The 111,662-nt window shown below is 45.4% G+C and overlaps 1 protein-coding gene across 2 annotated transcripts; it reads right to left on the bottom strand.

Moving 5' to 3' along the window:
- Positions 1 to 10,405: 10,405 nt before the first annotated feature.
- Iqsec2 (IQ motif and Sec7 domain ArfGEF 2) lies at positions 10,406 to 90,255 on the bottom strand. 2 transcript variants are annotated; one of them, XM_042054390.1, is made up of 15 exons: positions 89,420 to 90,255; positions 69,406 to 69,435; positions 33,979 to 34,240; positions 32,751 to 33,152; positions 27,072 to 27,967; positions 25,374 to 25,535; positions 24,784 to 24,906; positions 23,404 to 23,570; positions 19,919 to 20,058; positions 19,063 to 19,188; positions 16,553 to 16,652; positions 15,690 to 15,851; positions 13,737 to 13,910; positions 13,235 to 13,284; positions 10,406 to 12,661 (listed from the first exon to the last, which is right to left on the bottom strand). In XM_042054390.1, the coding sequence occupies exons 1-15, from the start codon at positions 90,124 to 90,126 to the stop codon at positions 11,696 to 11,698; spliced, it is 4,467 nt and encodes a 1,488-aa protein (XP_041910324.1). In that variant the 5' UTR covers positions 90,127 to 90,255; the 3' UTR covers positions 10,406 to 11,695. The 2 variants fall into 2 exon arrangements, with proteins under 2 accessions (XP_041910324.1, XP_038172889.1); XM_038316961.2 differs by lacking the exons at positions 13,235 to 13,284; positions 69,406 to 69,435; positions 89,420 to 90,255 and adding exons at positions 55,917 to 56,012; positions 57,884 to 57,999 and having other exon boundaries at positions 12,527 to 12,661.
- Positions 90,256 to 111,662: the final 21,407 nt, after the last annotated feature.

Below are 111,662 nucleotides of genomic sequence, written 5' to 3'. Positions count from 1 at the left end.
GGTATTCACTCACGGAAATCTGCCAAGTACCTCACGTTCCTGACTCTTGGATTTTCTTGTTCATAAAAAGAACTTCAATAACGATTTCATTACTTTGGAAGATTAGCGATAATGATGTCTGCCTTTCTTTAAGGGCCAGGTGCTATGAAATAGTATCTCTGTCTTGCAGATGAGGAGAAGGAGACTCAAGTGCAAGTCACATAACTAGAAAGTGACAGAGCCAGGATTCAAACCTACGACTGTCTTTGTCCCCTAAAATTCTACCTATGAAAGTCTCGGATGTTGTTCCTCACACAGAAAAGTGTTTAGGAAATAAGTTCTTTTTGAAAGATCTGGATAAATCCAGACCCTCCCTAACAGGAAAAAATAGAGCCAAAAATCTAAGCAGGGAGAAAAGAATCAGAAAGCTAGGATTAGCCTGTTCAGTGACTGTGTTTCAGGAACTAGCTGAAGATAAAGTTGGATTGTAATCTTGAGAATAATCTTGAGAAACAGGGAGTTTCCCCCTTGTGATTATCATTGGTATTTTGGAATACTGTGTTTCAGGAACTAGCTGATTATGACCTTGAGAGTTATCTTGAGAGGCAGGGAGTTGCCCCCTTGTGATCATCACTGGTGCATTTTCAGAATTTTCTGTGATAACCCTCCCTGCCCCTTTCGGATTACTGGGCTCTGGTTTCTTCCTATAAAAAACCCTTCTCCCGGTCACTTGGGATTGAACTCCTCCCCTGCGTGGGTTATGAGTCTCGGCTCCAGTGCACTGGTACCTGTGAATAAACCTCATGTGATTGCAGCAAGGACGGTCTCTCGTGAGTTACTGGGGGGGGGGTGTTATCCCAAGACTTGAGTGAGAGTCTCCCCACACTCAGGGTCTTTCACTTTCTAAGATTCAAGTCTTATTGGGGACCAATCAGAGACTAGGCACTGCAGGCTTCAGAATTTGGAAGCAACAAGGATCTGGCCTTGTGCTGAAGGCTGGCTTGGCCTCATCCAGCCACATGGGAGAGAGGGCTGGAATAGAATGTATGCAGAGCAATAACTCCAGGTCTTGACTGGGGACCCGGGGTCCTCAGTTTATCTTTTTTTCATTTTTCATTTATTCTCTTTCCTTTTCTCTGGTCGTAATCACCCCTCGGAGCGGCCCCCCCCAGCCTCCCTGGTTTCTGGGTCATCCGACCAGATCCAGCTAGGCCATAGCACCCCACCCGTGGACAGCGGACGCTCTTCCACGTGGTCTTGAGTTGTTCGTGCTGTTTGGCGGGTTTTCACGATTTTGGCTCTGGATAGCAACCGGCTCCCCGGCTCTGGCTCTTTTAAATTCCAGCTGGCCTTTTCAATTCCAGCCATAGCATGGTGCAGTTTTTTCAGTTCCAGCCTTTCGCTCCCCTCTGCGGCTTGTGTTATGGCATGGTGGCTCAGCAACAGAGCAGATCACGCCTTTAGGTCCCTCTTATTAAGCTTAAAATCCTTACAGCTCAAAAATTGTGACTTTTTTTCATATAACACGTGGGTGCTGCCATTTTGATTGGGGTCAGGTGACTTTGTCGCCATCTTGGGTGAGGGCCAGGTCAGGTTCCACCATCTTTACTGAGTTATTACCTGCCTGGTTCTCCAGTGTTAACTTTATTGCATGGGTGACCTTATCGCCATCTTGGCTGAGAGCCAGGTCAGGTGACCAAGCTCTCCCATTCTTTCTTAAGTATACCCTGCTTTTTCCCCCCGTTTTCACTAAAATCCTCTTGTTAACTCTGTTACATGTGTTTTGCGCAGTGGCAAGCCTTTGATAGGGCCCATGAAAAGCATCCACGTTGCCCAATTCCTGTTCACTCTTTCTATGTATAATAATTGTTCATTACATCTCATTTCAGACTACAAAATCCTAAGTCTCATATTTTAAACTGGTATGTACTTCTAAGTCTCTTAAAAATATATTAAGCTGTTCTCTACCACTGTTAGTTCTGTCATTAACCTTATACTACAAGCAGTTTTTTTCTTCTTTCTGTCTTTTTACGAGTGTAAATCTTACCTGTTAAGTTGAGAGCCAGTGCGGTCAAGCTCAGACCCAGCTCTCCAGGCAGATTCTATACTGTAGTTATACCTGATAAACAGCCCTCAACTGCTCAGAGATCTGGGGAATGTAATATTTAAATATTTAATTACTAAAAACTTTTCATAACAAAAAGAGACAGGTTGGCTCCTAGCAGCAGCACTATATTTCCTCCAAAGAAGACAGAAGACAAATGGGCACAGAGCAACGTCCTTCTGCAGTTCACTTCCACTGCCAAGCACTGACCATTGGGAAAAACTGCCTTTCATCTAAACTAAAGACCTCCAGACGTGGACAGAATTGCTGGAATTGACAACCTAGCTGCTCAGGTCAAGGTATGCCTGTCTTCCTACAGATTTCTTAGCCCACAGGGTCTTCTGAAGCCTGGCAGGTCCTGCGCTAAACAGCAAAGGTCAAGTGCTACCTTCAGCAACCATGGAGGACCCAAAAAGAGTAGCTCTGGGTGCCAACCAAATAAGTTCTCTGTCATTTTTTAATCAGTAACTCAAGTAAAATCTTATCCTTCTCAAAGATCTCTGACAGTTTGATAGCTGAGAGGTTTTCCCAGATTACCTCTTATACTGCCTTCCATAGTTTTAAGAAATACTTTTCATTATACAAAAATATGCCATAGTCATTATGTATCTAAAACTTCTGTTTTCACAAATTCAAGTTCTTGTGAGTTCCAAGGAGCCAAATTAAAGAATCTGCCTTAAACAGGTCAGATACATCCCCCTCAATTCCCTAGTCCTAAATTTTTTTCCTTGATTTAACTATGTTCTTTGTTCTGCCAATACCTTAAACAGGATAAGAGCCACCAGACATTTCCATGCCACAGACACCGGTCAAAAGCAAAGAGACCAGCTATGCCAGGATGTGGCCAGCACCCAGCCTTCTCTCAGGTCGCCCCCTCAAGACAATGCCCACAAATTAGCAGGAAGCAGTTTTGAGAATTCGCCGCCCCAATTCCTTCAAACTGTGGTGTCTAATCTCCTGCTTTTTATTATAAGGAAGACCTGGGAATGTTATGGTTTGGTCCCTGGTCCCTTTAAGAGACAAGCCACACCCACGCCATCCCTCATCCGCTGAGGCAGGCTGATCTTCAGCTTCCGGCCTGAGCTTGCTCTCTTTTCCATCTTCCTCTCAGAGAGGCAGCATCGCTTCTGCCTCACTCCCCACTTCTCCGCTTCCCCCGTCTTTCTCTCCTCTCTCCTCTTCTCTGTCTGTCTCTCTGTCTGTCTCTCTGTCTCTGTCTCTCTCTCTCTCTCCCCTTCTCCCTTCCCCCTTCATAACCCCCTGAATAAATATTCAACCTCACTCTGCATGTCGTGTCTATCCATGTCTCTGTCTCCTGCCTGCTCGCAATGTGTCTCCTTGCCTGGGACCAGCCACTGCTCAGGGACCGGCAGCCATCTCTGCCTGGGACTGGCTACTCCCAGGGCCCGCTGCCTGCCACCACATGGCCCGCCACCACCGCTTGGGCCACCGCTCTGGGACTGGCAGCCGTCTCTGCCTGGGACTGGCTGCTCCCAGGGCCCATTGTCTTCTGCCACATGGCCCGCTACCACCATTTGAGACCTATAGCATTTCTGCCTGCCTACAGCTGCCGCCTGGGACCCATTTTTTAAAAGAACAACACTCCCAATAACACCTCCATATATTCTGTAGATAAACTGCATGAGAATGCCACTGTGTTTTAGTGATAGGGATGAAACCCAGGGCCCTGAACATAGGATCTCATACACACCAAACAGGTGCTCGGCCCCAAACTCTACTACCAACTCCTAGGCCTCCTTTTAATTTTGGTCTGTAAAATTCCAAAATAGGTATGCAGTATCTTTTTGTCATTGTTTATTTGATCTTTGATTGGGGCTGTTTGCTCATTTATTTGTTTAACATGGGGTCTCACTTGCTATATAGCCAAGGATGACCTTGATAATCTCCTGATCTTCCTGCATCTAACTCCCAAGTACTTTGTTTACAGACAGGAGCCACCATGCCCAACTCCCAAATACCTCTAGACTCCATTTCCTTCTCACCTCTATCCCCCTCTTCTCCATCATTTGTGAACCATTTACTATCTCTCTACCATGGAATATTTTTAAAAATTTATTACTATCATTATTTTATTTTATGTATTCAGATGTTTTGCCTGAATATAGGTTTGTGTCTTTGGAGGGCACTGGATTCCCTGGAACTGGAGTTACATACAGTTGTGTGTTGTCATGTGGATGTGGGAATCGAATCTGAGTTCTTTCAAGAGCAGTCAGTGTGCTTAACTGAGGTGCCCTCTCTCCAGCTGCTGCTGCTTTTTTTTTGTTTGTTTTTCAAGACAGGGATCGCCTGCTTCCGTCTCCAGGGTGCTAGGATTAAAGGCGTGCACTACCATCGCCTGGCTCTTTTTTAGATGGAGTAGTACTATTAGTTGATCACGCTGATCGTGAGTTTGTGTTCTCAAGCAACTCAACTATCTCAGTCTTCTGAGTGGGACTATCTGTAGATGTGCACCACCATATTCAGATTGTACTCTGAACTACTATAAGGGCCTTAAGATATATGTGATCGAGAAAGAGAGCATCAGAGAGAGACATACGCAGAGACAAATATAGGTGTATAGTATGTGTATAATCAAAGAAATTAGGAAATTATAATAATATCTAAGAGTATCTTATGATGCCAGAAAAAAGGTGATGCTCAAAGAAAGATAGAGACAGATACTTAACAATATAATCAAAACAATGACAATTCAAAATACGTTAGGACAGTGGTGACTTTAAATTGATTAAAATGAAAATCCATAACCACACTGCTATAAATAGAGAAATTAGAGAAAAAGGAAAGTTTGTTCACTGATATCTTGGTCTTTTTTTTCCCTTCCTTCCTCCCTCCCTTCCTCCCTCCCTCCCTCCCTTCCTTCCTTCCTTGTTTTTCAAGACAGGGGTTCGGGCTGGAGAGATGGCTCAGAGGTTAAGAGCACTAGTCCTGAGTTCAATTCCAAGCAACCACATGGTGGCTCACAACCATCTGTAATGAGATCTGGCGCCCTCCTCTGGCGTGTGGGCATACACGGAGGCAGGATGTTGTATACATAATAAATAAATAAATGCTAAAAAAAAGAAAGACAGGGTTTCTCTGTGTAGCCCTGGCTGTCCTGAAACTCACTCTGTAGACCAGGCTGGCCTCAATCAAACTCACAGAGATCCACCTGCCTCAGCCTCCTGAGTGCTGGGATTAAAGGCTTGCGCCACCACCACCTGGCTGTTCTTTTGTTTTTTTGAGACAGGATTTCTTGTAACCCAGGCTGGCCTTGAATTCCTGCCTCCACCTCCCAAGGTCTGGAAGTATTATGTTCCACCATACTCATGTGAGAACATTTAGAATTCTAAACAAAAAATATGAATGGAATAATGGAGCCAGGAAATCATCAACAGATGCTGAAATTTCTTGATAAATATGATGACATTATTAACATATATAACTATAACCCTGATGCCTAAATCTTAATCTATTTTGGGGGGGGTAGGTGGATAGAATAAGATGGTCTTATTCTATGGTCTAGGCAGTCTTAGAATTCACAGCATTCCTGCTGCTTCATTCTACAAACTTCGTATTAAATTTGTGAGCTACCATGCCCTTTCTAGGTGCTGATTTCCAAACTCTGGACAAGAAAACAATCTTTTTTTTAAAAAAAAAAAAAAAAAAAGACAAAACAAAAACCTGATTTAGAGGCTGGGGCAGGGAAATTATAAGACTATAAGAATATCTTGTGGTACCAGTAAAAAAGGCGGTGCTCAAAGAAAGTTGGACACATGTCAAAGGACACAAAAGTTACCGTAGAGGCTAACTACAGGCCAAATCGGGGCCGTTTTGTGTTCATAGATTTGGTTTGTTTGTTTGTTTTTATAGTATTTGGGATTGATCCTAAAACTAGTGTATGCTAGGCAAGTGTTCCTACCACTAAGTTTTATTTATCTTTAAAATCTTTTGCCAGTTTGTTTGTTTCTTCGAAACAGGGTTTCTCTGGGTAGCTCTGGCTATCCTAGAACTCTGTAGACAAACTCAAGGGATCTACCTGCCTCTGCCTCCCAAGTGTTGGGATTAAAGGGATGTGCCACCACCACCCAGCTTTGATGTCTTGCTTTTTAAGCAAAAGGTGTCTCAGAGATGGACACCTTTTCTGTGAGTTCAAGGCCATTCTGGTCTACTTAAAAAGTTCCAGACCCTGCTGGGCTGGTGGTGGCACACGCCTTTAATCCCAGCACTAGGGAGGCAGAGGCAGGCAGATCTCTGTGAGTTCGAGGCCAGCCTGGTCTACAAGAGCTAGTTCCAGGACAGGCTCCAAAACTACAGAGAAACCCTGTCTCGAAAAACAAAAGAAAGAAAGAAAGAAATTGAGAGAAGTAAGGAGAGCAGAAGGGATGGAAGGGATGGGGAGAGAAAGAAGAGAGATGGGGTAAAGGTAGTGGTTTGAAGGAAAGAGGAAGAAAAGAGAAGGGAGAAAGATATTTGAGCCATTAAAAAGAAGCATTTTGCATTAGAATAATAGGAAAATGCCTTAAGATTATATCGGAAATTGTCAGGATCCCGTTAATCCCAGTCACAGGAATGTAAATTTTTGCTTTAACAAAGATGGGTGAGCTGGGTGGTTTGCCTTTAATCCTAGCATTTGGAAGGCGAGGCAGGAAGATCTCTGTGAGTTCAAGACCAGCCTGGTCTACAAAGTGAGTTCCAGGACAGCCAGGGCTACACAGAGAAAGCTTATCTTGAAAAACCAAGCACCAAAAATAAATAATAAAAAATAAAAAATTCAAAAAAGCTGGGTGATGAGATAGCACAGTGGATAAGGGCGCTTGCTACATGACAAGAGTTTGGTCCCTGGAACCCACACACAGGAAGGAAAAGGGAAGTCACACAAGTTGTTCTCTGACCTCCACCATATGTGCCACTGCCTCAAACACACATCATGCACACAAACACAAATAAGGACACAAATAAGTAAAAGGTTTTTAATTAATGTTTTAATTAAAAAGAGTCCTAGGGGGAAGTGCTGAGGTGATGGGCCATTTGGCACAGTGCTTGCCACAGATGCAAGAAGACCTGAGTTTGATCCACAGCATCCATGTAAAAAAGCCAAGTAATAGCAGCACTGAAGTAGAGAGAGGAGGATCCCTGAGGACTGATGGGTAGCTTTAGTGATAGACCCTATCCCCAAAATAAGATGGAGAGCGATTGGGGAAGATACAGAACATCAACCTCTGGCCTGCACACACACATGTGCACGCACACACACACACACACACCCTGGGGAACCAATGCTAACACTTGTTTTCCTACTCTCTGCCATCCTTGCACTACAAGACAGGGGCTGCCATGGTACAAGCCCCTCACCCCATAGTTGACAGCAGAAGTTGGCCGGCATCCTCATGATGCTGATTAATTTGTGTTTGGTTCCGTTTAGGGCTTTCTGAGACAGGGGCTGAAGTATATCTCAAACTTGCGAGGCAACTCTGGTTGTCCTTGAACTCCTAACCTTCCCACCACCACCTCCCACAAAAGCACTGCGTTTACACGCCTGTGCCATCACCTGGTTTCTATCCAAATTTCAAAAGATGCCAGGACCCCTAACAGGCAACCCTTGAGAGGGCAACAGGTGAAGCTGTGAGAGTAACGTTGAAAAGTCTGTGGTGATCCCAGGAAGCTAAAGACGCCTGGGTAATGGAAACATTTGTTAAGGAAAGCTTCAGCCAGCCAACAAGGCTAGCCCAAGAAAGGGGTCACAGGGGCAAGGACTTTCCAGGTTTTTTGGATGTTACATTATGATGCCACATGACCGATACACCAGACATGAAGCTACAGAATGTAATGTTCACCCTACTGGGTTTTCAGCCTTGCTTTGGTCCCTCCTTTCTATATCTTCATTCCTTCCTTGAGGAATGAGAATGTTTATTCTGTACTACTACTGCTTTGGAATCCTGTAACTTTTTTTTTAATTTTAAAAATTCCACTCATCAATTAATTGTGTGTATGTGTTTGTGCAGCACACGATGGGGGGGGGGACTTCTGAGATCTTGGCTAGGACATCCTGTAAAGAACTGCTAACTTTTGCACTTATTTCTGCAGGTGACTGAGAACAGCTGGCTGACTGTGTGTCAGGAGGTAGGCATTTCACGTGCATCAGCTGACAGTTGTACTGCAAGACTTTTAGCTCCATTCTAGAGGTCAAAAACAAGGCTCTGAGGGGTCAGGTGAATGGGTCAGTATCTAAGTGCTAAAGGCTAAACTTTGCCAAGATAGAGCCAATCTCTAGCTGAAATGGGAAAAAATGGGGCAAGACCAAGGATAGTCTAGCTTAACCAATTGAGGAAGAAACCAATACATGCTGTGTGGACTCCATATCTGGGCTCTTCAAACACTCGCGTCCAGTTCATAGGGAGGCACCAAATGCTTATATGACTCTAGCTGCTGTTTCTTTGGGTAACCTTTCAGCATGCTTTACCAGGAAGAAAACAAAGGCACTGATCCAAGAAGTACAGGCTCACCTAAACCATTCACCTTTGCACATTCTAGGAAAGCAGCAAAACTATCAGCTCAGTTGTCTGGGACCTTGCTGCTTCTAAGAGCCATTACGCTGCCCCATTCTTTCTGTGCTAGGTTGAGACCCAGGGTATAACTAACTACTGGTGCTAGAAATGGCTCCATTTTACAGCGAAGCAACTTGGGCCAGTGGAAATGGGTTTGGATTACAAGAAAACCTCACCTCGACTTGCTGTTGTGGCCTGTCTTCTCTGTAAAGGAAAGACAGCTATTTGTTAGTTAATATCCTAAGTATATACACAGAGCTCATAGAAAGTATCTGGACCTGGGTCTTCTTGGCTCAAGTCACCTCCCTGACATCAAGTACAAAAATATGGCCAGTCATTGTATGGAGGGTCAGTAGCAGGGGTTTCATGGCAAAACCAGGCCAGTCACAGCAACAGTGACAGAGGCCACACGCTTTTCACATAGTCAAACTCTAGAAAGAAGAGAACTAACTTGTTGAATACCTATACCATCTGAGGTGCTTGGCATTGATTACTTCACGCATTTATCACAATTCCATGTAACTGTAACTAGCCTGGCAGAAATGAAGATACTCTTTTTTCAAAAAAAAGAAAGAAAGAAGAAAGGAAGAGAGAGAGAGAGAGAGAGAGAGAGAGAGAGAGAGAGAAGTCTTTTTCTTTTGGTTTTTCAAGACAGGGTTTCTCTGTAGCTTTGGAAGCCTGTCCTAGAACTCTGGTTCTGTAAACCAGGCTGGCCTTGAACTCACATAGATCTGTCTGCCTCCTCTGCCTCCTGAGTGCTGGGATAAAAGGCATGTACCACCACCACCCGGTTTATTTTTATTTCCACTTATGCATATGTGTGTATCCATATATAAACAAGTGAGTGTGTCGGATCCTCCCCCCAAATTGTGGAGTAAGAGATAGTTGTGAGCCACCATTTGGGTGCTGGGGATCAAACTCCAGTCCTTTGCAAGAACAGGAAGTGCTTTTAATCTCCGAGCCATCTCTCCAGCCTGCATATTTTATTAAAGAGACACTTGTGTCTCTCAATCTGACTATCAGATTATTTAAACAATGTGCCCCAAAGAAAGGGAATTTTTCCAGGAATCTCAGGCCAGAAGAACTTGTCTCCAGGAAAGAGGTTTTCCCCAGTTCTAACTGCCTTACAGGAAGAGACTGAAGCCCAGACAAGGAAGGGTCAATGGTGGCTGGCACCACACCTTGACCTGGACTGTTTCCACGTGCCTATCAATGTTCCTATTTAAAACTTTGACCTCCCTTCAGGACCCTGAAGATAAACTTGGCGGGGTGGGCGGGGGGAATGTCTCTTTGTCCCTCTTTGTAATATGGTCACATTGAATAAATTTCTTTTTCATTCTGCTTTCCACTTTTAATTTGGCTGTTTTAGTTGGCTTAATGAAAACAAGTGGCTGAACCTGACTTGGGGCACAGGTTGTGACCGTCAAGTTCGATAGCATGGTCATCCCAAATTGTAAACTGAAGTGACAAAGACTTGGATCATTCTCTGAAACTCTTATGCCTAAGGGAAACCCTCAGGATGTGTACTAGATCAACTCCAAAGCCCACGCCCCTGCCACTGTCATGCAGACAGCTTATGAAACGAGACAGAAAACCCACCCTTATCTACCCTCCTACCCAGCCACAGCATCTTGCATGCTCAGTTGTCTGAACTATGATTAGCACATCACCTCCCCGAACTAGCACCTCTCTCCATGGGTTCCACAGTGGGGAAGGGGGCATAAGTAGGAAGCAGAGGCCAGAGGTGAGCACAAGGTCTTTTATGAGGCATCAAATATACATTCTTATATACAAGGAGGGAAAAAGACAATGCCTGAATCCCCGCTCCGCTCCTCTCCATACAGTCCCTCCCACCAATGCCCTCCCACAACCCGAAGCCCCAGGGACCCTTTGACGTAGAGGGTCCATCTGTCTGTCTGTACTGCAGCCCATACTGGACAAGGGAGAGGAAGGCAGGGACTGTGAAAGGAGCTGCTGGATATGTAGGGCAAGAAGAGGAGCTGGGACTTGTAAAAAATATATTTATAATAAATAAATAGGACTGCAGAGGGGCTGGCGAGGCAGTGGAGATTTTGATGAACAAGAGGGGCTTGGGCATTCTGGCTCGCAGCCCCAGCTCTGATGGCTTCAATCTCTGCCTCAGGAAGGACATCTTTTGCTCAGGGTGGTCCTCTGGGAGTCTTTCCCCAGGGCTGATGCTGGGTGCCCTGCCCCAGTGAGATATGTGTGGGTGATATCTGTAAAGTGCATTGTCTTCAGTTGTAGGTGGGAAAAGAAGAAGGAATGGGGGGGGCATGCAATATGGGTGAGGGAGGGCAGTACCCTTCTCATCCCAGACCTGAGCCCCCTCCCCCCACCTCCAAAAAACCTGTCTGGACTTTGATCAGGATAAGAACATTGCAGGGCAAGGCAAGTTCCTGAAGCCAAAGAGGTCTGGGCTGGGGCCTATTAGGAGGGCACACACAGACTGGCTCAAGAGAGGGAAGCAGTGCCCTCAGTGGGGGCCAGCACAAGCGGGGTTCCACCCACGGAGTACACAGACAGTCTGTGTCCTCCAGCAGGCAGAAAGACACATGGAGGTGTGTGGCTAGGCCCTGAGGTTCGGCCACAGCTCTACAGAGCTCTCTCCTAGCCCCACACAGCCAGAGGAGCTCTGGGGAAGCCTTCACCCCCACGGCTCCAGAAGCCTGCCTTCTCCATCAGCTTGTAAGGATGCTCCCATCTGCCCAGAGGTCTGAGGCCACCAACTAGGCCTCCAGGGACCAGAAAGAGAAGAGAGGAAGATAGGAAAGGGAGGACAAGGACTATGGAGAGGCCCTTACCACTTGCCAGCACTGCAGTGCCCTAAGTTCAGGCTGCAAGTGGCAAGGGCCCGCCAATCTGAAAGGAAACCCCATGACAAGTGCTAGGGGTTAGAAGAAGGGGCTGGAGAGATGGAGGAAGTGGAAAGAAGGACACTGCTGAGTGTATATATATTTTGAAAAAACTGAGGAAGAAGAGAGGGGCAAGGTCCCTCTCCTGTGGACTTCCCCAGACTATCTGTTCCCCAGTACACTCATTCCATTCCTCAGACCACAGTGCTGATCCGGCTTGGCTTGGCCTTGGGGTTTGCACTGGGTGGATTAGCCGTGCCAGGGGGCCCAGAGGCGTGCAGTGGGCCATGGGGGGAGGTGGGTGGGAGGGGTGAATGTGGGGTGTGAGGTGAGGGTGGGGGCAGGGGCGGGTAGGAGGGGTGAGGGGGGATGGGTGAATGTGGTGACAGTGGTGACTGGGGGTGGTGAGAGTGGGAGTAGGATCCCCCTGGTGGCCGGGACCCAGGGCCCCCAGCTGCACCTGCTGCTGGCATCATCTGTGGGTGGTGACTGAAGATGAAGTGCTTAGGGCCCTGTTTATGGGCAGGCGGGTGCTGTGGAGCAGGACTGTACAGGGGTAATGGGGATGTGGGCTGGTGCAAGGGGTGGCGGCCATGTGGAGCAAACTGAGGGTGTCCTCCAGCCCCTCGTCTTGGGGCTCTGCCTGGCCGGCCCAAGGTATAATGCTGGGGTCCTGGAACTGGGCCATGGGCATGGAAGTGTCGATGTGGCCCCACAGGTGGGGCTGAGGCAGGTGGTGGTGGAATGGAGCCCAGTTGGGGCAGGGGTGGAGGCTGCTGAGGGGGTGGAGGCAGAGGGGGTTGCTGGGGTGGGAGGTAGGGTGGTGGGGCAGGGCCCGGTCCTTGGCAATACTGGGCATGCAGGGCCTGAAGCTTGGACTGCCCATCAGGTAGCACCCCCATGCCACCATGGCTGTGACCATGGTGGTGGTGGTGATGGTGGTGGTGGGTGGAGGAAGCGGATGAAGACGAGGCAGAGGCCTGGCCTGTTGGCGGTGGTGGCATCTGGAAGGGCCCTTTGCCTCTCTTGCTTCCAAATAGGGAGCCCAGGAAAGATGAGGAGTTCGAGACTGGCCTCTGGCTCTTGTACTCCTCTGGCGGCGGGGGTGGGGGCGGAGGTGGCATCCTCTGGTGAGGGCGTGGACTGCTAATAACAGACCCCTGAAACGGGGGAGGGAGGGAAGTCAGGCCAGTCTACATATCTAAACCCCCAGCCCTAAACTCCACCCCTGTCCCTGAAGCTGGAGCAACAAGGACCCCCAAAGTAACAGCAAAAACCAAACAGCAGTCCTGTATTTGTGGCCAGCTCTGCGAACACATCCACTACCTCAGTTGAATCTCAGAGGGCAGAGGAAGAATCAGTAGGACCTCCTTCTCATGACCATTTCTCAGGCCAAGAAAATGTTAGGCCTAGAGAGGCAGAGTGACTCACTTGGGGTCAAAGAGCAGGATTAGGAGGTTAAAGTTTCTCGAGGCCCAAGTCCAAGGGCATCCCTATTTGGAGTTGGCCCTGGGGTTAAGAAGGGACATGGGAGAGTGGAAGACAGACTGAGAGACAGGCAGAGTGAGGACAGACAGAGTGAGGACAGATGGAGAAAGTGGTTGGCTGGGAGAGGCAGCCATATGGTTCCCAGCACGGAAGAGGGGTAGGCAACAGGTCCCCTCCTCCTCTGGGGCTCCACGGCCAGGGCAGGGCTCATGCAGAAAATGAGTGGGGCAGGAGCTGACACTTACTTCGATGGTGCTGTCCAGCGATCCCACGCTGTTACGCCGCCCCCGCTTCCCTGCACCCACAAGCAAGGAGCCCAGCGTCAGAGCAGCAACCCTCCCTCCCCACCCTGCTGGGCTCCAGAGCTGGGCACCAGGCCTAGGTCCCTCCCAGGGACAGACACCCCATTACCCCTTTCCCCCATTAAAGAGGGGGAGGTAGGGAGGAAGAGAGGTTGAGAAGGAGGAAAGAGAGGAGGAAAATATGGAGAGGCAGTAAAGGAGAGACAGAAGAGGGAAAAGAGGAGAGGGGCTGAGTCTGTGGCCCCACTTTATACTCCCTGGCAGAAACCCTGGGCCCCACCTGTTCTGACCTGGCTACCAGGCCCCCTGTGACATAGTGTCCAGGGCTCTGAATGAAGGCTGTGTGTGTGTGTGTGTGTGTGATGGAGGAAGGCCAGTGACAGGAGGCAAAGAGGACACCTGGTCCCACATCTCCCCAGCCAGGGCAGGGGCCCAGAACACTTACCTGCATCAGAGAGGTCTCGCAGGGAACTACTGAGTGCACCCCGCTTGAGCCCATCGCCTGCCCCATAAGTGTCCTCCAGACTACTGCGGGCCAGAGTCCCATTCACTGAGTCCTTGGCTCCTCCAGGCTGTGAGGCATTAGGTCGCATCATACCTTTCTGCTTCTCCAGCTCCGCTGGGTAGCAGTGGAGAAAATGGGAAAAGGTCAGGAATAACATTGAGAACCCACCTGATTGACTGGCAGCCTACCTCTGTTTTCTTCCCTCCTTCTGCTCCCCAAGCTTTCTACCCCACCCCCATCCCTGTAGTACTTTTTCCCTCTAAACTGCAACTCTATCTTCAAAGCTCCTTAGGTGCCCAGCCCATCCTATGCCACCGAGCCCTTCTTTTGCTTTCCTCTCTATAAGTGCCCCCTCTTCTTGCTTCCTCTCCTCTTCTTGTCCATCATTTCTTTACCCTGTTGTAGATAGGCCTCCCTAAACACTCCTGCCCTTCTAGCCTATGGTGAAAGACAGTCTTTTTCAACATTCACGCAGTTCTCAAATGCCTTGCTTCATAGCAGAGAAGCTCTCGGAAGAGCAAGGGCACGAAACTGCCAGGAATCAAAGCCTTTATTATGTACTAGGCAGAATGCTGGGGACAGCACATACCTGATCCCACTCATTCTACATTATGAGCATAGTCTACATTATGCAGGAGAACCTGAGAACTTAACAAGTTATAGAGTTTGCTCAGGGTTAGACAGTTGAAATCGGTGAAGCGAACATTCTAGAAGCAGGTCTATCTTGCTCTGCTGGCCCCCCTATACCTCCAATGAGGTCAGGAAAACTCCGGTCTAGTGGGCCTCTCCTTATCTTGATATGGCTAATCTCTTGCCTTACATCTCCCCAGCAGCTCCAGGTCTCTACTGAACTGATACTCTGCCTTGCTGCAGACCTATCAAGGTCTGTTTCTCTCTGCCTTCTTTTTCCTCAATGTCATGTTACTTAACTATGACTGCTTAGCTTAGAGAAGAGAAAACATGGAGAGCATCAAGAAGAATGAGATATAATTATTATTTTCTATAGCCCATGATCAAAATAACTTGGTGTAGGTCCCGGGTATTGAGCTGGACCTCAGTTTGGGAGCTGATATTGAGGAGAGGAGACAGGGAATGGTATTGTTGAACACCATGAACGCACTGGTCTCTCCTCTCTTCCTCTCCTTCATCTTCAACTTCTCCCTCTCCTCCCCTCTTCCACTTTCTCTCCCTCCCCTATCATTGTGACAGAGACTCAATACATAGCCACAGCTGGCCTGGGAACTTGAAATCTTCCTGTTTCAGCCTTCCCAGTACTGAGATTACAGATGTGCAACCACTGTGTCTGGCTCTTTGTCAAACTCACTGAAGAGTTCTTTTTCTTTTTCTTCTTTCTTTTTTGAGCTTATGTGGGAGTTTTGTTGAGATGAAGGGAGTGAGGGAAGGAAGAGAGAAGGAGAGATACAGAAAGAAAGAAGAAGAGGAAGCAAGGACCAGCCTGCCTCTTCAGAAGAGCAGTGGGAATGAACTGAAGATTTCTTTATTCCTGTTTCATCTGAACAAAAGGTTCAGAGGGCTGCAGAACTCACCCAAGTTTGCCCAGCTAACAAATAGCAGACATGAAGTATGAAGCTACAGTCCTAACTCTTATGTCCTGAGTCTTCCTTCAATAGAAGGAAAAGTTGGCTCATGATTAGGGTGGGTGTGGAGGCCACGGCATAGACTCACAATGGCTGGAATAATAATCTGAGGTAAGGAAGTAATGACCTTCTTGTCTCTGAAAGTATTCAGGCAGAAGGTGAGAGGTTCCTGGAACGAAGGTAGGAAGGTTGGGCAAGCTAGCCCTTAACTCTGCAGTTGTCAGAAGACAGGATTCTTGGTGTCTGTGGGGCACTGTATTGTGACGGGGAAAGGAGTCATGCTGTAGCTACTCACATTCCACACGGTACTTCTCCATCTCTTGCACCTCAGCAATGGACTCCCGCAGGTCAGAGGTAAAGCGCAACCTGTCTTGGAGGCTAGGAGCATTGAAGATGATGAGGACTTTTCGTTCCCCTCCAGGTACCGCGGACAGTAACTTGATCCCAAACTGATAATCTGTGGTAATGGGAGGGGACAGGAGAAGCTGGGTATTTCTGTCAGGTTTGAAGCAAAGTGGCTAAGACAAGAAACTGAGAAATGATCCAACCCACTCCCCACTACTGCCAACCATCTGAGACAGAGTCACGCTATTTACCTAGTCTCAAACTCCTGGGCTCAAGTAACTTTTCTGTTTCTGCCTCTCAAATACTGCCCTACACATCACCCTGTACACCATGGCAATTATTTCTGTAACACCCAACTCTAAAGTGCCTCAAGCATCTTCAGTGCTTTCCCTTTGTCCCCGAACTCCTGGTAGCCTTGGCAACCTTATACCAGACTCCAGGATGGAAAGGCAAACATAGTTCTAAACTGCTTTCTAGAAACCTTTCCTTTGTCCCTCTGCCTCTCACAATGACTTCGCTCTCTTGAATAACATTCAATCATGCTCTTGTTCTCAGTTCAGCACTTCAAGCACGAGGTGGCTGCCACATCTGCTCGCTAAGGAATACACAAAACATTGCTATTCCAGGTTCTCTAGGGGCCACACCCAAATCATACTCCATTCTAGTCTTCTTCCATCCTTGGACAAGTAGATACTTTGGAGACTTTAATGCAACTGTAGAGGACTTCAAAGGCTGGAAGCTCGTGTAGACGAAGGACGAGCATGGGCTCTGATAAGCCCTGGGATGCATGCTAGGGTTCAGAAGGGGACTCACATGAATTCTGGAAGAGCTGCATGTGCATCTCCACCAGGGGAAAGGACTGACGGAAGCTGTATGTCACCAAGATCTTCTTCTTCTGGAAAATTTTGGTGACCTTTGGCAAACAAGGGTGGGAAAAAGATAAGAGGCTGGGTTTAGGGTGGGGAATTTCCAAGTGATACCCATTTCTAGTAAGCACCTTCCGCACCTATTCCCCGTAACAGACATGCACACATGAGCACACATACCCACAAGGGAGAACTGAAACTTGAGGAAGAAAGAGGTGGGAGAAAACGCAAGTTTGTGACATCGTGAGCATATACAAACATCTGCAACTTTTAAAGGAACTAAATGAATGTTGGTCCTTCCAGGAAGCTCGTCCCAATACCTCACACAGACTTCTGTTTCCACCTTCTGAGCTTCCAGGGTGCAGGTTCTGGTCCTACACCTTTTCCCTTGTCAGTCTCTATGGTAGTTCTGAATATGTGATTGCTCCCTGGTGGCCTAGAGGGCAGGGGGTCTAGTTTTCAGGTTCTCTCACCTACCTCAACCTCCACCATCAAGAGCTAGTGTATAACAGCAACTCCTGCCTAGCCTATGAACAGACTTAAAAATCTCTCGCCAACCCAAAGTCTTTAGGCTTTCTGGATTTCACACTAACATAAGCTCAGACAATTTGCAAGTGACTATTTTATTTCATTTATTTTGTATGCTGGGGATGAAACTTGGAACCAGACAAGTAACTCTATCACAAAACTACAGCCCCATCCTCTACAAATGGCTCTTAAAACAAATGTTTGATTTTAGGTTGGTTACAGTGCACAGTGGTGTCAAACACTTTTTGGCAGGGATGTGGTGAGGTGTTTGAGATAAGGCCTCCATCACGTAACCCAGTCTGACCTTAGCTTCCTGTTCCTTTTGCCTCCATATCCCAAATGCTTTAGGTAACAGGGGTTTATCACCACACCATGTTGTGAGCCACCGTGTGGTTGCTAGGAATTGAACTCAGGACCTTTGGAAGAGCAGGCAATGCTCTTAACCACTGAGCCATCTCTCCAGCCTACCACACCATGTTGTAAAACACATTTTAGGTCCTTTGTGAGTCCCTGAGAACAAGGACTGAGTCTGATTTCTTTCCATGTGCTCAGTAGCCAGCATAGAGTTCCATACACAGAGGGGCACCAGTGCACGAAGGGCATTTAACAGTGACTCGGTACCTGCGTGGGCCAGGCACACCTCTTGACAGTGTGATTGTCTCTAAACCCTCTTCTCTTTTGTAGGGCTGGGAATGGAACCCAGATCCTTGCATATGCTAAGCAAGCACTCTACTACTGAACTGTGTTGCCAGGCACTGAGTTCTTAGTTCATCTTCTCAACAACTCTGGGAAATAAGGGTCAGCACTATTTCATGAAGCAAGCAACTAAGGTTTGGAAAGGATGTTGGAGGCATTTTGTCTAGAGTGGTGATTCTCAACTAGAGAGAGTACAGAACAACATCTGGAGAAGAAGACACTGCCTTCCTTTCTTTTCTCCCCTGAAGATGATGTTCTCTCCCTCTCCCACCCCTCTTTCTCTCTTTTGCTTTTCTCTGGAGAATACATTTTTTTTTGGCTGGAGGTTTACTGTTAGCTTCTAGTAGCTATCCCAGAGTGGTGCTAAAATACTACAATGCACAAGACAGGCCCCTGCAAGAAAGGATTGTCTGTCTCAAAATATTAACAGTGCCAAGACTGAGAAACGCTGCTGTGAAGGAGAGAAGACCAAGGAAGGAACAGGGTTGCTGTTCTCAAATCCCTGGATTACTGTCTTAGAACAGAGGGGAGAACACTTATTGTGTTCCCAAGAAACGGTGGGGAACTTGAGTAGGAGGTGGACCCCATTAGGAGGCAAATTCTAGCCTGGTGTGGCGGTGCCCGTCTTTAATCCTAGCATTCCAAAGGCAGAGGCCAGTGGATTTATGTGAGCTTGAGGCTAGCCTGGTCTACATAGTGCATTCCAGGACAGCCAGAGCTGTACAGTGAGACCCTGTATTAGAAAAACAAAACAAAATAAAAACAAACCCACCCCTCTCTCCCCCAAAAGCTCACAATGGATTCTAGCAGTCAGGGCTAAGCCATCTTGAAGAGTGGTTCTTGTCCAGGAAATCCTGAAAATCCCTTCAGATCCACAGAATCCAACAAATCCATTACTAAAAGATGTGGTTTGCCGCTGTACCAGTGACGCGCTTGTTTTAATCACTTCCAGCATCAAGACAGGGCCGCAGATTCACAACCCTCTACTTCCTACCACTTCCCAGATTATAGGTCTATCATTTCCCCACAATCCTCACATTGTCTGCCCTGGTGTGGCTGTCACTACAGCAAAATGAAAGCAAATGAGGGCCTGAGAAGGACTGTGCCTTACTCGAGACCGTGCAAAGGGCATGCTGCAGCGTTCCAACCACACTCCACATAGCACGGTTGGCACCGGAGCCAACAGCTGTGCTGACTATCTCCCTCCCATTTCCTTCTGCCCAATGCCCATACCACAAGGAGGTCATTGAAGAGGAAAACCTCCCGCTGATGCAGCCCCATTCTCTGGGGGCGGTTTGGATCTGGCACCTCATAGAGCTGGCAACAGCAAACCAGTCGACGGTGAGGAAGAGACAGGACCTGGATAGATGTGGAAAAATAGTTGTCAGCAAGGCCATCCCAGCGGTGTTAGGCCTCTGGTACCTTAACGAGACAAAATGTACATCCAATACATATCTGTCACCCTGACACAAAGAATATAAACAACGAAGTCCTTTAAGCTTTCCTGCCACCTTGTCTTTGTCCCAATAGCACCCTTTGTCTGAAAAGCTTTTCCTGTCCAGCTCTTTCAAATCGCAATTCAAAGTTATTTTCCAAGAAGTCTTTCTAACTTCCCTTGCCTTAAAATGGCCTCTCCCTGATTTCTGTTCCTCTAAAGTAGACCATGAGGCAGAAGCATTTGCCTTGGAACCTTACTAATCTCTGAGTGCCCCTAAAGAAAGAAATTGTGTCTGATTCACATCTATGTCTCTGGATTTCAGTAAAAAAATCAAGGATAAGGCATCCATAAATGTTTGTTGGCCAAAATATCTGTGTTTTTTGTTTTTTTTTTTTTTTTAGAAAATATTAGCTTGACTCTTCTTACTTGGGATGGGAAGACAAAAACCATAGATGAGAAGAAAATACACAGCACCTACTATGAACTTTGCAATATACTAGATGCATTTACATGGAGAATTTCCCATAATCTGTACCACGATCCCTAAGGAATATAATATCTTTCACTTCATTTTACAGGTAAGGGCAACCTGGGCCTGGGGGGGGGGGTAATAACTTACCACACAACACTGTCCCCTCCCCAGGCACTCACCGGTTTCTTGCCAACAATCATACGCTCCACAGCCTGCACCTGGGACACATGGTCATCATTGGTCCGCAGTTCACGACCTTGGATGCGCTGGTAGATGCCTACTAGGAGGTCTCTGGGGATGTCTTCACCATTGTCAACCCCTACATGGAAAGTGTAACACAGGAGTATGTCACATCAATATGGAGGGTAGGCAGAAGGGGGTCTCCATAATATCCCACACCCAGCATGGACCTTAGCGAAAACAAAACAAAAGAACAAACCAAAAAACCCAATGAGTATTCTTAGTCTTTTAGCTATGAATGGGATAGGGAAGGTGCCTTTAAACAAAATAGCCAGTTACTTTTTTAGCCAGGGTAGGGATTTTGACTAAACAACTTATAACACACTGCAATTAAAACAAGAAGGTACTACCTTTTACCTTCCATGGTTTTTGTTTTAAGATTTATTTATTGGTTTTTATGCATATGAGTGTTTTGTCTATACGCATGCTTGTGTACCATGTTGGCCTGCTGTCTTCAGAGGTCAAAGGGGGGTATTGGATGCCCTGGAACTGCAGTTACAGACAGTTGTAAGCCACTATGTGGGTACTGGGAATTGAACTCGGGTCCTCTGAAAGAGCAGTCAGTGCTTTTAACTGCTGAGCCATCACTCCAGCCATCCCCCCCCTCCCATCTGCCTCTACTTCCTAAATGCTATGATTAAAGAAGTGTGCCACCACACCTGGCTATCTTTTGCTCTCTTAACTGGGAATATTACTTGAAAATAATATCCAGAGTTAGTAAGAATCTGAGGAACTTGGCGTGTACACTGATATAAGTTTCAGAAACTAATCTATCAAGAGCCTAAATATTCAAACCTCTCAATTCCTTTCCAAAGAATCTATCCTAAGGAATTGTTCAGAAATATATGTGAGATTGATGTCAAAGAATGTTCACCAGGTGCTATTTGTGGAGAAATTCGGAAACAGCTTAATTTCTAAAAATAGAGAAATAGCTAAGTAAATAATAGTTTATCTATAAACTTGATGTTTACCAAAATATTTCAATAATATGAGACAATCCCTGTAGCAAGTTAAGTAAAAAGAGTAAGATAATAAACTACATGAGGAGCTGGGTGGTGGTGGCGCACGCCTTTAATCCCAGCACTCGGGAGGCAGAGGATCTCTGTGAGTTCAAGGCCAGCCTGGTCTACAAGAGCTAGTTCCAGGGTAGGCAACAAAGCGGCACAGAGAAACCCTGTTTCAAAAAACAAAAAACAACAAAAAAAATAAAATAAAAAATAAAATAAACTACATGAGGACCAGAGAGATGACTGAGCAGGTAAGGGTGCCTGCTGCTAAGTCTGATGGTTTGAGTTCCATCCCCAGAAACCACATGGTGGAAGAAGAGAGCAAACTCCTGCAAGCTGTCCTCTGACCTCCACATGAACACCGTGGCATGTGTATACCCACATGTAACACACACACACACACACACACACACACCAATAAACAAATAAATGTAAGGAGAAAATAATTTTGGCAGTGGTGAGCACTAAACCCAGGGAGGGGCCTCATGAATAGTTAAATACAGCCTGTTGCTGAAATATAGCCTCATGCCCCACATTCCTAAAATAAACATGTATTACTTTCATTTGTTTGTTTGCTTATTAATTCAATAATTGGAGGAAATACATGGCTAAACACACACACACACACACACACACACACACACACAAATCATCCCTCCATATCCATGGGAGATTGGTCCCAAGATCTTCCATCAATACCCAAATCCAAGGATGCTCATGTTTCATATATAAAATAGGACAGTCAAATATGGTTGCTAAGTGGTAAGGTGTTGGTTGATCATGTTAAAATGGGGTGGTATTTTCATATAACCTATGCACATTATCTTGTTACTTTAAATAATTTGTATGTTACTTACAATATCTACTGCAATGTTAATGCTATGTAAACAGTGGTTTTACTGTATTATTTGGGGATAATGACAAGAAAAAGTTTATACATGTTCAGTACAGACACAGGTTTTTTTCTAGATGTTCTCAGTCTACAGTTGGTTGGATTCATGGATGAAGAACTCACAGGTATGGAGGACTGACTGTATACATGGTGAGCATACGTATATGGTTGAATGAATAATGGCAAGATTATGGGAAACAGCTCCGGGTGCCCTCAAATCTAACTTGCTCTTCCTAAGTCCACCGTCTTTCTCCACTCTTGACTGTGTGCTGACTGAAATCTTCTCACTCTTCTCTTTAAAGCTTCTGCTAGGAAAAAATGACTTCTTGTTTGGGAAATAACATATTTCTTCCTTGCACAAGTCCTAAAAGTACATTCTTCTCCCCACTGCTTTTTCTTTTTTAACCTTAGCTGCCAGACAGCTTTAAAGCCTCCAGCAACATAAATTATGACAGTCAGCAACTTTGTCTTGCTCTCCCCATCTCTATTTCCCTCCTTTCATTTCTTTTGAAATAATCATAGTATCTGTGCCATTTTAGTAGGCTGCTCTTTGGTGAGAGCTAGGGCTTGACATCATTACAATAAACCGAAAGCACAGATCAAAGTGGCATCATTTATCTGGCATTGGAAGACCTCAGAGACTGGATCCGCCTGACCTTCCCAAGTGTTCGTCTAGCTCATCTCAGTTGATCTCTAAACAACCTCACATTTTCTTCTGTCTGGGCCTTTGTTGTTTTCTCTGCCAGGTAAGCCCTCCTCTATTTTTAGTCTGTCATTTCAAGGCTCACCTTAAAATACAACTCCTCTGGGAAGTCAGTAGGAGGTAAGAGCTCCTTCCTTTGAGCTCTGGTTGTCTTTTGGCCTCTTTGACATCACTGTTCACGTCTCATCGTGGTTATCTAGGCCCTACATGGCAGTCTCTCCCTCACGATGGAAGAGCTCTAAGAACAGAGCCTATAGCAGACTCCCCTCCATTGTCCTTGGTGCTCATTTTAGTTGGTACTCATTAAACATCCAGTAAGTGTCAACTGGCTGACTGACTGGATGGATGAATGAGTAAATGAATGGAAGTAAAGGTATCTAAATGAGTCTTTATGGGTGTAAGTAGGAAAGACAAGGAGAGCTCTAATAAGGGATGGGTGAAGAACTTGAATGAATAAAATAGTTTAAGAGTCAGGCTATCTGTATTTCTTTGTTTTCTGAGACGGAGTCATATTCTACAACCTGAGTCAATACCTAGGAAATAGCTGCTCGGAGAGTGGGTTTGTCTTCACAGTTCTGGAAATCAAACTCGGAGCCTTGCACATGCTAGGTAAACACTCAGCTACTGAGCTACCCACACAGCCTGGCAAGTAACTGTTGGAGTGAATTGATAAGTGAACGGCCTGGGGACATCCAGTCATGAGATAAAGTGACAAAGGCTAATTTACAAAGATATCTGGGATCTCTCACCACACTCCCATCCCCGCCCTAATTTCTTTTCTCTGATGACGGGCAAGTAAAGTAAATGGGAAATTCTGCTCACCTCTCAGGTTCTTAATGAAGTCATCCAGTTTCATCTTGCGTTCAGCCTTGACGCTGGGGCTATACATGTCGGTATTGAGGAGGATGATGGCAAAAGCAAGGATGAAGATGGTGTCTGGGTTCCGGAACTGGCGTACAAGGGCAGGGTTACAGACACAGTACCGCTGGCTGTGAGACAACAATGGTCAAGTCTAGACGCATGTGCCAGCCATCTCCACCTGCCCACCATTTGCCCAAGTTGCCACCATAAACCCTTTCTTTCAAGAAACACTCCCTTAGTACTTGAAGTCTGTCCTCTTCCATTTTCCCCAATAGTACCATGAGAAACCATAATCACTAACTTCTTGGAACTTTTCCAGGAGACTTAATGTACATTGTCCCATGCAGTTGATCACAGCACTGCATGAATGCTAGTGCCCCTTTCTTTGGGTATGTAGCGGTGGAGGTTGAACCTTGGGCCTTGAGCATGCTAAGCATTTGCTCTATCACTAAACTACACCTCCCAAGCAGTCCTGTTTTACACAGGATATAATGATGGTTCAGAGTGGTGAGGTAACTAGCCTAGGCAATAGAGCTGGTGAATGGGAAAGCTGGGATGAAACAGATCATCTGACAAAGCAAATATTTCGCCCATAATGGAAAATGAGTTCTCAGCAATTCCTCCATCTCCCCTGTAAATGCTCCAAAGCGGTGGAGCAAGATTTAGACCCAGCCCTGTTTGATCTTCAAAGCATTTAGAGCTGAGTATAGATACCATGGCTTTAGAAACACTCAAGTTCAAATCCTGGTTCAGCTAACTTACTCTAATGCCCCGAAACTTGAGATTTGTCATCTACAAAATGGAAATACCAATAGAAGCATCTACCTCATAGAATGGTAGCCTTTTTTTTTTTTTCCAGTACTGGGCACAGAAACCAAAGACTCAGAGCCATGCAACAGGCACATGTTCTATCACTAATTTACACACCCAGATCCATGAATGTTACCATTTACTACCAATCTTGCACTTATTAATATGTCTGTATCTCAATTGCTAGAGCTAGATACTTTATATTATTAGAGCTATATTCACTATCTCCAAACCTTACAAATGCCTGTCAAGATGAGAGTTATCATTTCTGGATTTTTGTTTATTTGGTTAGTTTTTGTTTTGTTTTGTTTCTCTAAGATAGGGTTTTTCTACGTAGACCTGGCCATCCTGGAACTCACTATGTAGACAAGGATGGCCTTGAACGCAGAGATGCTCCTATCTCTTCCCTCTCCACACCTGACCTTCATTTCTGTTTAGTGGGAAGAAAATTAAAATGCTCAGAGAAGCATCTTGTGGAAATAGGGCCCCAAAGAAGAAAGGGGCAGCTTCAGGAGTGGGAAGCAGGCACACCTGAAAGCTTCAATGAGTCGCTCCACTTTCTGGGCCTCACCCTGAACTCGGATATGGGATTGGAACTTCCTGAGTGCATCATCCAGATCCATAGAGGAGAAGTCCATCTCATCCACCACACAGCTGAAAAGTAAAGAGTCAGAGTGGGTGGTGGCACGCTTCATTTCTCTACATAAACCACTGGCCCACCCACTTGCACAAGCAGCCCAGCACTCCCACTGACATGCTTCCAAACTCTGGACCTATAACACCTGAGAGTAGACCGAGTGAAGCTGAAGTAAGAAAACTGAAGGCACATGGTCACTTAGAGTGCTTTCCATTAGTCTATTCGTTTCAGCGACGGGAAACTGAGGCCCAAAGCAAACTATCAGGTGAGCATGCCCTGCGGAGAGCCACTCTTAGAAGACTTTAGGAAATAGGGTCAGGAGAGAGAAGACCCTTTAGGAGCAGAGGGGTATGGAAACAGGAAAATCTAGTCACCTTGTTTTAAAAAGTTTATCTGAGCAAAAAAGACAGACTGCCCCCTTCCTCCCTCCTGCCTTCCTTTTCCAGGAATCCCTAGCCCGCCTGCTCCATGTTGGGGTCCTCACTCCAACACATCTCTGTTGAACTGCTTCTGCCGGTTCCCCAGGAATTCCCCTATCATCTGCCGGCTCAGGCCTTTCCGCTCCAGGATGAAGTGAGCCACCCCCACAGGAGTGTCTGACAGGAAACCTCGCTCAATCAAATACTGGATACCCTTCTCTGGCTTCCTGCAAAAAGAGGAGAGGTAGGTCAGATAGTTGTTCCTCTAGAACTGCGCCTGGTCCCATTTCTAGAACTAACCAAGGCTTCAGAGAGCCGAGGGTCTATAATGTGGTCCACTTCCTCTCGGGTACAGATAAAAACATCACAACGTAAGAGTAAACTACTTTCCATCTCACAGAGTTTCAAAATTCCAAGGTATCCATCCATCCTCACGCCACTTTCCTCTTTTACTAGAGGCATACCACAGGTGGAGGAAAAGAAGCATCGAAATGAGAGCCTACTTTTGTCAGGATCATCCCAGCAACCGTCAGACTGTCTTGAGAAAAGGCCTAAGCTCTAGACCAAGACTGCTTCTCAGGACCCTCAGGACAGGGAAGAACTGACGAGGTTACTTGTTCCATGTCCTACATCCTACCTAGCCTCTGGGGCTTTTTCTACAGATGAGGTGCCTCCAATGTTTACAGAGACTGGGACCAAAACATCTGGGTTGGAATTATCCCACGTGCAGAACCTGAATGTCTTACTTAGGACTCCCATGAAACCAAAAATTGGAAGTTTGGACTCTGATGTCCCGGAGTTTCTGAATAATCACTTTCTGCATGGCTTTGGACAGCCTCTTTTATTTCTCCAGGTCTCACTTCCTTATCTCTAAAATAAGAACACTCCTACCAGTCTTGCTGAGTTATTGTGAAAATTAAATATAGGTGGCAGTGTTTAACAGACTATAAAGATGTGAGGTATTACATCAAATGCCTTCCATTATATCTAATGTTGTCTAATTACATATTATGTTTTCTAATTATTTTCTAACCAAATGCCACACTCTTACCCCCATTCCTCAGCAGCTGGCAGAGGACCAGGCACCCAGAAAGAGCTTAGTCACTGTTAGTCACTCCAGCCTGCTGCCAAATACACAACCCTACTTTACAGAAAATGAGAAAACCTGAAGCCATAAGAAGGACCACAAGTTACCTAAGGCCAGACAATGGGTGAACAGGCAGATTAGGGGTCTTAGTCTGGGGTTCTTTATATTCTAGATGGCCTCCCCTCTGGAAGGGGGATATAGGGATGACAACACCTGGAAGTCATTTGGGGAAACATCTTGCCATCTTGCTCAAGATCATACAGATACTGAAAGCACAGGACCCGAACACAGGCATGTTGGGGGGGGGGGGTCTCTCTATTTGGCAACCTTGTTCATTCCCCTTTGTTTCTCAGTTTGGTTAACTGTCTTTTGAGACATGGTCTTACTCTGTAGCCTAAGCTGACCTGGTGCTCACAACAGAGACTAGGCTGTCTTCTAACTTACGGCAGCCCCTTTGACTAGCGTCTACTGAGTGCTAAGATTTCCAGGTAAGAGCTACTGCTCCCACCTTCTGCCACCCTTCTACTAGTCCTCATTCCTGGGCATCTGGGGAGAAATACCATTTCACCAGATGACAGGCTGGCAGAACCAAGGTCACTGCTTGGAGCTAGGTCCTCAAACAAGGTGCCTAGGCAGGATGGGAAGAGGCAAGGAGGCTAGAACTGAAAGCACATACTTATTGAAGAGGTTGAGGCCAATTCTGTAATGCCGCCTCTGTACCACATCATTGTTGAAGGCTGGCGAGTCCCAGCTGTGCCTTGTTTCCCTCTGGTAGGTCTGCTTGCACAGGCCAGAGGCTGGAGGTTCCCTCAGGCTATCCCGGGATGAGGAGCCAGAGCTGCAGTTGATGGTCTCATTGGAGTTGCTGGAGCTCTCGAGGCTCTCATTGTCTCCACCGTCAGAGTTCTCACCTGCGGCCTCACACTTCCCCAACCTCCGACCCCCAGCCACACCACTGGGCCCAGTGCCACTATTGGGGGCTGATGGCAGGGGCCCTGGTGGGGCTGGAGCTGGACCCTCAGGGGCAGGGTAGTGGCGGTGTGGGATTGGGGCCCTGCCTGGTGGCCCCTTGTGCTTCAGGGTCCCATGGGGGCTGCAGCCATCAGCCTCATACACCAGCTGGCGGTGGACAGAGCCGCGATCTGAGCGGTCACTCAGGTCTACAGAACTGTCACTGGGAGGCTCAATGGTAAGGAGGGGAAGGTGTGCGGCCCGGAGCCGGAAATCCCGGCACTCCAAGCACCCAGGACCCCTGCGAGTGCCTTCCTCACGGCTACCATCTTCCCGGGTCCCTGGTGGCATCGGTGGAGGAACTGGTGGGAGGGGAGCTGGTGCCCAGAACTCAGGGCGGCTCTGGGGTGGGGGCTCTGTGCTGGGCAGTCGCTCAGGTGATGGAGGAGGAACTGAGTCATCCAAGTAGAGGGGAAGGTCACTGAAGGAGGTGGCTGAGCTGTCCTCTTGATGTTCCTTTGATTCCCGCTTCTCCAGCTGGGTTGACCCTGGCTCCTCAGACATAGGCCCTGATGGGTGGCAGTTCAGGGCCTCATCGATGGATTCAGCCAGAGATTTAACCTGTACACGGTGAAAGGTGAAGAGGGAAAGGGAGGAATGATAAAGGGAGGAATGGTACAAGGATCAGAGGAGAGAAGAAGAAAAGGAAAGGCAGGAAAAGCTACCTGGTGGGTCAGCCAAGAACACAGGTGCTTGTGCCCCCCCTCCCCAGCCCACAGGCTCTTTATTTTAAACTTTTAAAATATTTATTTATTTATTTTGTGTATATGTGTGTTTTGCCTGCATGTATGTATGTCTGTATACCACATGTGTGCCGGGTGCCAGTGGAGGCCAGAAAAGGGTATCAAATTCCCTGAAACTGGAGTTATACAGGGTCACGATTGAACATGTGGGTGCTGGGAATCAAACCTGCCACCTCTCCAGCCACTTATTATTATTTCATATGTATGTATATTTTTATTGAAAATAAATTTATCTTCGCACAATACATCTGATCAGTTTCCCCTCGCCCACTCCTCCCAGATCCTCCCTACCCACCCAAATCCATGCCTTCTTTCTCTCTTTAGAAAACCAAAAAACAAACAAACCAGAAAAATAATTTTAAAAAACAACAAAGAAAAAGCACAAGAAACACACACACGCCCAATCAAAGCCCATAAAAACACAAAATCAGAAACCATAATATACAAGCAAAAGACCAGTTAGGAAAAAAAGAAAAAAAAAAGACCAAACAAAGCAAAAGCAACATGAGACAAGAAGTCTACAAAAATACCGTTGAGTTCATTGTGTGTTGTCCAGCCCTTTATTTTGCAAAGAAACCCATAGGTTCTTAATAATTTGCAAAATAACTTCCAGGAAGTCACCGTGAGTTCACAAGGCTAGGTCTACCAATGATAAAATGCCTTCTTGGACACTTTAGTATGTCCCTCTCCATGTCAACCCAAGTTAAATACTACCTCCCCCCCCCATTCAAGCCACACGGTTACCTCTGTCAATACCATCTCAACTCCCATCAGGGAAAGCCCCAAATCTCAGCTTCCTCCCAGGGCTCTCTGTGTCAATATCTCTTAGGAAATCCACAATATTTACTCTTGAGAATCTGAACTACACCCAGTAACTCTACCTCCCTGTACACCTAACTTCCAAACTGGCCCCTAATGACCTCTTTCTTCTGGCGTTCATAATCTTAGATACCACACTGCCCTCGAGTTGGTCTGTGTGGCTCACAATAGACGTATAGTATTTCTATAATGAGACTGTCAAATACTACAAATTCTGTGTTGCATGTTCCCTTTGACTTGTTCTCCTTCAGACTCCTCGCCTAAGGGAAGCCACACTGTGAACAGTCCTAAGGGAGAGGAACTGCCAGCAAAGGAGTTACCCTGCCAGCCCCAGTCCTACACAGCTGTGTCCTACACAGCTTGACAGCAGCCTCCTGAGAGACCCGGAAGCAGATCATCAAGCCACACCCCTCACAGTTTCCTGGCCCTCAGAAACTGCATAATAAATGTTTCTTGGTGTGTGTGTGTGTGTATGTGTGTGTGTGTTATACATCTGTAATTATAGCACTCCGTGTGTGTGTGTTACACACTTGTAATTATAGCACTCCAGAGGCTAAGCCCGGAGGACCTCAAGTTTGAGGCCAACCTAGGCTATTCAATGTGACTCTATTCAGCTCAGTTCTAATGTCAGATTTTTAAAATTTGTTTAAAAATGTATTATCACTGTGTCTGTGAGCACATATTATATGGGTGCGGGCATGTAAGCCACAGCATGTATGTAAAGGTCAGAGGACAACTTTGTGGCACTGGTTCCTCTTTCTACCTTACTTAGGCTCCAGGGATTGAATTCTAGTCAACAGGCTTGCACAGCAAGTGACTTTGCCCACTGAGTCATCTCACTGGCCCCTAAGGTCACTTTAAAGTTACTAAATTTTGGGGGTAGTTTACTGTACAGAAATAGGTAAGTAATACATTTTCCCCACCACTGACGTAGACAGCATGGAGTGCTAGGATTAGGCCTGGTTCTTCTGCATCTTCCATCAGGTGGTATTCTCCTGTTCTCTATTCTTCCCTTGAGGAATAGGTGCAAGCTCAGTTTCTATTTTAGATCAGCTACTGCTTGACACAGAAAAGGTGCTTAATTATCATAGAAATGAATGGGAGGGTGATACAGCTCTTCCCTTCGCACTTCTTTCCTTCCCTCCATCTGTTCGCTAGCCTCAGAGAAGCATGCATAGGCCAATGATAGGGTCAGATAACAGAGTTTAGGTCACAGGGATTTCTTTTATAAAGCTTCATTCACTCAACAATTTCAACCAAGCACCTCCTCAGTTTTAGGAGGAAAAAAACAATTAACTTAGCAGTTACCACATGCCAGGTGCTTTCCCCGTGGTACCTGGTTGAGATGCATTCTTCACCACAGCTCTAAAACAGCACTAAAAAGAAAGCTTTATTTCCTTTTTGTTGCTCAGAAGGTAAAACTGTTTGCCTGAGGTCAGACAGCTGGGAATTGGCACAACTGGGATTTTCACCCGGGAAGCCGTGCTAAAATACCCTCAGCTTAGAACGACCTCCCGTTCCACTCACTGCCATGTCCATTCCCAGCTCCACAGTTTTTGCTGATGCAATCAATACCTGAGCAAACAATGCCCCCTTCAACATCTCCAACTAGCTACATCTTATCAGTCCTGTAAGGCCTAGTTACAATGCTGTTTTCTCCAAGAAACTTCTCTGGTCCTCCCAGAATCCCTGCTGGTTCTGAACACATTCTGTTTTAGGAGATGACCATGCGCCTATATGTCTTCTACTGTCTACCAGACTGGAAGATCCTGGAAAATATGGACCAGAGCTCAAGTGTCAGCCTATTCTCCTATACCTTACAGATCTGTTGTGAAGTATACAGAGTACCTGGCATTCAGCAGATACTCACTATCTGTCAGTACAGCCTTTATTTGCTATTATATCAAATTTCAAACAGTGGGAACTTTTTGTTTTCTTATTTGTTCCATATACTCATTTTTATTGCTTTATTGCACTTAAGGTGTGTGAGTGTGTGCATGTGTGCACGTGTGTGCGTGTGCACGTGTACATGCATATGTGCATATGTGCAGGTGAGAGGAAAACTTTTAAGAATCATTTCTTAGGGCTAGAGAGAGCGCTGGCTCATCTGTTGTTACTTTTCTAGCCCAAAGTTTCAAAGTCCTTCCACAATCCTCTAGAAAACATGGTCACGTTTGTCACAGCAATATCCCATGAACCTTGTACCAATTTCTATTTTAGTTAGGGTTTCTATTGCTGTGATAAAACTATGAGCAAAAGCAACTTGTGGAGGAAAGGGTTTATTTCATTTTACATTGTGTAGTCCATCATCCATGGAAGTCAGACCAGAAACTCGAGGCAGGAGCTAATGTAAAAGCCACGGAGGAGTGCTACTTACTGGCTTGCTCCCCATAACTGGCTCAGCTTGCTTTCTTCTTCCTTCCTTCCTTCCTTCCTTCCTTCCTTCCTTCCTTCCTTCCTTCCTTCCTTCCTTCCTTCCTTCCTTCCTTTCTTTCGCTCATTTGTTTGGTTTGGTTTAGTTTTTCGAGACAGGGTTTCTCTGTGTAGCCCTGGCTGTCCTGAAACTCACTCTGTAGACCAGGCTGGCTTTGAACTTGGAGTTCTGCCTGCCTCTGTCTCCTGAGTGCTGGGATTAAAGGCCTGCGCCACCACCTCCTGGCTCAACCTGCTTTTTTATAGTATCCAGGACCACCAGCCCAGGGGTGGCACAGCCCACAGTTAGCTAGGCCCTCCAATACCACTCATCAATCAAGGAAATGCAGCATGGGCTTGCCCACGGACCAATCTGATATGGGTATTTTCTCAACTAAGGTTTCGTCTTCTGAAATGACTTTACCTGTCAAGTTGATATAAAACTAGCAGCACAACAGTTAAGAGCACTCGTTAGTCTTTTACAGGACCCACGTTCAGTTCCCAGTACCCATGGGTGGGTGGCTCACAATCATTCATAATTCCAGTGTCATGGAGTCAGACAGCCTCTTTTGAATGCGACAGGTATCAGGTGTGCACATGGTACACATACATACATGTAGGCAAAACACCTAAACATATAAAGGAAAATAAATCTTTTTATAAATCTGTTTTTATGGACTGGAGAAATGGTTCAGTGATTAAGAATATATACCTGCTTTTGCAGAAGACTGGAATTTGGTTCCTAGCACCCATGCCAGATATCTCATAACTGCCTTTAACTCTAGCTCCAGGGAATCTGACATTCTTTGCTAGCCTCCTTGGGCAACTGTACACACCTGGCACGCACGCACAGATACACAAACATAAAAATAATCAAAATAAACCCAGTAGGGGTTCTGGAGACCAAATTTAGGTCATCAAGCTTGGCAGCAAGCGCCTTCACCCGCTGAGCCATCTTACTGAAACCCGTATCCTAACATGCTTGTGTTAGCAGCATAGTTTTTTTTTTTTTTTCCTAACAGTACTGGAGATGAAACACAGGACCTGGGACATGCCAGACAAGTGGTCCTACTACTGAATTACATCACTGCCTTAGGGGTTTGTTGGTGCTTTTTTTTCTTTAACATAGGTGCTCCTAATACTCCTGCCTCAGTCCTGCCAATGCTTCAATTACAGGTAAACGCTCAGCTGTAATTTTTTCTCATGTTAGCAATTCTCCCTCACCACTCTCAAAGTGTCAATTAAAATCGCTGCTGTTTGTTGCTATTAAGTGCTCAGTAGTGCAAATTTTTGCAGTTTGGAAAATAGATAAAGTAGAAGCAGCCAGAGCCTGGGAATGGAGAAGAAAGGCCCCTTTCAGGGCTCCTGACCTGTTTGGAGAAGGAGTCCTCGAGCTCTGTGATGTCATTAGAAAACTCTCCAGATGTGGTGACTGAACTTCCACCACCATCGATGCCCCCACCACAGGAGCCTCCATAGGGGAGACCCCGGTCAAGCCGGTGGCTCCGGGCACCAGCCATGGCACCCTCGTCCAGTGAGGCAGGCTTGCCCTCGAAGTATGCAGGGTTCTGTGCTTTTTCGTACTCCTCAAAAGAGAACTGCATCCGCATGTTGGACAAGATGATGCGGCGGGACATGCGGCTCTCTGAAGCTGAGCTGCGCAGCCGCTCAAAGTTCTTATTCATACGATACTGACGAAAAGCTGTCTGGATGGTCCTGGCAGCCCTGCGGCTCAGGAAGGAGCCCCCATACTTCCTCTCCAGCATTTCCACCTGTCAGAGGAACAAGTTCAGAAAGTTGCCAGAGCCTCATGGCCTTGGTCCTCAACCATACCCCACTCAAGTCACAACTAACTGCTGGAAGAAGTCATGACAGGCTGTGCGCTCAGTGTTTTCTCACTTATAATCCCAAGGTGTATGTAATCACAGGGGAAAAAAAAGAAATGTATATTACTTGAAATCAGAAAAAGCTTAGAGAAACCAAAAGAAAGAAAGAAAGAAAGAAAGAAAGAAAGAAAGAAAGAAAGAAAGAAAGAAAGAAAGAAAACAATAAATGAAGAGTAGGACATTGAAGAAAGAAGAAAGAGAATCAGAGCAAGAGAAAAGCAGGAAGGAAGGAAAGACAGGAGGAAGTGAGGGAGGGCTCACCTGCAGTCCAAACATCTAGGCATAGTCATAATAGTGTTGATAACTGCCCTTCCAGGCTCTATTTTTCTGAAATCTTGTGTACTGTTCTCCCTTCCCTCCCTCCCTCCCGTTTCTCCCCACCCTAGCCCCTCCAGACAGTGTATTGCATCACACTGTGAAATTGCCAAGTTATGTGTGTGCCTCCCTCCTTAGACTGCATGCCTTTGAAGGCTGGATGTGGGTTGCATTCATCTTTTGGACCCCATTATTGGAGCGCAATAATGTCTGCTAAGTGAAGAGAAGACAGTGTATGTGCAGTGAATGTGAATGACAGGTCCTGGAGCCAGTCTTCTCCAGGCCCAACCTTACTGTTCCTCCCTGAATACCACCCTCAAGTACCACACCCCAACCCCCCTCCTTCGGCTCTCTCTGTATCCCACTCCCATTTTCAACCGGAGCATCTCTTCTGCACCTTCTTGTCCTGCAGGTCTGTGGAGAGTTCATAGCTGTCTGACAGGGCCTTGGAGCGCTTTATCTCCTCCTCCTCCTGCTTCCTCAGGGCGACACTGGCTGGCTGGAGGCGTGCCCTCTGAGCCCAAGGAAGGCCCACCCCAGCAGGGGGGGCCCCCATGTGGCTGCTGGTGGGGGTTAGCTGGCTCAGCCGGTAGGAGGGTTGGCTCCCAGGACTATCAACCGCTGTGCTCAGGTCACTGCCTGGGGCATCACCCTCCACACTGTGGGGATGAGATAAAATGAGCCAGGATGTGGCAACAGGAGAGAGGCTTGCTAGGTCCCACTGAGTACACTAGATCTTGCCCCAACCCCATCTTCTCCCATTTCCTTAGATACCTAGGGACCCGAACATTTATGAGACCTTCAGTCTGTATCCTCACAGCCTGCACCATTCCTTCCGTCAAGCGCCCTTGTTTATCTTCATTCCCTTTCAGTCCCTTCCCTTTAGAGCCCCATCTCCATAACTCCGTTCTGAGACACCATTCCCTCAAGGGGGTTTTCTCAGTTTGTTCTCAGGCCTAACCAGACTCCTCACAATTTGGTTCAGTCACAACCCTACACCTAGTCTCCTCCCGCTCCTGTCCCTAGTAGCTCCAATCTCAAATCTTCCTTCCCCTGATGGCCTAGTTGCCCCCTCCCTAGACCTCTTCTCCTCCCAGCTCTAGCCCCTCCTAACCCCATGCAGTGATTTCCCAGAACTACCCCAGACCAGTTTCCTTGACATATAGCCCCCCTCCCAGCCCTCTTTGATGATTCCTGTACCCTGTCCATCCAGGTTATCCCCTCCCCAACCCAGCCCTGCCCCCTGTGCCCTGCCCCTGCCCTTAGCAGCCTGGAGTCCAGGCCTGGCCAGTTCCCAAGGTTCCCAGGCTGCTGCTGGTGCTGCTGCTGCTGTTACTGCTGCTGTTACTGCTGCTGCTGCTTCTGCTGCTGCTGGTGGTGAGAGGGCAGGGTGAAGGCACAGGCTGGGCCACAGTGGGAAGTGCCTCCCATTCAGCATCCTCACAGGTAAAGAGCTGCCCTGCGGGGAAGCTTCCTTTTTCTCCTCATGTCCTCCTCTGCTCAGCTGGGGGAGGAGGGCAGGGGGTTCTCAAGCAGAAAGGTGGCTGGAGCTGGGTCCCAGGTCTTGCCTGCTGGGGTTACCTAGAGCTGTTGTTCTGCCAGACCTGCTCCCACAGTGCCATGGCAACCAGGCTGCCAGGGAACCCAGGTGGCGGCAGAGCTCCAGGGCATGGTGAGGAGCACAGAGGTGGGGAGAACCAGGAAGGCTGAGGGGTGGAGGAGGTTGTGGGAGAATGGGTGTGGCTGGGCTAAAAGAATGACTTTTTTTTTAAATCTGGGGAAAGTATTATAGGCTGTAGAAGCTCCTGGCTAGTAAAACGATTAAAGGGCCTCTCCTCAGCCTCTCTTGGCAGAGGTCAGGGTGCAAGGCAAGGGCAAGTTGGCTAGGTGGAACTGGTTACCTACTAGCACAAGATCTTGGGCTGGCTGGGGCCTGCCAGCTCCCTGTGCTGGAGGTCAGGGCAGTGAAGCTGGGCTTGGCCCTGGTGGGAACTCTCGCTCACTGTTCATCTTCCACCCTCCCAAGTACTAGTCAGAACAAGACTGAAGGACTGCTTTCTACCCCAAGTTCTCCTTCCTCTCAAACCCTGGAGGCCCCCAATACCACCCTCCACTAGTCAGACCCAGCCCAGTATCATAGATACTCCTCTTGTCTCCCTCAGGATGGCAGGATCCCGCTCACCAACTTCTCAAGCCTCTCCCTTACCAGTACATACTTCAAACCCAGCTTTGTTCAACCACCTCCTCTATCCACAAAACATCCACAGTTTTCACTGTCTATGAGTTAGTCCAATTCCCAATCACTCTGGCATTGAAGCCCTCTCCAAGGTTCAACAGACGATGAATGCTTCTAGAACACTTAGTATTTAGGTTCTCACCACTTCATACTCAGTATGGTTGTTCCTTCTAACAATCCTATAAAGTTGTTATTTGTCTTCATTTTATATAGAAAACAAAGCCCAGTGAGGATAGCTACCAACAATACAAGCAGGATTCAAATCCAAGCAGCATGACTTCAGAGTTCACACTCTCTGTAGCTCATGCTGGCCTCGAACTCACAGAGATCCGCCTGCCTCTGCCTCTCATGTGTGGGGATCAAAGGCGTGCACCACCACCCGGCTGTTCACGCTCTCAGTCATTAAGCCACCCCTAATCTAATCCACCCAGGCCCAGGTTCTGTTTTTCTCAAATGTTCCTCAGTCCCTTACCTCCCAAACTGCTCATACACTATCTTCCACTCCCAAGACCATCCCCATCATTTCTGCTAGTACAATCTGAGAAATGCCCCACATGCTAGTTCCGTTAAGATTCAAGTCATGAATCTACTGAGATGCCACCTGCATCTTGCCACTAGCCAGAAATGACCACTGACCTTGACCTCACTCAGAGCCCCTACCTTTGTATGGGACACAGATTGCTGGCACAGATTAGCTTTGGCAAAGAGTGCACGACTCTCAGTCTCCCAGCATAGGAAGAGAATTTGGTAAATTCCTATCTGGCTGGCAAAGGGTATGGGGCCTAGACCAGAGTAGGTGTTTCTGGCATGAGGGAGTCAGTGAATGAGTGTTCTTGGCGGCTGCTCCAATAAGACTCTCACCCGAATTTATACCACACACTCCAGTCTTATTTGCAAATCTCTTCTCTAACCTGTGGAGAGTGAGAACGTTGAAACATACAAATTAGCCCATCTTGCTTTCTCATCAAACCCTGCCACAGCTCCCTATTATTCACTCAATGAACAATAACCAAGCACCTTCCATGTGTTGTGCACAGCACTAAGCACCGGAAATCAATTAAAAAGCAAAGCCATCAAATTATTTCTTCAGGACGGTAATATTATAGTGAGGAAAACAGACAAAAGAATGGAAGGGAGGGAGGGAGGGAGGGAGGGAGGGAGGGAGGGAGAGAGGGAGGGAGAAGCAAATCTCTATCATTTCAAGTAGAGCTAAGTGTTAAGATGGACAATAAAGCAGAGGATAAAAAGGTGCTGTTTTGCTGGGTGGTGGTGGCGCACGCCTTTAATCCCAGCACTAGGGAGGCAGAGGTGGATCTCTGTGAGTTCGAGGTCAGCCTGGTCTACAGCGCGAGTTCCAGGACAGCCAGGACTATTACACAGAGAAACCCTGTCTCAACAAACCATTAAAAAAAAAAGAGGTGCTGTTTTAATCATGTGTGCATGTATGTGTAAAAGAGAAAGAGAGCGATACAGACAGAGACACAAAGAGACGGCAGAGACAGGCTAGGGGTAGAACTCAGCGAATTACGCAGGCCCAGTAAACTCTTTCCACTGAGCCATAAACCCAGTCAAATGTGTTATTTCAGATGTGGTGTCCAGGAAAGCCCAGGGTAGGGGGAATGCCATAGAAGCAGAACCCTGATGGAGATGAGGGAGTGAGCTGTGTAGCTGTCTGAGGCAAGAGAGTAGTCAGTACAACATGTCTACACACTTAAAGATCAACAAAAAAGACAGTATTGCCAGAACACAGTGAACAAGAGAGTAATGAGAAATCTAAGATGGGCGGTGAGAATTGTACTACTTAGTTTTTGTCAGCTTGACACAAGAAAGAGTCACCTGGAAACGGGGAGCTTCAGCTGAGGATTTGCCCTTATCAGACTGGCGTGTGGGCATATATGTGGGCATTTTCTTGGTTGATGACTGATGTGGGAGAGCCCAGCTCACTGTGGCTGGTGCCGCCCTGGGCAGGTGGTCCTGGGGTGTATAAGAGAGCAGGCAGAGCAAGCCATGGACAGCAAGCCAGTTTCTGTTTCAGTTCCTGCCTCCAGGTTTCTGCCCTGAGGTCCTGCTCTGACTTCCCTCAATAATGGACAGTTACCTGGAAGTCTATGAGGAAATAAAACCTTTTCTCCCCAAGTTGCTTGTGCTTTGTGTTTTATTATAGCAACAAAAAGCAAAATAATACAAGGGACATTGGGCCTATCATAAAGATTTTGGCTTTTGATCTCATTGAGATGAACATAGAAAGGATGGAACCTAACTTATCATCAATAGAACAACCTCCGTCTTCCTTACTTGGCCTGAGCTGTATACCACACCTAAACCTGGCTACCTTCTGCTCACGCTTCAGTATTTAGCTCAGGTGTGCCCTTCCACACCAGCTTTCCTCCTTCACAGTTACCTTACAGACATGCCCCTCCTTCATGGTACTGCAGGGCTCTGCAGCCATCTCTGCCCCCCCCCCCCGCGACAGGCACTGTTAGCTCCCTTCATAGTGCAGAAAGGTAGAGTTGATATAACTGTAACTCACGGTCATATATAGCTACTAAGAAGGCCAGGATGCAAACTCAGAGACCAGACTGCCCTCTAATGATATTTCAGTGCCTCTCCTACTCCCAGCCCTGTGCTGCTCCCGGCTCTCTGCTCCTTGGTAATTCCTCTCTTGAGAACTAGCCCCATTTTGATTACAAAGGGAACAGTGGCAGGAGTAGTGGGGTGGCAGCGCAGCTTCCCATTGGAGAGACTGGCCAAAAAAACCGAAAATTGCTTGAAGGGTTGCTCCTGCTATCATACATACTGCTGAAAAATCTGGAGGTGTGGAACCCCTCAAGTCAGAGCCCCTAAACACTAAAACACTTTAGTGACAGGCCAATCACCTGAAAACTACCCCCCCTACACACACACACACACACACACACACACACACGGATAAGTATAACATCACAGATGCATCCACAGGCACGCGGAAGTAGAAATGAATACATGTAGACACAAACACACACTGCCTGCTGGCCTGTTCTGTAGGGGGAAATGAGAGCATTCTTTGCAGAGGGGGAGAATAAGCCACACTACACAAATAACCACAGAACAAAGTGGAAAGTTATCAAGGCTGGGGAATACAGGAAGTGATGGGGGAGTAAAGGAGAGAGATTCCTTCTGCTTGGGGGTGGCTGAGCAGAATAAAAATAAACTAGCACTTAACTATGCACCTACCGTGTGTCAGGCATTTTCCACACATTATTTAATCTGCATGGCAAACACAAGGGGAGAATTAGGATTCCTGTTTTACAGAGGAAGAAAACAGCTCTAAGAAGGAAACTAACTGACAAAGGTCACAGAGCTAGTAATGGCAGGATGCGGATTCAGACCCAAAGCCTGTGCTGGCCCTCCTGCTGTCTTGAAGTCTTCCTGGGAGAGGAAGCTCATGGACTGTGCTTTGCTAGGAGGAACTAGGAGAGATGAAAGTAAGGGAATCTTGTAAGTCAAGGCTCTAAGATATGGAGAAGCAGGATAGAATGCCTTCTAGGGACTCGAGGCTGGCCTGACCATGACAAAGGATTGGGCACTGACCCTTCCCAGATGCTACTACTGTTTACTGTGGGGATGTCTTCTCTCCCTCCTTCTCTTTATTGGTACTGCCCAGAGCCAGGAATTCAGCAGGGAATGGGATCAGAATGCAGTTGCCATGGAAATGAATGGAGACTGTTGCTATGGATACCATAAGATGAGGGCAAGAGGAAAGCAAGGTTGCTGAAAACTATCCCCATGACAACTTAGGTTGGAAAGGGAAGGAACTTGAAGGGAGAGACAAGAAAACAAGAAGGTGAGGGCATGGAGATGGAGCCAATGGCTTTAGGTTCTAGAGGGAAACGACTGGGCAAGGAGGTTGGCGCCAACAGAGTGGCAGGGGATACCAAGGAGTAGCGGCAACTGCTTCTCAAAGCTCTTCTGCAAGATATTTTTGCTGTCCAGTCCAATCCAATCCCCAATTCATCAGGATTAGCTAACCACTAACCTGAGGGCTGAGCAGGTAAACCAGTGGGAAAGCAGATTCCGGGAGCCCAAAGACCTGGGTTGGAATCCTGGATCTGCTCATTCATAACCTTAGAAACATATTAGTTGTAACTTATTTATTCTTTTCACTAGGTCTAGCAACTGTGCAAATTCTGGGTTTTCTCCCTGAAGGGGATATAGCATAGATGGGAATTTGAGGTACAGAGACACGAACTCAGTTGTAAAAAAGTCTCCTGTAAGTAGTGGTGGAGCCAAGACTCAAACCATATCTGAACACACGAGGCAGGTAGTATAGCTAAGGGGCAGAATATTTGCCTAGCATCTCCAGGTTTTGGGTTCAATCCCTACCTCCACACACAGGAAACAATAAGTCTGCATACAGAGCTCACGTTCTTCCTGTCCCCTTCCACTGTGGAGTCCCTGCAACATCCATCTCTCCAGTTCACACAAGGGACTAGACATCAGTTAAGTCTTTGTGAAAGCAGGAAAGCCTGAAGTTAGAGAGGGAAAACTCCTCCATTTAAGAACAATGATTCATGTATTTGTACATGAGATCCACAGAGCTGGTGCGAACTTTACAAACAAGTTTTTTTTCTTTTTTTTTCATGATTTATTTTTTTATATTTAAAAATTTCCATCTCCTCCCCTCCTCCTCCCCCTTCCCTCCCCTCCCCTCCACCCATACCCCCCTCCCTCCCTCTCCAGGCCAAGGAGCCATCAGGGTTCCCTACTCTATGTTAAGACCAAGATCCTCCCAACTCCCCCTAGTCCCACAGATCCAGGTGAAGCCTGGGCAGTGAAAGTTGAGTCTCTCTTGAAAACTTCCCTATTTCCTACACAAAAGTTGCACTTTGTGCTACAAAGATCCACGCTGCCCCCACCCCAGCACTTCCTACTGCCTCTCACTCTGGCCTGTATGTTCCAAGCAGGGAACAAAAGGCTACTTGCAATTCCTCTATAGCAAGCTCATCCATCATCTTTTTGGGCTTTCACAGACAGACTTGCTTTATTATTTCCTGTCCAAAATGTCTTTTCTTCATTTCACCTTTGGACTTAACTGTCCTAGATGAGCTCATCTTCATTTTGTGTACCCTGAGCAGGCAAATCTTCTAGCCAATTCAATTCTGACTCACTCTCTCACCCGCCTAGAACCCAACAAAATCAGGTATTGTCTCCTTTGTGTCTCATTCTCACCCATCTCCTGGTGACCCTTGCCACCAGCTAACGTAATTCTCTCTTGAAGTACACACTGCACACTCTTGATCGCTGTGTCTCTTTTCCAAGAGCTGTGGTCTGGCGTGATTCACTTTCATGGGAGTTACCAAGCCCAGGTCAGAACCTAGCATACATCTGTTGCTCAGTCACCTTGTTCCCTAAATCCTCAGGTAACGTATGCCTGTCTGTATGTGTGTAACTATCTGCCTGATAAACTGATAAACTTACCCCAAGAGCAACAGCGCCATGTTTAAAAGTCAACCATATCTCACCTTTATGATTACATTCACTGGGCACATACATAGAGACTTTCTGGTCAGAAACCTCATATGTTCAGAATTCCTTAGAAAAGTAAAACCTCACACAGACTCTCACTACTGTGAGACCTGTGCACCCTCACACACACGCACACACACACACACACACACACACACACGCGCGCGCGCGCGCGCGCGCGCGCGCACAGACACATGGAGGTAGATTTTTCTCACAACAGATATTAAGCCTGCTCCCTTCCCACAGCACAGACTCTGTTGGATCGAGCCAATTCAGTTGTCTAAATAGGAGTTACCACTCTTACGGTTCCCAGGATGACCATCTGTCATTGACTTACCCTCTTCCTTTATTCAGGTACCCTGCCCACTTCCTTCTATTTCCACCCAATAAAGCATAGATGATCTCCTTTTCCCAGTTACATGTCACCTAGACTCATACACCCTGGAGAGACATTTGAACACAGCAATTACTCACCATTCCCCAAGTTGACCCTGGAGCACCCCGGTGGGCATTTCCCCCATATGTTCCCTATTCTATTCCCTGTAATGTCTTCTTACCTCTTGTCATCTAATCAAATCTTTGCCAATACTTGAGACCCAATTCTTAGCCTTCATCCTCCAGCAAGCCCTGCTGGATCCTATCATTCCCCACTCACCTTTCCATTTCCTAATATAAACACATCATGGAAGGGGGAGCTCAGATCCATAAGGGCCACTGTCTTCTTTCCCCATTGCACCCTTTAAAGCAGTGGTCCTATGCTGCCACCCTTTAATACAGCTCTTTATGTTATGGGGACCACAACCATGAAATTATTTCCCTTGCTATTTCCTAGCTGTGATTGTACTACTGTTAGGAATTGTAATATAAAATATCTCTGTTTTCCGATGCTCTTAGGTGACCCACAGGTTGAGAACCACTGCTTTGACGAGTCTTCACTTCCAACCAAGTCAAGGAAATGTTTACAGTCATGTTGGGGAAATGGCTTCCTCTCAGAGATCCTAACATTACAGTATCAGAAACAAGGACTCCTAATATTAAAATCACATCATCAGAATTTTTGAATGTTAGAATTATGAAATCTAAGATAATAGGATTAGAAAATCCAAGTATCATAACACTGTAGAAAGAAAAATCATAGAATTTCATGAAATCATAGAATTGCATGAAATATATACCCAAATCATCATATTTTCAAAGGTCATAACTACAGCTTCTTAAAATGGTGGTAGCAGCTCAGATTCAGAACATCAGAGCTGGAAGAACTCTAGTGACCCTAGGCAAACCACCTTCTCCATGGGATGGATGGAGATATCTATATCTATATCTATATCTATATCTATATATCACAGAAGTCAGGGGCTATGTCCAAGATTAGCCATTTCAAAGATGCCTTTGGCTAGTGCCCTGAAGACAGTAACAGGTGTACTCATGCTGGGAGACATTTACACATTTATTTATTGAATGACTTTTAGGTGTTGACAATGCCACAAATCAGACCCTACTCTGTCTTCCAGCCCATTACCAGCCCCGGAGAGGAAAGAAGGCAAAGTTCTGGTGGGAATGGAGACAGGGAGATGGGGTGGGGTGGAACATACATCAGACAGAGAGAAGAGATCAGCTTTTATTGATGGAAATTTTTTTATACATAGCAACACACATGCTGAAAGGCCTTTCCCTCCTGACCATGTTTACAGAGCGCTATGGGCATGATGGGGTTGGGGAGAGGGGATGAAGTGAGGCCTTCAAGCAGTGGAGAAAATGGCAGCTATGGCCACAGCAAGGGAATGAGTGACGGGGAACTAGGCAGGCTGGTTCCTGCTCCCGTCTGGTCCTCTGAGCCCTAGGCACCCTGCGTCTCTGTTTGTGCTCACAGAGGACAGAGGTAGGTCCTTGGGGTGTCATTTGGAGACCTCTCCAGTAGTAACAGGCTCCAGGGTGCCTGGGAAGTGGGGGTTTGGGTGCAAGAGGGTCCAGGTTCCAAGCTTCAAGCTCCAAGCTCTGCTTCTCCCACATTTTAGTAAAATCTAGGACTGCAGCTCTTTAATTCAAGGGCTAGAGCCTAGGGGAGACAGCAGGGGTGGGGAGAAATTCCAAGAAGGAGGTCAGGGAAGGAAGAGCATGATGCTTGCCCATCTGGTTCCTGAAGCAGGGGGACAGGGTCCCATGAGGGATCCACAGAGGCAGGGGTTGGGGGCTGATTAAGGCTTTTGCTTCTGCATAGAAAATGGCCCTTGTCCTCTCAGTTACCGAGAGGAGGGACTACTGCATTCGGAGGCCGGACAGCAGAACTGGTGAGCGTCTTCCTCTTCCTCTTCCTCAGTTTCCTCCTCCTCCTCTTCCCTGGGGCCAGGAAGGGCAGGGTAGAGGCCACAGGCAGGGGTGACAGAGAGAGGCAGAGACATTAGTTTGCAGAGAAGGGGAGATACACGAAGGGCCAGAACTGGGAAGTTGGGCTAGGGTGGGGTCCAAATGGGTAAGCCAGTGTGACACATTATCCAGGGCCACATCCAACACCGTCTCCAAGGAGCCTATGGCTGGTGCCCTTGTGGATAGCCCTCCCCAACCCAGCCTTAATCTTAGGGTCATCTTCACAGTACAGAAACACAATTTTTGACTCTGACAGGTGCCCAACCTTTATTTTCCTATAAATAATAACAGCAACCTGTTTTCTGCTTGAACTCTGTATGTATCATCCCATCGAACCCCTGCAACAATTCTGCAGAAGTGGCAGTTTAAAAATGAACTTAACCTCAGAGAAGTTAGATACGCAGACTGAGGTCACACAACTGGGTATAAAATACAGTCAGGACCCGAATCAGGAATTTTTAGAGTTTCAGGTCTCAGACTCAGTCCTTCCAGGTTTTGTGCTAGAAATCCGTTCTGTCCTTATAGGACAGACTTGTATTTTCTTAAGACTCAAGGTCAGCAAAACCAAGAATGATGCTTAGAAATCCAGCATGAGAAGTATACAGCGTTAGAAGCAAAAAGACCTGGGTTCATGGGTTAGGGATGGAGCCCAACGGTAGAGTGCTTGCCTATCACATGAAGGCCCTGGGTTCCACTCCTAGAACCACACAAGGAAGAGGAAATAAAGAAAGATAAGGAAGAAAGAAGAGGAGAGGAGAGGAGAGGAGAGGAGAGGAGAGGAGAGGAGAGGAGAGGAGAGGAGAGGAGAGGAGATGGGAGGGGAGGGGACGGGAGGGGAGGGGAGGGGAGGGGAGAGGGGAGAGGGGAGCAGGGAGGGGAGAGGGGAGCAGGGAGGGGAGAGGGGAGCAGGGAGGGGAGGAGAGGAGAGGAGAGGAGAGGAGAGGAGAGGAGAGGAGAGGGAGGGAAGGAAGGGAAGGGAGACCTGAGCCTAAACCCAGGCTTTACATGTGCTTCTAGTTATGTGCCCTTGGGCATTGTATTGCCCCTCTTGGGAACTGTTACCTCATCTGTAAAAAAGGGCTCATGCTGCCAACTCCAGGACTGTTGCAAAATCTACAACATACATCAAATGCCCAGCAAACAATCAAAACGGAAATAAGAGCAATGGGGATCTTGTTAATTGCTTCTACATCTCATTTCTAAGAGGCCGGTCTGCATATGACAGTCACTGACGTGGGGCTACAGTATCATGGAGTGGAAGGATAGACAGTAGGGCTGGGAGGGGATTAGATGCTTCAGAAATGGAAAGGCAACTTTTCTGAGGACAGCCAAGGAAATGGCAACATCCCATTCCCAGATTCCTCAGTTCAGAGACTGTAAGAAGTATGGAATCCAGGAATGAAAGAAATCAGGAAGGGATGAGAAGGAAAGATGACAGGAGGGGAAGGCACTGTGGTCCACCCGGCAGACAAGCACATGCTTGAATACACACACGCATACGGGCACACACCCTTCTCCAACTTGGAGATCCCTCTGACGCACTGTTCCACAGACACACTGAAATCACATGACCCAGGTCTCAAGCCCCAAGCCTTAGTTCTCCATTCCTCTTCTCTACAATGTGATGAAAATGCCACAACTCCTAAGGTTGTCATGAGGAAAATGTGACAGTCCAGTCTCTTACCAAGGACAGGCTTCTGCTGCTTCTCCTTCTGACAACCCCCTTCTCTTTCCTTTTTAGCCTCCCTAAAGTTCACCTTTCAGCACCACTCTCTTGCTCACTAGCTCTTGGCTCCTCATTGTCTGCTGGATAAAGTTAAGACTCCAAGTTGGCGCTGAAGTCTCCCTCATCATATGGGCTCAGCTGGCTTTTCTGGACAGATGGACTCAAACAGGCCTGAGTTTCAATACTGGCCCCACCACCTACCAGCTTGTTGGGCTGGGATCCATTTCTTTACCAGTCTGGGACTCATTTTCCTTATCTGCAAAACGGGGAAATATCCACCCCATAGGGCATGGTCGGATTAAATGAATCCATGAATGCTAAAGCATCTACCGGGAGAGCTTCAGGGCTTAACAAACACATGGTAACGTTATTATGGCTGCCAATGCCAGTGTACCCACACTGTTATTCTCACTCCTGTCCAACTGTTGTCAAGCGAGTTCACTATTACATCTGCACGCCCAGCCTTTTCACTCCTTTATGCCTTTGCTGATTTTATTCATGCTGGATTTCATGCTCCTGATCAAATGCTGCCTTCCTGAGAGCTGTCCTCCCTGGCTCCCAGCCATAAGTATTATTTGTTTCTCCCTGGCTCCAGCATCTATGTGCTTGGTCAGAGCTCTTTGTTGATTTCTTTCAACTTCCCTGAAGCATTCCTTTCACCAATCTCAATGCACCTTATATGTCCATTACCATCAGTGCTTTCCCTCTCTGAGAGGAAGCGGGGTCCCCTATACTATTTAAGGTCAGTTTCCACCCGAGATCTGGGGTCTATCCTTGCTCTCTCATGCACAACAACCATTCCTTCTAGCTCCACATTCTTAACTGTTCCCTCTTTGTTGCCTCCTTCCTGTCCCCATTTATAGAAGCTCAAGTCTTTCCCATCTGGGAATCAAAAGCCTCTACCTGCCTCCACATCTCCCTCTGTCCCTCTTTCTTCTTCACAGCTAAGCTTCTTGAGAAATTTGTCTACACTGGCCATCTCCACTTCAGTACCTCCTACGAGTTCTTCAACCCACTGCAATCTGCCTCTTGCACTCATCGCTGCATGGAAAATGTTTTTAGGAAGGTTGCCCAGGACTTCCTGATGGTTAAAGCAATACATTCACTTCTGCCCTGGACTTAACTCCTCCTGCCCACAAGATTTAACACTCTTAACAAGGCCACTTCCTTTCTTGGCAAGCCCACCCGCAGTTGGTTTTCCTTCTCTGGTCCACCCCTCCACCTCTTCTTGGGCCCATTCTGCAGGTCGGTACCTCTTCCCCAGTTTTTCTCTCGCACTCTCTTTCATCTCAGTCTCCTTCAGTGATGCCATTCCATTTCATAACTTCAGGTGTGGCTCTATCCAGCACAGATCTTTCTGCTGGGTCTAGGCTCATCAAACCTAGTACTTGTGAGCCAGTTCCAACAGGACAGACTGGACAGCCGTCAGATGTCAGAGGGACCTCCCCCACAACCTTATAATGCAAGCCTTGCCTCTTGCATTTCCCACCTCAGTGAAAGCTACTGCCATACGCCTGGTCACTTGTGCCCAAAACATACCTTGGAGTTACCTTGCCAGGTAAGTCCAACCTTTTGACATTTTGACACGATGACCTCTACACAGTTTATACTTAATTGTGCAATCACATTATAAGAAAAAATGCAAAAGGTCTCACAATGTTTTAAAGTAAGTACAAGTATTTGTGTTAGACCAAATCCATAGCTATTATTGACTAAATGTGGCCTAAAGATTGCAGATTGGACACACAATGTGTCTTCAGTCACTACAGCTTGCTCATTCTACCTCCTAAATAGCTCTAACATTCTGCATGTGGCACTTTATCTTCTACTCCTTTTGCCCCTCATTCAACCTTCCTCAAATCACATTGTCTTTGTGACTGTTCTTCAAACACATGCATCTTCTCGCTGAAGGATCATCTCCTAAATTTGTGCATGGCTTGCTGCCTGACTTCCTTCAAGTCTCTGATCAGCAATTCACCATTAAAGACTGAACTCCTCAAAAGGCACCTCTTCACCACTCATGTTCTATTGTTTATTATTTGTCTTATCTACGGTAAGATCCACCAGGACAGCACTCCATTTCTCATGGCCAGAACAGTGGGCATGCAATAAATGAATCCATGGCCGAGCCCGAAGACTCCAACTTCCTGAGAGCTACATTCTCAATCACGCCCACCTTCTGCTCCATCTTTCCTTATGCACCAAGCCTCTGACTCTGGTCCTTTCTTTTGCCCAATCACTTCTCAGTCCATCTCATCTGCTCTATGCTCACTGTCATTTTCTTCTCTTGGATGATGGCATCAGCCTCTTCCCAAACCTCTCCCTTCCTTCTTTTTTTTTTTCTTTGTTTTCCTTTTTTTTTTTTGGTTTTTCGAGACAGGGTTTCTCTGCAGCTTTAGAGCCTGTCCTGGAGCTAGCTCTTGTAGACCAGGCTGGCCTCGAACTCACAGAGATCCGCCTGCCTCTGCCTCCCGAGTGTCCCTTCCTTCTAAAATGTTAACTTGATAGTGTTACTTTCCTAGTCAAGAACTGCTCAAAGCACCTCAGCTGTCCACTCCCTTGAAAAATATAACATGCCCAGACTCCCCGGACAACTGCTTGAGGCATGTCCTACCTCTGCCCCCTCTAATATTTCTATTTGCTCTTTCTTACCTCCAGATTCTGTGCAGACCCTCAGAGCGCCCTCCATCATTTATCTTTAGCTCCTGACATCATTGTGGATCTTAAATAACTATCTTAGATGTTACTTTCTTTGGTAAACTTTGTCTGACTCACAGCTTAGAAGTAATCTCTCTCTCTCTCTCTCTCTCTCTCTCTCCCCCTCTTCCTTCTTTAATCAAGTGTCTCTGGTGTTATTTGGGATCTCTAGGAACAAGGAATAGGTTGGAAGTTAGTAATTACATATGAACCAGGGACTTTGGATGATAGATGACCATTGGTGGAGGTTCTTGTTGCTTATACTATTACCCTGACTGGTTTCTGTTAATGTCTACTCATTTCTGCCCTCTTATCCCTCAGCTTCACAATTTCTAACAGTGTATATCATCCAACAGTTGAAGTCATCTTATTAACAACTCTCAAAGGATGTGGATTCCAAACTTTGAAATTCAAATGCTTCTAAATGAATGGTGCCAACACAGTCATGAAATGTACTAAGTGTAACTAGCCCTGCCTGACTCTACTTTTCGACCCCAATCCCAAGTTAGACCTCACACAATCCACTTTTTTGCAGACAAGGCTTTCTGTATCCCTACCTGGACTTTAACTTTTCATATAGGCAAAGATGGCCTCCTGATCGTCCTGCCTCCACCTCCCAAATGCTGAGATTACAGGCATGCCCCACCCTGTCCAGCTACAATCGTCTGTCCTACTGACTGGAAATGTGACAGTTCTAAAATACAAATTTAATCCAGGTAAACTCCCACCTCAGATTCCTTCACATAATACTTCGTTACCAACTATTCTGGCTCTCAACCTTTCTGAGGGGATACAAATCCCTTTATGCATTTAATGAAAGCTATGAAGGAAGCTCACAAAATTATGTGCATAGTTATACACATGTAGCATTTTGATCCAATTTCAGGAGGTTCGTGGGCCTCATTGAAGCCTATACACTCCACTCTCTTGCTCTATCTAAAAACATCCAGTTCTTTTGCATATGTTATTCCTTCTGCCTAGAATGCTCTTCAGTACTTCACCCATCTGGCTGATTCTTTAAGACCCAAACCTCAGGGTGAGTTCACCTGTGTCAGCCTCAGGCAGGGCTGGAGTCTCTCCCTTGCCGTCCTGTTCTTTCCCCTCTACCCCATGGTGCTCTTTTCTGTCAGAGGCCTTCACAGTCTTCCCCCAAATAACTGGGGATTCATGGAGGACAACGGCAACCTTGCATAGGCAGTACTCTGTAAGTGTCTTCCGAAGTAAGTACCAACAACAGCGACTCTACAAAGTACCCACTGTGTTCCAGGTACTTAGTGATACGAACTCTGAATGAATTCATTTGAATGGAACCACCCACTCCTTAGTCAATAAAATCCATGATGCTGTTGATAGCATTCTGTCCTTTTTAACAGAGAAGAAAGGAGATTAAAAGATGTGTGAAGTAAGTTGTTCAAGTGACAGTATTTCCCCCAATACTGACTGCTATGGTCAAGGCCAGTCTTTAATTCAGAACCATCTTCACACATGTATTGGGTTACGCACTTTGTTAGTACGAAAACAAGATCTAAGTCCTTTTTCCTCTTCTGTAGTGACAGTCACCTGCAGTTTCACAAGACCATCTCCAGTACTAAGAACAGCCTTGAGAGGTAAGCAGGCATCAGCCTCATGACTAGATTGAGGAAAGAGAGGCCGAGAAGCTAAATGACTTGCCCAAAGTCACAGGGAGTGGAAAATCTTGAACTTAAATTGACTCAACTACTTTTCCTCAATAGGTCACCACGTTTGGAAGAGTGAAAACGATGGCAAGGTCATTCTTCATAAAAGAGGATGGAAGAGAGGTTTTTTTCCCCAACTCATTAAAAATGTCACCTCCTATAGGAAGCCTCCCTAGATGCCAGATGGAGTTACATGCCTCTACTCTGGCAGCCAGCTCAGCCTAATTGAGTTCCATTCCACAGTACACTGCTTCTTTTCTCCCTGCTAGACTAGAACTCCCTGAAAGTAGGACCAGATATACTCCATTTCAAAAGAGCCACACGTGCATTTAACCACTGACTCATCTCTCTAGTCCTAAGAATACATATTTTATTTAAAGTGTAGATAAAAGTTATTTCCATCACTTTAACAAGTGTATAGACTAGCTAAAGGTAAAGGTTAGTCATAATTCCTGTTTTTATTTAAAAGAGACATACATTATATAGCCATTTAATTAAGAGGTGGTCAAAGGGCTGGACAGATGATTCAGTGGTTAAAAGCATTGCCTGCTCTTCCAGAGGACCTGGGTTCAATTCCAAGAACCCATATCATCTATAACTCTAGTTCCAAGGCATCTGATACCCTCTTCTGGCCTCTATAGGTACCAGACATGTATGTGGTACTCAGACATACATGCAAACAAAACACCAATGCACATAAATAAATTAATAAAAAATTGAAAAGAATTGGTCAAGAGTGGTATTGGAGGCTGAAGAGACTGCTCATCTGTAAGAGCACGCTCTTGCAGAGGACCTGAGTTTGACTCCTAGTACCCATGGCAGAAGCTCAGAACCTCCTAGATCTCCATCTAATGCCTCTGGCCTCTAAAGACACCTGCAAGCAGCCTGGTCTACATAGTGAGTTCCAGGACAGTCAGAGCAATATTGTGAGACCCTCATAAATCCAAACAGGAAGAGAGAAATTCTCCTGGCAACTGACAAAGTGGTCCTATAAAACAAACAAACCAAAATCAATATTAATCCGTACTCCAACCAATGTATACAAGAGGTTGTGTTTTGCCACAATCCTTCTGATCTTTTTAAATTTTTCACATTTTAAAAAAATGGTGCTTCATTGTGGTTTCACCTACAGTTTATTAACGAGTAGTAAGTTAAGTGCCTATTCCTAGTTATTTGGTTATTATCTATTTTATTATTGAATCATCAGATGGTGTTATTTAAACATTTTCTTTTGCTTTATTTGAGACAGGATCTTACTCTACAGTGTAGGCTATCCTGAACTCACTAGGTAGCACAGGTGGGTCTCAAACTCATATAGTTCCTCTTGTCTCAGCTTCCTGAACAGTAGGACTACAGGTAAAAATCTACCGTGCTGGCTGACCTAATTCTCCATTGTAAATAGGTTGTTATCTTTTTCTTATTGACTTCCAGGACACAACCTAGATTTAGACAGAGATAACAGCATTTTACCTGATATCTACATAGTTTCTTTCTATTGTTATTTGTCTTAACTTTGGATATAGTATCTTTCATCACAGTTTTAAATGTTAATGAAGAAAAACATTACTCTATTTTATGGCTTCTGGGTTTTGTTGTTGTTTGAGAAGGTATCTGGTAGCTCACTATGTTGCTCCTACTAGCCTTGAACTCCTGATTTCAAGTAATTCTTATGCTTCAGCTTCCTAAGTATCTGGGACTACTGGCAAGCACCATCACAGCTGGCTTAGCTTCTAGATTCTGGTTTGTTTGTTTGTTTGTTTGTTTGTTTGTTTGTTTCCAGACAGGGTCACACTATGTAGCCCTGGCTGTCCTATATACTATCTATACCAGGGTGACCTGGAACTCACAAGTGCTGGGATTAAGGGCATGCACCAGGCTCTGTCTTCTAGGTTTTAAAGTCTCAAATTGCAAGACCTTCTGTATCTTAACATTATACTTAAATATTCCAGAGTTTCTTCTGTTAATTCTAAAAGCATATTTTCATATGTGTTACTGGTCTAAAATGTCTTTTTCATCAAAAATGAATCTTACATTTCAACATGTGGGTTTGCATCTAAACTCCCTACTTTGTCTTATTTATATAGTCCTCTATTTCTGTGAAGATAAAATATTTGTAATTACTGCAGTCTTTAGAAATCTAAATTTCTTTTAGATTTATTTATTTTATTATTTTATGTGTACTGCACATCACATGTATGCTTGGTGCCTATGAAAGTCAGGGGAGGGTATTGGACCCCCTAGAACTGGAGTTATGGATGGTTGTGAGCCACCATGTGCTTGCAATTGAACTAGGCCCTCTGCAAGAGCAGCCAGAGCTCTTAACTACTGAGTCATCTTTCTAGTCCATTAATGCACTCTTTGGTAAGATCTGGGTACATTTAATGGGCAAATGTCCTACATTATTCCTCTTTTTTAAAAAAATATTAATTAATGAATATTTACTCTTTTAAATGAGCTTTAAAATGTAATTGCTCAATACCAAATAAAATATCACTGAATTTTTATGACAAGTACACTGAACATTTTGATCAAATTGGGGAAAAATAGGATTGTTTATCATACTGAACATTTTCCTCCTCAAATAGAAGATAACCCTTGATGTAGTCAAGTCTTATAGCCTTCAATAAAAATTTATAGCCCTTTCCAAAACAATTTCCTGTTTCATGTAAATTTCTAGGGAGTTTGTAGATTGTTTTTTAATACTGTGAAAAGTATATTTTTCTATTACATTTTTTAGTTAGAGTCTACTGTTATTCAGAGATGCTAATGTTTTGGGTACATATTTGCCCTGTACGCACCTATCACATTGGAATTTCTTAGTAGTTCAAAGAAATTTTCATTTTATTCTCTTTGACTAATTAGACAATTATATCATCTTCAGAAAATGTTAATTATGAGTTATTCTAATATTTACACTACTCATTTCTTTTTAAATCCCATTATTTATAATTGGAAAGAAATATACACATGTATGAACTTGTCAAATAACAAATTCAACGAAAGAAATCCCACTATTTAAAATTTCCAAAAATTATTAAATAATAGTGATGGCAATCATTCTTACTTTGTTGTTCAATTTAATGGAAGTGTAATAATTGCTTCATTTTTACATCTGATGATTGTCTCTGATTTCTGATAAAAACAAACCTTTACCAAGCTAAGGAAGTTTTCACTAATTCCTAGCTTAATGTATTAGCTATCTTTTGCTGTGTAACAAATTATTCCATTTTACCAAGAGAAAATAATGTAAGTTTATCAGAACATTTTCCAGCATTAATAAAGAAATGAAATCATCTTTCATATAAAGGAAAAATGCTGCAATAAATTACACTAACAGAGTTCCTAACATTTATTATTATCATTTGTTATTGTCATTATACTATCATTATTTTAATGTATATGAGTGTTTTGTTTGCATGTACGTCTGTGCACCAAGTGCATGCCTGGTGCCTGTGGAGCCCAGAAGAGGGCACTGCATCCCTTGGAAGTGGGTTACAGAAATTAGTGAGTTGTCATGTGGGTATGGGCAATCGAACCCAGGTCCTCTGGAGGAGCAGTCACTGTTCTTAACCACTGGATCATCCAGCCAGCCACCAGGGTTCCTAATGTTGAACACTGAACAATCCCTACAATCCTAGGAAGCCTTTATTTGTTAAGATATTCTCTCCTCTCTCTCTCTCTCTCTCTCTCTCTCTCTCTCTCTCTCTCTCTCTCTCTCTCTCTCCCTCCCTCCCTCCCTCCCTCCCTCCCTCCCTCCCTCTTTAAAATTGGATTCAAACTTGCTATGTAGTCAAATCTGACCTTGAGCCTCTATAATCCATTCCACGTGCTGGAATTAAAAACCTAAGCCACCAACGCAAGAAAGATCTACTTTTAATACGCTAATGGATCCTATTTAATAATATTCTATTACAATATTTGTTACATCAGGTTTGGGGTCAAAAGTCTGAAATCCCAGAACTCAGGAGGTAGAGGCAGTAGAAACACAAGACTGAGCACAGCCTGGACAATATTAGTGGTTTCTAGGATTCCTCGAGTAACTTAGTAAGATAAAGGGAAAATTGGCTGGAAACACAGTTCAATCTAACACGCACAAATCCCTGCATCTAATTCCTAGTTCTGATAGATAGCAAATAATAATAAACAGTTGCTCACTGACATACAATTGTGTATGTGTGGGAGAGGGGATTAAAAACCCAGAGTTTTGTGTTCTTCCATTTAGCTTTATCTCCAGTCCTGTTCTGCTTTGTTTTTGAGAAAGGGTCTCTCTACATTGCCCAGGCTGATCACTCCCAACTCCTAGGCTAAGGAAACATTCTTGCCTCAGCCTCTGGAGTATTGGGGACTGCAGGTATGCCACTGAACAGCCAGGTACCTAGTCTTATGTCATGAACTGGGAAGATGGCTATCTTTTCCTATTAGCTGACCTTGCCAGATTTAATAGAACTTCCAGGACCTACAAAAAACAGCTGGATATGGTATTATTCTTCAAGAGAAAAAAATTGACCACGTTTTTTCATTTTATTTCTCACTTTTCCATTCTATTCCGGGTGGGATTTTTTTTTTTGCCCTTTTATAGGTAGTTTCAGTAATTTACAGTTTCTAGAAAAATCACCCAGTTAAATTACATTTTCGTGTTTCTTGGTATAAACACACACACAAACACAAACAGCATTTTCTTATAATTTTTAAAAAATCTCCTCAGAATTTATGATAAACCATTTTTAAAAAATTTTACTTTGATTACATTTTCTTTGCTTTTCCCCAATTGTATCTGCCAGAGGATCAAAACTTTTGTTTTATTTTTCATTGATTTTTGGCTTCATCTACAGTAATTAATGTCTTCTGTTTTCCTTGTGTTGCTCTTTTTCTAGCGTCTTAAGTGGAAGAGTTAGTGGAATTTAACCTGCCTTGCTCTCTAAAGCACTGGGAAAGCTGGGACTACAGCTCAGTGGTACAATGTTTGCCTTGCACTCGTGAGTGAAGTCTTAAGTTCAATTCCCAGCATCATAATCAATCAGTCAATAAATAAATGGTGCTGGAAACTATGTTTTTCCAGAACCCCTATGGACATACCTCATAGGTTGTGAAATTTATTGTATATGATCTATAAATTCCATTCTTACTTCTTTTTAAATGTAAGGTCTTTCTTTTTTTTAAACCCTCCGATGGGTTTTTATTTTTTTATTTTTATTTATTTATTATGTATACAATATTCTGTCTGTGTGTATGTCTGCAGGCCAGAAGAGGGCACCAGACCTCATTACAGATGGTTGTGAGCCACCATGTGGTTGCTGGGAATTGAACTCAGGACCTTTGGAAGAGCAGGCAATGCTCTTAACCACTGAGCCATCTCTCCAGCCCCCAATGTAAGGTCTTTCATTTGTTTGTTGAGGTGGGATCTCACTGTGTAGTTCCAGCTAGTCTTGAACTCATTGTGTAGACCAGACTGGCTTTGAACTCACAGAGATCTGCCTGCCTCTGCCTCCTGAGTATTAGGACCAAGGTGTAAGGCACCACATTGCTGGGCCTCCCTTTCTCTTAATACTTCCTTTTGTTGAATTCTAATCAGAGATATAAAACAGGATTTCAGATTAACTTGGAAATAGTACTGTTTTCCAAAAATGTAGGCAGATCCTTCCCTCTGCCTAAACATCCTTCCACAGTCTACTCAAACGGCAAACTCCTATTCATACTTCAAAACATTCTTCAAATTTCACATATTCCAAGACCAACCACTCCCAGCTATGGAGACTGGCCTCTAGGCATAAATTTCTTTCTTTCTTTCTTTCTTTCTTTCTTTCTTTCTTTCTTTCTTTCTTTCTTTCTTCCTTCCTTCCTTCCTTCCTTTCTTTCTTTCTTTCCTTTCTTCCTTCCTTCCTTCCTTCCTTCCTTTTTTTATCCCCCCCCCTCTTTTAAAAAAGAATAAAGTACAAATAGATTCCAAAGGTCCTCTTTAGTCTCCAGACCTGCTCTCCCAAGATATTCTCCTCAGACATTCAGACAACCACTCGACAGTCACTCGGGGGACTAAGGGACACAGGGCAGGGGTTGGGAGTGTCTGGCAATGATGGTGCATATTGGTTTGGAAGGGGAAGGATTGGGGGAGAGTTAGGTCTAGCTCTTACCTGCTCTCTGCCAGCCTGCCTGAGGGGGTTAGCTTCATGGAGTCAAGGGCCTGAGTAGGACAGCAATACTGGTGGAGAGTGTGAGACGCTGTGGACCTGAGAGACAGTGAGAAACAGGGAAAGAGAGACAGAGAAAGAGACAGGGAAGGAGGGGAGGGGCAGGGAGGGCAATGGGGACCAGGGGATAAGAGTAGGTGGGGGATGGAGAAAGGGAAGGCTCAGAGGAGAGGAAAGTGAGAGGGTTGGAGGGAGGGAGGACAGAAAGGAAGACATGATGGGAAACGGGAAGACAGGGAAGAAGGGAGAGAGGGAAGAAAAGGAAATGGAGGAGGAAGGAGGAAAGAAAGGGAAGGAGAAAAGAGGGAAGGAGACATGGAAGGAGAGGGGAGTGAAGGAGGAGGAAAGAATAGAGGGAAGGAGGAAGGGGGAGGGAACAAAGGGGGAAGGAAGGAAGGAAGGAAGGAAGGAAGGAAGGAAGGAAGGAAGGAAGGAAGGAAGGAAAAAGAAAAAACCACAAAGTCAAGAAAGAGAGGACAGCACTCAACCACAAACAGAACACAATGACAACAGGGGGCAGTAGAGACAAGAGCCAGGCTTGGGCCTCCTGTGTTCCAGGTGACTCCGTGGGAACCTGGGTCACTGAGAGACGCTAGGACACCACAGCAGGGAAGGGAAAAGGAGCCCTCCTCACAGCAGACAGCACAGGGGAAGGGAGGAAGGAAAGCAGAGAGAGGTGAAAGAGGAGGAAAAGATGTGTGGAGAATGCAAGGGCTCCCCTTAGAGGAAGCCCCTCACACGAAGGGAGGGGAGGGGAACCCCAAAGAAGGGGCCTGGAGTAGGTTAGGGTAGGGTGGAGCACTGAAGGAGCAGAGGAAAAGACAGAGAGAAACCGAAAGAGACAGAAAAGGAGAAAGAGGAAGGGCTAGACAAAAGACACAGAAAGAAGACAGGGAGAGCCAGAGAGTGCCAGAGCAGGAGTGGGGGGGGGGGGGGCCGAGGGCAGAGAAGGCTGACAGGATCTCAGTGGTCTTGGTGACAGGACCACTTGGTGATAGGACTTAGAGCTGGGGGCGAAAGGGCAGGCAGGCAAGGTAGAGGACAAGGTGGTTCCAAGGAGTCTTTTGCTTCCAAGGCCATTACTGTCCCCCACACATCCCAAGGCTGGGCCCACACTCCACCCCTCTGCTGCACCCCACCCCCCACCTCCAGTGCACAGTCTACAGGCCCCTCTGGCACCTGCTAGATGTGATTAAAGTCCAGAGAATTGCAAGAGGGAAGAGGAGGGACAGTAAGTAGGGGGGCTAAGGGCCTTATCCCTGCCTTGTCCAACACAGTGTGGTTTCTGGGGGGTCATATCAAGTGGCCACAGCCAGGACAAGCTGAAAGTGGAGTCTGCCCCTTCAAGTCAGCCAGCCTCTGTCTCCACAAGTCCCTAAAGGTAGATGGTCAGTATTGGCCATTCAAGAGCCCCGGTAAAAGTCAGCCCAGCTGCCCATTCTCTAATGTGGTACAAGTCAGAGGGTGCCCACATCTTTACAGAGAATCTAGCTTCCCATATGAGAAGTCTCATCTGAGCTCTCAATAGCCATCATCGGCAGAGTGGCCATTTCTCAAGTACCCTCTATGTGCCAGCCTCAGGCACCCTCAGGCTGCTGGAATGTTGGCATCAGAATTCAGTAGCTGGAGTACACAGGCTGCTGGGTGTGGGAAGTTAACTTCGGGGCAGTCACGGAGGTCACCTCTCATGGACCACTGACTTACTCCTTGGTGCTCCAAGGTCCTGACCGAGCTGGCTTTCAGATGCCCACAGACTCACCCACTCAAGCTGGCTCCCTCTCCTAAACCAAAGGCCTTCTAGAATACAAAAAGGGAGCCAGAAACCAGGAAGCCAGAAGGCGGCTGAATCATCAGACCAGGTCTGAGCAGGAAGGGAGGGGGGGTTCAGGCTAAGTGGCCCAGGTTCCTACCTGCTGCTCCTCCAGGGGGGTTCCATGAGTCTGGACCAGTCCCAGGGGCAGCCCCCTCCCTATTCCCTGCCAGTGCCACCCCGTCACTATTCCCACCTCCTCTTCCTCAGCCCTTCCCTAAAAGGAGGAGTCAAAGAGGAGGGGCCAGGCCAGCTGGGCTGCAGGCCAGGCTGCAATTGGAAACTTTGCTCCTTCCTTGCTCTCCAGGGGCTGGGAATTCCTCACAAGAGGAAGCAGTTTAGAGAGCTCTCTTAGTCCTCACGGTCAAACTTGGGGCTGGGCCCCCTCTGTGCATCTCTGTTATCCCCACAGGCAACTTGTCTCATCCTGAGAAGTTTGTGTCATGGGGTCTATTTGAATACCCTCTGTAGAAAACTGAGACACAAAGCTTGGCAGCAGTGGCAGAACCCCAAGATTAGGGTTTAATTTGGATATTCCAAAAGCTGAAACCTGGAACCCCAGGTCCATTCCTACTTTGTGCATACAGAGATCTTTCAGCAGAGGCTTCTCACAAACATCTCCGCTGCAGCACATGTACTGTAAAATTCAAATCACCCAGTTTCAGATATGAGGATATGGCCCTGAATATTCTTTATGACTATAGTAAATTCTCAAAAAAAATCCCAAAGAGAAAAGCACAACCGTACACCCGCCATTTATAATCCAGAGGTTGCTCCTCCAGCAAGACTATGCAGCCAGAATCTACAGGTCCAACAGCAGAAACCCAGAGAGGAGCACAATCTCAGCAAAGTCAACACAACAGAGCACAGCTGGGCGTCTGGCACCTGCCTGTCCACCACAGCACTCTGTACTTTCTACATGTGGAGCGCCAGAGAAACAGAATGGGGGGCGGGGGGGCTGAAAGATGGGTGTGTTCTAAAAAAAGGGTAACAGTTACAGCATCCTAGCCTTTCATGGCCCCAGAGCCCAGGCTCCTGGCTGTTCTGAGCAGAAGGCTCCTGGGGAGCGCCAGTGTGCTCAGTGATCTAGAAGAAACAGAAGCTGACAGGCCACAGGCCAACCTTCCTGCCTCCCTACCAGGACAACTGGCTCATCTGAAGAACGCCAAGGCTGGTAGGAAGAGAGAGGCCCTCTGAACCACCACGAACCTGGCATCTGTGGGACCTCTGAGGCCTCCTCTCTCTCTGCCCATCTCCTATTACTGGGTGCTCAAGCCCTCGTCTCAACCTCTGCTTTGTCTACTTTTCTTGGACAACTCTCCCAGCTCCTGCAGCTGCTTCACCTCTGGCCCAGTTCTTCCTTATACCTGACAGGGGTTGAGGACAAGAAATTGTAGTCTGTAAGGCTGATAATGTGTGACTTCAGGCAAGCCTGTTCTACTCTCTGGGAATTCCAAGAGTCTTCACTGTAGAGCCTAGTAGAGTTCTATGTAACCATTTACCTGGGCATCCCGTGAAACTCAGTTTGGCTTTTATAGAAATGACAATTTCCTACTCCATAGGTTTGCTTTTGTTTGTTTGAAACAGTCTTGCTATGTGCGCCAGGTTTACCTCAAATTTATAATTCTCCTGCTTCAGTCTCCCAAGTACTGGGATTACAGGTATGTACTACCGTGCCATGCTCTGCTTACCTCACAAAGGTGTTTATTCATTTGTCATTTTTGAAATGTGGTCTTGCCACATAGCCTTTGGCTGGCCTGTGACTCGTTATGTAGCCCAGACTGACCTCAGCCTCACACCAATCCTCCTGTCTCAGCTGGCTGAGTACCGGAATTATAGGCACGTGCCACCACACCTGGCTTACCTCCCAGGTGCTTCTCAAGATTCCATAAGCCCCGAGTATGCACATGAAGATTAAAGAGTCACTGCTGGAGTAAGAGCCTCTGACCCTTCTCCCAATGGACATGGGGTGGTGGTGGGGGGGGGGGGGACTTGCCAGAAGCCTGTTTGCTTCAGAGATGAGGAAGAATTCTAAGAAAACACCTGTTAATGAACTGGAGCCTTTGTGTAATTCAGACCTATCTACACAAGTTACATAAATTTATATGATGACTCACCAGGGGCTGAATGAATTCAGAGTGAGGAGCTTAATCCAGCCACAGGGCACTGGTGAGCACTTCATTCGACAGCTAACTATGGACTAGGCATGGTGCTGGGTTCTAAAAGCACAGTATGTCCTGTCTTCGGGACGCTTATGTCTAACTGAGAGGAGACAGACATTCTATTCATGTGGAGACAGGAAGCAGAAAGAATTCTGTGCAGAAGAAAGGGCCCAAGATGCCACTTCCAGGAACTTCCAAGAGGCCAATGTGGCTGAGTGAAAACTTCAATGAGAGACACGTATGAGGCCAGAGATGCAGAAAGGGTTCAATCTTGCAAATCCCTGGAGGCCATGATAGGGGTTTCTTGCTTATACTAGGGTTATTTCAGAAGTCTGTAGTTCATGGATAGGCATGGATGGAGTATCTCTAAAGCCCCTGGAATAGGATGAGAAGGATTCTACAGGAAACATTACTTTTGCAGCTTTTGTCAGCTACTCAGAGGACTGTGTGACTCCAAAGGGTAAAGAAGCTTTGGCCATGATCCCATGCTTTAAATACCTCGTAAATGAGCTAGCAGTGGGGACGTCTTGTGGATCCTTCAGTGACCTCGCCCCTCTCTCCCACCGTCAGCTAATCTGGGTCTTCCTCCATTTGGGGGGCGATAGGGTTTTGCCTTGTAGCCCAGGCTGGCCTTAAACTCGAGCTCCTGCTGCCTGCACCTTCTCAGTACTGTGGTTACAGATATGGACCACATTGTCCCCACCTGCACCTCCCCTGGACAGAATTACTTCTAATTCTCAGGCACATGCAGCGGCTCCATGCCTGTCTTAACCAGTACTCTTCCTCTGGGCCCCCACAACCATCTCCCCACCTAAATAGCACTTCCTTGTTCTAAAGTCAGCTAGAAGCTGTGTCCTCTGGGAACGTGCCCTGGTCCCACTTAGGCAGGGTGGATCACCTCCCTAGTGTCCTTCCACCCTGCTCACCTCACAATACTGCTCACGGCTCCATCTACTTAACTGGGAAATCTGCAAGAATAGGTGTCCCACTGAGCCCAGTGTCCCCAGCACCTCGCACAGGTCCACCTAAGGTTATACATGTTGCTGGGAGACAATGAACACAACCCGGGAAGCTGCAAGATGGGTCAGTGGACACTAGAGGGCACTGAAGTCACTGCAATTCAGTGGATACAACTGGACCTGGACCTCAGCGCCGGCCTCCTCAGGTAAACTTTTCTATTTGCAGACCCTTTCTCCTAACAGTTGACTCCCACTGCACATGACGCTTGAGTCCCTCACCCAGGCAGGTGCTAAGCAGCCCTCGCACATGCCTGGCCTGCATGCTGTCCATTTCGTCTCACACCACTCCAACCTCTCTCAGATAGGGTCTACTCATCCTCCAAGTCTCAGATTGGATGTCAGCTTGGGTATCTTCCCTGACCCTCATGCTGGGTTAGACACACTTCCCTGATGCTCCCATGGGACACCACACTTCCCTTATCATTGTGGATACTCCTATGCTTCCTAACTAGACAGTGGGGTCCAGCACAAAGCCCATCACTCTATTATGCACCATCCTATCAGTCAACTGGTGTCGGTAGGTACTAGATAAATTATCCTCCAATGACGTACAAAAAAAATGCATGAGTGGATAGATTAATTATTTGGGCAAGTCACTTTACCTCCTCTAGTTATGTCTCCCACCTGTCAGAATGGCCACACAAATTAAAGATAATGTGTGTCAAGTTTCCCTAACACTACCTGAAATTCAGCAGATATTTTCAGAACCAAAGCAATAATTAGTATTTGGAACAAGAAAACAAAGGAAGAAGAGGAGTTGAAATGGACTCTGCTTGAGCCTTGGATAATCTCTGTCACTTAGACTTACCAGTAATAATAGGATGATCATATTTATTAGAAGAACAAACAGCATCCTTTATGTGCTGGAATCGAACCAAAAGGCCCCAGATGAGGTGTTAGGAAGACTCTAGTTTCAGCCAGAGGATGCTAGGTCAGGGCCAAGTCCAGAGCTGTGGTCACTGCCCTCATATCTAGAGACCAGTCATTACTGGCACAGCTGGTTCCTAACTCTTTACTAATAGGTGAAAACTTGTCCAAGGGGTCATTAATTCCCTCTGTAATTAATGTAAAAACTGCAGGGTTTGTACTAATGGAAAAGTAAGCTCAAGCGTCATGCTGGTAATATTGATAATGTATCTCTGTAATTATATACTACAAATAACCATAAATTTAGTCACTGAACTAATAAAACAGAAAAATCCCCAAAGCATCCACAAGCTTGGTAGCAACTGTACCATCAGTAACATTATGCCAGTTGTTCTGAGGCTATGAAAATTGCCACAAACTGGTAGCAATGGTAATTTGCATCATGCATTTAAAAGGTGCTTTGGGCTGGCACATACCTTTAATCCCAGCACTCAGAAGTGCTCTCAACCTCAGTTCAAGACCAGCCTGGTCTACATAGAGAGTTTCAGACTAGCCAGAGATACATAGTGGGACTCTTGTCTCAAAACAAAAAACAAAACAGCTTTAAAAGGTGTTTGACTTAAAATAAAGAAACAAGATAGCTCAGGAATAGAGCATATGCCTAACATGCATGAGGTCCTGGGATCAACACAAACATCACAGGAAAAAGTGAAAAATGGTTTTAGATAAAATAGTGTGTTGTGATACAAGAACATGGAACTTGAAAACAGAGAACAAAGGTCACCTGGAAATAAGTAGGAACCAAAAACTGGGCAGATGGGCAATCTTAACATCATAGGCGTCTGCATGGAGTATCCCCAGGCTCTGATCTCAGATTTTTGTTTGTGTTTATTTGTGTGTTTTTGTTTGTTTGTTTTTAGAGACAGGGTTTCTCTGTGTAGCCCCAGTGGTGTTGAACTCACTCTGTAGACCAGGCTGGCCTCGAACTCAGAGATCCACATGCCTCTGCCACCCAAGGGTTGGGATTGAAAGTGTGTGTCACCATGCCCAGCTCCTGACCTGACTTTTGTGCACATAAGAACTCTGCTGAGTACAGAAGAAACACCAAGCTCTAAGTACTTTTCCTCTCTACCCTCATCCGTTTCTAAGAGAACAGACACCCACCTTGCTGTCTTCTATTACCAGAGGCTGGAAAGCATCTCTACAGTTAGATGATAGGGACGTTAAGTCACATAGCTTCCAGGTTTGTGACCATGCTAGGGTGCACAGCAGCAGAGGAAGCCACAGAGAATAATCACCAAAAAAGAGATGAGAAGGGTCAGGCATCAGGCCCAAGAGATCCACAAGTGATCCAAAGAGCAATCTTTTTTTTTCTTTTTTCAAATCTTAATTGTATTCTACCAAAGAGCAATCTTGTCCTTGACTTCTGGTCTTGATTTTGGCTGGTGAAAAGCATGGCTATCATTCATTTACTATTCTTAATTTTGTGAGAAGTAACCTCATTATACCCCTCCCCTCTCTATTTCTGAGCTAGCGCAGGTAAGCTTCTGTTCCCTGCAACAAAATGTACCCAAACTAAGACAAGTGAAATTTGGGGATACAAGCGCAGGGCTTGTATAAGGGAAAACATAACACTTATGTCAGGATAAGTGACTGCAATTATTATGAAATTTGTGTTTGTTTGCCCAAAAGCTCCTCCTCATTTCCTGACACTTGCTATCACTGCCACACACTACAGGCAGACATTCACACACACAGACAGTGACACACAGAGACAAATGCAGCAACCACCAGATATGCTCACGTGCAGACACCCTGACATGCATTGCCTTGAAGCAGCATGCAAAGTTGTCCCTGTGTTCATCTCAGTAACCATGACGCAGAGCCTCCCTGACATGCAGCAATACACACCCACACATACGAACACAGTGGTGCCTGGAAGGCTCAGGGCAAGAGTCGAAGCTTAACTGGGCTCTGCATAGCCTCCCTCCCCAGCTGCCAAGTGACTCATCCCTAGGGCTGCTAATTAAAGCCAGGACAGAGGGGACAGAGGCAAGGGGAGGGGAAGAGAGGGAAGGCAAGTTTATTTTGGTGCCAACCAGACACTTCACCAGCTTAGGGGTCACCCACTTCCAGGGGCTGGGCCAAGAGGAGGCAGGGGAACTCAGAGAGGAAGGGGAGAAGAGGAACCATTTGCCCTATCTCATATCTCTTGAGCTTCCAGAAAAATTTCCTCCTTTGGGAAAATTACCCAGCTCCCCTTGGTCCTACCTTCTGTCTTGTCAACTGAAGCCAGATCAACCCCTCCAGACTTTTGTTCTTATACACTCGCCATCCACCTCATTATCACATTCTAAAGCTAGCTGATCTTTGTCTGTAGCAACCCTAGACTAAGAGCCCCCCAAGGGCAGGGGTCCGCAATTACCTCCTTCTGTGTCCCCCACCTCCCAGACTGTCCAACACAGGCCTGTTGAATGAATGCCAGACATGTTTCAGGAAAGCAATCGGGTAAAACCCACGACACTGTGCTGATTACAGATCGGATGAGCTAGATTCCCACCTTAACTTTTACCGTGGGGCAAATTATCTTAGCTTTCGAAGCCTTAGCACCTTTGCAAAACAACAACAATATACAGCCTGTATGATGATAGTGAAGACGAAACAAGAGACTACATTAAAGTGCCATCACTTGGTAGGGCTACTGCTCAAAATGAGAAGTCACACCTGCACCCCAGGCTAGGAGTAGAAGGAATGCTCCAGAGGCAAGCTCTAAACCTACATCCACCACAAGCTACCAGAAGGACCGCAGACAAATCCCAGGAGCTTACTGAATACAGTCTTATGTAAAGTGGGGAATCACAATACGTCACCATAAATGTACCCGCCAAGTATCATGTGGAGAGCCCAGCTCTTAGAAGTAGCTCAATAATTGCAGCAGCGATCACAAAGGATAGCTAGCAAGAGGGGCTCAGACCTTGGACGCTTAGGAAGCCTAGAATGGAGGAAGCAGTCTGGGTGAATGAGGGCCAGGCTTCCCACACTGGACAGGACGGGAATTGTGTCCCCTCTCCCAGCCAGAGAGCGGGTTGCAGGCAGTAAGTAACAAGGATGGAGGCACAGGAAGCAGTGGGAACAGAGAGTTGGGCAGGGTGGGCAGCCAGGCAGAGCTGAACAGGAAGCATATGGGAGGGAAGAACTGGGCACAGCTGGGGGCACTCTGGGGGATTGACAGTATCCCAGATACGGAAATGGGGGAGCCAAGGAAGGATTGTAAGGCCTTAGTCATCCTAGGAGGTCAATACAAGGAAGAATCTTCAAAATTACCTAAACCAAATTCTCAGTGGGACAGATAGGGACACTGAGGCCCGGAGTGGGAGGCCTCCTCTGGGAACAGAGCCAGCCATTGCTCCTCCTCCCACTTCCCCAGACATCAGTGGCTTCTGTTGCCATGGGGATGTCCCTGGCTCAGAGGGTGTCAGTGGCTCCCCTACCCCCTCCCCTCCTTCCCTAGCAACAGGCCACCTCCTCTTGCTCTTATTGCATACCTAGCAACCTCAGCCTGGTCCCCAGGGCCATGAAGTTCCAGTTTGACCTCATACAGCCATGACTGCCTCTGGGACAGCTGTGACTCCCTTGTCTTCTGCTGATGGTAACAATTCGGCCTCTTCCGACGGCCTGTTTTTAAGTTCTACCCCTGTCCACATTTTACAGCGTGACTCTAAATCGTACAGCTACGAGTCAGTTTAAGAGAGACTGGAGCACAACTGGTTGAGTCGCTACTTGATGTTGAACACAGCTTCACTTCAACTTCCCCCAACTCAGAGAAGTCAGAACCATTGTTTCCATTTTATAAAAGAGAAACAAAGGGCCAGAGAATTTAAGTGGTGATGGCAAAAGTCAGACAGCTAGGAAGCAGGCTGTGTTGACAAGCTTTGTGGTCTTTAGCTATGGCTAGTCTAACTCTGGACTTCGGTTAAGGTACCTTTAGGGCTGGCAAATTCTGATGGCTATATAGGAAACCCAGACATCTATCTTTGCCCCTTGCCCCATCACTGGCTGTTTAACTTTAATTATACTCTTGCATCCAATACTGAGGGGTTGGTCCTAAAGCCTGGGCCCTAACATGGGTGATCTGCAGTCCATGTATTCTACTCACGCCTTGCTATTCAGTTTTCACACTGGCTGAGGCCTAGTCTTCTTCTTGGCATTTCTTCCACTCACCTAACTCTCTTACAGCCACACATGTACCCAGGTATGCACACACTCATGAATGTAGCTGCTTCCTGGATGGGGAAATTGGAGTTTGACAATAGCCAAACAGATTTGCCCAGTCAAATCACTGGAAAGCAACATAGCCCAAAACTGAGCCCTTGAGCTTGGATCCAAAAATTTCTACTGTTTTTTTATTTTATGCCACAGTCTACTTTGCTTCCTTCCTGGTCACTCAGGTGTGTATAACCTACAGCCCATAGGCCGCCTACACCCCAGGATACCTATAAATGGTGCCAACACAAAATTATGGACTTACTTAAAACAGAAGATTGGTTGTGCGTGTGTTTGTAGATGATATGTGTGCATATGGGTACACAAGGACGTGTGTGTGTGCGTGTGTGTGTGTCTGTGTGTGAAAGCCAGAGGCAGATAACAGATGTCTTCTTCGATTGCTCTTCTCTATTTTGAGACAGGGCCTCTCACTGATTTGTTAGGATGGCTGGCCAACGAGCTCCAGGGATCTCTGTCGTCCTAGCACTGTGATTACCAGACCACGCCATCACGCTCAGCTTTTTATATGGCATCTGCCTGAGGCCCTCACGCTTACATAGCATGCACTTAAGCAAATGTGCCATCTCCCCAGCTGCTATTATGAGATTTTTTGCATTGTTTTGCAGACATCAGTTTACACAGTTCTTGTGTGCGAACTTTGTAGATGACAGCATCATGTCATAAAGTCACAAGGCTGGACATGCCTGAAGAGATCTGTGATGCATTCTTGACCCAATGAGGGTTCTGACCTCTAGAAGTTGTTCTTTCCTGCCGACATCTGTTTTAGTCCAACGGACTGGACCATGGCTTTAAGCATACCCCTTGCTTTCCTACTCATGCTGATTCTACACCCAGGGACTCTCCGTATGTGAAATCAGTCCTGTGCAGCCCTGCCTGCTTAGACATCGCCTACTCCAAGAAACATTCCCAAACTGTAGTGAACTTGAGAAGTTATGTGTGGGGCCTGAGCGTATCCTCAGAGAGACCCCCATCCAACTGTAGTTCCACAAGACCTTGTTGTATATGTGCTATTGCTATAGGCTCTTCCGCTGCCCTGTAGTGACCACTATAGTCTAAGTTTGATCTACCTGCTGATTCCTCAACACTTCTATAGCCTCCTTGAATATGAACCCAACATACATGCCAGGAAGCAGATGTGAGTAAAATCAATACCAGCTTCAGAATCAGAGAGTCCAGGATATGAATCAGAGAAATTCCACCCTATGCCATTGATCTTCTCTCCCTGGGTGAGGCACTGACTCTCTTGGGATCTCCTCTTCTTCGTTTATCTTGTTTTGTTTTTGAGACAAGGTCTCACTATGTAGCTCTGCCTGTCCTGGAACTCTCTCGTAGACCAGGCTGGCCTCAAACTCATAGCAATTCAACTGTCTCTGCCTCCCAACTGCTGGAATTAAAGGCGTGCACCACCACAGCCCGGCTCCTTTTCGTCATTTGTAAATCAGACATCATAATCCATGCCTAATGCAGCTGCTGTGAGCTTTAAAAGATCATATTTAGAGTGATTAGTATCTGAAGAACCAATGATAATTATTATGATTACTAATATTTGGATGTGCTCATCATCTACAAAGCTGTCAAGAAGGCCTATAGTGACAGTATAGGCAGCAAGCTGGGCTTGGGGCCAAGCAGACTGGAGTTTGAATCCTGGCTTGTTTCCTCAACTGGAAAATACAGACGATAAGGCCAGCGCAGGTTCCATCCACAGTGTCACTGGATGTATCAAATAAAACAAATCCTTGACAAATTCTGTAAGTTATAAAGGCCCAACATATGCCATCATGTGAGTCATGATTATGGCTATTATTAAATACCATGAGCTAAAGGTTCCAGGAACTCCCCAGCTGGGAGGAGCTGACATCTAGAGATGTGCTCAGTCTGGTTCCTCAACAAGTTAGCAGGCACATCCACAGAGACGCCTATGCAAGGCCTGGGCCTGAGGTCATACCGGGTGCCTTTCTCCAAACCCACAAGAAGGACATTGAGATCCTATGTCCTTTCTTAGAGAAGTGCCCTCCTAAGTGCTAGAACAAGCTGTGCCTGGCTATGCTCCTTGGCAGCATGCAAGGATTAATTGTGTGCCATCAAAGACCTCTTGCCCAGACACCAGGGCCTACTATATCCCTCACATTCTCACTGATTTAATGCTGACCTCAGTATGTATCTCCCCCACCACACACACAGCCCTCCTCTTGGACCTGGGCACCAATGTGGTCACTCCAGACCTCCTGCAAGAGATGTTAGGACAGACTTCTATGCACAGGCAACTTCTGAGCCAGCCCGCTAACCTGCATGACAGGAACTGCGCTGTTCCACATAGTTGGCCAAGCTGTGCCCCACCCAAGGGTTTACAGTTGAGAGGCAGTGAGTGGGGGGTTGCGCCCCATTTGTGCTGTGTTCACCAACCCGGAAAGCCTGGTGAGCGAGGTTCACAAGAAAGGGTCCATTCTTCCAATGGATCCATTCAGAAGGAAGAAGCACTCCTTAAGCGAACCATTTCTACTCATGACAAAGATGTCATGTTTACTAGAGCAGGCCTGGAGAGCACTGGCTACCCCATTGGATGCCTCTACTGCCTGCGCCCATCTCATTTCAAAATCCATAGTTCCCAGTCCCAGTGCTAAGACTAGACCACATCCTGAACCCCCTCACTATCCCCACATTATCCCTGTTTTTGATACTTCTGCCTTCGTGGGGTTTCTGACAGGTGAGGGCCAGAGGAATGCACAAAGAGCTCCAGTCTTAATCCCGTTTTACTTCTGCTTCCTCAGCTGGTAACCTTTAAACCTTACCAAAGTTTACAAACTTTAACCAAGCACACAAGAAAAAATGTTTCCCTGTCATCGTATATGTATTTCTAACATCTAGAACGTGTCACATCTAAAGTCAATCTAAGGCCCATTACTTGAGACTGGCAGAATTCAGGATAGAGAGGGAAAATAAGACCAGGCAAGCCCAGCATCCATTGATCCCTTCTTTCCTGGAAGAAGAAAGTAGAAAACTTCCTGGGTCTGGAGCTGACCGAGATCAGCCTCTTACATGGCCCTGCACTGAGCAGCAAAGCTCTCAAGTCCCCTGGACCGCAAAGACTGAGTAACGGTCTTTAACATCATGTCTATGCCTGCCATGTTCTCCCTGTCCTCCCATCCACTCCACGCCCACCTCTAATACCAATGGGGAAAGAACCCTGCCATTGACCCCTGCCCATGGATCCCAAAGTAATAACCAGAAAACCCCTCCACCCCAAGCCCAGCCCCATCCCCCAAGTACTACTAAAGAAGCGAGGTACTGACCTGACTGTTCTAGAATTCTCACCATCAGATCTGCAAGAGAAACAGGAAATAAACAACAGTCAGTACAGGTGCACCACTCTTTCCCCTACCCTACCCTGAAGTCCAACATATGTCATGAAAGCACAGACATGTGTTTCATTCATGCACAGAGAACAGCAAGTGCAAAGGCCATGGCAGTGAGTGCTTAGTCAGTTGGAGCAACAGGGAGAAGGACTGGTTGGCTAGGTAGCAAGCCAAGGGCCACTGGAGGGGTGTGAGGTCACGGAGGGAGCAGTAGTCACAGTGAGTGTGCAAATCTCCCTGGAGTGTGGTCTGAGAAGCAGCCAGACACAGCCAGGTCCAGATATTGTCTCTGCTACTTACCATCCCTGTGAGCTAGGCAACCTACTTCATCTAAGTCTGAGCCTCAGTTTCCCTCAGTCCCCCAATAATACAGGATTGATCCTCACAGAGCTGTTGGGATGAGTAAGCTCTTTGGAACCGAGCAGACAAATGCCACATATTATTAATAAGATACAAGAGGCTTTGCCAACTGCCTAGTCCGACCTGCCTATTTTCCAGATGAAAAGAATGAAGCTGAGTGGGTAAATGAGTCAGCTGCTGTGCTCCTTTCTACTATGCTGGGCTGCCTTCTTCATTATGCATGGCCTCAGATGCAAAAGAAGGGTGAAATTGAATGGAGTGAAGGCCAGCTCTGAGGAAAGCCAGGAAATGAGCAAAACCAGGACCATTTTTCCTCCCCCTCACTCTTCTTTGGGAAGAATGCTCATTGTGCAGGCACACACGCCTGTACAAGCAGCCACCTGGCTAGTATGTGTGCACATGCACTTGTGTGGTGGAGGTAAGGACAGAGAAGCTGTTATACTGGGAGCAGAAGAGGAGAGAAAGGAGAATCAGGGACCCTGGAATTGGGAGAATATTGGGACGTAGTCTTCCTCCCTCTTCACCCCACACCTCTGGTCCTCTCCCAGGCTGAACTGAAAAAAGCACAGAGATGAACACATAAGACTCTGTCACCAGCTGAGAGAGCCAAGATACAATCTTAGGGGTTCTTGGGGGGGGAGCTGTGATCTATAAGTACATTGAGAGGATGATTTTAGAAGAGCATCTGCTGAGAGAGTGAGCATGCATGCACGCACATACACACACACACACACACACACACACACACACACACACACAGAGTTACTCCAGCAAGGAAGGGCAAATAAGCATCGGGGTGGTAAGTGAGTCTGACAGCTTAGTGGCCACATTGTCCTGAAGAAGTCACCTTGTTATCTAGAACCTCAAAGTCTTCACTCAGTAAATGGGGCAGTGACAAGAAACCCTTCCTTCATGGAATGGCTTTGAGGCTCAAAGTGCCTGACACCTGGTGCCAATCTGTTGCCTTTTTGTCCCCTTAGAGGGATAGAAAAACCAAGGCCACAACACAACTTATTACAGTTATTCAAACTTTCCATCACACTATAGCAACAAGATGGCTTCTGGAATCCCAGCTCAGTTATTCTCAGGTATCAAGTCAAAGGAACAAAACTTGAATGACTCCCCAGCTGCCTACAGAATGGAAGCCAGAACCCTCAGCACCTCTAACACTAATCTCCTGCTCCAAGGAGGCTGGTCTACAAGCACAGCCTTTATTCAGTTGGCTATACCGTAGGTTCTAGCCTGGGAAGACAACTACCTACTCAAGGAGTTCAACTTCATCACTATCATCATGAACCATCATTGAGCATCTACTATGTACCAGTTTATAGTATCCCTGCTTCCAAAGCATTCCTCGGATGTGTCACTGTTTTTAAGATGGCAGTGGGGTTAGGGGAAATGTTCAAGTCCTGAGGCAGAGTGTATTAGCCAATTCTCACATTAGACTGATTCTTCTTAGTTTGGGAGAACATAGCATCATAAGATCCAAAGTGGGGGGTGCATCCTACCTCACAGGTCTATCCCTAAGCATTTAGTATGTTGTATATGGGGAACAATAATGCTAGTCAATTTTTGTCAATCTGACACAAACCTAGGCATACTTGGGGAGAGAGAATCTTAATTGAGAAAATGCCTCCATAAAATTGATCTATAGGCCAATAGGCATAGTCTATTGGAGGTAGTGCCACTCCTGGGCAGGTGGTCCTGGGATGTACAGGAAAGCAGGTTGAGCAAGGCAGGGGGAAGAAGCCAGAAAGCAGTGTTCATGGCCTCTGCTTCAGTTCCTGCCCCGACTTCCTTTAGTAATGGGCTGTGATGTAGAAGGGTAAACTGAAATAAACCGTTTTCTCCCCCAAAGGTCATGGTGTTCTATTACACCAACAGAAACTCTAGGACAACAATCATCAATATAGTGCTAGCTGGATGTTTATCCTCTTCTGTAAAATGATGGAGCTGTGTTAGTTGCGTTCTAAGGAGTCTTTAGGCTTTGACATGTTTACTTAAATCCCAGTGCTTGGGAGGCAGAGGCAGGTGGATCTCTGAGTTTGAGGCCACCAGCCTGATCTACAGAGTGAGTTCCAGACAATCAGGGCTACAAAGAGAAACCTTGTCTTAAAAAAAAAACAAGCAAACAAAAAAAAAACAAACAAAAATTACTTTCTTCAGAACTCCAAGGTTTATTGCTTTTATCAACTAGAGTCAGCTGTCAACATGTGGAACCAAAGACCCAGGAATCATACTCCACTACTTTTATTAAATTCAGTAGAAGGAAATGTCTGTCCATCTGTCTGTCTATCTATGTGTATATATGTATGCATGTGTGTATACACACACCCATATCAGCCCCTATGTTCATACCCTGTTTGCATGCCCCCCTTTCTCCTTAGGCTAACTTTGGGCCTAATGAGTAGACTTGGATAATAAGACTACAACCCCTAAAAGTAAGCTTAAGAAATCTGGACAGGGAATTGAGTCCCAGATACCTAGAGTATGGTCTAGAAGGGATGGGGTCCTAATGAGCATGGCTCCTTGACCCCACATACACTTGCTTGGTGGGGAGGGGGTCTTTGAAGTTTAGGGGCCATGCCTCTGTTTCATGGTACAGTTCATGATATTGGGATTTGTAATACACAAAGCCCAAGATCCTCTCCTCCTCTGGATTCCTTAGCTAGGTCCTGCTTGGGCAGTTTAGGGAGTAGGGATGCCCCAAGTGGCAAGGCCTTCAGGATGCAGCTTTCACTGCAAACCCCGCTAAACAAACACATTGATTCCCAGGCTATCCATTGGGGCATTTCATTTGTAGCTTTTTTGGAATACTGATATTCACTTCCAACAGCTTTTGCAAAAATTGTGCACTGAATGCATTCTTACATTAGAAAATCTAGGAACCCTTGGAAAAGGAAAGGAGAAAAAATGTGTGAAATTACATCGCAGAGGAAGCAACCACTCTGAACAGTTTCTATTCCTCTCATTATCTGCAGTTCTTTATGTAGTAGAAATGATTTTGCACTGTATGATTTTCATGGCTTTTTATATTACATGTTTGCCCATGTAACAGCATATTCGTCATGACCATTACTTTGATTTGTCAAGATGCAGTTAACCATCCTCTGAATGTGGCGAATGGAAGTAGGTATATTTTCTCATTGCTAAAATTGTGCTTTGGAAGACTTTCTTTTCCACACAGTTTTAAAGCAACACACGACTTTTAGGAAACTAACCTTATATAGGAGCAATTGCATCCAGCTTAGTTCTCTTTTCTAGACTGTCACTCCCACTAGCTATGTCTGCTTTTACAGTCATGCATTCATTCCATTAGCACACAGTCACTCTGTACTTCTATGAGCCAGATCCCGAGCTAGGGCTATGGGAAGAAATGAGGCAGAGCTCCAGACCACCAGAAGATGTGTCAATCAGGCTTTTCAAAAGGCAATTTCAGAACACTGTAATTATGGCTGAGAGGGAAGGAAGAAGCGGATATCAAGGGAAAACAGAGAAGGGTCTCCTTAACCCACCCTATGGACATGAACATAAACTCTTTGAGGATAGGGTCATGGAAGACGAATAAATATGAGTTGGTTAGAATAAGAAAGGGAATGTTCACTTAAACACAATGAGTTGAGTAAACTGATTTATCTGTTACTCCCTAACTCCCACTAAAATGTGAGTAAATAAATTAAAAAAGAAAGAAAGATAAAGTCTGCAGTGTCGACCAGAAGTAACTATTCCACTTAGAAAACCCTTTCAGGGCTCACAATTTGGAGGTGCTGTACACCTCAGAAGGCAAAGTGAGGGATAAAGCTAAAAATAGTGATTTGCAATGCTGTCCTCAATGCTGTCCAGTCAGGGGCTCTCCACCTCCAGCGCCATCCCAGCAACGGGAGGCTTTGGATTTGAGAACACCAGGTGCAGTGGCAGACGGGGTAAAACAGAGCTAAAAGCAAAGGGATCTTTTTTGGAAAATAGTGGGACCCTAACTTCCTTCTACTCTCCGACTTCCGACAGCAAAATCGAGTGTGCAGGGCTTCTGTGCACCTGTGTAGTGTCACGGACGCTTTTCTTACTGCAAAGACACTTAAGTTAGGACTTCTGTTTTTATGGTTTATTTAGTTGTATTTTATGTGTATGAATGTTTTCTCTGCATGTAAGTGCACTGCGTTTGTGCTTGGAGCTAGCAGAGGCTAGAAGAGGAAGCTAGACCCCTGGAACTGTAGTTGTGGGTGGTTATAAACTGCCTCACCGGTACTGGAAACTGAACTTGGGGCCTCTGAAAGAGTAACAGGTGCTCTTCACTGCTGAGCCATCTCTCCAGTCCCAAGTTTAGGTATATTTTGCTTCATGTTAAATAAACCTTAATGAAATTCATTATTTTCAAAGGAAAGGAAGTTCTAGGGAGTTAAAGCCTACAGTATGATGCAAAGCTAGGTGGGGGAGACCACCAACCTGGAAGGCAGATGGACAAAGAAAACAAACCAAAGAAGGAATTTGGAAGGAACAAAGACAACGAAGAAATCTGGGGAGTGAAAAACAGTGAGAGCCAGAATAAAAATGTCAGTGCGATTAGAAAATAAAAGGTGAAGGGATATCCTAGGAAACAAAGTAACACAATCAAGAGGATGATGGAAGAGAAAGGATGAGAAAATTAGAGGATTAATTGAGGAATTCCTCCGTCTAACAATAGGGTTTCCAGAAATAGAAAATGGAGGAAACAGCAGGAAGGAAACACTCAAAGACACAATATAAGATGTCTCCCAGCACTGAAGGAATGAAAGGCCAGCAAGACAAACAGCACAAAGACCCACATCGAGATACGTTGCTACGGGATTTCAGAACACTGAGGAATAAAGATGCTAAATGCTTCTACAGAAAAATACATTATGTATAAAAGGTCTTTCTAGAGTGTTGTTGGTCATTAGTCTTTCTATAGTCCTTGTTCAACATAACTCTGGACAATCCTGGAATAAAAGGGTGGCATTAGTGGTGGTGATGATGGCAAAGATCGAGTCACACTTTTGACTAAAAAGCTGTCTATATTTATTATTTTTCTGAGATAAGATTTCACCAGGTAGTTCAGGCTGGCAAGGGAATCTTAGAAGGCATTTCTGCCTTCTAAATGCTGGGATTATAGGCATGTACAAGGCTATCACGTTTTAAATGTCATGTTCCAGAACTAAAAAGGCAAAGATCACGTTGTGTTTATATCTTGAAGAAAACCAAGAGACCACAACCAAAAACTTAAAGACCAGGCAACAGTATATAAATTTTGCTTTATAATTGCTAGGAAGCACCAGGGAGGCTTCACACCCAAGGTATGCCTTCTTTAAATCCTAAACAGGTATTATATAATAATAATAAATATAATAAGCAGGTATTACTGGTCTTTATCATAGCCAAACTTACAATAACCCAAATAATAACAATAGTACTATTTATTATGTGGTTCTTATGGTCCAGGACTCATGCTAGCTCCCTAACATCTGTGCAAGGTAGCTGTTCTCATTGTACAGATACAGAAACTGAAGCTTGGAGGAGCAATGTGAATTACCCACAATCACCCAGCCAATACGAGGAGAATATGAGTTGAAAATCTTTGTCTGATTGCTTGGCTTTTTGAGACAGGATTTTGCTATGCAGTGCATGCTTATGGGGAACTTGTGGTCCTCCTGCTTCTGCTTCCTGAGTCAGCATGTGTCATCCTACACGCTGACAACAAATGCCTTTAACTGCCACAACTTCTGCTCCTTTCTGTCACAGCAGAGCCAAGAGGCACTTCCTCTCCCATGCGGCCTGCAGACCTGATCTACCTTCCTCACCTGTCTCCCATCTTCCCTCCTCTCCACACACGCCTAGCCCAAGGCACCTATACCGGGACCGTTTAATGAGCACTTTCATTTTTTATTTATGCTTTAATTTTAGATTTATTTTTGTTTTATGGGTAGGGTGTTTTGCCTGTATATATGTCTATGCACCACGTGCATGCCTGGTATCATCAGCAGCCAGAAGAAAGGGTTGGATCCCCTGGAACTGGAGGCACAGATGGTTGTGAGCCACCATGTGGGTGCTGGGAATTTAAGCCAGGTCCTCTGGAAGAGCAGCCAGTGCTCTTAACCCCTGAGCCATCCTTCCATCCCCAGCAAGCACTTTTAGAAGAGACAGAAAAGGGGCCATCCCAAAAAAATGGGGGTAGGTACAGATATTACCGATGAATGGGGGCGCAGGACAAAAGAACTGCCTCTATTGGCCTTACTTTGTCCCCTCTCTGCTGGAGGTTCAGCCATGATGGGAAAGTGTGGGTGGAAGGGGGAGCAACTAGAGCAAGCCTTATGTTGTATAAGCCTAAACTTGGCCTCCACGCCCCTTCTAGTGAATTTGGGGATCATCTCTGGCTCACCTACTTTCACTGCCTAAATAAAGAAGACGGGCTGCCCTTCAAGCACCTAGCCAATCCTGGAAAAGCCTGGCTTATAGCAGACCGGAAGCCTATCAAGTCACAGACAGGAAGTGAAAGAGAGCCTTGAAGGCTTCGTAAAGCTGCAATAGCCAGAACGGGGCCAGAGCCCAAGTTCTGCAGCTGAGGCTCCTTGATGATATAGTCCAGGCAGGGGAGGTTAAGGGAAGGGATGCGCCACGGCTGCTAGAGGAACACTCATGACACTGGCTGGGGCCAACAGTAACGCAGGGTCAAAACAAGGTCATCCAAGCTTGGCTACTAGGAATGTGGAGTTACTGATAATTTCTAGTTCCAATCAGGCTTAGCTAGAGCCAAAGCCTATAACTCAAGAGCATAAATGTGCATCTCTCCCTGCAGTAAAACAAAAGGAAAGGAATAAGGATATGAAATATGAACTCATACTTGTATCAGGAAAGATGATGGGAGAGAATGGCATCATCAGTGAGTAAGAGATTTCAACAAATTTCTGAAAAAAAAATTAAGCAGAGGGTGGGAGAGTTGAAGGAGAGCCAACGCTTGTAGGGGGTTGTAGCTGAGGAGGGAGCCCATTGGGCCAGGAGGGCCTTACCCAGACTTAGCCTTGGCATGGACCAAAAGAAGGGTAAACATTACCGGGGGGGGGGGGCAAAAGACAAGGGATAAACTGATACCATAAAAAACCCTTTCAGCCTAGAGAGACGGCCCAGCATGTGAAGGCGCCTGCTGCGCAAGCAAGCCAAAGAACATTTGCTCTAGACCTCGCGCAGTGGAAGGAGAAAACTGACTCCTGAAATTGTGCTCTGACCTCCACACACGCACCATGACATGCGAGTGCTTGGGCCCACATCCGCACGTATCACACACACAGAGTAATACAAACAAAATTATCCCTGCCATCCTTGCCACCCTAAGTGCTGGACTCGGAACACAAGCTGCCTGGCATTCATGCACAGGCGAAATGTCACAGGAGAAAGGAATTAAACTAAGAGAAATGGATTAGAGTATCTAATGACATTTTAGTGGCCCCAAATAAACTGCCTTTTATTTTGGCATTTGAAGGACACCCATTATAACAATCATCTCCCTGTTAGATGACCAAATAAAACCAGCGAGCACACAAGCAATTCTAGATATATAAACATCTCAGGAAGAGTTTCTATTAACCCATTCATAGTCTGTAAAGCAAAAAATAGAGCAAACTATCACAATTTGAGATGGGGAAGCAGTTCAGTGCTAAAAATAAATAAGCTAAAAGAAATTTTAGCAAATGTTTTTGTTGATCCTCTTCCTTAATCCCCTCCCCAACCCCTTGCCACCCCGTTGCCCTCTTCACACCTCAGCCTTCATGGCCCATGTATTCTGTTACCTTCTTCTGTTCTCCCCACCCCCGTCGAGACCTTTCTCACTCTTCACAGTCCCCTTTTCATGACTTACACTCGTTCTCACATACATATGCATATATATGGCATGCATATGAGAGAAAACGTGTGAGATCTGCCTTTCTAGATCCGGGCTATTTTGTGTAAATTTATATAATTTTCAGGTCCATCCACTTTCCTGGGAATGTTATGATTCCATTTTTTCTTTACAGCTAAATAAATTCCATTTGTACATGCATCACTTTTTCTTTACCCATTGATTTGTTGACAGCATGTATAAAAGTCCCATAATTAAAATCCATTACTCTGAGTACCATTTTTTTTAAATTAATGAAAATTAAATAGAAAAAAAGATAATGTTTTAAGTTGCTAAGTGGGGGAAATAAATGTTAAAAGCATGCTACTTAGAAACATGAAGTCACGGGGCTGGTGAGATGACACAGAGGTTTGGGGTGCTTGCCACCAGGACTAATGTCCTGACTCAGTCCAAGGCAAAGTCGATTCTAAAGAGCTGGCCTTTGGCCTTTAAATGCCATACTATATGCGCGTGTGTACACACACACACGAAAATGTAATAATAAGGAAGAGTTATGAAGTTATTACCAGAAAAGCTAAATGATAAAAGTGATCCTATCCAGCAGCTGGACATGGGGGCTCATGCCTATAATTCCAGTACTTAGGGAAATGAATACAAGAGGATCTAAAGTTCAAAGCCAGGCTCAGCTATATAGCAAGTCCAAAGTTATCCTGGATTCATGAGATCCTGTCTGAAAAAAACCAACAGTCAGGCATAATGATGCATGCATGTAATACCAGAAATAGAAGAAAGACAAGGTAGGACAATCTTAGTAAATCTGAGGGCAGTTTAATATATGTAGCAAGTTCCGGGTCAACCAGGAACACTTAGTGAGACTGTCTAAAAATATAAAACTAAACAACAAACAGCAACAACTAAAAGAAGGGGCCACCTTTAGGGGCTAGGAGCAAAAGGCAAGCCTTCCTTTCTATGACAGGTTCTCCATATGTATCCCATCCTGACTATTTTCCTCCCAGAATCCTCCCTTAGCCTCCCAAGAGCAGAGATTACAGAAAGGTACCATTGTGCCTGGCAAGACATTGGCTTTCTATTCTCCAACTCCCTCGTGTGTCATTTTAAAATGTGTGTATATGCTGCATGAGCTAACTTAACTGCAGAAGCAAAAAAGTTGATCTTATGGAAATACAGAACAGTATAGTGTTTACCAAAACTGAAAAGAACAGAAGGCGACGGAAAGAAGCTGGTTATTGAGCACTAGAGAGAAGGAGTAACTTCTACTGTTTTATAGTGCAAGAGGATAACAAGAGTTGGCAAAATCTAATGGAGTATTTCAAATTAGCTAGTAGAGAGGGTTTTAATGTTTCCAATACAAAGAAATGATAAATGTTGGCGTATAGCTTAATCACCCTGATCTGATAATCACATATTGTATACCTATATTAAAATGCTACATTGTATCTAATAAACATGTATAATTACTATGCCAATTAAAAATAAAATATAATATTGTATATACACACGGCTTCTGTTTGTGTTGATTTGGTTTTCTTCTTTTTGTATTCGAGGTGAGGTCCTGACTGTGTTGCCCAGGTTGGTCCTGAAATCCTCTGCTCAAGGGATCCTCCTGCCTCAGCCTTCCAGCTGAGGTGGTTGCCACTTTGACTGACTGGTAAAATTTTTAAAATTCTAAAATCAAGTCCCTTTTCTTTCTTGGGTTCTCTGTCTTCCACACTGTACATACCAAGCAGAGAGTGTGATGATTTTGCTAATTTGAGGTCCTAGTCTCCAGTGTTTGCTTCTGTTTAGAGCAGGAGCAAGAGAGGTCAAGTACAGGGCTAGACACTCTAAAGCAGTGGTTCTCAACATGTGGATCGTGACCCCTGTAGGGGTGGAATGACACTTTCCCAGGGGTCACATAGCAGATATCCTTCCTGCCTATCAGATATTTACATTATGATTCATAACAGTAGCAAAATTATGGTTATGAAGTGACAACGAAAATAATGTTATGGTTGGGGGTCATCGCAGCATGAGGAGCTATACTAAAGGGTTGCAGCCTTAGGAAGGTTGAGAACCACTGCTCTAAACTAATAATTTGCCTCCCTACAGAAATCCATACAGTTGTCTTTTTAACCAGATCAGCCTGCACCACCTTCCGGTCCTCTGCAAATGTCACCATTACCATTCCAGCCCCTCCAGCCTTCCATTTACTCAACTATTTACATCCAGTAATTATTTATACCTGTCTGAGTCATAAAGGATTTAAGGTTTCTTACTCCAAGAGCACAGATAAGGACAGACCAGAAATTGAACCAAAAAATAAGAACTCAGGAAGAGAGATGAACGGAGATGCTAGAGCTATATTTCAAGTTAACTGGTGACTGAGGCAGATACAATGAACTATGAAAACTCCATATTAGCAAGGAGAAAATACACCATTTTCAGGAAAAGCGAAGCTTGGTTTAGCACTGGATTCTTCAAATCACTGTCCACAGGAGATTTTAGAAAGAGAACAAAAATGATTGTTTATTGAGTACAAACATCAAAGAGTGTAATTCAAATTACCTTGGTTAATCTTAAGCAGTAGGCATTGTTATTCCATTTTAAAGACCAGGAACTAAAAGCTTATAAAACATAAAATGGCTTCACTGAGGTCATCTAGCACGTTTGAGGCAGCGTTTATATTCAAACACAAGTCTGTCTTTCTCAGAAGCACAGGCCTCCTTTATATGAAAATTGAAACGGGGGCAGGGGGTGGCCAGGCCTGGCTGTCAAGCCAGAAATTGCCTTTGAGCTGCCTCAGATACATCAAACAAGTCCTAGCAAGACAAAAACCAGCAGCAAGAAGTTTGGTCCTGAGCTGGGTGGTGAAAAAGAAAAAAGAGCTCCTCTCCCAGCTATGAATCAAGCACCTTGGTTTCTGAGGAGCCAAATCAGAGCAGGAGGCCAGTTCACCATTCAAGCAAGAGCCCCTTTAGGAGATGAATCCTTTCTGTTGCTTCATCCCCAACAAGCCACCCAATCTCTTGGAGTCCTAGTTTCTTCTTTCTTTCATTTGGGTTTTCTATAAGTAGAACACAAAACAATCCTAAGATTTTAGAGCAGGAAGCAGCACATTCGACGAAAGCTGCTGCATTGAGCATGGGCGTTAATACTAGGGCGACTCCTCCAGTCAGAAAGCTCTCTTCCACACACACTTGCAGGGCCTTACACAGTCTTTTGTCGCTTCTGGCTGCAATCTTCTCACCTGTAAAGCAAATCGCCTTCAGCTGCATACTTCAGGCCCTTCCAGCTCAAACGGTTGACATTTACAACCCTGCTGCTCATGAATGGCTGCTGTTCCTCTGAGCTCCCGCGGTGTGCAGCATTCCCTTCTAGGATGGCACTTGAGTTTATTGTCATCATCATTCTCTCGCCGGCACCCAAGTGTGCTGGCCTTTTCTTCTTCTTCTTCTTCTTTTTTTTTTTTTTTTTTAAAAAAAATGAGATCTACTCTCTCAACAAATTGTTGTCTTTTTAAAATTAGTTTCATTGTCTCCTTTTCTTTCTTTTCTTTTTGCTTCCAGGGCTGTGTAGCCTGGCAGTCCTGGAACTCCCTCTGTAGATCAGACTGGCCTAGAACTCAGAGATCTGTGCACTGCCTGAGTGCTGGGATTAAAGGCTCATTATATCATTTTCATAAGGTACATTTTTTATCGTTTGTTTATATTCATCCCCCCCCCCCCAGTGCACCCTCTTATTCCTCTCTCCTCCCTCCACTGGTCCCCTTCTCCCTCCAAATAGTCCCATTTCTGCCTCATGTTATATATAATTATGTATATATCTGTTCCTGTGTGTGTGTTGTGTGTGGTCATGCTAGAGGTTGATGTTGAGTGTCTTCCAAAACAGCTGTCCACCTTATCCTTGAGACAGATCTCTCATAAAATCTAGAACTCGCTGACTGCTTAGACTGAATAGCTGGCAAGGGCCATGAATCCTGTCTCCACCTCCCCAGCGCTGGGATTACAGGAGCGCACCAACACACCCAGCTTTTTTAGTGAGTGCTGAGAATTCTATCTCAGGTCCTCATGATTGTAAACAAACATTTTACCCAGGAAGCCATCTCCCTGCCTCATATGTATATAGAAATGTAGATATTTCTGCATGTGGATGAAAAAAACATATAAAATTTGTCTTTCTGAGTCTGGGTTATTATGCTTAGCATGATTTCCAGTTCTATTCATTTTTCTTACAAATGGCATTATTTATTATGTTTTTCAGTGCTGGGAATAAACTGAGTTCCTCGGATTCTTCCTCATGACCAATGTTTATTATTCTTCAGGGACTACAACAGAAAATGAACCCAGGGCCTTACACATATTAATCAGGGACGAGTCCCTAATGACAATAATTTGAACATGGTTATATAAAGGAAAACATTGGTTTGACTCAGAGAAGGGTAGTGTACTGTATCTTGGGATCCAGTAGACAATCATAAGGCCTGGATGCGCAGTCATCTTAACCCTTTAAAAAGCATAAAATTCATACATCCTCACTCCATTGTTTATGTGCTAACTAAAAGAAAATAAAACCTAAAGTCTAAAAAATCAGATTATGCTATAGAAATGTATCTTCTATGAGTGAAGGGTACCTCTTAGATGACGGAGGTAATTAAATTATATCTAAAGCATCAGAAGAACAATACTGATCAGCTGTGTAGCTCTGGCTAGCCATCTTTGTTTTGGATATGATGGGACTGTTTTCCTGTTGTTTGTTACACTTCGCCTCTAGGGGGCAGGGCAGTATCATTTATTCTTCTCTATGGACCGCTCTCTGCTTTTCCATTCTGATCAGGACCTTGATGAATATGAAGAGCATGCAGGAAAGTTTCTGACACACTGAGGGGTGGAGGCGGGGTGGGGGGATGGGAATTAGTATGAATCATACTTGTTAGAAAATACAGTTTTATCTCCATATCCTGCTGAGGGAAAAATAAAAAACAGGTCCTGCAAGTGAAATGATGCTCAGAGCCTCACATGAAGTCTACGTTCCAGAACATCCCACTCCCTTCAGAGTTGCCCAGGCAGTACTCAGGGTTCCCAGGTCCCAAGAAGCTCCAGTTCCTAAGTATCTGAGAAGGGTTTCCTGTGTACGTGCTTTCAAGGGTCCGAAAAACTGAACACTCGGTGAGACAGTAGAGGGTAGGAAGAAACTAGACTACTTGGCAAACTATCCTTCCCTCAACAACCCCCCTCAAAGAGGAAATAAGACATTAGTTCTCATTCTCCCCTGTGACCGATGCACATTATCCTGCCAGGGATAAGCCAAAGAGGCCAAGTCTACTCCCACTCCCAAGATGCTGTGCCTGGCTTAGCGTAAAACCTCAATAAAGATTGGATGGATACCAAAAAATGAAAGAAAGAACAAGAGAGAGAGAGAGAGAGAGAGAGAGAGAGAGAGAGAGAGAGAGAGAGAGAGAGAGAGAGAGAGAGAGAGAAGAAGAAGAAAAGAGGAAAAGAAATGAAGAAAAGGTGCCAGTAAACAACCCATCACTGGAGTTGGGCAAACTGCATACAGACAGGATTCCCTGGCTCACTCAGGAGAGAAGATTTTGCACCAAGAGTCAAGAATGTGGCGTGACACGGAATTGGCATGCTGGGAAGATGGTGATGAGCAAATCGGCCACTATACCTCTAAAGTCTTATCCAACTCGGCTTCTCTGTCATGTATTGATTGGGAGACCACTGGGTGTAAGAAGAAGAAAAACCCAAGTCAAATGCCTCCAGGGAACAAGAAGAAAAAGCCAAGAGGATTTTGAAGTTGACATTTCTCTCAACAGGAGTCCAGAATAAAGAAAAACTGAGGGACCTGGTCAATAGTTCACCAGGATTTAACCAGACATTCTTATGTCTACTCGGAATTAACTGAGCAGCTAACTATGTGCTATGTGATGTACTTCCAAAGTCTTCACTCCTTTGTTATGCCCCCAGCACCAAGCACAGAATCGGATCTATAATATGTACTCAATACATGTCAGTTAAGTCTGACTCCTTTTAGAGCAGTGGTTCTCAGCTTTCCTAATGCTGTGATCCTTGAATACAGTTCCTAATGTTGTGGTGACCCCCAACCAAAAAGTTACTTTAGTTGCTACTTCATAACTGTAATTTTGCTACTGTTAGGAACTGTAATACTATAAATATCTGACATGCAACACCAACAGGGTCAAGATCCACAGGATGAGGATCTTGAGGCTAGTAGGAGGCACAAGATATAAACAACTAAGAAGATAGATAGATAGACAGACAGACAGACAGACAGAGATGCTAGACTTGGGGTTAGAAAGATGGCTCAGTAGTTGATAGCTTTGGTAGCTCTTGCAGATGACCCCAGGTTTAATTTCCAGAACCCACAATCTGTGAATGTGATACCAGGGGATCCAAAGCCCTCTCATTCAGGCAAAACACCTCTACACATAAAATAAAAATCGAAGTTAAAAATAAAACAAAAAGGCTAAACTGAGCATCACAAAGGACCAACAAGGGCTGGAGAGATGGCTCGGTGATTAAGAGTGCTTGGGGCTTTTCTAGAAGACTCAGGTTTGATTCCCAGCAACTCACAGTAGTTCACAGCTTCAGTTCCCGGGAATCTAATAGCCTCTTTTGGCCTCCAGGGGCTCACATGGGGTACACATACATACACGCAGGCAAAAAGAGTCATACGCATAAAATAAAATAAAAGTATTTGTTTTTAAATAAAGATAGGAGAGGTGTCAGCTAATTCAACCTTAGAAATAATAGTAAGCAACCAAGGAGAAGGGAAGGGTATTAGCCAAGCCACAGAGGCCATCAGAAGGAAGGCCTGGGTGGGCTAATGAGACAATACAAGGCCAGGGCAACTCAAGAATAGGCTGTAGAAAAGGGATTCATAAAAATGAGAGAAGGGGAATCTGTGGACAGAAACAGAAAGACAACAAAAACATAGGAGCCAGACTGCAGACATGGCTTGGCTCCAGCTGATTTATCAGAGGCTTGACAGAAAAAGAGGAGTAATCTCTCAGGACACCATGGAAAAAATCAGGGGTGATTGTGAGAGGGAACCTCTGTGGGAGGAAAGCCAGAGTCACGCCTAAAGTTCATGTCTTTAACCCCCACCAATGGAAGGGAACAGCACACTGAAGGACTGGAAGCCATACAGCTCTTGGTCCCAGCCGGCTGTGTAACTCGCTGCTCCTCTCCGATCCCCACTTCCTCATCTGAAAGATGAGGAGAACAATAACACCCACCTGGCAAGGATTCTGGGGAAATGAGATAAGAAACAGGGCTGCCGGATGAGTAAGAATGCCAAGAATGCTACAGACCCTGGAGCCCAGCCGCTTGGGTTCCGACTAGCTCTTCTGCAGTCCTGCTCCTTAGCCACTTAGGGACCTTGGCTATGTTACCTGAACTTCCTAGACCTTAGTTTCTTCCCCCGTAAAATGGAGTTAATAACAATTTACATGAAAGGATTCATGTGAAAACAGAAAGAACGACTATATAGGAAGCACTTAGAATGAAGTGCCCAGCACACAATAAATGCAGTAGGAAAATATTAGCTATTATTACATAAAGCTGCATAGAATAGTGCCTATCACACAGGAAGCTGAGATTCACTCAATACACATATGGCCTCTTCACCATGCTCCAGGCTTTACTAGGCCCCCAGCAAATGCAGAGGCCATAGTTGGTAGGGGTGGGCAAAGGAAGACCGGTCAGCAAACACCAAGTCTGATGTCTTCCTTCTGGCACACATCTCAACTGGACACCAAGGGACTATGCCCAGCTAGTTCTTCAAAGCACCTTCCTCTACTGCCCAGGTCCTCAAGCAGCAGCCTTGTCTGTCTTGATCCCTCTATCCTCTGAGAAACCCCACCCCTTCTGTTTACTCTGTCCTCCTTAGTACTGTGTCTGCGGCCTGACTAAGCCCTCAACCCTGTCTTCATGGCTGGTGGGAAGAGAGTTCTGCAAGTGCCAAGAGCATGGTGTTTGCTCAGCCTGGTGGCCCCTCCTGCTCTGTGAATACAGCCAAGAAATATTTGTGGATGACAACAACCCCATTCTTGCCCCAGATCTAGACAGAGAAGCAAGACTCCTAATTCTCACGAAATTCAACATTATCATTTTCTCCCACACCAGCATAATGCTCACAACACAGTGGAGGGGGCAATAAACAGTTTCCCTCCTGAAAGGACGGAGAGATACCCTAGAAAAAGAATCCAGCATGCCAAAGGAGCCAGGCTTCCCCGGAGCCTCTCCCTGGGCTCACGCTCACTTGCGCTCTCCCTCTCTCTCTCTCTCTCTCTCTCTCTCTCTCTCTCTCTCTCTCTCTCTCTCTCTCTCTCTCTCTCTCTGGCCTCAGCTCCTGTAGAGAGCATGCTGACACCCCACCACCTGCAGCCGACGATAGTTCAGCAGTGATGTGATAGACCACGCATCGCCCTGGGTGTCAAGAACAGCAGGCTGGCCTCTCTAGGTTCAGTATCCAAATGTGAGCCAGTCTGCAGGGTGGGTGGGGGCTGAGGATAGAAATTATCACCATATTGGCTTCAGCCCACCACTGCATACAGCAGAGGTGGAGCTAGGCCCATGCAAACAATGTAGGAACACAGCTCTCTTCAGCACGGGTTACTCAGCAGTGGCTCTAAGCCTCTAGAAATCATTCATTCTAGGTGTCAGAACTAGCGGGGGGGGGGGGGGCAGACCAAGCTTAGTAACAAAAAAGATCTCTTTTAAAATCATGGCAGGAGGTGACAGTTCCATGTAAAAAGATAACCATCAGTCAGGATCAACAACTAGTAAGCAAACAACTAAATCCTCATGTACCAGTGACCAGAAGGAGGTAGGGATTCATGTCGCTTTCTGTCACACTAGGAAGACCACACCCAGAGCACGCCAGAATAGATTCTGGCATCCTGGAACCCGTCCAGGAGAGCAGTATGAAAGGATGTAGGAGTTCTGGGTATATACTACGGATGTGGATGAAGGATACCCAAAGCAAAGAAGGCAAAGTTCATAGGAATACACTGTGTACGTTATGTTATCGGTTCGACCTCCGATACGACCACTTTACTTCTCGAAGCCCCCAGCTTCTTATGCTGTGACATGATGGTAGTGACAGGCGCACAGGGTGGTTGGGAGAACTGAGTCTTAGGCAGACCGAGCTCCCACCAAGCTCCAGCTTGACCCAGGCCCCATTTCTCCCCAATTTGCCACCAGAGGGAGCCTGGGGCCCAGCAGAGCCCAGCCTGTAGCAGCTCTGCCTGTCCTCCCCCAATGCTGCAGCCCCAGCTGCTGAACTCCCACCCTGCCTGCCCGCGCTTCCAACAGCAGCCTTCTCACCCACTCCTTACAAACCCAGAACAGGCCTAGCAGGGGAGTCGCTTGCAGCAGCACTGGTTACTGCAGTGGCTACAGGTTCTCCTGACACCCAGTGAGAAGAAAGGTGGGAAAGAGGAAGGTAGCCGTCTATTCTCCCCCATCGACTCCTCCACTCACTCCAGAACCATCTCTTCTAGTTCAAAACCTGGAGATACCTACGGCTTTCTTGTTTTTTTTCTGAGTTCAGTACCCCACCAGGTCCTGAGGCCAAGACTCCTACGGGTTAAGCACTAGGGAACAAGTAAGGTGCCTTTAAGATAGGCAGTTTTCAATTCTAGTCCCAGCTCCATTAGCAACTAGTAGCTTAACCTTGAATAAGGCCCCTTCGACTTGAAGCCTCAGTTTCTCCTTCTCTAAAATGGAGTTGCTGATGCTCACTGAGTGGGCTCTGTTGTGAAGCCCAAATGAAGTAATCACAGATAGGCAAGCAGTTAATACATAGTTGAGAGACATTCAAAGTGCCATTTAAACCTCTTTATTAGCCCAGTAGGAAATGTGATGCAAGGGATTCCAACAAGCGACCTGGAAAGTGCACAAAAAAGAAGGAAGGAGTCTGAAGCAGGCCTGCAAGGATGGCAGAAGGGCAAATGGGCTTCCAGCCAGCCAATAAATTCAGACCTATGTCTGCAGGATGGAGAATCTGAAAGCAACGGAATTCTTAAATTGAGGAAGATTCCGGTCTTTTCACTGGGCTTAATTCCTGAGTCAGGAACTACATGCTTCTTCCAGCTCTCTCGGACCCACTTTGGGCCTCGACTGGACATGTCCAGCCAGCTACTACCCCCATCCCTTGAGGCAATCTACTGCATCACAACTGGCTAGGCTGAAAAGTTCTCTTGATTTTTATCTCAAATGTTCCCACTGTTCCAGGATCTGCTTCCTGGAGTCATATATAATGAGGCTGTTCCCTCCATCACAGGCCTGACCCCTCTAGAGAAGTCTGCAACCAGGTTCAAGGACCACAATGCCCCATCCAGTCTTTCTCTGCCCCCATTCTGGGGCTGTCCCTCCACCCCAACACTCAGCTAAGGGTGCACTGCAGTGGAGCCCAGCCAAGCCCTCAAGCTGCAGCTGCTGCTCCTGGGGCCCAGCCATCTCAACCCAGCACCCCAGCCTGCTGCCTCACCATGGGGGAGTTGCAGAGAGCTGTCTCCCGGCAGATTTCCTGAGGCAGAAGGCTTCCCCACCCCCAGCCCAGCCTCCAAGAGACACTCCAGTAGTTGTGGCACATGGTAGGACCAGCTGAGCAGTGAGAGGAGGGGGAAACCTGTCCATTTGCTAAAGGACCTCAGACTTGCTCTTTGGTGTGGCTAGGTTAGTAGACACCCATTGAATCTCAGTTGGCAGACCTTGCCTTTAAAAGAAATATAGGGGAAATGATGGACCGACCGAAGAACGGACTCAGTCAAGGTCACAAAGCCAATCTGCAACAGAGCTGGAAGGGAAACCCAGTTCTCCTATCTCCCAGTTCAGTGTTCTTTCCACTGTAGCAGCAAAGCAAGAGGAGAGCCTTTAGGGCATCCCTGTGTGTCTTCATGTCCTTGACTCACAGCCTAATACATTTATCCCAACCAGCACACAATGGGATCTCTATGGGAAAAGTGGACCCTGCCCATGTCCCATCAACTCAGAAAATAGTCCTATCCTGTCTCGGACACATGTACAGACCCCAACACCAGAACTGAAGCTGATCCAACAGATGGGAGATCTACGGACTTCCCTTCCTGGTAGGGCTCTTTAAATGGGTGTTGTTTTTCTTGAAGGGTGGAGACCAGCTGGACTTTGAGAAACTAACCAAGGGCCTAGCTTCCATCTTTGCTCCCCCATCTTTGCCACCATCACCCCCCCCCCCCTCTGTGCCAAGATGTGCTGCAGTTCCCCTCAGAGGAATATCTCAGCCGTCAGGATCCATTCTGGTCCCCACCTGCCTCTAGACAAGACTAGACACCCCTCCCCCCAAAAAAAACCCCAAAAGGTGTGTAGGAGTGTGTAGGGCTTTGAGTTGATACCACCTCTGTCTAAAAAAATATTTAATCCATCCTCCAGAAAGGATACAGCTGGGGATTGAAGAAGTGGAGGGAGGTAGTGGGGATTGCTTTAGTCGCTATCTTGGTTCTGGAGGAAAAAAAAAAAGAGAGAGAAGCAGCCTGCACTCATCTGCTCAAACCAGTGTGTGGTGGCTACCGAAAGCATGTCAGCTGGTTGAGGAGGACCTGGCTTTTCCCGATTGGGACAGGAGAAGCAGGAAATGGAATCGGGCATGGGTTTCATATACTTTATCCGCCAGATAAGTTGGAGAGGAATCTAGAGGGAAAGGGAAGGGTGGGGTGAAGGTTGCAAACACATTTCTTACTTTCTCTGGAGGGTTGTAGCCGGACTGGTGCTGGTACTGGTGCTGTGACCTCCGCCTGCGCCAGGGCTGGAGCTTCTGGATGCGCCACGGCTCACCTGGCCCCGCTCCCGCGGTGGCCGCTGCCCCACGCCCACCGCAGAGGAATAGCCGGCTTCCTTCTCGCGGCCCGGGTGCGCTGGCCCAGCCTCTCTCCCGCCACGCTCGCGACCCAGGGCTGGGTTCTCGTGGTGCAGGTGGCACTGGGCCACATCGCGCTCGCGGGCTGTGTAGCCGGTAGTGTCCTGAAGCTGATAGGAGGCTTCTCGTTCCTTGTCCCGATAGATAGCTTCCCGGTTCTGGTAGGCGCCATCCCGGTTCGGGTAGCCCACGTCCCGGGACGCCTGGTGGAACTGGCTCTCCCGCAGCTCGCGGTGGTGGAACTGGGTCTCGCGCAGGTTCTGGTACTGGCTCTCGCGGCCAGGGCTATCCCGCGCGCCAAGGGGGTCCCGGTGTAGTTCTCCGCGGTGTAGCTGGCTCTCCTCCCGCAGGTCGCGGTTCTCCTGGGTGAGCTGGTCCAACTGGCCCTCCAGCTCTTCGATACGCCGGCGCTGGGTCTCCAACAGCTGCTGCTGACTCTCAATGATATTGTTCAGCTCCAGCAGGTACTCCACCGCCCGGTTGGGGCTCTCAGATCCCGGGCCACCCGGAGGACCGGACCCCGCCTCCATCCTGGCGGCCCAGGGACAGGGGAACGGGCAAGAGAGCCCAGTTCCCGCTCGCTCACGGCGCCACCCTCCCCCGGGCCCAGCCGGGGGAGGGGGCCGGCGGGACGCGAGGGCGCGCACCGGGCTCGGGGGCCCGGGGGCCCTAGGGGGCCCGGGAGACAGCGCTGGGGCCGGCGGCACGGGGCGCAGGAGCTGAGGCTGCCGCCGCTGCCGCCGTCACCGCCACCACCACCACCAGGGCTAGGAAGGACGCGGCCCACGGCGCTCCGCCCGCTGCGGAGTCACTGCGCAGCGCGGCCGCGCGGGACCGCCCCGGCCGCCGGCCCGCCCCCCGCCCCTGCCCCCACCCATCTCTCCCGACCCGCCCCCGAGCGCCCCACCTGCAGTCGCCACCAGCACCCCAGCTGGACTAGTCCCAAGGCACTGGCACCTCAGCTGGTGGCCAGCCTTAGCTCAGTCTGTAGGAGATATCTCCATTTCAGCCGTCCTGGGGGCCTCACCTAACAGTCTAACGAAGCCCTCCAACCTATTCTAACGTGCACTGGTCAAGCCCAAGATCAAAACCATCAGAGCACCCATCCCAGGCAGTCTCAAGACTTGGCCAACTCAGACTTCTATACCTCTAGTCTGCCAAACCCAAATAATATCCCATTCTCTATCTTTCCAGTCCAGTGACAATCTCTTGATTTTTCATTCCAACTTGTCTATAGACCATTCCTCCATCCCTGTCCTGTATTTCTCTAGCTCTGTGATCTTACAGCCCACCCAATCTGTAGTTCCCTATCCCAGGCAGCCCCTGGAATTCTACTCCTACTCCCACCGCCATCACTACCGCCACCACCGTCACCACCATCACCACACAAGGAACTTCATAGGCGTTTACCTCCAGTCAGCCTCTAAATTCTCCATCCAGATCAATGCTCATATTCCCAATCCTATCCAACCCTAGGATTCCCCATGTTAGCCAGTCACTTCTGACCAAGGCAACCTCAAGATCATCCATTCCAAACAGTACCTGGACTCCCCATCAGAGTCTGACTTGATTTCAAAGCATCTTGCTTCAACCATCATTTTCTATTTCCCATGGAAATGGTATTTTCATTTATTCCATTATTGCCAGCCAATAAAGTGTTATCTATCCATCAAGACAAATCAAATATTCACCATGGGTCTATAATGCCTTCACTTGTAAGGTTGAAGCAGAAGAATTGCCAAGAGTTCAGGGTCAATCTGGGCTCAATAATGAGTTCCAAACCATCCTGAGTATCTACATCTACATCTACAGTATGAGATGCTATCTCAAAAATATAACAATAGAAACTTTGGGGGCTAGAGAGATGGTTCAGAAGTTAAGCTCACTGGTTGCTCTTTCAGAGGACCTGAATTCAATTTCTAGCACCCAAGTGGTAGCTCAAACCATCTGTAACTCCAGTTTCAGGGGACTCTGACACCTTTTTTGGCCTCCATGCACCATGTACTCTACATAAGCGCTAGCAAAACACCCATACACATGAAGAAGGAGAAGGAGAAAGAGGAGAAGAGGAGAGAAAAAGAAAGGGAAGGAGAAGGAAGAAGAAAAAGAAGAAGGAGAAGGAGGAAGAGGAGGAGGAGGAGGAGGAGGAGGAGGAGGAGGAGGAGAAGAAGAAGAAGAAGAAGAAGAAGAAGAAGAAGAAGAAGAAGAAGAAGAAGAAGAAGAAGAAGAAAATCCTAAGTTAAATGCCACTTTTCTGAAGCCATTCCTGATTTTCCAAGTGATAAATGTTCTGTGTTGAGACTGAACAGGAATGGCAGACTGAAAGGTGCTGAAAAGGCTGGGACTAAGGAGGAAGCTCAGTGACAACAGAAGAGCCAGCTTTCTGACATGAGCTTGGATCCGGAATGGTTTGAAGGCATGGCAAATGTTTTCTGAGCCTATGCGGCAGTTCTCTAGTGTGCTCACGTGGCCACTGAATGCTGGGCTTAAGCTTCCACTTCTCAGGATTGCCTGTATAGGAGCAGATAGAGTGAATATTCCTAAGCTATTCTTCCACAGGGTGTTGAACAGAAAGTGAAGTAAAGTTAATGGAAATTTCTTTTTAAAGGTTTATTATTATTATTGTGTGTGTGTGAGTGTATGCTATGTATGTACAGGTGCGCTTGAGACCATCAGATCTCCTGGAGCTGGAGTTACAGATAGCTGTGAGTGGTGGGTGCTGATGTGGGTGCTGGGAAATGAACTTGGGTACTCTGGAAGAGAAGCAAGTACTTTTAATCTCTAAATCCCTAAACATCAGTTTCTTAAACATACACAATAAAATACCATATCCTCTATGATGACTAAATCAAGGGTATTTACAATAAAAAAAGGTTAACACAGACATGGAGAAATTGGAACCATCATTCATTGCAAGCAGGAATGTAAAATGGAGTCACTGCTTTGTAAAGCAGTCTGGCTATTCCTTAAAGGGTGAAAAAAATAGAGCCAATATTTCTACTTCTGGGTATCTGTCCAAGAGGAATGATAATGTACAACTAAAAAATCCCATAGAGTATTCATTGTTGCCTTATAAATAATAACAACAACCCCAAAGTATAAACATCCAAACAAATCACTTGATGAATGGATAAACAAAATGTAGTATGATAAAAAATTGAACTATGGACTGGAGAGATGGCTCAGTAGTTAAGAGCACTTGTTCTTGCAGAGGACCTGAGTTTGATTCCCAGCAGAACAAGGCAGCTCACAGTCATCCATAATTCCAGTTCCAGAAAATTCAACCCCTTCTGTGGGCACCAGACACATACATGTTACATGTCACATATATGTAGGCAAAACACCCATGCATAAAATAAATAAATCTAAAATGAAAAACAGAATGTTATTTGACCACTAAAAAAAAAAGAAGAAGAAGATTCTAGTGTGGCGTCGCATGCCTGTAATCCCAGGATGGGGAGGCAGGAGGATTGTGAATTCCATGCTAGCCTAGGCTACATAGTGAAATTCTGTTTCAAAACAACAGAAATAATGAAGTATTGATACATAAAAAATGTGGATGAAAAGGGAGGTGGGTGGGAACTGGGAGGGATGGGAGGGGGACTGGAAGGAGTGAAGAGAGAAGAAACTAGAGTCAGATGTATTGAAAACAAAACATATATACATACACACACACACACACACACACACACACATATATATACTGGGTGAATTGTAAAAACATTATACTAAGAGAAATAAGCCAATCACAAAAGACAAATATTGTGTGATTCCTTTTATATGAAGTATAAAAATAGACAACTTTATAGATAAGAAAATTAGAGTAGTAGTAGAGGCTGGCTAGGTGAGAAAGTAGAAAGTGTCTACTTAGGACCAGGATCTATTCTTGGTGCATAAAGTTAGCTTATTGGAACCCATTCCCTATGGTGGGATGCCATGCTCAACCTGAATGCAGGGGCGAGGGGCTTGATCCTGTTCCAACTTAATGTGCCAGTCTTTGTTGACTCCACATAGGAGCTTTTACCTGTTGGGAGGAGTGGATGGGAGATGGACTGGGGGCGGGGAGGCGAGGGGGTGGAAGGAGGGGTGAGAGGGAGAACTGTGGTTGGAATGTAAAATGAAATTTAAAATTAATTAATTAATTAAAAAGAAAGTGTCTGGTAATGTGTATGGGATTTTATTGGAGGGGATAAAAAAAGATCTTTAAAAGTAGACTTTGACCGGGCGGTGGTGGCGCACGCCTTTAATCCCAGCACTCGGGAGGCAGAGGCAGGCGGATCTCTGAGTTCGAGGCCAGCCTGGTCTACAAGAGCTAGTTCCAGGACAGGCTCTAGAAACTACAGGGAAGCCCTGTCTCGAAAAACCAAAAAAAAAAAAAAAAAAAAAGTAGACTTTGGTAATGATAGTCCAACATTGCTTGTATACTAAAAGCCATTAAATGGCACTTTTTAAAAGGTCCAGTTTCCACCTTTAATCTCAGCATTTGGGAGGCAGAGGCAGGCAGATCTCCAGGTTCAAAGCCAGCTTGATCTATAGAACAAGTTCCAGAACAGCCAGGGCTACAGAGAGAAAGTCTGTCTTTTTTTAAAAAAAGTGTGTGTGTGTGGGGGGGGGAGGCAGTTTCATCACATGTGCATTTTTTAAAAGAAAAGTGTTGCACAAAATTAGCACATAACAATGCCAGCTATATTAATAGCAGTTATTACTGCTATGATGCTTCCCATGTTTTAGGTACTACGCCAAACAACTTAGCCATATGATCTAACTCAATCCTCATGACAATGTTACGTGGTAGGTTCTGTTATTACCTCCATTCAATAATAAGGAAAATAAAATGAAGACTGAACGATTTGCCAACAGTCACTCAGAGGGATAACCAGTTTCCTTTTCACCTCTTTGCATATCCTCCCAGTGCCTTGTACAAAAGAGGCACTCTGTAAATGTTAAAGTTATATACCTAGTGAATATTTCTATTCATCCAGCAAACATTTGTAAAGCATTGTCCATATTCCAGGCAACGCCTGCATGTTCATCCTTACCTACATCTGTCATTCAAATTCCCTCTGGAGTCGGAGGTAGGTAAGTCCTAAGGTTCATTCACAAAATACTACGTCTACTATGTATCAAATATTCCTCTGAACACTGAAGATATAACAATAAATAAAACAGACAACAATCTTCTAGTAATGTCAGAAGCTACACCATAAAGTCTCCTCAACATGACTGCCCAAACGTGAGATGAAAAGTACAGCATCAATGGACATGACAAAGTGGATGGGGGAAAACCCACAAGTCCTTGACCATACACAAAGAAGTATAAGCAACTGAGGAAAGCTGGGAGTGGAAGAGGTGGCCTTCCCCAGGGAAGAGCACACCAATGAGTTGGCTAGTGACAAATGGTCAGCCCTGAAAACATATATAGAATTAACATACATGTATGCATGTATACACATGCATATGATAACAATTAATGTCATAATTATACTATAATCTCAACAAAACCCCCAAACAAACAACAAACCTTAATGTTATGGTGCTAACATTCTAGCAGTTTAGAGAGACAATAAATAGAATATGTAGAACTGCGGTGAATAGTGTTCCTTCATAATCAATGTCCACCCAAAAACTGTGAGTAACCTTATTTCGAAATAATGGCTCCTGCAGATTTAGTCAAGTTAAGATAATGTCCTGTAAAATAAGTGTGTTCTAATCCAATAATGATTGTCAACTTGACAGGATTTAGAATCACAATAGAAACAAATTTATGAGAATGCTTGTGAGGGATTATCTTGATTATTTCAACTGAGGTAGAAAGAATCATCCGTGGTCTGGCAGCCTGGATTGTCTAAAGATGAGAAGGTGACCTAAGGGCAAATATGCATCTCTCTCTGCTTTCTGACTGAGGATGCAATGTGGCCAGATGTTTCAATCTCCTGCTGACTTGACATCCCTATAATGATGGACTTGCGTGCTCAAAACTATGAACCAAAATAAACTTTCCCCCTTAAATTGCTCTTGTCAGGGATTACAGCAACAGAAAAAGCGGCTAATATATAAAATTGGTTTTTAAAAATGGAGCTCTTTTTTGTTGTTTTGTGATGTTGTTTGTTAGGGTTTTGTTTGTTTGGTTGTTTGGTTGGTTTGGTTTGGTTTTTTGAGAAAGGATCTACACATAACCTTGGCTGTCCTGGAACTCACTGTGTAGATCAGGATAGTCTTGAATTCATGAAACTCTGCCTGCCTCTGCCTCCCAAATGCTGGGGGTAAAGACGTATGCCACCACACCCAGATGAAGTGGGGCTCTTGCTATGATAAACCTGGCTATAGGTCTTCTGTTATGATAAACCTGAGTGTGTAGCTCTTAGGCCTTTGGAACTGTTTCGTGGCTGGAATGTTGAAGAGTGTGGTATTTGGAGCTAGAAAAACTAACCTGCTAGAAGAAGGACTTAGTGAGCCATTCTTATGGGAACTTGGAAGGCGAGAGCGCAGAGAGGAACGTGAACAGTGAAAGCCCAGTTCATGGGGTTTTAGAGGGGAACAAGATCTCTTAGAAAAGTGGGCTTAGGGCCATTGATGCGATATTCTGCTCAAGAATCTGGCTGTATTCTGTCTGTGTCCTAAGAACACGAGTGAGGTTTGACTTAAAGGTAATGAACTAACTTGTTTGGTGAAGGAAATTTTAAGACAAAATGGCATTTGGGCTATGGCATGGTTACTGTTTATTGTTCTGATCCAAGAAAGGAAAAAGTGAAGCAGAAAGATATCAAAATAATGTATTTTAATGAGGAAAAGAATTTAAGTAAATTTAACTTTATAGACAAGGCAGATGTACAAATAGCTCTAACTGTTAGAGACTAGCATCATTAAAGAGAAACCCCTTGATTTACACAAGGACAGTAAGAATGATGTCATGAAGACAGAACAATATCCATTAGAGGGTCCATTTTATAAAGACACAAATTCATTTGAAGGAAGAAAGTCTAAAGTGAATGGATTCCCAGCTCCTCAAAGGCAACAGTCTAAGGAAGTGTTTCCCAATGGTCAGCACATAGGAGATGATACAGCTATGGTCCAAGTGAGTGATATGTCAGCAGAACTTAGTGGAAGCATTCATGTGCTACTAGTTTAAAAGCATTAAAAAAATGCAAGATCGAAGAGGTCCTAGAATTTTATTTCATGGTTTCAGAGAGCCTCAGAGGTCAGGCAATGTGGGCAGGGTTGGAGTCCCAGCAAGGAGACTCCGAGAGGCTATTGCATGAAGCTGAAAAGGTGAAGTCCAAGTTGCAATGGAGATCCAAGGATGTTGGAGGGGCCAAAACCCTAATGGCTGCTGAGAAAAACTGCAGGAATAGGGTGGACTTAACCCAAAAGAGAGGCTATGTGTTCTGCATGTGGCAAAACTAGAGAAGCAGTGCTACCATTTAGAGTCTGGATGATTCCATCTGGAACCCCAGATGTGAGATGAGGAGCTTCAACGTTTGGTATTATCTCTGCTGGGATTTTGGCTTTACTTTAGTCCATTCATTCCTTGTTATGTCCCCATTCTTCCCTTTTGGAATGAGAAAATTTGTTCTGTGCCATTATGTACGTTGGAAGTTTGTACTTTATTTTCTGATGCTGTAGGGACTCACAGTTAAGAGACTGCCTGGAGTCTCAGATGAGGCTTGGATTTCTATTGTTTTATTTTTAGGATTTATTTTTATTTCATGTATATGAGTGTTTTGCTTTCATGTATGTATGTATACTTCAAGCATGCCTGGTACCTGCAGTGGCCAGAAGACAGGATCAGAACTCCTGGAACTATATAGATGGTTGTGAATTACCATGTGGGTGCTGGAAACCGAACCCAGGTGCTCTTCAATCACAGTAAGTGCTTTTAACTGCGGAGCCCTCTCTCTTGGGCCCTGATTTTGGATTTTTAAACAGTGTTGGGATTATTGAACACTGTGAAAATTCTTGAAGTTTGACTTGGTGTATTTTGGGACACCGAGTCTATGAATAAAAGGGGTGCAGGGTTAATGGCTTAGGTCTCTCATAGACATGGGGTGGGGCTGTGACTGTTGCTAATGATTATCAATTCAATAGGTTTCAGAGGCACTGTGGGAAAAAATCTCTGGGAATGTTTATGAGAGATTATGGTTATTAGGTTAATTGAGGTGGGGAGGGAAGACATATACCTCACAAATGTGGGCAGTGCTGTTCCATGGCTGGGGGCCTGGACCAAATACAACTAGGGAAGAAAATTGAATGAACAAGACTTTATGTGCCATTGGGAGGACAGGAAGAGTGAGAAAACACAAGTATTTTGGAAACTATGTATTGAGGGGGAAGGAGACTCGAGTGTTGTAAGGGAGAATAGATGGGAAAACATTGCCCGACTACCTTGAAAATTCTATTGCCAAGTGAACGAATTTGGACATTCTCTTATAGGCATAGAAAAGTTATTGAACATGTTAGGTGGGGCACCCACATGGGTACTGCAGGCAGCAAACATGCCACACTACAAGATGATCTCAGCATTGCTTTGTTACTGTTCTTCAGCAGAACCCATGGTACTACATCTCTTTTTGCCTGCCACCTCTCAGAGTCATGTCCCAGAAGCCTCTGTAGCCAGTGAGACTGTTTCAACTCCTCTTCCCAAAGGCCGCCTTTGCCAAGAATGTGTGCTAGAGGAGGAAAGAGTCCCCCCCCAAACCACTTCTCATCACTGCCAGTATCCAGTCAATAATAAATTGTCGTGCTGTTGAGAGCCATGAAACATTTTCCTCAGATGGTGGCATCTGTTCAAATTGGGTCTTGTCTACTAGATTTTCACAACTCTAACTATGCACAGACCTTCTCCTACACCTGTTAGTTGCAAAGCACCAAAAGGGAATATCAAGACTAAAAGAAAAATCTGGATCTGGGGGTGTTTCTCAGTGATAGAGGATGCATGTGCAAATCTCTGGACTTGCCAGGCATAGTGTTGCACACCTTTAATCCCAGTACTCGGGAGGCAGAGTTAAGAGGATCAATGCTAGCTTGGTCTACAGATTGAGACCCCATCTTTTTTTTTTTTTTTTTTTAAAAAAAAAAAAAAAGCTTTCCCTCGGGCAATTTAGTGTCCAGAGGAACTCATTTTCGATTCAAAGACACTGAGAACCAGAGAGGCTGATTGCACCGAATGCTATAGCCAGTGACCGCTAGTCTAGTAGACTACTACTTTAGTGCTTTCCTTGGGCTTCTTGGGCTTATTTCCTGGGGTTTGCTGTTCCAATGAGACATGAAGCATCAGAGTTTAGAGAGCAAAAAGGTAGGAAAGGGACCATTTGTGTGGAACACAAAGAAAGAGAGAGAGAAAAGGACTGCGCTTTTCTCTTGGGTATCCTTACAGAGATACCGGTGCTTAAAACTAAGACAGCTCTTAGCTAATTAATTACCTACGCTGCCAGTCCCCTTCCCCCTAGTGGCGATGGGATGATATGTAACCAAAGTACTTGTCAGCTTCTAACAACTGCAGAGAGCAAGCCTAATAGGCTGCTGTGGAGTTTCGTTTTAGGAGAAATTTTCTCTCTGAAGATGATTTGTAAGCTTGATCCTGTCAGAACATAAAACCATATAACCCATCGCGTTTCCAATTTTGTCCTAGCTGCCATAAAACTTTGAGCCAAATTCAGAGTCCAATTATAATCCAGTTCATTTTAGGTACCTGGCAACATCCATTTGTGCTCCCTTAGTCTCTGGTGTGTTTTCCTCCACATTTTTATCCCCAATTGTCTTTCGTTCATGTTACAAACTGATGAGTCGCCTAATATCCTCTTTAAAGTAGGCGAGATATAAATCTCACATAAACTAAACTATATTTACAGATGCTAAGGGGATTTAAAACAATGAAGAACATTTGATGAAACAGATGATACTTGGCCTAAAGGAAAGCAGGCTTCTAAGGATATGATTGCTGTCTTCAAATATCCAGTAGGCTACCAGGAGAGTAATGTAGTAGAATTATTCTGCATAGCTCCAAAGTGCACAGCCAGAAGTAATGGGTGAAAATTACCAGGAGACAGAGCCTAAGGGAAGAAACCTTTTCCAGAGAGGCTTAATCAACAAGGCGAGTTCACTGTCACTGGAGGCTTTCAAATAGTGACTGGATGCTATCATTCAGAGGGTCAGTTGCAACAGGGAATGGAAACATATTAGATGGATGGTTTAAAAGTCCCTTTACATCCCTCTAATGTGTGAAAGACATCATCGGAGCTGTAAATTAGAAGACAGGAGGGCAAAGAGGAAAGTATGGAGGGAGAACAGGAAAGACACAAAGATTCACCAAATACTGAGATATTCTAGCCAAGATGACTCTTGACCACTTCAGAGACACTCATAGGTGGGATAACGGGCTATAAACAGAACCCAAGCTTGCACTAACCCAGTCATATTCCATGTGATCCTTATAGGGGAAAAGAAACGGAAAAGCCCTTTCCATGACTCCTAACCCCATAGGCTGTTATTCAAAGAAGAATAGGCCAAAGCTGTTAAGAGTTTAAAGGGACCTTAGCAATCATGTGATCCAAATTCCTCATGTTATGACCCAATAAAGAGACTCAGAGGGAGCTGGCTGTAGTGGCTCATGCCTGTAATTTCAGCATCTGGAGTATTAAAAGTTTGAAGTCAGCTTGGGTTGATATAGTGAGACTCTATCTGGTTGATATAGTGAGACTTCATCTCTAGATATATAAATATGTTGTAGGAACTCCTTCAGCCAACAGCCTTTAAGATACTGGCCCACTTTGGGTGTGGTCTCATGTAGTATATATGCAGACAAAAGGCATGTGTAGGCCTCTTGGCTGCTGGATCCAATTCCAGTTCCCATGCACGCAGAGGACTACAGATTGCTACCCTTTCTGTGAGTTTATCCCCAAATAAATAAACCTTTGTTTATAATAAATATACCTCCATTATTATTATAAATAAACCTCCATTATGGGTTAGTGTGGAAATCTTTCATACAACGTAGATACAACATAGATAGATAGATAGATAGATAGATAGATAGATAGATGATTGATAGATAGATAGATAGATGATAGATAGATAGATAGATAGATAGATAGATAGATAGATAGATAGATAGATCATTGCCCACTTCATCTCGCAAAGATCTTCTCAAGGGAAAAATCAATTTTTTCATCTTTCAATCCTTCAACAAGGCTTGGTGTTGGATCCCTGCGCACGGTGGATACATAATTAGCAGTTGGGACATTGAACAGCGCAGAATTGTCCCAAATTGTTGAAACTAGAAGTTGAGCCTGGTAACATGATCTGTGATGTGATCTATGTCAAAACACCATTCAGTTCTGGTCAGACAAACTTTTTCACATCTCTGCGTCAGAAGCCTGGAGTCATACAAGAGTAGACACGAGATAAGCTGTGGCCTCAAGGAGCAAATGCTCTGCCTATGGTCTGCACACTTGCTGTTGTGGAAAGCTTCTTCCCTGCTGTTGCATACTTCCTGCCTGTTTATCCTTCAGATCTCACATCATCAGCAGTCCCTTCTCTCATTCTCAATGTAGGCAGTCCCTCTAATAGATGCTGTCTGCGAGTCCTTTTCCTTGCCCAGCACAGCGAGCTTGTAACTGCATATTGACATGTGCAGTTCTTTGTTGCTTTCCATCTGCCTCCTCCTTTGGACTGTTAGTACCCCAAGGGCAGGTATTCCTCTAGCTATGGTTGCACTACCCATTCAATGTCATAGGTATAGTAAAACTCTGGGTACATGGTAGGTAAGCAATAAGCGATTTTTACCTGCTGGATGCCTGAATTAACACCCTAATGTTCTGGTATGTAGACAGATCTATCATAATTACAGTTTGGTGTGATAAGGGTTTTGGCAGTGTATAAAAATCACTTCCTTAGAAAGGAGATAGCCAGTTCTAGGATGACCTCAGAAATGTATATACTTCCAGGCAACATTAGGAAGAACAGGGCGGCTTTGTGAAAGTGCCTCTTCTTCAGACAAACTCGGGTACGTTCCAGAATTCCTTTATTTTCCCAGTTCCCCAAGAAGCAGACTGTTCCGCTAGAGCGGGCTAAACTGAGCACAACTGGCAATCAGACCACAGAGAGCGGCTCCATGAAGCTCGGAGACTCGGGCGTTTGGAGTTTGCCCTGTTCCTTACCGTTCTCATCTCTAGGAGGAATGATTGGTTCTGGATTCAGGAGACAGTTCTGCACCTTTTGGCTAGGGTAAGACCTACTGTCAGACAGAAGAGTGTTGCCCTCTGGTGGTAATAATAATGATAATGGTGATCATTAGTGGGTGTGAGCTTTGCTTAGAATGACCAACTTTTCCAGCTTTCCCAGAATTGTTTGTAATCACTGAAGACCCTGTGATCTCATGAAGGCTCTGAATGCCGGTTAAAACAGGACATTTGGCCGTACTACCCCTCCACAATGTTCAACATACCCGGCATATGCATGATCTCACTATTTCCAAGGCTAGGAATCAGGATTCAGTTTGGACAGAGCCTTCAAGATCATTTTCCAGATGAGGAAACAAAGTCTGAAAGAATGGCAGAACCTTCCGTGTTTGATACCTCGTTACAAATTAACGTTAGAACCAAGAATAGCATCTAAGCTGCAGACCCTCAGCCTCATGCTCTTCCCCCCTGCCTAGCACTTCCTTGGCTGCGTGTCAGTTTGCGAGGCTCTCCAGTCTTCTAAGAGGGATTTCCTAAATCACCTGCTCTGCTCCTTCAGCCGCGCAAAACCCCTCCCCCTTTAAAAACTGTTACTGTTTTTGTTTTTGTTTTTTTCCCCTCTAAATGTGTAATGAGGAAAATATTTCCCAGGGAAATAAGCCAACAAGATGGCCACAAACGTGCTCTGACCGACCACTTTGCCCTCATATGTTTCCCCTCCCTTGCTTCTTCACCCCTCCCCCTTCATCTTTTTCAAGGTTTCTTTTCTTTTTTTTCCCAGCCCCGCCTCAACTCCCATCCCCAGAAATACTTGAGAGGAGGGCAACCTTAGTTTAGGGAAGTCTCAGTGGCCCTGCGGAAGGGCATCTGGCACCGCAGAGAAAGGAAAAATGGGGAAGGAGATTTCCACAATCACCAGGTGGGATGGATTTGAGAATCAAGAGCTGAGGAGAGGTAAGGAGGCATCGCGGCAGCCATGCGCCCTGGGAAAGGAGCCACCTTGCCCGACTTCCTTACCCTAGCAAGTCTGTCTGGAGAGAGGTCCTAGTTTCCTGACCGCCTAAATTTACATGGCTTTCTTTGTTCCCTTGGTCCCTGACAAGGACCCCCCTCAAAATCAGCTCCTGCCTCTCCCCTCCACTGAGACAAATTTGCAAACTCCCACATCTCTGTGGAAACGGCAGAGAGCAGGAGAGAAGAAAAAAGGAGAAAAATCCACCCACATGCCAACAAACTGGAAAAAAAATAACCCAGGCCTTGTCTCACTCAGCTGTTGGCTTGCCTTTCCCTCCCACTGTGGCGGCTGCTCCTGCCTCCTGGACAGAGACCTGGATCTGTTCAGCTCCCTTTCCTGTTCCAAGCTGGCTTTTGTCAATATCCCCTGCCTCCAACCGCACCCCAGCTACCAGCGGGAGAGTCCTGGAATCCAGGCTCTGGGTGCTAGAAAGGAGCAATACAGAACCACCAAGTGCATGAGGCAGGCTGTGGACCCCGTGCTCCCAAAGCATACGGGGACCTTGTCTTGTCCCGCGGAAATAAGTCAGAGAGATGGGTCCCTACTCACAAGCTCTCCCTGCCAGGCCACTTGGCTCTCAAAAGCTCCCACCCCTCCTTACCACCCTTTTCAAGCTCTCTTTTCGGTTTGATTTCATGTGTTTCCATCTTTTCGTGACCTCCCGTTTCTTCACCTTCTCTCCGAGTTCTGGGCACCATTTAGAAAACAAAATAGAACAGAACAAAACAATATGGAGTGTGTTGCTAGGAAAGGAGCGATCCGGAAGCCTTCTCCGTCAGGAACTATTGAGGAAAGTGGGAACGCCTGTGGGGATGAGATTATGAACTCAGAGAAGCGCAGGAAGGTAGAATTGCAAAGAGCTTTTGGGTTAACCTTACCAGATGAGGTGGCCCCAGACGGAACTCTTACATGGATGCTTCCCCTAACACACACACACACACACACACACACACACACACACACACACACACACACACACACACACACACACTCCAGAGAGCAGAAGGAATGGTGAATGAAAGATGCGAGACAGGAGTTTTAAATGGCAGCTTTGTTTCTTCTTTCCAAATTCCTGTTCTTGTTATTTCATTCCCTTGTCTTACTGTGTGGGATTTCTAGAGCATAGAGATGGATACGTAGTTTACTGTAGCTACAGCTAACAAAAGAGATAAAATGGGCATCTTTGTTATTCAATTAAAGGAAAAAGAGTTCCATGTTTTACCATTACATATGATTACAAAATCCTTGCTGCAGGATTTTGGAGTACTTTTTAAAAAATCAGGTTAAGGAAATTTCCTCTTATTCCTAGTAGCCAAGAAGTTTGTTATGAATATGGCTTGTCTTATTGAATACTAGCTTCCTTAGCATTTTTTTATAGTGACCATGTTTTTACTTTTTCTTCTTTTATACAAATGTTCAAGAATGAGCTCAGGGATGGCAATATGGCTCAGTGAATAAAGACGCTTGTGGCCAAGCCTGACAAGCTGACTTTGATCCCTGGGTTCCATGTGGTGGAAGGCAAGAACCAATTCCCACAAGTTGTCCACTGACCTCCACATGAACGCTGTGGCAATGGATCTCCCTAAAAAATTTTTTTTAACAAAAAGGAAACAAGTTCAAAAGAAATAGATAACTTATACAAACTTACCCTAAAGAATACACTGTCTAACCTAGGAGCAAAAGTCACTGGGGGAAAACTGGAAGTGTTCAAATAGAAGTGCACAGCCAGGCACGGAGGCTCATACATGTAATCCTGGCAATACGATTATGTGAATTCAAGGATATCTTTGAATACCTAGGAGTTCCAGGCCATCCTCGGATACAGAGGGAGACTCTGTCTCAAAACACAAGTCTCAAATCATAAGTCATAGAAAATTCCAAGCAATCTGTAACCCCACCCCAAACAATCTATATTTAAAAATTTAAGTAAGATGAAACCCCCAGAAACTAGTAAGAGAGTATAGCATGAACATAAGACAAAGTCAACATGCAAAAATCAACTGCTTCTTACACACCAATGATAAACAATTCAAACTGGAAATTTTAAGGCAGCAAAATTATTTTCAATAGCATCAATGCAATACTTAGTTATAAATACAGCAAAATAGGTACAGGATCTTTTAGTGTGCAAAACAAATCATTGATGATAAATCTAAATAGAAAGAATTATTCTATGTTCATAGATAAACTGACTAGATATTGTGACGATCCATCCTTCCCAACCCAATACCTAGATATAATGTCATTCCAACCAAATACCCAGCAAGCTTACATTGTGGATATAGACAAAATGATTTTGAAGTTGGAGAAAGGCCAAAGACTTGGTACAATTACAACAATACTTAAGAAAGACAAAATTGGAGGGTTCACACTATCCAGTTTCAAGGCAACCACAATAGAAGTGAGTTACAGCACACAAAGGAGCTAAAGAAGGAATACATATATAGATCAATAAAGCAGACTAGAACAAATTCTGAGACACATGCAACAGAACTTACAGGAAATAGGAATTGAAGAAAAAAAATCAAGCCAAGATCTTATACAAACTTCTCTGTAAACTAGAAGAAGGTTGCTGATACAGTCTCACATTTCACATTTCCTGTTTAAAACAAGCTGCTTGTTACACAGCCCATACAAGTGAGCAATGGGGGATATGTTATAAAACAGAATGGGTTCAGGCTAGATCAAAGATGCATCACATACAATCAAAGCCTTACTCCCTTTTCCTACTCTGTGGAGGGGATGCCAGAGACTCTGTAAGTGAAAGTCCATAAGGAAGGTAAATGCTGTATTAATTTTAAGAGGCTACAAATCTATGGCCATAGGACCCTGAATGTTCCTCACCTCATCATCTCGGAAGTTAAGCGGGATGGGGCATGGTTAGTACTGCCAGGCTTAGTGGTACATTCATTTCACCCCAGTACTTGGGAGACTGAGGCAGGGGAGAGTTGATGGCCAGCCTAGGATACATGATAAGTTCAAGACCAGCCTGGAATACATAGTGAAATCCTATCTATCTAAAAGGAAAAAGAGAATGGGGGAGAGGAGAATAGTTCCAGGACTGAGATGCCTCAGTGATTAAGAGCATTGGTTGTTCTTCCAGAAGACCTGGGTTCAGTTCCCAGTACCTATATGGTGGCTAACAATCCTCTGTAACTCCAGTTCAGGGGGCCTGATGTCCACTTCTAGCCTCCATGTACACTGCATACATGTGGTACATGAACATATATGTAGGCAAGACTATTCACGTACATAACATGAAAGTCTTTTTAAAAAGAGAAAAGTTCCAAGCTTTGTGTGCTAAAGATCTCTTTGCCCTATAATTTGGGTGTTAATGAAGCATGAGACAGAAATTGAAAAAGGGGAAGAGAATAAACTGAAAGAGAAAAAGAGAAGATTGATGGGGGAGGAGAGGAAACAGAAACCAAGTAAATAATCTATTAATAGAAAGGCCAGGATCTGGAGCCCCTTTGGGCAGACTGTACCCAACACTTTGATCCTTGATCTCAGCAAAATCTCCTGATTTGTAGCTGTAAGAGAAAGGGAAAGGTGCTGTACAGGGAAATAACCCATATGGGGAGTACACCTTGTCGGATCGGAAAGGTGAATAAGTAAAGTGGATAAATGCAGAAAGCTGCTTCTTAATTTTTTTTTGTTGAGTTACTCATCTGTCTGAGAATGTGGTAAAGGCTCCAGCCTACATACTGTCCCCAGAAAATTGCAAATCACACAGCATGCCAAATTTTGCCTTTAATTCAGCATATTTGAGTGTGTTCCGAACCATTCAGTCCATGAACATCTGTGTAGGATCTCTGAGTTAGAGAACATAGAGATTTTGAATATCTGCATGAGTGCCAAGTGCAGCCGTAAATGCCTGTAGTCCCAGCTGCAACAAGAAACTCAAACAGGAGGAGCTCTTGGCTAGAGGAGTTCGAGGTTAGCCTGTACAAAAAGCAGGGACCCATTCAAATAAAAAGAAAGGGAGCAGCACGACCAACAAGTGGATTATAATGGTATGCAATCTGCTTGGTCAAAGAGAAAGCCCAGGTTTATGGCTGAGGTGGCCAGATGGATGATGGAGCCTTTCACTGAGAAGGAGAACACCCAAACAGGAACAGGTGTCTGAAGAAAACTATCAAATGGCCTGCTATGTCTTCTCTGCCTTTGGGAAGACATTCATGAGATGGATATAGGATCTGGTGTTCAGGAAAGACATGTAGGTTGATGCTACAGAACTGGGAGCCATCTTGTAGGTGATTAGTAAGTATGAAGGGATGGATGGATCACCTGCAAAAGCTGCACAGAGCGAGCCACTGAACATCCAGATGGGCAAGACAGGACTCCATATAAAGCAGAACTCTGCCACACAATCTGCAGCAACCTGCCTAGGAAACTCAACCGTTACCTACAGTAAACAGCCTGGGAAGCAAGCTCAGAATAAGTGAGATTTATAAGAAGCTAGATGGTTACCTTCTAGGAAGCTAAATAAACAACTTCCATAAGAACTGATTCAAAGTGATTAGGATTGACATTTTCCCGAGTTTTTGTTCCCCCTCCCCCTTTTCAACTTAGAACTAACGATCCCATAAAGGCAAATATGTACCCCTAACTGATCACATAGCTGCTTTTAGCTGCGGATGGCTTCCCAGGTCAAATAGCCTGGGAACAAATCAGGGCATACATAAGCTGTCTCTTTTCTACTCTGAATCATTCCTCCTCTACCTGCCTCCGAGTCTCTACCAAAACAAAACGGTGGTGGATTTCCTTGTTATAGCAAGCTCTAAATAATAGCTTTTACTCTTCTCATTTGGCTTGTCTCTGCCCTCCCCCTCCCAAGAATGAGAAAAGGGCTTGAACATAGCTTTATTAAACAAAAGCATTTAATAAAGGAACAGAGAAAGAAGGATCCACAAGTGACAGGCGTAGGGGCCAAGGAATAAAGAGCAAACCCAGGAAGAGTTCGTGTCACCAAAACCAAATGGAGGGAGGGGGTCTATGGTGCCAACTATTACACAAAACAAGGTCTGAATCAACTAGATTTAGAAACACGACCATTGGCAGGCTTGCAGAGAGCAGTTTCCATGGAGTAGTGGGCGTGGATGGCAAATTACAATGGGCTAAGAAGGAAAGAGTCGAAGGCAAAATGAAAAGGGGTTAAGAAGTGACTGGGGAGAAAAGATTAAAAAGTGAAGGGGAGGTGAGGAGGTGGGACAGTTGTGCTAACACCGTCCTCCAGCTGTTTGTCTGTGACAGGGAGGAGAGGAATAGGGCAGAAGCTGGAGAGCAATGAGCCCTGAGCAGTGCTTTGGTTTGTATGGACCTTTACTGACGCAGAATTACAGAGGATAAACTTCATGTGATTTAAGTACACACTTAAATTAGTTTTACCTTGCTTACAAAACTGTGCGAGCATCACAATTCACCTTTTTTTTTTTCTTGAGATAGGAGTTGTTCATGCTGGCCTGAACTCCTGGGTTCAAGTAATCATCCTGCCTCGGTATCCTAATAGCTGGAACTAAAGGCACAAACCACCATTTCCAACCCCAAATCCATTTTTTTCTTTTTTAAAAATATTTATTTATTTATTTATTTATTATGTATACAATATTCTGTTTGTGTGTCTGCCTGCAGGCCAGAAGAGGGCACCGGACATCATTACAGATGGTTGTGACCCACCATGTGGTTGCTGGGAATTGAACTCAGGACCTTTGGAAGAGCAGGCAATGCTCTTAACCTCTGAGCCGTCTCTCCAGCCCCCCAAATCCATTTTTTAAGCATTTCTATTTCTTCCAAAAAAATCACTCCTGCCCATTCAGCTGCCTCCTATCCCCACCTTATCTGTCATCAATTGCTTATCTACTTCCTGTTACTATATATTTGTGTTTCATGCAAAGTTTCTATAGACAGAATGATAGGATGTGTATGGGGAGTTGTGCCTGAGTTTTCTGACAGAGCAAATGTTTTGGGGGTTCATATATGCTACCCCATGTATCACTGCTCCATTTCTGAATAACATGATTCCACCGTGTTTTGTTTAGGCATTCACCAGTTGGTAGAAAATTGGGCTGTTTCTACATTTTGGCTGGTTTGAACAAAAAGGCTTTAAAACCTCTGAATATAATTTTCTTGTACAATTAGCATTTTCATTTGTCTTGGGTATTTAGAGGCACGACTATGGGATTGAAACTATGATTAGATTCTTAAAAATTTAGGAGGCAATGCTTTAAAACTTTTTAACTTACATTTTTATTGGGGTGGGGCATGCGCACGTGTGATCTTCACATTGGAGATCAAAGGACAACTTGCAGGGTCAGGTCTCTCCTCCCATCACTTGGGTTCTAGGGACTGAACTCAGGCCATCAGACTTGCAACAAGATCTTTATCTCTGGCCCAGACAATGCTTTCATTAGTTGATTAAAAGCCACAAAATTGTATGAGTTAATGGTATCTATTACACATAGAATGTGCAAGCATCACCCCTTCGTGGTTCTAAATCACTCTTATCACTTCCCAAGGAAACTCCCATACTTGCTCATTAGCAATCATTCTTCACTGCTCCTCCATCCCAGCCTCTAAGCAGGCACTAGTCGATTTTGTGTTTAGATGCATTTACTTTGTGTGGATAGTCATATAAATGTAACCATGGAATAGGAGACCTGTTGTGTCAGGATTCTTCCACTTAGCATTGTGTTTTCAAGGTTCATCTGCCTTGTAGTCTATAGTATTTCGTCCCGTTTTATGGCTGAAAATATTAAATTGTACCGCATATATCACATTTAATTTATTAATTCATCAATTTATGGCCATTGGTGCATTTTCTGATTTTTATTATTGTAAATAACTCTTCTGGGAATCTTTGCGTATATATTTATTTGAATTCTTGCCTTCAGTTGCTTCGAGTACATGCCTAAGAGTGGAATTACTGACTTATATGGTGATCCTGTTTACCCCTTAAAAAGAAATATCAAACAATTTTTCACAAGGGCTTCGTAATTTTGCATCCACATGAGCAATGTATAACAATCCCAGTTGTCAACACTTCCCTTTTAAAAATTATACATACCCTAGTAGGTGTGAAGTGACTTTGATTTGCATTTTCCTAATGGTACTATGAATTTCTTGTTTCTTTGTTGAATCAGGGTTTTTCTATGTAGCTGTCTTAGCTAGGGTTTCTGTTGCTGTGAAGAGACACCGTGACCACAGCAACTCCCACAAGGAAACATCTAATTGAGGTGGCTCGTTTACAATTTCAGAGGTTCAGCTCATTAGCATCACGGCAGAGAGCATGATGGTGTGCAAGCAGACGTGGTGTTGGCTACATCATGATCAGAAGGCAATAAATAGGAAGTGGGCTGTGACACTGAGTGAAGCAATAAAGAGACCTCAAAGCCTGCCCTCTCAGGGACACATTTCCTCCAACAAGGCCACACCTCTCAGTAGTGCCATTCCCTTTGGGATTATGGGGGCCAAATACATTCAAACTACCACAGTAGCCATGGCTTGCTTGGAATTCAGTAGGTAGACTAGGCTGGCTTTGAACTCACAGAGATTCACCTGCCTCTGCTTCCTCAGTGCTGGGATTAAAGTTCAGCTATGAATTTATTTTCCAGGTACTTCATGGCCATTTCTATGCATTCATTTTCTGTTCAAGTCCTTTGCTCATTTTTCAATTGGATTGTGCATCTTATTCATACTGAGTTGTAGGAGTTCTTTATATATTCTGACTTCAGGCCCCTTATCAGATATATTATTTCTGTTGTTTTCTCCTAGTTTATAGGTTGTTTTGTGGCTTGGAGGGGGTAGTGGCTGGGATCGAACCCAGGCACTTGGGAATTCTAGACAAGTGTTCTTGTCTAGAAGCACTGAGCTGTATCCCAAGCCCTCTTGCAATTTTCCTAATGAAGTCTCTAATTCACGAAATATTTCTTCCTTCCATTCCCTGGGGACTCGACATAGCCAATTACATGATATTGCCTACAACTCAGAATGCTGAAGGAATAACACAAAAGTGTGCAGGGTCATTTAGTGATTTTTCAAGGCAGCTACTGAAGTCAAGAATCTGATAAGAGTTAAGCATGGTGGCACACACATAAAACCCTAGCCCCTAGGAAGTTGAGGCATAATCATGAATTTAAAGCCAGTTTGAGCAACAAAGAGACCTGGTATCAAAACAAAATCTGTGGGATAGCAGGGCCCACAGCTGTATGGGCAAGTGTTATGTTGCTCATGGGTGAGAAAGAATCATTCTACCAATCCATGCTATTCTTAGGTCTACATCATGACATGCCTGGTTTATGACCTCGCCTTTTTCTCCAGGACATTGATGGACCATGTGGATTGCTGGACATTATTTTCTATTAGCTGAGGTCGGCTGGCTTAAGATTTTAAAACTTAACACAATCTTGAAATGACTTCATACATACAAATCCCTACCCCCTTACTTCAACAGGGTCTTCTCCACAGCCCAGATTGCCCTTAAACCCATCATCTCCCTGACCCAGGCTCCTGAATGCGAGGATTCTAGGCATGCACCATCATATCTAATCAAATAGATTTCTTGTTTACTCAAGATTTACTGCAGATCTAGCAGCTTTTTGGAATAGTTCCTTTCCACGTGGTAACTCAGAGGTACAGGCAGATGAATGTCCCACCATCTTGTGGCTGAGTCATCTAGCTTTTTTGGTTGCCACAATAGAGGAAGAGAGAGTAGGTGGGTTGAGTACCAGCTATTAAATACACAACCTATTGGCCAGACTTCTAATTCCAATAGTTCCAGTCTCAATAGTGAAATTCCAATACTTCCAAATTCATTTTCTGTTACAGTTAACCAGAGACATTGTTTACACAACTGCAAAATATATCCATGACTTGTAAA

The sequence above is a fragment of the Arvicola amphibius genome, chromosome X, assembly GCF_903992535.2.
Source record: "Arvicola amphibius chromosome X, mArvAmp1.2, whole genome shotgun sequence".
NCBI classification, from domain to species: Eukaryota; Metazoa; Chordata; class Mammalia; order Rodentia; family Cricetidae; genus Arvicola; species Arvicola amphibius.
This window is presented reverse-complemented; position numbering and strand designations above follow the sequence as displayed.

What these genes read in the sequence shown, in the direction of transcription:
- Iqsec2 (XM_042054390.1), bottom strand. Translation starts at nt 90,126, where the DNA reads ATGGAGGCGGGGTCCGGTCCTCCGGGTGGCCCGGGATCTGAGAGCCCC. An exon ending in CTTCATTAAGAACCTGAGAG is followed by an intron (nt 20,059 to 23,403) that starts GTGAGCAGAATT and finishes CTTTCCATGTAG; the next exon opens with GGGTTGACAATGGTGAAGAC. An exon ending in GCAGCTCTTCCAGAATTCAT is followed by an intron (nt 15,852 to 16,552) that starts GTGAGTCCCCTT and finishes CCATTACCACAG; the next exon opens with ATTATCAGTTTGGGATCAAG.